Source organism: Haliotis rufescens, unplaced genomic scaffold, assembly GCF_023055435.1.
Source record: "Haliotis rufescens isolate VD_foot unplaced genomic scaffold, xgHalRufe1.0.p SCAF_24, whole genome shotgun sequence".
Lineage (NCBI taxonomy): Eukaryota > Metazoa > Mollusca > Gastropoda > Lepetellida > Haliotidae > Haliotis > Haliotis rufescens.
The window spans coordinates 1,960,577-2,071,195 of NW_025963935.1; the positions used below are offsets into that span (position 1 = coordinate 1,960,577).

General features: G+C 43.1%; 2 protein-coding genes across 6 annotated transcripts; both read right to left on the minus strand.

The window, feature by feature from the left end:
• Positions 1-11,218: 11,218 nt before the first annotated feature.
• On the minus strand, positions 11,219-12,367 carry LOC124119023 (ankyrin repeat domain-containing protein 50-like). Its single transcript, XM_046481401.2, has one exon. It carries the CDS (start codon positions 12,365-12,367, stop codon positions 11,219-11,221), a length of 1,149 nt encoding a protein of 382 aa, XP_046337357.2.
• Positions 12,368-36,868: 24,501 nt separating this feature from the next.
• Positions 36,869-83,206, minus strand: LOC124119029 (bestrophin-4-like). 5 transcript variants are annotated; one of them, XM_048401952.1, is made up of 14 exons: positions 83,135-83,206; positions 66,808-67,058; positions 57,477-57,611; positions 54,193-54,359; positions 51,105-51,259; positions 49,738-49,815; positions 47,871-48,023; positions 45,949-46,029; positions 45,099-45,253; positions 44,533-44,649; positions 40,076-40,420; positions 39,182-39,424; positions 37,481-37,573; positions 36,869-37,372 (listed from the first exon to the last, which is right to left on the minus strand). In XM_048401952.1, the coding sequence occupies exons 2-14, from the start codon at positions 66,984-66,986 to the stop codon at positions 37,285-37,287; spliced, it is 1,989 nt and encodes a 662-aa protein (XP_048257909.1). In that variant the 5' UTR covers positions 66,987-67,058; positions 83,135-83,206; the 3' UTR covers positions 36,869-37,284. The 5 variants fall into 5 exon arrangements, with proteins under 5 accessions (XP_048257909.1, XP_048257908.1, XP_048257910.1 ...); XM_048401951.1 differs by lacking the exon at positions 83,135-83,206 and adding an exon at positions 73,421-73,639; XM_048401953.1 differs by lacking the exons at positions 49,738-49,815; positions 83,135-83,206 and adding an exon at positions 73,421-73,639.
• Positions 83,207-110,619: the final 27,413 nt, after the last annotated feature.

Sequence of the window (110,619 nt, forward strand, 5' to 3'; positions counted from 1 at the left end):
GTCATTGTAATCGGATCCCCAGATGTGCAACAAGTTTCAGTTTAGTTTGGATGCTGGATTTGACGGGTGTGATTTTAATTTTGTGATATATTGAAATGCAAACTTTAAACGACGTTGTTTCAAAGAAGGCTCATCGGCCTCTACACACAGACTATTAACAGGAGAAGTCCTGAAACCTCCAAGAGAGAACATTAAGCCAATGATGAATTGAATCTCGATTATTTAAGTTAGTTTTACAGGCTCTGCCATAAATGCTGAAACCACAGTTCAGTTTTGAGCGGATTAAAAATCTGTACAAAAAATTATAAGGGTTGCCAGATCCCCGCCCACGTTTGATACGACTTTCAGCTTAGAGATTTCTGGCACTTTGCCTTGAGATATTTAATATGTGGCAAGAATGTCAGGTGCCGGACGTAAATTGTCCCCAAGAACTTGGCATCCTCAACTTCTTTCATGGGTGTTAATGTAGGGGTATCACATGTACACTGTGTATAGCGTGTGTTGATGTAGGGGTATCACATGTACATTGTGTGTAGCGTGTGTTGATGTAGGGGTATCACATGTACACTGTGTGTAGCGTGTGTTGATGTAGGAGTATCACATGTACACTGTGTGTAGCGTGTGTTGATGTAGGAGTATCACATGTACACTGTGTGTAGCGTGTGTTGATGTAGGAGTATCACATGTACACTGTGTGTAGCGTGTGTTGATGTAGGGGTATCACATGTACACTGTGTATAGCGTGTGTTGATGTAGTAGTATCACATGTACACTGTGTGTAGCGTGTGTTGATGTAGGAGTATCACATGTACACTGTGTATAGCGTGTGTTGATGTAGGGGTAACACATGTACACTGTGTGTAGCGTGTGTTGATGTAGGGGCATCACATGTACACTGTGTATAGCGTGTGTTGATGTAGGGGTATCACATGTACATTGTGTGTAGCGTGTGTTGATGTAGGAGTATCACATGTACACTGTGTGTAGCGTGTGTTGATGTAGGGGTATCACATGTACATTGTGTGTAGCGTGTGTTGATGTAGGGGTATCACATGTACATTGTGTGTAGCGTGTGTTGATGTAGGGGTATCACATGTACATTGTGTGTAGCGTTTGTTGATGTAGGAGTATCACATGTACATTGTGTGTAGCGTGTGTTGATGTAGGGGTATCACATGTACATTGTGTGTAGCGTGTGTTGATGTAGGGGTATCACATGTACATTGTGTGTAGCGTTTGTTGCTGTAGGGGTATCACATGTACATTGTGTGTAGCGTGTGTTGATGTAGGAGTATCACATGTACATTGTGTGTAGCGTGTGTTGATGTAGGGGTATCACATGTACACTGTGTAGAGCGTGTATTGATGTAGGGGTATCACATGAACACTGTGTATAGCGTGTGTTGATGTAGGAGTATCACATGTACACTGTGTAAAGCGTGTGTTGGTGTAGGCGTATCACATGTACACTGTGTAAAGCGTGTGTTGATGTAGGTGTATCACATGTACACTGTGTATAGCGTGTACTGATGTAGGGGTATCACATGTACACTGTGCATATCGTGTGTTGATGTAGGAGTGTCACATGTACATTGTGTGTAGCGTGTGTTGATGTAGGAGTATCACATGTACACTGTGTATAGCGTGTGTTGATGAAGGAGTATCACATGTACACTGTATATTGCGTGTGTTGATGTAGGAGTATTACATGTACACTATGTACAGCGTGTGTTGATGTAGGGGTATCACATGTTCACTGTGTATAGCGTGTGTTGATGTAGGAGTATCACATGTACACTGTGTGTAGCGTGTGTTGATGTAGGAGTATCACATGTGCACTGTGTGTAGCGTGTGTTGATGTAGGGGTATCACATGTACACTGTGTGTAGCGTTTGTTGATGTAGGGGTATCACATGCACACTGTGTATAGCGTGTGTTGATGTAGGAGTATCACATGTACACTGTGTATAGCGTGTGTTGATGTAGGAGTATCACATGTACACTGTGCATAGGGTGTGTTGATGTAGGAGTATCACATGTACACTGTGTAAAGCGTGTATTGATGTAGGAGTATCACATGAACACTGTGTATAGCGTGTGTTGATGTAGGAGTATCACATGTGCACTGTATGTAGCGTGTGTTGATGTAGGAGTATCACATGAACACTGAGTGTAGCGTGTGTTGATGTAGGGGTATCACATGTACACTGTTTGTAGCGTGTGTTGATGTAGGAGTATCACATATACACTGTGTGTAGCGTGTGTTGATGTAGGAGTATCACATGTACACTGTGTATAGCGTGTGTTGATGTAGGTGTATCACATGTACACTGTGTATAGCGTTTGTTGATGTAGGAGTATCACATGTGCACTATGTATAGCGTGTGTTGATGTAGGGGTATCACATGTACATTGTGTGTAGCGTGTGTTGATGTAGGGGTATCACATGTACATTGTGTGTAGCGTGTGTTGATGTAGGAGTATCACATGTACACTGTGTGTAGCGTGTGTTGATGTAGGAGTATCACATGTACACTGTGTGTAGCGTGTGTTGATGTAGGGGTATCACATGTACACTGTGTATAGCGTGTGTTGATGTAGTAGTATCACATGTACACTGTGTGTAGCGTGTGTTGATGTAGGAGTATCACATGTACACTGTGTATAGCGTGTGTTGATGTAGGGGTAACACATGTACACTGTGTGTAGCGTGTGTTGATGTAGGGGCATCACATGTACACTGTGTATAGCGTGTGTTGATGTAGGGGTATCACATGTACATTGTGTGTAGCGTGTGTTGATGTAGGAGTATCACATGTACACTGTGTGTAGCGTGTGTTGATGTAGGGGTATCACATGTACATTGTGTGTAGCGTGTGTTGATGTAGGGGTATCACATGTACATTGTGTGTAGCGTGTGTTGATGTAGGGGTATCACATGTACATTGTGTGTAGCGTTTGTTGATGTAGGGGTATCACATGTACATTGTGTGTAGCGTGTGTTGATGTAGGGGTATCACATGTACATTGTGTGTAGCGTGTGTTGATGTAGGGGTATCACATGTACATTGTGTGTAGCGTTTGTTGCTGTAGGGGTATCACATGTACATTGTGTGTAGCGTGTGTTGATGTAGGGGTATCACATGTACATTGTGTGTAGCGTGTGTTGATGTAGGGGTATCACATGTACACTGTGTAGAGCGTGTATTGATGTAGGGGTATGGCATGTACACTGTGTGTAGCGTGTGTTGATGTAGGAGTATCACATGTACACTGTGTATAGGGTGTGTTGATGTAGGAGTATGACATGTACACTGTGTGTAGCGTGTGTTGATGTAGGAGTATGACATGTACACTGTGTGTAGCGTGTGTTGATGCAGGGGTATGGCATCTACACTGTGTGTAGCGTGTGTTGATGTAGGAGTATGACATATACACTGTGTGTAGCGTGTGTTGATGTAGGAGTATCACATGTACACTATGTATAGCGTGTTTTGATGTAGGAGTATCAAATGTACACTGTGTGTAGCGTGTGTTGATGTAGGGGTATCACATGTACTCTGTGTGTAGCGTGTGTTGATGTAGGAGTATCACATGTGCACTGTGTATAGCGTGTGTTGATGTAGGGGTATCACATGTACACTGTGTGTAGCGTGTGTTGATGTAGGAGTATCACATGCACACTGTGCGTAGCGTGTGTTGATGTAGGAGTATCACATGTACACTGTGTATAGCGTGTGTTGATGTAGGGGTATCACATGAACACTGTGTATAGCGTGTGTTGATGTAGGAGTATCACATGTACACTGTGTAAAGCGTGTGTTGGTGTAGGCGTATCACATGTACACTGTGTAAAGCGTGTGTTGATGTAGGTGTATCACATGTACACTGTGTATAGCGTGTACTGATGTAGGGGTATCACATGTACACTGTGCATATCGTGTGTTGATGTAGGGGTATCACATGTACATTGTGTGTAGCGTTTGTTGATGTAGGGGTATCACATGTACATTGTGTGTAGCGTGTGTTGATGTAGGGGTATCACATGTACATTGTGTGTAGCGTGTGTTGATGTAGGGGTATCACATGTACATTGTGTGTAGCGTTTGTTGCTGTAGGGGTATCACATGTACATTGTGTGTAGCGTGTGTTGATGTAGGGGTATCACATGTACATTGTGTGTAGCGTGTGTTGATGTAGGGGTATCACATGTACACTGTGTAGAGCGTGTATTGATGTAGGGGTATGGCATGTACACTGTGTGTAGCGTGTGTTGATGTAGGAGTATCACATGTACACTGTGTGTAGCGTGTGTTGATGTAGGAGTATGATATGTACACTGTGTGTAGCGTGTGTTGATGTAGGAGTATGACATGTACACTGTGTGTAGCGTGTGTTGATGCAGGGGTATGGCATCTACACTGTGTGTAGCGTGTGTTGATGTAGGAGTATGACATATACACTGTGTGTAGCGTGTGTTGATGTAGGAGTATCACATGTACACTATGTATAGCGTGTTTTGATGTAGGAGTATCAAATGTACACTGTGTGTAGCGTGTGTTGATGTAGGGGTATCACATGTACACTGTGTGTAGCGTGTGTTGATGTAGGAGTATCACATGTGCACTGTGTATAGCGTGTGTTGATGTAGGGGTATCACATGTACACTGTGTGTAGCGTGTGTTGATGTAGGAGTATCACATGTACACTGTGCGTAGCGTGTGTTGATGTAGGAGTATCACATGTACACTGTGTATAGCGTGTGTTGATGTAGGGGTATCACATGAACACTGTGTATAGCGTGTGTTGATGTAGGAGTATCACATGTACACTGTGTAAAGCGTGTGTTGATGTAGGTGTATCACATGTACACTGTGTATAGCGTGTACTGATGTAGGGGTATCACATGTACACTGTGCATATCGTGTGTTGATGTAGGAGTATCACATGTACATTGTGTGTAGCGTGTGTTGATGTAGGAGTATCACATGTACACTGTGTATAGCGTGTGTTGATGAAGGAGTATCACATGTACACTGTATATTGCGTGTGTTGATGTAGGAGTATTACATGTACACTATGTACAGCGTGTGTTGATGTAGGGGTATCACATGTTCACTGTGTATAGCGTGTGTTGATGTAGGAGTATCACATGTACACTGTGTGTAGCGTGTGTTGATGTAGGAGTATCACATGTGCACTGTGTGTAGCGTGTGTTGATGTAGGGGTATCACATGTACACTGTGTGTAGTGTTTGTTGATGTAGGGGTATCACATGAACACTGTGTATAGCGTGTGTTGATGTAGGAGTATCACATGTACACTGTGTATAGCGTGTGTTGATGTAGGAGTATCACATGTACACTGTGCATAGGGTGTGTTGATGTAGGAGTATCACATGTACACTGTGTAAAGCGTGTATTGATGTAGGAGTATCACATGAACACTGTGTATAGCGTGTGTTGATGTAGGAGTATCACATGTGCACTGTGTGTAGCGTGTGTTGATGTAGGAGTATCACATGTACACTGAGTGTAGCGTGTGTTGATGTAGGGGTATCACATGAACACTGTGTATAGCGTGTGTTGATGTAGGAGTATCACATGTACACTGTGTAAAGCGTGTGTTGGTGTAGGCGTATCACATGTACACTGTGTAAAGCGTGTGTTGATGTAGGTGTATCACATGTACACTGTGTATAGCGTGTACTGATGTAGGGGTATCACATGTACACTGTGCATATCGTGTGTTGATGTAGGAGTATCACATGTACATTGTGTGTAGCGTGTGTTGATGTAGGAGTATCACATGTACACTGTGTATAGCGTGTGTTGATGAAGGAGTATCACATGTACACTGTATATTGCGTGTGTTGATGTAGGAGTATTACATGTACACTATGTACAGCGTGTGTTGATGTAGGGGTATCACATGTTCACTGTGTATAGCGTGTGTTGATGTAGGAGTATCACATGTACACTGTGTGTAGCGTGTGTTGATGTAGGAGTATCACATGTGCACTGTGTGTAGCGTGTGTTGATGTAGGGGTATCACATGTACACTGTGTGTAGCGTTTGTTGATGTAGGGGTATCACATGCACACTGTGTATAGCGTGTGTTGATGTAGGAGTATCACATGTACACTGTGTATAGCGTGTGTTGATGTAGGAGTATCACATGTACACTGTGCATAGGGTGTGTTGATGTAGGAGTATCACATGTACACTGTGTAAAGCGTGTATTGATGTAGGAGTATCACATGAACACTGTGTATAGCGTGTGTTGATGTAGGAGTATCACATGTGCACTGTGTGTAGCGTGTGTTGATGTAGGAGTATCACATGAACACTGAGTGTAGCGTGTGTTGATGTAGGGGTATCACATGTACACTGTTTGTAGCGTGTGTTGATGTAGGAGTATCACATATACACTGTGTGTAGCGTGTGTTGATGTAGGAGTATCACATGTACACTGTGTATAGCGTGTGTTGATGTAGGTGTATCACATGTACACTGTGTATAGCGTTTGTTGATGTAGGAGTATCACATGTGCACTATGTATAGCGTGTGTTGATGTAGGGGCATCACATGTGCACTATGTATAGTGTGTGTTGATGTGTGCGCTCTGGGGGATCCTATTGCGACCCGATCGCGTATTGTTTGGTCCGATCATATAAAAATTCGCTTCTCAGTTCTACGCTTGGTAGCAGAGGGGTAGGTCCTAGTCTTTCGTGGCGATCGGCGAAGCTGTAAGGTGATACGATAGCGCTCTGACTACGACCATGGCGATCAAATAGCGCTCTGACTACGACCATGGCGATCAAGTAGCGCTCTGACTACGACCATGGCGATCAAATAGCGCTCTGACTACGACCATGGCGATCAAATAGCGCTCTGACTACGACCTTGGCGATCAAGTAGCACTCTGACTACGACCTTGGCGATCAAGTAGCGCTCTGATTACGACCTTAGCGATCAAGTAGCGCTCTGACTACGACCTTGGCGATCAACTAGCGCTCTGACTACGACCATGGCGATCAAATAGCGCTCTGACTACGACCTTGGCGATCAAGTAGCGCTCTGACTACGACCTTGGCGATCAAGTAGCGCTCTGATTACGACCTTGGCGATCAAGTAGCACTCTGACTACGACCTTGGCGATCAAGTAGCGCTCTGACTACGACCTTGGCGATCAAGTAGCGCTCTGATTACGACCTTGGCGATCAAGTAGCGCTCTGATTACGACCTTGGCGATCAAGTAGCGCTCTGACTACGACCTTGGCGATCAAATAGCGCTCTGACTACGACCTTGGCGATCAAGTAGCGCTCTGATTACGACCTTGGCGATCAAGTAGCGCTCTGACTACGACCTTGGCGACCAAATAGCGCTCTGACAACGACCTTGGCGATCAAGAAGCGCTCTGACTACGACCATGGCGATCAAATAGCGCTCTGACTACGACCATGGCGATCAAATAGCGTTCTGACTACGACCTTGGCGATCAAGTAGCGCTCTGACTACGACCATGGCGATCAAATAGCGTTCTGATTACGACCTTGGCGATCAAGTAGCGCTCTGACTACGACCTTGGCGATGAAGTAGCGCTCTGACTACGACCTTGGCGATCAAGTAGCGCTCTGACTACGACCTTGGCGATCAAGTAGCGTTCTGACTACGACCTTGGCGATCAAGTAGCGCTCCGGTGGCGATCTCGGCGTTCAAGCAGCGATCTGACGGCATTTTGGGCGGAGCTCCACGGATCTTTGTGCAGGGAAGTCGACAAGCGGCGACCTTGACGATCATAGAGATTAGATAGCGATCCATTAACGCTTTCGGAGATCTTAGCGCTCTATATGGCGATCTATGGCGATATGTAAGAGCACCACAGAGCGCCGCTTAGTGGAATGGGGGTATAACTAATACCCCCATTCCCCTAGGCGGCGATCCACGGTGATCTACGCGATCTGAAGGAGCGCCATAGATCGCCATATAATGAGACGATATAGGGGTACTTGTGATCCGAGTGCGATCAGATAGCGATCCAGTAGCGATCCAATAGCGATCCAATAGCGATCCAATAGCGATCTATGTGATCCGATAGCGACTTGATGGCGCTTTATCGCCACCCAACCACCCCAAAATGTGGCGATTTTGCACGATCAGTGTTCCCGCTCTATTGGCGATCCGATGGCGATCATTATGATCTATGGCGCTCTTCTCTGATCCGATAGCGATCGAGTGCGATCTATGAAGATCCGTTAGAGCTCAAGTAGCGCTCTAGGCGATCCGATTGAGACCTGATCGCCGCAAAGGGGCCCGATCATATAAAAACCTGTGGCGTTCAGTCGCGCTCTCCACTTCTGTGCTTGGCAGCAGACGGGTATCACCATGAACCATAGAGATGCTGCCATAATACAAGTGATTTACAATCTGGTGAACCATGCCATCGGGAACCAGCAGATTGCTATTCTGGCCCAGCAGCCTCGAAGAAGAAGGAGAAGGAAGGCTTTTTGGGTGAGACCCTGGAGCGCCATTGGAGCGGCATTGGAGCGCCACAGAACGCTACAGGGTGGCGCTCCAAATCGTGAACCAAACAGTGAAGCACAATCAGAGCGCCATCGGAGCGCAATCGGGGGCCAGTGCATCTCCGAGGAGCGCCATCAGATCGCCATGGAGCGCCGGAGATCGGTAGGCCAGCTTTTGTGGCGATCGGCGGCGCTCTATGGAGATCCGATAGCGCTCAGATGGCGATCTAGGCGATCAATTAGCGATCTGATGGCGCTCTGGGCGGAGCGGGAGTCAACCGGCGGCGACCTTGGCGATCATGGAGATCTGTTAGCGATCTGTAAGCGCTTTTGGCGATCTTGGCGCTCTATATGGCGCTGTGGGTCGCCACCTAGTGGAATGGGGGTATAATAAACCTCCGAGCTTGCTTACTTTGTAGTTTACTGGTCTCGACGAATAATATCGTGACGATGACTTACTTCGCTGGTTTCACGGAAGAACATTGCAACAATGTGATTTTGTCGGTATTTGTCGGCTCTCACTCACATACGTATTCCCCACTCATACTCACTCGCTTTCATCGGTGTCAGCGGCCAGATCTAAGCAGGGTACAACTACCAGGCTACCCGACCGCCCCTTATATCACCGTAAACACAATTAATCCATTTTAAGTTCATGTAGAGGACGACATGAAACACTGGAACCAAATCATTTATTCACTTTAGAGACAGATTACGTGTTACAAGTCAAGGCAAAATGAATAAATACTGTTGATAAATGCAGGAATATAGAAATAGAAAAAAAAGTTGATTGCAAACACCAATCGAGACTTCAGGGAAACCTCGGAAAGTTGTTCTGGCAAAAGTTCACACGGTCAATTTGACAAAAACATTTTTACATGGTGTTAACTTTTCTGCCAACTCACAGATGTATGAACTCAAAATATCAGATCACGTGACTACCCATTCAGCCAATCTGTATGAAAACATTGTGTAAACTTTAAAGTATTAAATTATTAATATACTGAACCGCAAAAGAAACGTCACCCCAAGTAACATTGCATGAAAAGTTGTCATTTTAATATCGTGGTAATGTTTGTTAAAGTTTCTAAAATTTAACATTACCTGGTCAAGAAAAATTAAATTGGATGATACAAAGACAAAGCAGATGACAATAAAACCGATCGCCCAAACGCATCACGGCAACGGCCATGGTAACCCGATGCACGTGAGTTCCGTGCAAATTGAAATGCACATGCTTTCCCCCATGTCCATCCTTCCAGATCCGATAACATTCATTCGTTATTGAATTGCTACCACATGCCAAGATTGACAAGAAATCAGTGACACCAAGCCCTTGGACGATTGCAAGCTTGACAAAAAAGTAGCCAATGCATTTCAAGTCAACATAAGGACCATATACAGTCTCTAGCAACGGTACAAGACTACCAACACTACAGATTACAGACCACGTAGTGGAAGACCAGGGGTCACCACCCAAAGTCAGGGTCGTCAGATTGTGCGACAGCATCTCCAAAATCGCTTTGTTGTTGCTGCGGAAACTGCTCGACAGACCATGGGGACACACCTGCGACACATTAGTGCGGACACCATGCGTTTTGACGATTGACGAGCAGACACCTCCCCTGTCACAGGCCACACAGAGGACCTTTTCTGACATCACGTCATCGCCGAGACCGTCTTAAGTTGGCAACATAACACCAGCATTGGCACCACCAGCAGTGGAAAAGAGTCATCAACAGCAAATGGCTGATAGAGAATCTGGTGACGCCGTGGGGAACGTTATTCGGATGTTTGTGTTGTGGAGAGAGACTCGTGGGGTGGCCCAAGCATCATGGTGTGGGGTGGAATTGGTCTTGCACAGAGGGTCGGCCCTGTGGTCTTCCAGAACATCGGTCCAGGGCAAAGGTGTCACAGCTGCTCGGTACATTTATCAAGACTTGAGACCACACGCCATACCTCATTTGGCACATCGCCGCAACCACGAGTATCAGCAAGATAACGCCCTTGCCTACACTGCGAGAGCAACAAGAGACTTCCTCCAGCAGAATGGCATCAGAACAATGGAGTGGCCTACCCGCAGTCCCGATTTAAATCCAATTGAGCACCTGTGGGACGAGATTCAAAGACGGCTGAATGACGTCCGACCAAGGCCGACAACTGCAGCTGAACTGCGTAAGGCGCTCCTCGGAATGTGGGCTCAAGTGCCTATGGCTTTCACCAACAGCCTCATCAATTCCATGTATCGACATGGCACGGCAGTCATCAATGCACATGGCAGACACACGAGATACTGACTTGTGATGCCATTTTCTCAGAGACTAGAGTTGCGTTCCACTTTAAAAACATTTGTCACTTTAATTTCAACCCTGATGATCAGTTTTGCCAAGTTTCATTTTTTAAAAATGTCGTGTACTATATTGCTCCTCCTAGATATTTGACTCATTATTTTGCCTTCGGTGATTGTAGACATAATATTGTGTGATTCAAAATGATTTGTTTATTATTATTGATCCTGTTTTCACTGATGTCACAATTTAGTTCTGTATGTAACAATTTCGAGGTTAACATTCGCGTTTCAACTTAAGAATAAACTGGTAACGTTATAAATGTGCGTTTATTAACACAAATACATATTCTCACAGGAACAAATGGCATATCACCCATTGTGACTGCCAGTTTATCTTATAATTTTAAACGTCAGGCTGTTTCCCCATCCTCTTCATGAGGAGGACATATGATTCTGTGTTATAATTGTTTTTTGCTGTCATCGCCGCTGTCATCCCATACTTGTTCCTGGCATTGACATCCACAACAGATTGAGAGAGAATATGCGTCACCATCTCCACATGGTCTCTAAGACAGGCGGTGTGAAGTATAGTGTAATTATTTTCATCAACTACCGACATGTTACCTCCTTTACTGACAAGGAAGTCAAAAAGTTCTATATTTCCTTTAGCTGATGCCATCAGCAATGGTGTTCTTCCGTATACTCCTCGGCTGTTAATCTCCACAATATTGTGTGAAATAATATGCATCACCATCTTCACTTGTCCAAAGAAACAGGCAACATGAAGAATATTAGAACCCCTATCATCAACTGCAGATGCATTACCTCCTCTATCAACAAGCAAGTCAAACACATTTGTATGCCCCGTACCGGCTGCCACCATCAATGGTGTCCTCCCGTACCTCCCTCTACTGTTGACGTCGACAACGTTGTTTGAGAGGACATACTCCACTACCTCCACATGTCCTCTACGGCTGGCGAGATGAAGGACGTTGTCCCCATACATATCCACAAGTGAAGCATCACCTCTTTTTTTCACGAGTAAGTCAAACACATCTCTATGTCCGGCTGCTTTCATCAGAGGCGTTCTCCCGTATATGTCTCTACTGTTGATGTCCGCAATGTTCTGTGATAAGATATACTTCACCATCTCCACATTTCCTCCAAGGCAAGCGAGATGTAGGATGTTTTGATCATCTGTATCCACAAGTAAAGCGTCACCTCCTTTACTCACGAGTAAGTCAAATACGTCTCTGTATCCTTTTAATGCTGCCATCATCAGAGGCGTTCTCCCGTATATTCCTCTACTGTTGATGTCCGTAAGGTTCTGTGATAAGATATACTTCAGCATCTCCACATTTCCTCCAAGGCAAGCGAGATGTAGGATGTTTTGATCATCTGTATCCACAAGTAAAGCGTCACCTCCTTTACTCACGAGTAAGTCAAATACGTCTCTGTATCCTTGTAATGCTGCCATCATCAGAGGCGTTCTCCCGTATATTCCTCTACTTTTGATGTCCGTAAGGTTCTGTGATAAGATATACTTCACCATCGCGACATGTCCTCCAATGAAAGCCAAATGTAAGATGTTGTTACCATTAGGATCAACTACCGACACATTACCTCCTGCACATACGCATAACATAAACACTTCCCTGTATCCCCCGCGTGCTGCCAACAATACTGGTGTCATTCCGTGTTCATCCTCTCTACTGTTGATGTCTTCTTGAGCTTCTGTCAAGGCGTGTCGCACTTGGCCTAGGTCCCCCTCCCTGCAGGCTTCATGAAGTGTGTTTCTTTTCTGATCTCGTTTGTGCTGATGGGATCTCAACTGATACAACTTCTCATCTGAAATGTGTTTATGGAAATGACATAAGGGCTTAGGGATTTTGCTCATCTAACAATCGGTGCATGTGGCTTTATTTCAGTAGAGCTAGTGAATAACTACTCTACAATCTTACATTTTGACGAACATTTATTTGAAGATTCGAACAAATAATAATGTTTGTCTTTTAAAAAAAACTTTAACATACATACAAATGTACATGCATATACATGCATTTTCCTCGTCTTATCCCAAACAATTTCTGAAGGAAATCTTTATTCTAATTCAGGAAAATTGGAAATGAAGGTAAATTCAATAGACTCTTTCTTCATCTTAAAAGGGGGCACAGGTGGCCCAGTTGTCTAGGGCGCCGCGATTCGCTGTGCAGAGTTGTGTCCCTTGGCACGCCAGAAACCTATGATTGTAGGTTCGAATCCCGATTCGCCCCTATTATGTTTCTAGGTTTGTCAGCACCATACTCGTGCTCGTGGGTTTCACCGAAGTGGTAACGTCTGAGACCTGCATCTCTTCAGGCTTTCCTCCCACCTTAAGCTGACCCGCCGCGATATAACTGGAATACTGTTAAAAGCGATGTTAAACCCAACTCACTCACTCAGTCACTCTTCATCTTGTCAACTTGTTTGTGGATTGTGAATGTTTCCTTTTCCACGACGATTAAATATTGGCTCACGGATGTGAAGTTAAATAATTTTTGAGGGAACCGAAACACAACTGTTTTCAAGACATACGATGGACAAGAAATCATTACTGTTGGTAAATGAAAACGATTAAAACATAATCAATTATATCCCAAGTTATTTTTTCTTTGATAATATATTGTATCTATTCTTCTTAGGGAACCTGAACTCCGCATATCTTCTATTTGCATAATCTTATACTATAAATGAATTTTCGTACAAATGAGTGAGTACGATTTTACGTCCTTTGAAGAATGTTCCATCACTATCACGGCAGGAGACGTAAGAAATGGTCCTCACATATTGTGCCTATCCATGTGAGAACGGTTAAACCACAATGATTTTACCAAACCTTAAGTGAATTAGAACATGGAAACCAGACGAAAAGTAACTGGAAGTCAATTACCTTTTAAACAAACAGCTTTTCCAGAACGGCTCTCTAAGCAGCGAGAACCAGGACTGCAAGACGTGGCTGCGCAGGGCCCAGTGGGTACCTTTAGAAAGAAGCAAACTGTACGGCTATGTACGTGTCAGCGGATGTTTCATCCTTAAAAAGCACACTCGATAGGAATATTTATCTGGCAGCTCTTAATTTGCAAATGCATATATTTTCAGTTGACAGTTGTCTCTCCATTGACTTGGCAACCTCGTGGTCAAACCGCTAACCCAGGTTCGCTTCTACATTTAGGTGCAATGACGAAATAAATGAATGCAATCACCTACAATGTTAAATAATACTAATTTACAAACATAATCAACTTACATCTGAATGATTCTTTTGAAGAACAATGAAGCCTTCAGTCGTCTCATTTCGCTTCGATTCACCAAGTCGTAGACAACAAGTTAAAGTTTCATAATTGTATTCGAATCTCAAACAGCCACCAGTTTCAATACATCTAACTTGGCACAGCCTGATGCCTATGTTCCTGATAGTGACAGAGCTCTCCGTCACCTTCTCTGGTATTTGAACCTCACATTGTTTAATGCTGGATGTGGAAAGCCCAAACACGGAGTGAACAACTGCTGATACCAGAAGCAGGTCCTGCAGAACCCCTGAACACAGGGATGGCATCGCCAGGTGTTTACACAGGAGCACTGGATACAACGACCATACTCAGTTGAAGACCATTGCACGACTGCTCATCAACACTACCCAGGCAGACCTCGCCTTGCCTTCTAGCAGTTGTTAGATAGATGTCACGTGACAGAACACGTTAAATGTTACATGCGAGATCAATACAGCAAACTACATTGTGGAACCATGTCATTGGAGGTGTACTGGGAACAAAATGAGTAAATGCTGGACTTACTCTCAGATAACATCGATGTGAAAGAGTTCATGTAGGATTCATGTAGGAACCCCTATGGTGCTCCTGTCATTGCTGGTGTGTTTACTAAATTAAGATTTTGACTAGATATAATAGAAAATGTTCTTGGCACACAAAATGTGTCCTATTTTGATAAGTGATCATTAATTCAAATCTAACTAAATCAATACGTCTACCGATCACTTCACAAACGATTTCGTCAAAATTAATGTCAGCAAAAGTGAATGAAATTTTGAAAACAAATAATGAAATGGCTTAAGTCCAGACATAAGTCCAGAAACAGTGACCAGTTGTAGGACAAGACCGTGTAATTACATGGATGATTTACGTACTTCATTACGGATTTTTCGAACTGGCTGCCATTGTACAAAACACCATAAACCAAAAAAGCAGCTCTCACACTTTGCCGGGGTGGTTGCCGAGCTTAACTCGATTAGGACACAGAAAGAGACTACATATATACGAGTATCATACGAGTACGCTACGAGTGTGTTACGAGCCCGATATGAGTCTATTAAGAGTTGCATACGAGCACAACGATCTCGATACGAGTTTGGTACGACTTTGGTACGAGGTGGCTACGAGCTGCTAAATAATTCGGCGGAATTTGTAACATGAATTAACATAGGGGCTCGTATAGCTCTTATTGGACTCGGTCAACTCAGCAATATATTTTGCAGACGATCTTCATACGAGTTCTGTACGAGCACCACGAGATGCCCACGAGGGTACTACGAGTAGGACGAGTTTGTTACGAGTTTGTCAGGAGTTGGCTGGCGAGCAGTTCCACAACTCTCGTAGATCAGTACGAGGTATCCCGAGTTACCCCGAGTTTAGAACGACCTCGCTACGAGCTCCATACGAGTACCCCGAGTCAGCTCGGGTCCATACTCGGGACTCAACTCGGCAAAGTGTGGGAGCCCCTTAAGACTGTCCATGTTAATGCATGGGAGTTGTGATTACCTCAGCGCTAATATCGCTCTGCACAACGACTCCCTGGTATTTGCGGTGTTATGTGCTAACTGTCATGTCTTGGCGTTGGGGGGAGTGGGCACATAACAAATAATGATATATTTTAAATAGACAGCTATGTATTTTTTTTAAAGGGCGGAGGTTTGAAACAACATACACTTTTATAGTACGCAAGATAATTTCTAACTTAAAATATGTTATATCTCTCACACGATTTAGAAATGATAACGATGTACCCCATAAGTGGGAATATTGCAGGCCGAGTACAAAATAATATCTATTGGCCCTGCAGGACATGTAGTGTTTGAGAAATCCTTCGAGCCCTGGTAGCACCCTTAAAAATTAACACCCTCTCTGGTCTTAACCAAGCACCAATGGGTGATTGTGATCTGCGATCAGTTGTGATCAAGGTGCGTTTGCAACCTGAGGGGAATATAGATTTCAAAAGTGATGTGCTGTGCAATAAATTGAAATTGTTTGCACACTATATAGACATTTCATTACAATATTTGATTTGTTAATGTAACTTTGCACTATGTCGCATCAGCATGATTAAATATTAAAAAATAGGCCGTTGGATCCACAGAACAAGTTGTTAAGAAAATGTCTCTATAAAAAAACAGGGCCTGGCCAGAATTTTCCACATACTTTTCCAGGACTTAGTAGTTTTACTAACATGATAACTGATGAACCTATGTGCTAAAGGTGGGTAAATTCTTACCACAACTTTTCCTTTTCCAGCTTTGATGATCGCAAAGTTCAAAGAGATAAAGACCAGGTGCTTTCCGGGATAATGCTGAACCATTCTGGGAAGCCATGGGTAAACATTCAGACATTGAGTGGTAAGTATGTTTTATCAGTGAAAGTCATTCAGTTAATAGCCCTGCTTAACAAGGGGAACCACTTGGGTTTTTTAAAATGCAGATTTTGCCAAAGGTGTTTGTGTCATAAACGAGAGGAGTGAGTGGTTTTACACCGCTTTTAGCAATATCATAGCAGGGGACACCAGAAATGGACTTCACACATTGTACCTATGTCAGGAATTGAAACCAGGTCTTCGACATGACTAGCGAAAACTTTCACCACAAGGCTACCCGACCGCCCCTAAGTGCTTAACACATAATAAAGTAAAAAGTAGACAATGCTTACTGAGGTTTAACTTTTAAATAATACTTTGATCCCTGTTGTGACGTCATATGATCAGGGTAAGTACTCAGCCACCTAATGATTAGGTGGTTCTTAATTCATAATTATTATACTAAATTAAGTTACATATTTGCATTAATGACATGTGCTATGATGTGATGGACTCAATTTGAAAATATTTCGTCTCAAAAGATGATATAATTGCCAGGTGAGCTACATAGCCCTTGGCTCTATTTTTAATGTTTTACCATGAAATATTTATTATTAAGAGAAACCATTTCATATTGTTGATAACTTATTCATTATTTGAAAGTTTATCATTTACTACATTAAAACAACAAAACTCTTTGGTCACTCATGCTCACTTGTACATGCATATATGTACTACAGGAAACACTCAGAAATAAAAACAAAGAATCTCCTGAAGCGACGTACTGCAAGTAATCGAGCTTACAAGTAAATAATGCTCCTTAAGCGTTCATACTCACTTGTACATGAATACACCTACCACAAGACACACAAAAAAGAATATCTTGAAGCAATAGGACTGTAGGTAGTCAAGCTTACAAGTAAAGAATGCGCATTAAGCGTTCATACTCACTTGTACATGAATACACCTACTACAAGACACACTAAAAAGAATCTCTTGAAGCAATAGGACTGTAGGTTATCGAGGTAATTGGAGCTAACATTACATGATCCTGTGGTAAAATCAACTATTTCCCCCCGCAAGATATAATACAAAGTCATATGCATAGTGTCACTCATATTTATGGTTAGAAGTCAACATGGTTCATGTCAGTATACCACAAGTACATTTAAAAGCGAGAATTAATGATTTCAAAAGGGGGCACGGGTGGCCTAGTCGTCTAAGGCATCTCTTAGGCACGCCAGAAACCTATAATTGTGGGTTCGAATCCCGGTTCGCCCCGAGTATATTTCCTTGTTAGTCAGCAACATATTCTATACTACTGGGTACCCATTCACTACCTGGTGAACAGTCATATTTCGAACAATGTCACTTGCCTAAGTAGACATCACATGTAACGCGTGTTTCAGTGTGGGGAGGAGCTGAAGCCTAAGAGTGAGTGAGTATGGTTTTACACCGCTTTTAGCAATATTCCAGCAATATCACGGCGGGGGACACCAGAAATGGGCTTCACACATTGTACCCATGTCGGAAATCGAACCCTGGTCTTCGTCGTGACGAGCGAACGCTTTAACCACCAGGCTACCCGACTGCCCCGCTGAAGCCTAAGAAACGCCCAGGACTCAAGCTACCGAACACTTCCACTCATCCACGTATTCTCAGCGACCAACGTTGCTTAACTTGCCTGATGTGTTGCATGCGCTCTGAAAACATGGCCACTTGCCACTACATTTAATGTCTGTGCGCACCACCATTGCTTAAAACCTCACTGTCTCAAAGAAAAGTCATTTTTCCCACCGTCTGTAAAATTCTACAAGCCTACGTACAGCCTACTGCTGGGCTTCAGGGGAGACTAAAATGGATCTGGTTGGTCAGTGATTTATTTTATTTCGTGTAATCCTAACTGCATTGGAAGATGTTAATACTGATATGGCCTGAACAGCGTTTCGCCTCACACCAATCAATGAAGCTTTTATAAAATATACCATGTACACCCAAGTTACTATCTTTTGAAACATCCCTGTCTTGACACTCTATCACCCCTAACTCGCCCTGAAACATTCCAAGCTCCGGAAATGAACTCTACTTTCATATGCGGCCGGCATGTTCCGTGGAAACAATTACGGAATTGCAAAGGTTCGGCTCTTGACTGACGATATCAGAACTGAACAGGTCACGAATTACGAGTTACACGAGTCTGACTCACCAACTTGGAAACAACCAAAAATATTAATTAAAAATCCTTAATAACCAAAGCCATTTTGAACACTTAGCTAGTGCGTATTTACAATTTCATCTTATATTCTCCATGAAAAAAACTGCACTTTTTGTTAAAAAACAATATTTGCGTGGATTTATGCTCATGAGGATCACATTATTGTCTGGTCGAGACGTGTTTTTTTAACAGACTGCTGGAATATTCCTAAGTGTGGCGTTAAACAACAAGCAAACAAAACAATTGAAAGAACTCATTATGTCTTCAATAGTCACTGAAGCGTACGTAAACTGTCTTGCATTAACGATAGAGTTGATGCTTATATTTCGTCAGAGGTTTTTATTACGGTGAGGTGACGTGAAATGGGGTTTAACGTCGCGTCCAAGATTATTACACTTATATAGCGACGTGCATGTGTGTACGTGTGTGTGTGTGTGTGTGTGTGGATTACTCGGCCCATAACTTTATTTGCATTCGTCTCGCCGTGACTATCATTCTCAATGCGCAACATTAAATAGGTCCATCGTTTGAGTGTTCGTAAATACGTTATTCGTTTATTTGTCCGATAGAAACTGATGTAATAAACCCAAATGTGAGGAAATTACAGCTGATTACAGCTAGGTAAATCTTCTCCGCTCTATCAATGAATTGTATTATTTCTAAACGAATTTTTCTCTTTAAAACTAATTTTACAGTGAATAATTTAATGTGTAAAATTATGATTACTTCATGCAATCCTTTTTTGTTTTGTTTTTGTTTTGTTCCTGAACATGGTGAGCACATGTGTTTTAATTATAAAAATAAAATTCAGTGGACAATTGTTCTTTTGACCATAATATGTAACACCATAACACCAAAAATGTTACTAAATGAGTTATCTAATTTTCCCACATTTGTGAATGACAAGAAACAATGTGATTTTGACAAGCACTCTACTTTATTGTGTGTGAAACATAAATAGATAGGATATATGTAAACAATAAGTTATCATTTCAATAGTTATACAAATATTTACAATATATTAATACCCTTGTAACTTTACCTTGTTATTTTACTGCCACAGTTACATCCAAACTTTTTTTATTTTACCAGATTAGAAATTAGGAATTACTGATAATAAGTAATTAAAAAATAACATTTTCTTCTTTTTATCATCATGGAAGCAGGACTCATAATAAATATTTACCTTACTGACCTTTTGATATATGAATATTTTGTAAAAAGTATTAAAAATCAAAATTTGAAATTGCTCACGTTAAGAAATGAGGTTAATGGTAAATGTTGTAAGACGACCCCCTTGTTTCTTCATCGCCCATAAATTTGAGTTTTTCTTTACTTACCAAGTTCTGAAAATTCACACATTACTAATTAGAATGACTTAAGGTCTCTGCTTAAAATAGCGACATTACTTTCCACTATCAGAAGCCAATAAGATTGTGTGAAAAAAATAAACAACTGTAAACCTTGTAATGGGAGAATAATAAATAAAAATACATTTCTTATTTTGTCATATGTCCAGTTTATCATCAAAAGAAATGCTGAATAATTATCATAAAAATTAAGCTAGCTATGCATATTTGGATTCTTTATCTGCTATGATAATATAACAGTTACATCATTAAAGAAAAGTTTTTCAGTAAACATGGTAAAGTATTTTTTTTAAATCTTTGGTTTAAAGAATATTCATGGGACAAATATAATTCTACATTTCTTTAATAATCTGTATAGTCTGTTAATTCCGAAAATATTCAACTGTGATATTGAGTTACTACCTAAAAATGATAATATGAAATTAATTTTGAGATAATTTTATCCTATCCAAAATACCAAATATATTTTAAGATGCACAGATGTAAAACATTAAAAAAAATGTTGTTTTTCAAAAATACCTTATAAGGTTGATTGGTGCCCACCATCTTTATCTTCATTCTTTTGTCTGCTCCCTATAAGAAATCAAAAAAGCTAAGAATAAATGTAAAAACAGATATTACTTTCTTGAGTTTACATAGATCTAGGTACTTAACTTAATACATTCAAGTTTAAACGTGGTGATGTTTTTTGGGTTGTTTATGTTTTTATTTTTTTTAAATGAGTTTCTTAATTGTCCTAAAATAGTACATGTATGTTTAGATAATTGAAGACTTAAAGTTAAAAAAAGACAAAATAATTATAAGTCAAAATAAATGAATTATATTGATCTGGGCCCTGTTCCACAAAGCGATCTTAGTGCTAAGTTGGTCGTAACTCCCATACTTTATCATAGGCTTACAAACAACGTAGCACTAAGATCGCTTTGTGAAACAGGACCCTGGATAAACTCCAAATGAAATGGGAAACAACTGCTGTGGTTGCAAAACATCTTGGTCTTGAGCTGTACAGTCCGGCAAACGTTGATCGTTTCCTGCATTAAAATCGAGTATTTATTTTGATACAAATTATTTGAGTGTTTATTTTCTTAAAATATGAAATTTAAGTCTTGATTATTTTAATATAAATATGAAATATGTTTCTGATGCTGGGCTACACAAAATATCATGGTTTGGCAGTATCCACTTCATATCTTGAAAACCAAAACTTTACATTACATTTTTCAGCAAATTCCCATTTTAGGCAAACAGAAGCTACCAGTTACTGTTGTGCTTTTTTTTAGAACCGCACACAGCCAACCCTTCTCATTTTGGCATATATTGGCTGAAAACAGGCCATTTTAGCTACCAAAGGGGTTTGGCACTATCCACATCATATCTTGAAAACTAACATCCTCAATAATATTTTTGAAGCAAAAGCTAAGTTACATTCCAAAATGAAGTTAAAAGTTATTGTTTTGGCTTTTTGGAGAACCGCCCACAGCCCACCCTTCTCATTCGGCACATCTTGACTAAAAACAGCCCATTTTGATTTTGGCACTATCCACTTCACATCTTGAAAATTAAGGTCCTAAATAATATTTTTGAAGCAAAACAATTTCAAACAAAAGCTTAGTTACTTTCACTTTCAGTTAAAAGTTATTGTTGTGCTTTTTTGAGAACCGCACACAGCCCACCCTTCTAATTTTGGCATATCTTGAAAACAGCCCATGTTGGCTTCCAACCGGGTTTGGCACCCAAAAATTAATATCCTAAATAATATCTTGAAGCAAACCCATTTTAAACAAAAGCCAAGGTCCTTTCCCAACAGAAGTTAAAAGGTATTGGTTGCTTTTTGAGAACCGCACACAGCCCACCCTTCTAACTCGGCTCATCTTGACTGAAAACAGCCCATGTTAACTACCAACTGGGTTTGGCACTATCCACTTCATATCTTGAAAACTAATATCCTAAATAATATTTTTGAAGCAAACCCATTTCAATCAAAAGCTAAATTACTTTCCAAAATATAGATAAAAGTTATTGCTGTGCTTTTTGGAAAACCACACACAGCCCACCCTTATAATTTTGGAACATCTTGACTGTAAACACGTCATTTTGGCTTGCAACGGGGTTTGGCACTATCCAGGATATCTTGAGAACCAAAACTATCCGTTATTTTTTTTCAGAAAATTCCCATTTTAAGCAAAATCCATGTTCCTGTCCCAACAGAAGCTACCAGTTATTACTGTGCTTTTTTGAGAACCGCACACAGCCCACCCTTCTAATTCGGCACATCTTGACTGAAAATAGGCCAATTTGGCTTGCAGTGATGTTTGACACCATCTACTTCATATCTTGTAAACTCATATCCTCAATTATATTTTTGGATTAAACCCATTTGAATGAAAGAAGACGTAAGCGTCTATTTAACAACTGCAATGGTTTATGGGAATTTATTTCCGCCAGGTAAGAATTCTTTTATAATCGAGTTGAACATGAGGGTACCAGATGTTTCTGCTATCTACAATGAACTTTCTGGTGAGAATGTGGTTTGTGACGTGAGTTTTCAGGGCTGTTCACGAAGAATCGCTTTTCACAGCCCTGATTTTTAGGAAACGTTGAAAATGGCGATATGGAAAGTGCAGTATCTGTACTTATAAAACAAATGTTTGTAGTCGTATAATGTACAACTCATTCATTTACCAAATCAAGTAATTTATTCTCAAAACGACCCCGGAGAATATTATGCCGAATATTTACACAATGTTCATAATAACACATGATGAAAGGCAGACACATACATGCTGGTATATGGTATACACCGTTGTTTTGTTGACAGAAGTGAGATGACTCGAAATGAATTTAGAAAGTCTTGATATATTTTAGTCCAAATGCATGAGATTAAGGGTTATCGTAAATGCAAAAATTCGGAATGAGTGCCTTTGAAGAGTATGCTTGGGTTGTACCTAACAATTTAGTCCAGAATGCGAGTATGGCATTGTCATGTTAATTGTTTGTTCAGACGATGAGGAAATACGGTTTCGAGCGTGTACATTGCATGTGAATCTAAGCACGTATTATCCAGATGTAGTATATATTCATTCAAAAACCACGACCCCGATGCAAAGTTGACTGTATTTAGGAGATGCCATTACTTAACTATAGACCGGTCAATATCCGGGTTATAATAGGTCTTCAGCAACCCATGCTTGTCTCCCCAGTGAAGATCCGGGTTATAAAGACGACTATGCTTGCCGGAAGAAGCAACTAACGGGATCGGGTGGTCAGGCTCGCTGATTTGGTTGATGCATGTCATCGATCCCAATTGCGTGGATCGATGCTCATGATATTAATCACTATATTGTCTGGTCTAGACACGATTATTTACAGACCGCCATCATATAGCTGGAATATTGCTGAGTGCGGCGTTAAAGTACAAACCGAAGACCTTGGTTTGCTTTGTGGAACGGGGAATAACTCTAAGGGTTTTTATCTGCGTCTAAATGAAGTGGATGTTTGCCTAACTGTCGTATACCGACCGATACGGGCCAAGGCATGCATGCATAAGACGTCCCTGTAATATAAATAGGTGTGCAGTAAATCGTTGTCTATCGGTAACATGCGTTGATGTGGCCTCCGTGGTCTAGTGGTAGAGCGTCCGCCCGGAGAGCGGAAGGTCCGGGGTTCGATCCCCGGCCGCGTCATACCAAAAGACGTTAAAAGATGGTACTTGTTGTTACCCTGTCTGGCGCTCGGCATTAAGGAGCTAACACAAGGACTGGTCGGCTCGGAGTCAGTATACTGTGTCTGAGTGGGGTATTCATGTTAAACTGCAGCATGGTATCTCAGTGTGCTAGCACTATAAAATGGCATCAGTCCGGACTTGTACAAGCAGCCACACACACACACCTACACGTGCATGCACGTCGCTATTTAAGTGCAATAATCTTGGACGCGACGTTAAACTCCATTTCACCTCACCTCACCTCACCTCACCTCACCTCACCTCACCTCAACCCAAATGACCTTCGAGACAGGTCGACAACTGAAATGCTGTTCAAAGCAGCGCTCAACCAAACTTAACACGCTCGCTCTTCATGTGCCAAAGGACGGACTATTTGACTTTTGAAAAATAAAGTAACTGTCTGCCCAAAAAAATATGTTGTTGCTAGGTTTTATACTTACAAAATAATATTCAGGCTCATACTTTTAATGGAAAAAATATCTGGTTTTGCAGTTGTAGCTTAAAACAATATCTTATCTCCAGACAAAGTCCCAGGCCAGCGGGGCAACGCAGATACTCATTGCCCAGATCGGGTTGATTTGAGGGCGTCATCGTGATGTAAATACGGTTCATATTTTTAAAGTTTGTAATTTTTGTATCCTTTATTAAGTTGTAAATAATGTTGATGTCTCATGTAAGAAATAAACGAATCGTAGTCGTTGTTTATCGTTCAATAAAACACTGCAAGGAGAATAAACGAATGATTTATTTTAAAACAAATATGTTCTAATCAACACCGGCATTTCAATAAATAATGCCTGGTGGTGTACACTGGTTTTTCCAAGTATACAAAGCTGGTGAAAAACAAAGTCATGATTAAGATCTAGGTAGATATTTATTTGTAGGACACGAACTTTGGGTCATAAATTAAGTGAAACCTCGTTAATTCGATTTTATTAGCTCTATGATATACTATTTAGACAAAAAAGACGAATTTTACCGAGACATCATTTTTCAGCATGTTCTAAAATCGGCAGAACAATACATATTCGAAGATCACAGTGACTTTGTTTTAATGTAAACAAAAGTCCCATTATACAAGAAAGTAGGACTGGGACGATAAACCATCTGTGCAATCTGATACGTATCACGATACGTGTATGTGCTCTTAACTGTTGTGCGTAAGCCCTCTTTTTCATACACAGGATGGTCAAATACCTGGCACACTGACGATTTACACTTGGTGCAGTGGATGAAAATATTTACTTTTTCACTACTAATTTTCTCTATAAATTAGTTTTTGGTGGAATAGCCATTAAAGTAAACATTAAAGGTATGAATCGATATATTTACTTAGTGTGCGACTGTGATCGATACTTGTATCAGGAGTGTGAGTGAGTGAGTGAGTGAACCGGGATTCGAACCCACAATCATAGGTTTCTGGCGTGCCCAAGGGACGCAACTCTGCACAGCGAATCGCGGCGCCTTAGACGACTGGGCCCCCCGTGCCCCCACTTGTATCACGAAGTAAAATCATCCACCGATGCATGTAAGACGACCAAAGTGTCCTGACATGGGTTACATTCCAAACAACGTTATTATACCGACAGAATCATTTTGTTTTAATATGGTATATACTCCGTTAGTATGATATATACTCCGTTTATACAGCCTTCGGCTGTAGTAGGTAGGAACTGTTGGTTATGCGACGACCAAGTAGCCTCGACATCAGCCAGGTTTCCTGGGTAGCGCCAGCGCAGCATACCCAGGGAACCATGTAGGCTCATTCGTGACCAACTCGTGTTATTCCGGGACAAGCCGAATAGCGACTCGTGCCCCTATCGTGGCCATGTTTGCGACCGTGCTCCGTCTTAGCGCAAACGGGCATACCTAAAACAATTGTCAACTCGTTGCGTAATGTTTCACACACTTTCCCCATATATTATACATATTTCAGATGCAATTTAGAGCACATTGGGACGTGCGGAGTTATGCAGTATGATTACACATTTAACTGTGTCTTTTGTATATTTTTACATGCAAGACATATGTAAAATCAAAAATTATTTCTGGGGGATTCTTTGACGAAGAACTTGAAATCATACGCGCATTCTGATTGGTTTGTCGTATTTTCGCACATAACATTCATTGATAGGGGGACGAGTCTTCTTGAAGGTTACGGAAAGGGGCGAGTGTTGACGAATGGGGGACGAGTCTTCTTGCAGGTTACGGAAAGGCGCGAGTGTTGACGAATGGGGGACGAGTCTTCTTGCAGGTTACGGAAAGGGGCGAGTGTTGACGAATGGGGGACGAGTCTTCTTGCAGGTTACGGAAAGGGGCGAGTGTTGACGAATGGGGGACGAGTCTTCTTGTAGGTTACGGAAAGGGGCGTGTGTTGACGAATGCATGCAGGCTGCCTCAACTCGGCTACACGCTACAACTGTCCGTGGTCACGTGGACTCCATTCTGAGAAAGCCATGCTATGCTGGACTTTCTCTGTGAAGAAGGTGGTCAGTTGATATAGGGGTGTATTTTGCTGGTCCGAATGTTCCGAGTAGTGGGGAAGGTATAACCTTCCGCTTTCATGGTGAAGTGAAAGAATGAGTTGCGGGTGCTGTCCACACCCAATGATACCCCAGTTACCGTAGGAAGGCAGTTGTAGTGGCAGCTGAGGTCTCCCGGAAGCCCAATCTCATGTGTTCGTCTTCAGGTAGATATATTGTGTGTCGTTCCAAACACACTTAGCCACCTTAATTTATAACGAGTGAGTGAGTGAGCTGGGTTTAACGCCGCTTTTAACATTATTCCAGTTATATCACGGCGTGTCAGCTTAATGTGGGAGGAAAGCCCGAAATGACGCAGGTCTAAGACGTTTACCACTTCGGTGAAACCCACGAGCACGGGTATGGTGCTGACAAACCGAGAAACATAATCGGGGCGAAGCGGGATTCGAACCCAAAATCATAGGTTTCTGGCGTGACCAAGGGACGCAACTCTGCACAGCGAATCGCGGCGCCTTAGACGACTGGGCCACCCGAGCCCACCTTCAGGTATATATAGGAATAGTTCCTGGCAGATGTGTAGAACGGTGATACTTATTCATGTCAGTCTTGCACAGTACAAAGACAGCAAACTATAGTTTACTTGTGCTCCATTAACCTCAAATATCGTAGGGGTGGCCCAGTCGTCTCAGGTGCCACAATTCGCTCTGCAGAGTTGCGTCCCTTGGGCACGCCAGAACCCTAGTTATGAATATGTGTTCGAATCCCGGTTCGCCCCGATTATGTTTCTGTGTTTGTCAACACCATACCCGTGCTCGTTGGTTTTTTAACGCAGTGGTAAACGTCTGAGACCTGCATCACATTAAAGTGACACGCCGTGATATAACTGGAATACTGTTCAAAGTGGCGTTAAACCCAACTCACTCACGTAAAGCATGGGGAAAAATAATCGTAATAATTCTTTTGTCTCAATTATTGAATATCAGTAAGAAAGAGCATGGACCCTGCCCGTCACTATTATTCGAGACAGGGTGTTACATAAGATTTTTCGGCAGGGTGTCCAAGTTGCCAAAGGAGCCGAAATTTCGGAGTTGCGTCCCTTGGGCACGCCAGAAACCTATGATCGTGGTTTCGAATCCCGCTTCGCCTCGATAATGTTACCAGGTTTGTCACCATATCCGCAGTCGTTAAACCCAACACACTCACTCACCTATATACGATTGTGGGTTCAAGTAACAGATTAGTACTGATTATGATCAGTGGGTTGTCAGCAGTGTACCTCTACAAGGAGCGGTCGAGTAGCCTAGTGGTTAAAGCGTTCGCTCGTCACGCCGAAGACCCGGGTTTGATTCCCGACATGGGTACAATGTGTGAAGCCCATTTCTGGTTTCCCCCGCCGTGATATTGCTAAAAGCGGCGTAAAACCATACTCTCTCACTCTCACTTCTACAAAGTTGTAGATACTGTTTAAACCGGTCCTCCGGGGGACAGGAATGCAGGTCCGTTTTAGACAGAATTATGCATTTTACAGAAATCCGATTCTGTCAAAGAGATACGCCCCTTGGTATCTCGTGCGAAACTAAATACGGGACAGAACACATGGTCCGGTATTGACAGAGACGTAGATTAATCAGAGTCCGGTTTAGACAGATTCTACTGTTATCACTTCGGTCCCATGTTTTCCCGATTTAATGAAATACTGTTGAACGTTGCGTTACCCCAAATTATCTACTCTCTCGCAAACAGATCATATGAAGAAATAAATACAATACCGAGAGAATAATCTTTCCGTAATGAATATATAACTAGGTGATCTACAGTATGTTTCGAGGCTCTCTTGTATGGTGTAAAAATTATGTAGCTGGATTTCAACGGTCTTTCTTCGGACTGTTTGACAATAAACACATGAATCCAAATAGTTCGCATATATTTAATTCACATTATGTACAGTCTTGATTATACATATAATTTGACAAAAATTAATCGCTTCGAGATTCAGAAGTGGCTACTTGTAATTAAGGCAGTTATTCCTTCCTGATTCAACACTGAGGTTCGTCAGAGACGCAATTCGTTCCGAAGTCATTCTGATTTGATTCGTCCTCATTCGACCCTTTCCGTGACCGTGACGTCACTCCCAAACGGAGCAATGGTTGGTCCCGGGTACATTTCACTATTGTATGCATATAGTGGACACTGGATAATCGAGGGTGTGATACAAGGTTATTATCATTATAGTAAAGAGTAATAATGCACTGGGTTATCGAGGGCACTTTTTCTCACACGGCAATTGTCAAATGATGCCGCAGACAGCAATAGTCAAGATGTATCTCCTTTGCCGTACCGGTAAACTAGTGTAGGAACATTCTCAAATAGGTCACTGAACTTTCTACTTTTGTTCCAAGGTGAAAAAAAGGTAAACAGTACCCGACCACATGTGACGTAAGATTGCGCATGCTCGGAAGCCGTTAGTTATAACACATATGGTGTTCTGAAACGAATCTAAAAGTACTAGCGCTGGGAGATCGTGAAGCGGTCGCCTGTGTAATTTATTTACAAAATGATATATTTTACGTGGTACTAAATTGTGAAATAAGAGCATTCATACCTATTTTATGCGTCCCTTTGGATGTACTCTGTATTGTTTTGCGTCCGTGTTTAATTTGTATGCGTAAAGGATTCAGGATTTCGTGTCCGGTAAATCCTTGCTGGTGTATCATGTTTGTTCTGCAACAGGTTAACGTGCTAAATCAGCTAAATTTGCAAGACACCGGGGGTCGCGTATACATATATTAACTATGTAGCCAATGACTTCACAACCTTAGCACGTTCCTGGAATAATCCCTGAATAAATGGTTTCCCTGATCAATCATAAACACAAAGTTTCTCTAAGATCCCAGAGCATACAATTAATAAAATACTCACTTCTAATTCCACAATTGTCATCCAATTCTCAGCCCTAGCCGCCATTACTCACCCCAGTCTCAGATCTAGCAGCCCTTACTCATCCCAGTCTCAGCCCTAGCAGCCCTTACTCATCCCAGTCTCAGTCCTAGCAGCCCTTACTCATCCCAGTCTCAGTCCTAGCAGCCCTTACTCATCTCAGTCTCGGTCCTAGCAGCCCTTACTCATCCCAGTCTCGGTCCTAGCAGCCCCTACTCCCCCCAGTCTCAGTCCTAGCAGCCCTTACTCCCCCCAGTCTCAGTCCTAGCAGCCCTTACTCATCCCAGTCTCGGTCCTAGCAGCTCTTACTCATCTCAGTCTCAGTCCTAGCAGCCCTTACTCATCTCAGTCTCGGTCCTAGCAGCTCTTACTCATCTCAGTCTCAGTCCTAGCAGCCCTTACTCATCTCAGTCTCGGTCCTAGCAGCCCTTACTCCCCCCAGTCTCAGTCCTAGCAGCCCTTACTCATCTCAGTCTCGGTCCTAGCAGCTCTTACTCATCTCAGTCTCGGTCCTAGCAGCTCTTACTCATCTCAGTCTCAGTCCTAACAGCCCTTACTCATCCCAGTCTCAGTCCTAGCAGCCCTTACTGATCCCAGTCTCAGTCCTAGCAGCCCTTACTCATCCCAGTCTCGGTCCTAGCAGCCCTTACTCATCCCAGTCTCGGTCCTAGCAGCCCTTACTCATCCCAGTCTCGGTCCTAGCAGCCCTTACTGATCCCAGTCTCAGTCCTAGCAGCCCTTACTCATCCCAGTCTCGGTCCTAGCAGCCCTTACTCATCTCAGTCTCGGTCCTAGCAGCCCTTACTCATCCCAGTCTCGGTCCTAGCAGCCCTTACTGATCCCAGTCTCAGTCCTAGCAGCCCTTACTCATCCCAGTCTCGGTCCTAGCAGCCATTACTCATCCCAGTCGAGGTCCTAGCAGCCCTTACTCATCCCAGTCTCAGCCCTAGCAGCACTTACTCATCCCAGTCTCAGTCCTAGCAGCCATTACTCATCCCACTCTCGGTCCTAGCAGCCCTTACTCCCCCAAGTCTCGGTCCTAGCAGCCCTTACTCATCCCAGTCTAGGTACTAGCAGCCCTTACTCATCCCAGTCTCAGACCTAGCAGCCCTTACTCATCCCAGTCTCAGCCCTAGCAGCCCCTACTCATCCCAGTCTCAGCCCTATGAGCCCTTACTCATCCTAGTCTCGGTCCTAGCAGCCAGAACTCATCCCAGTCTCAGCCCTAGCAGCCCTTACTCATCCCAGTCTCGGTCCTAGCAGCCCTTACTCATCCCAGTCTCAGCCCTAGCAGCCCTTACGCATCTCAGTCTCCGTCCTAGCAGCCTTTACTCATCCCAGTCGACGTCCTAGCAGCCCTTACTCATCCCAGTCTCAGTCCTAGCAGCCCTTACTCATCCCAGTATCGGTCCTAGCAGCCCTTACTCATCCCAGTCGAGGTCCTAGCAGCCCTTACTCATCCCGGTCTAGGTCCTAGCCGCCATTACTCATCCCAGTCTCAGACCTAGCAGCCCTTACTCATCCCAGTCTCAGCCCTAGCAGCCCCTACTCATCCTAGTCTCAGCCCTATGAGCCCTTACTCATCCTAGTCTCGGTCCTAGCAGCCAGAACTCATCTCAGTCTCAGCCCTAGCAGCCCTTACTCATCCCAGTCTCGGTCCTAGCAGCTCTTACTCATCTCAGTCTCAGTCCTAGCAGCCCTTACTCATCCCAGTCTCAGACCTAGCAGCCCTTACTCATCCCAGTCTCGGTCCTAGCAGCTCTTACTCATCCCAGTCTCAGTCCTAGCAGCCCTTACTCATACCAGTCTCAGCCCTAGCAGCCCTTACTCATCCCAGTCTCAGTCCTAGCAGCCCTTACTCATCCCAGTCTCAGTCCTAGCAGCCCTTACTCATCCCAGTCTCAGTCCTAGCAGCCCTTACTCATCCCAGTCTCAGCCCTAGCAGCCCTTACTCATCTCAGTCTCAGTCCTAGCAGCCCTTACTCATCCCAGTCTCAGTCCTAGCAGCCCTTACTCATCCCAGTCTCGGTCCTAGCAGCCCTTACTCATCCCAGTCTCAGTCCTAGCAGCCCTTACTCATCTCAGTCTCGGTCCTAGCAACCCTTACTCATCCCAGTCTCAGTCCTAGCAGCCCTTACTCATCCTAGTCTCGGTCCTAGCAGCCCTTACTCATCCCAGTCTCGGTCCTAGCAGCCCTTACTCGTCCCAGTCTCAGTCCTAGCAGCCCTTACTCATCCCAGTCTCAGACCTAGCAGCCCTTACTCATCCCAGTCTCAGCCCTAGCAGCCCCTACTCATCCCAGTCTCAGCCCTATGAGCCCTTACTCATCCTAGTCTCGGTCCTAGCAGCCCTTACTCATCTCAGTCTCCGTCCTAGCAGCCCTTACTCATCCCAGTCTCGGTCCTATCAGCCCTTACTCATCTCAGTCTCAGTCCTAGCAGCCCTTACACATCCCAGTCTCAGTCCTAGCAGCCCTTACTCATCCCAGTCTCAGTCCTAGCAGCCCTTACTCATCCCAGTCTCAGTCCTAGCAGCCCTTACTCATCTCAGTCTCCGTCCTAGCAGCCCTTACTCATCCCAGTCTCGGTCCTATCAGCCCTTACTCATCTCAGTCTCAGTCCTAGCAGCCCTTACACATCCCAGTCTCGGTCCTAGCAGCTCTTACTCATCCCAGTCTCGGTTCTAGCAGCCCTTACTCATCCCAGTCTCAGTCCTAGCAGCCCTTACTCATCCCAGTCGAGGTCCTAGCAGCCCTTACTCATCCCAGTCGAGGTCCTAGCAGCCCTTACTCATCCCAGTCGAGGTCCTAGCAGCCCTTACTCATCCCAGTCTCAGTCCTAGCAGCCCTTACTCATCCCAGTCTCAGACCTAGCAGCCCTTACTCATCCCAGTCTCGGTCCTAGCAGCTCTTACTCATCCCAGTCTCAGTCCTAGCAGCCCTTACTCATCCCAGTCTCAGCCCTAGCAGCCCTTACTCATCCCAGTCTCAGTCCTAGCAGCCCTTACTCATCCCAGTCTCAGTCCTAGCAGCCCTTACTCATCCCAGTCTAGGTACTAGCAGCCCTTACTCATCCCAGTCTCAGACCTAGCAGCCCTTACTCATCCCAGTCTCAGCCCTAGCAGCCCCTACTCATCCTAGTCTCAGCCCTATGAGCCCTTACTCATCCTAGTCTCGGTCCTAGCAGCCAGAACACATCTCAGTCTCAGCCCTAGCAGCCCTTACTCATCCCAGTCTCAGTCCTAGCAGCCCTTACTCATCCCAGTCTCAGACCTAGCAGCCCTTACTCATCCCAGTCTCAGACCTAGCAGCCCTTACTCATCCCAGTCTCAGACCTAGCAGCCATTACTCATCCCAGTCTCAGTCCTAACAGCCCTTACTCATCCCAGTCTCAGTCCTAGCAGCCCTTACTGATCCCAGTCTCAGTCCTAGCAGCCCTTACTCATCCCAGTCTCAGTCCTAGCAGCCCTTACTCATCCCAGTCTCGGTCCTAACAGCCCTTACTCATCCCAGTCGAGGTCCTAACAGCCCTTACTCATCCCAGTCTGGGTCCTAGCAGCCCTCACTCATCCCAGTCTCAGTCCTAACAGCCCTTACTCATCCCAGTCTCAGTCCTAGCATCCTTTACTCATCCCAGTCTCAGTCCTAGCAGCCCTTACTCATCCCAGTCTCAGCCCTAGCAGCTCTTACTCATCCCAGTCTCGGTCCTAGCAGCCATTACTCATCTCAGTCTCAGCCCTAGCAGCCTTTACTCATCCCAGTCTCAGTCCTAGCATCCTTTACTCATCCCAGTCTCAGTCCTAGCAGCCCTTACTCATCTCAGTCTCAGCCCTAGCAGCTCTTACTCATCCCAGTCGAGGTCCTAGCAGCCCTTACTCATCCCAGTCTCAGTCCTAGCAGCCCTTACTCATCTCAGTCTCGGTCCTAGCATCCTTTACTCATCCCAGTCTCAGTCCTAGCAGCCCTTACTCATCCCAGTCGAGGTCCTAGCATCCTTTACTCATCCCAGTCTCAGTCCTAGCAGCCCTTACTCATCCCAGTCGAGGTCCTAGCAGCCCTTACTCATCCCAGTCTCAGTCCTAGCATCCTTTACTCATCCCAGTCTCAGTCCTAGCAGCCCTTACTCATCCCAGTCTCAGTCCTAGCAGCCCTTACTCATCCCAGTCTCAGTCCTAGCAGCCCTTACTCATCCCAGTCGAGGTCCTAGCAGCCCTTACTCATCCCAGTCTCAGTCCTAACAGCCCTTACTCGTCCCAGTCTCAGTCCTAGCATCCTTTACTCATCCCAGTCTCAGTCCTAGCAGCCCTTACTCATCCCAGTCGAGGTCCTAGCAGCCCTTACTCATCTCAGTCTCAGTCCTAGCAGCCCTTACTCATCCCAGTCTCAGTCCTAGCAGCCCTTACTCATCCCAGTCGAGGTCCTAGCAGCCCTTACTCATCTCAGTCTCAGTCCTAGCAGCCCTTACTCATCCCAGTCTCAGTCCTAGCAGCCCTTACTCATCCCAGTCTCAGTCCTAGCATCCTTTACTCATCCCAGTCTCAGTCCTAGCAGCTCTTACTCATCCCAGTCGAGGTCCTAGCAGCTCTTACTCATCCCAGTCGAGGTCCTAGCAGCCCTTACTCATCCCAGTCGAGGTCCTAGCAGCCCTTACTCATCCCAGTCTCAGTCCTAGCAGCCCTTACTCATCCCAGTCTCAGTCCTAGCAGCCCTTACTCATCCCAGTCGAGGTCCTAGCAGCCCTTACTGATCCCAGTCTCAGTCCTAGCAGCCCTTACTCATCCCAGTCTCAGTCCTAGCAGCCCTTACTCATCCCAGTCTCAGACCTAGCAGCCCTTACTCATCCCAGTCTCAGTCCTAGCAGCCCTTACTCATCCCAGTCTCAGTCCTAGCAGCCCTTACTCATCCCAGTCTCAGTCCTAGCATCCTTTACTCATCCCAGTCTCAGTCCTAGCAGCTCTTACTCATCCCAGTCGAGGTCCTAGCAGCTCTTACTCATCCCAGTCGAGGTCCTAGCAGCCCTTACTCATCCCAGTCGAGGTCCTAGCAGCCCTTACTCATCCCAGTCGAGGTCCTAGCAGCCCTTACTCATCCCAGTCGAGGTCCTAGCAGCTCTTACTCATCCCAGTCTCGGTCCTAACAGCCCTTACTCATCCCAGTCGAGGTCCTAGCAGCCCTTACTCATCCCAGTCGAGGTCCTAGCAGCCCTTACTCATCCCAGTCGAGGTCCTAGCAGCCCTTACTCATCCCAGTCTCAGCCCTAGCAGCCCCTACTCATCCCAGTCTCAGTCCTAGCAGCCCTTACTCATCCCAGTCTCAGCCCTAGCAGCCCTTACTCATCTCAGTCTCGGTCCTAGCATCCTTTACTCATCCCAGTCTCCGTCCTAGCAGCTCTTACTCATCTCAGTCTCGGTCCTAGCAGCCCTTACTCATCCCAGTCTCAGCCCTAGCAGCCCCTACTCATCCCAGTCTCAGTCCTAGCAGCCCTTACTCATCCCAGTCTCAGCCCTAGCAGCCCCTACTCATCCCAGTCTCGGTCCTAGCAGCCTTTACTCATCTCAGTCTCCGTCCTAGCAGCCCTTACTCATCCCAGTCTCGGTCCTAGCATCCTTTACTCGTCCCAGTCTCAGTCCTAGCAGCCCTTACTCATCCCAGTCGAGGTCCTAGCAGCCCTCACTCACCCCAGTCTCGGTCCTAGCCGCCATTACTCATCTCAGTCTCGGTCCTAGCATCCTTTACTCATCCCAGTCTCCGTCCTAGCAGCCCTTACTCATCTCAGTCTCGGTCCTAGCATCCTTTACTCATCCCAGTCTCCGTCCTAGCATCCTTTACTCATCTCAGTCTCCGTCCTAGCAGCCCTTACTCATCCCAGTCTCGGTCCTAGCATCCTTTACTCGTCCCAGTCTCAGTCCTAGCAGCCCTTACTCATCCCAGTCGAGGTCCTAGCAGCCCTCACTCACCCCAGTCTCGGTCCTAGCCGCCATTACTCATCCCAGTCGAGGTCCTAGCAGCCTTTACTCATCTCAGTCTCGGTCCTAGCAACCCTTACTCATCCCAGTCTCAGCCCTAGCAGCCTTTACTCATCCTAGTCTCGGTCCTAACAGCCCTTACTCATCCCAGTCTCAGTCCTAGCAGCCCTTACTCATCTCAGTCTCAGTCCTAGCATCCTTTACTCGTCCCAGTCTCAGTCCTAGCAGCCCTTACTCATCCCAGTATCGGTCCTAGCAGCCCTTACTCATCCCAGTCTCGGTCCTAGCAGCCCTCACTCACCCCAGTCTCGGTCCTAGCCACCATTACTCATCCCAGTCGAGGTCCTAGCAGCCTTTACTCATCCCAGTCGAGGTCCTAGCAACCCTTACTCATCCCAGTCGAGGTCCTAGCAACCCTTACTCATCCCAGTCGAGGTCCTAGCAGCCTTTACTCCCCCCATCCTCAGCCCTTGCAGCCTTTACTCATCCCAGTCGAGGTCCTAGCAACCCTTACTAATCCCAGTCGAGGTCCTAGCAACCCTTACTCATCCCAGTCGAGGTCCTAGCAGCCTTTACTCCCCCCATCCTCAGCCCTTGCAGCCTTTACTTAACCTTATGTTACCTTACACGTAACTTTATTTTAGGGAGACCATATTAGTCTAATAAACGCTTTTCCATGTGAAATAGATATATGAAGCACCAATATCTCACACTGGTCGTCATCAGACAGTGGTTGTCAAATGTCCCAGCTATAGAACCGGTGTTCATCGTTTTACTTGATGAGTGTTCGGCTGGGTCTCGTTTGCAATATAAGCAAGACCCAGTCTTGTGTACATACAGACGAATAAAGAACATGATGTCGATGGTTTAGCAATAATGCTACATGGGTTTGACTAGGCTCCTGTCTATCAAATCGACTATAAGGGCGTAGGCTGCGATTGGACGACACCTAAAAGCACTTAACATTGGTCGTCGGTATCACACTGCTTGATGTGAAGTAACATTACAAAGCAGTATTTTATCATTGTTATCGCCAAAGAGATGTAGTCGTGTCTTTATGTTAATTTACATTCGTAATTAAGGACGCTACGCATGCGCACCTGTAACTGGCACTGTACATATTTGTACTTGATATTTGACCGCCGCCTGTTGGCTAAATTCGCTATGCTTGTTGCGCGATCCAACATTGGAACCAGTCTATTATGCGTCTTGCCTATCCTGTTCTTGTTCGCCATTACAAACTACACTTTTAAGCAGTGTCATTTCGAGGAAGGGACGACATAAGGCCATTACAACATATGGACTGTGACAAGATGACAGGGCAGTGGTGATCGAGGCACTTTCCATTAATTATTCCGTCAAGGCACCAGTGATGCAGCATAAACATTGTCCAGGGAATATCACCCTAATGTCATTTGATATCAGATATATCACCAGTCGTCGATAAAAGCTTAACACTCCTCGATACACGTTCATCGACTCGAGTGGTTATATCTGAGGGTCAGATTCTATTAAGCATCCAACCAACTTTAGTGGCAGAGATTAGTGATTACATTTGACAGTAACCCCATGGTTTTGGTTTGGTTTGGTTTGGTGTTTAACGCCGCAATATTCCAGCTATATGACGGCGGTCTGTAAATAATCTGAAGTCTTGACCAGACAATCCAGTGATTGACATCATGAGCATCGATCAATGCAATTGGAATACGATGACATGCATCAACCAAGTCAGCTAGCCTGACCACCCGATCCCGTTAGTTGCCTCTTACGACAAGCATAGTCGTCTTTTACGTCTTTTTTGCTGAAGACCTATTCTACCCCGAATCTTCACGGGTGGTAATCCATGGTAACCGATGACGTCACAATGGCGTGTGATGAAATTTCACTGCGGTATCTCATTTCCAAGCCTGTTTTGGGTGATCTATACAATATTTTCCATTCATGCTTCGAAGGCCTGCTTGGTGATGTACGTCACTGAGGTTGCACTGTCCACGTGATCAGCTCTTGGCAAAAGATGACGGGGAACATCTGGATGGTCAGCTGAATTTCCTATGTTCCTACAAGTATTAACAGCTGAAATAAAGTCACTACTAGAGCTCTACTCCAGTTCCAATTGAAATCTGCCCTCAGTATAAGTATCCCTATTGCGCCTGCGTATTAGAGCTCATCAATGCTGACTGTCGGGATGATGGGTGTCTCGTCGGAGTAAGTTTCCCTTGGGTCAAGGTCACTCAACTCTGTGTCGCTGAAAAGGAAGATATTGGTTAATAATCTTTTACAAACCATTGAAGTTACAACCCCTCACCACACAGATAATGTCAGCAGCACACATTTATAATCGTATCGACCTTACTTTGCTATCATGAGCTTTGTACTGGGTGTATTGTGCACGTCCTCGGGTGACACCGTTGCTACCTTGCGGTCAAGGCCTTTCGGCTCGCTTTCGCTGAAAAATTGAAAATCGGCATGCTCAAATTCGTATTGGTTCTTAATTCATTTCGTTTGATGGTTTATAGAAAAGTACAAGGGAAGTGCCCATATAGCTCTGAAAAGATGGTGTAGCTTATTGTGCAGTCTTATCATTTGATGAAAAAGAGTGAGTGAGTATGGTTTTACGCCGCTTTTAGCAATATTCCAGCAATATCACGGCGGGGGACCCCAGAAATGGGCTTCCAACATTTTACCCATGTCGGGAATCGAACCCGGGTCTTCGGCGTGACGAGCGAACGCTTTAACCACTAGGCTACCCGACCGACCTTGCTGAAAAAGAAATCTGGTTTCGGGAAAACAAAATCTTTTGGCCATCTCGTGAGGCAGTGAGTATTTATTCACACTGGGTATTAGTACGCTTTCTTCGGTATTCAATATGTTTTTGGGTCAAGTCTATTGGGTTCTTTACACCTATATCCCTGTGCTGCCCAATGTACGTGACATATCGCATGAGTGTGAGTGAGTGAGTTTGGTTTAACGCCGCTTTTAACAGTATTCCAGTTACACCATGGCGTGTCAGCTTAATGTGGGAGGAAAGCCCGAAGTGATGCAGGTCTAAGACGTTTACCACTTCGGTGAAACCCACGAGTACGGGTATGATGCTGACAAACCTAGAAACATAATCGGGGCGAACCGGGATTCGAACCCACAATCATAGGTTTCTGGCGTGCGCAACTCTGCACTCTGCGTAACTTAACGCAAATGCGCAGCCAATCTGGAGCCCTGCTATCTGTGCTAAAATAACAATAACAACAAGAAATGTATCGTTTTGTGCTCTCCGCCTCTTGCGTCTTGAAAACGCACGACACTGATGCAGGAGCAGCCATTGAACTTTGAAGGGAGAATAATACAAGAGAAAGTGGAATAATTTTTTGCACCCTTTTTATACAAAATGTACAAAATTATTGCACTCATATACGACGTGCATGCACGTGCATGCGTGTTAGCGGCGTGTGTCCGATTTTATAGTGTTGGGCTGCCATACGCATTTTAACAAGGATCATCACTCCTAGCCGTCAAGTCCTTGTTTTATGCCCTTAATTACGATCGTCAGGCATGGTAACTACAAGTACTTTATTTTAACGTGTTATGTTATGAGTGAGTGCGTTTGGTTTTACGCCGCTTTTAGCAATATTCCAGCAATATCACGGCGGGGGACACCATAATGGGCTTCACACATTGTACCCATGTCGGGAATCGAACCCGGGTCTTCGGCGTGAGGAGCGAACGCTTTAACCACTAGGCTACCCGACCGCCCCTGTGTTATGTTATGACGCGGCAGGGCATCGACCCACAACGTTCCCCACCCCGGGCAGACGCTCTGTCTACCAGACCACGGAGGCGAAGGGTTGGGAGGGTGCATATCATATGAATTCAAATTCGAAATTTGCATACTGTGGCATTTGAAGTGTGCCAGTGACTATGTAATTGGTCAGGCAATACTGTATTTGTTCAGTCTATTAAAAACAACAGATTAATTCAAATTCAATCGACATTAATGTGTAACAAAAACCACTAAGTACAAGTAAACGGGCATAATACCGAACCCTTCTTATAGACTAACCTTTCTGAGCCTCGCTCTGGTCTGTCAGAAAAAGCGTCCTCCTCCTCCTCCTCAAGGTTGGAACCACTGGGGGTCAAGGTCATGAGCTGGCGGATGCTGGTGATCGTGTTGCCCTCTTCGATGGCGGACAACAATGGCGGCCTGGACACATACTGCTTCTCTAGGGTCTGCAGGATCTGTCCGGTCCTCCGTTTCCGGGGCTGGTCTTGGTGTTCCTCCCCCGGGACAAGCTCTACTGTGAACCTGGTGGAGATTACCACACTTTATTCCTGCTGACGGCGCCACACAGCGGGGTTCGACAAAAAACATCAGGACCGCGTTTCACAATCGTACTTAAACATTGACAGGTCACAACTTTAGGCGTGTGTGTGTTGGGTGAGTAGGGTTTAACGCCGGTTCAGGGAATCGAACCAGTGAATTCGGTGCGACGAGACACCGCTTTCACGACTAGGCTAGCTGACTTGGTTGGTGCATGTCATTGATCCCAATTGCGTGTATCGAGGATCATATCAATCACTGAATTGTCTTGTCCAGACGCGATTATTGATAGACCGCCGTCACATAGCTTGAATATTGCTGGGTACGGCGTTAAACAACAAACCAACCAACTAACCACAACTAGGCTATCCCTTCAGCTCTGTGAAATGTCCCCGGGGACCATGATGGATTACTGGTAGCTGAAATTAATTCTCCTGGACTCCGACCTACAAAGTGTTCAACATTGACTTACGACTGTATGTTTTGTGGATCGAGTCCCTAGTCCTCTGATTCTCTCAGAGGATACACTCACTCACTCACTCACTCACTCACTCACTCACTCACTCACTCACTCACTCACTCACTCACTCACTCACTCACTCACTCACTCACTCACTCACTCACTCACTCACTCACCTTGGCTGCTTGGGGGACGAGGGAGGCGGCTCCGGTGGTTTCTTTGTTTCTTTCTTTGAAAAGAAGTTAAAATTAAACGGCGTGCTGAATTTCCGTTTTACTTCAGTCTTCGGGGGGTCTCGCTCTTCAGTGTCCGTATTAGCGCGGCCCCTCCCTTCCATTCGGAGACGCTCGAGGCTATCCGAGATGTCGGCAATGTCAATGGAGGCTCGGCGAGACGGATGCTCTGACGTGACGACGATGGAGGGCACCTGCAGGTAACCCATTCTGCCGTTGGGCACGCTAAAGCCTCGTTCCTGTTGATATGCGGAATGCAGGGTATCCCTGGAATCGTAGTGGGATTTTCTGAAGGAAAATGGTCTCGTTTAATGTTCAACACATGCGAATCAGTCACGTATTTATACGCTTGAGTCGAACTATCTTTGTAATGGTACAAATGATTGGGTGAACTTGGATCTAAACGGTCTATTTGCAAAATTTTATATTCAATCCTTTGTACAAGTGTTCATCATCATTAGAAATGACAAAGGAATTGTACTGTCTTAAGGGGCTGAATGTCGGGGAACACACTGTCTGCAGTGGCTGAGAGTCAGGCTACGTACTGTCGGAAGAGACTGAGTCAGGGTACGTAGTGTCTGAAGAGACTGAGTCAGGCTACGTACTGTCGGAAGAGACTGAGTCAGGGTACGTACTGTCGGAAGAGACTGAGTCAGGGTACGTACTGTCGGAAGAGACTGAGTCAGGGTACGCACTGTCTGAAGAAACTGGGTCAGGGTACGTACTGTCGGAAGAGACTGAGTCAGGGTACGTACTGTCTTAAGAGACTGAAAGTCAGGCTACGTACTGTCGGAAGAGGCTGAGAGTCAGGGTACGTACTGTCTGAAGAGACTGAGTCAGGGTGCGTACTGTCTGAAGAGACTGAGTCAGGGTACGTACTGTCTGAAGAGACTGAGTCAGGGTACGAACTGTCTTAAGAGACTGAAAGTCAGGCTACGTACTGTCTGAAGAGACTGAGTCAGGGTACGTACTGTCTGAAGAGACTGAGTCAGGGTGCGTACTGTCTGAAGAGACTGAGTCAGGGTACGTACTGTCGGAAGAGACTGAGTCAGGGTACATACTGTCTGAAGAGGCTGAGAGTCAGGGTACGTACTGTCGGAAGAGGCTGAGAGTCAGTGTACGTACTGTCTGAAGAAACTGAGACAGGTTACGTGCTGTCGGAAGAGACTGAATCTGGCTATGTACTGTCTTAAGAGACTGAGTCAGGGTACGTAGTGTCGGAAGAGACTGAGTCAGGGTACGTACTGTCTGAAGAAACTGGGTCAGGGTACGCACTGTCGGAAGAGACTGAGTCAGTGTATTCTCTGTCGTAAGAGACTGAGTCAGGGTACGTACTGTCGGAAGAGACTGAGTCAGGATACGTACTGTCTGAAGAAACTGGGTCAGGGTACGCACTGTCGGAAGAGACTGAGTCAGGGTACGTACTGTCTGAAGAGACTGAGTCAGGGTACGTACTGTCGGAAGAGACTGAGTCAGGGTACGTACTGTCTGAAGAGACTGAGTCAGGGTACGTACTGTCTGAAGAGACTGAGTCAGGGTGCGAACTGTCTGAAGAGACTGAGTCAGGGTACATACTGTCTGAAGAGGCTGAGAGTCAGGCTACGTACTGTCGGAAGAGACTGAGTCAGGCTACGTACTTTCTGAAGAGGCTGAGAGTCAGGGTACGTACTGTCGGAAGAGGCTGAGAGTCAGTGTACGTACTGTCTGAAGAAACTGAGTCAGGTTACGTGCTGTCGGAAGAGACTGAGTCAGGCTATGTACTGTCTGAAGAGACTGAGTCAGGCTACGTGCTGTCGGAAGAGACTGAATCTGGCTATGTACTGTCTTAAGAGACTGAGTCAGGGTTCGTAGTGTCGGAAGAGTCCGAGTCAGGCTACGTACTGTAGGAAGAGACTGAGTCAGTGTATTCTCTGTTGTAAGAAACTGAGTCAGGCTATGTACTGTCTGAAGAGGCTGGGTCAGGCTACGTGCTGTTTGAAGAGACTGAGTCAGGCTATGTACTGTCTGAAGTGACTGAGTCAGGCTACGTACTGTCGGAAGAGACTGAATCAGGGTACGTACTGTCTGAAGTGACTGAGTCAGGCTACGTACTGTCGGAAGAGACTGAGTCAGGCTACGTACTGCCCGAAGAGAGTGAGTCAGGCTACGTACTGTCGGAAGAGATTGAGTCAGGCTACGTACTGTCTGAAGGGACTGAGTCAGGCTACGTACTGTCGGAAGACACTGAGTGAGGCTACGTGCTAGCTGAAGAGACTGAGTCAGGCTACGTACTGTCGGAAGAGATTGAGTCAGGCTACGTACTGTCTGAAGGGACTGAGTCAGGTTACGTGCTAGCCTTAAGAGACTGAGTCAGGGTACGTACTGTCTGAAGAGACTGAGTCAGGCTATGTACTGTCTGAAGAGACTGGGTCGGGAAACGTACACCCTGAAGTGACTAAGTCAGGGCACGTAGTGTCGGAAGAGACTGAGAGTCAGGCTACGTAGTGTCTGAAGAGGCTGAGAGTCAGGGTACGTACTGTCTGAAGAGACTGAGTCAGGCTATGTACTGTCTGAAGAGACTGGGTCAGGGTACGTAGTGTCTGAAGAGAATGAGTCAGGCTATGTACTGTCTTAAGAGACTGAGTCAGGGTTCGTAGTGTCGGAAGAGTCCGAGTCAGGCTACGTACTGTAGGAAGAGACTGAGTCAGTGTATTCTCTGTTGTAAGAAACTGAGTCAGGCTATGTACTGTCTGAAGAGGCTGGGTCAGGCTACGTGCTGTTTGAAGAGACTGAGTCAGGCTATGTACTGTCTGAAGTGACTGAGTCAGGCTACGTACTGTCGGAAGAGACTGAATCAGGGTACGTACTGTCTGAAGTGACTGAGTCAGGCTACGTACTGTCGGAAGAGACTGAGTCAGGCTACGTACTGCCCGAAGAGAGTGAGTCAGGCTACGTACTGTCGGAAGAGATTGAGTCAGGCTACGTACTGTCTGAAGGGACTGAGTCAGGCTACGTACTGTCGGAAGACACTGAGTGAGGCTACGTGCTAGCTGAAGAGACTGAGTCAGGCTACGTACTGTCGGAAGAGATTGAGTCAGGCTACGTACTGTCTGAAGGGACTGAGTCAGGTTACGTGCTAGCCTTAAGAGACTGAGTCAGGGTACGTACTGTCTGAAGAGACTGAGTCAGGCTATGTACTGTCTGAAGAGACTGGGTCGGGAAACGTACACCCTGAAGTGACTAAGTCAGGGCACGTAGTGTCGGAAGAGACTGAGAGTCAGGCTACGTAGTGTCTGAAGAGGCTGAGAGTCAGGGTACGTACTGTCTGAAGAGACTGAGTCAGGCTATGTACTGTCTGAAGAGACTGGGTCAGGGTACGTAGTGTCTGAAGAGAATGAGTCAGGCTATGTACTGTCTGAAGTGACTGAGTCAGGGTACGTAGTGTCGGAAGAGACTGAGAGTCAGGCTACGTAGTGTCGGAAGAGACTGAGAGTCAGGCTACGTAGTGTCTGAAGAGGCTGAGAGTCAGGGTACGTAGTGTCTGAAGAGACTGAGTCTGGGTACGTACTGTCTGAAGAGACTGAGTCAGGCTACATGCTTTCTGAAGAGACTAAGTCAGGGTACGTACTGTCGGAAGAGACTGAATCAGGGTACGTACTGTCTGAAGTGACTGAGTCAGGCTACGTACTGTCGGAAGAGACTGAGTCAGGCTACGTACTGTCTGAAGAGAGTGAGTCAGGCTACGTACTGTCGGAAGAGACTGAGTCAGGCTACGTACTGTCTGAAGGGACTGAGTCAGGCTACGTACTGTCGGAAGACACTGAGTTAGGCTACGTGCTAGCTGAAGAGACCGAGTCAGGTTACGTGCTAGCTGAAGAGACTGAGTCAGGTTACGTGCTAGCCTTAAGAGACTGAGTCAGGGTACGTACTGTCTGAAGAGACTGAGTCAGGCTATGTACTGTCGGAAGAGACTGGGTCGGGAAACGTACACCCTGAAGTGACTAAGTCAGGGCACGTAGTGTCGGAAGAGACTGAGAGTCAGGCTACGTAGTGTCTGAAGAGGCTGAGTGTCAGGGTACGTAGTGTCGGAAGAGACTGAGTCAGGCTATGTACTGTCTGAAGAGACTGGGTCGGGATACGTACAGTCTGAAGTGACTGAGTCAGGGTACGTAGTGTCGGAAGAGACTGAGAGTCAGGCTACGTAGTGTCGGAAGAGACTGAGAGTCAGGCTACGTAGTGTCTGAAGAGGCTGAGAGTCAGGGTACGTAGTGTCTGAAGAGACTGAGTCTGGGTACGTACTGTCTGAAGAGACTGAGTCAGGCTACATGCTTTCTGAAGAGACTAAGTCAGGATACGTACTGTCGGAAGAGGCTGAGAGTTAGGGTACGTAGTGTCGGAAGAGACTGAGTCAGTGTACGTACTGTCTGAAGAGACTGAGTAGGGAGCCGGTGAAGGCGCTGCTGAGTGAGCCCTTGCTACGTCGCCTGATGCTGCTGGTCTCGGGGACGAACATCCGCTGCTCCTCCAGACCGATACGGCTGTAGAGGAAGAGTACATGTTGTTTTATGCCGCAGTATAAATTGCAGGTCGTTTAAGTGTAGTTTGGTTTCTTTGCATCCTGTCAGTATCAGCCTGCTTTAAAATAAAGATAATGACTTTTTATCGATAGTGAAGCGCCATACAATTACGGAAGTGGCTTAAAACAGTGACGGTTGTGTGCAACGAGAAAAAAAGATCCAGTGTAGGCCGGGTAGACGGAAACATACATGTTTTCGGTGCAAGTTTATGTTTTACTATAAAATGTCAGACCTAAAACCCCACCCCACCCCACCCAACCCCACCCCACCCCACCACCCACCTATCATCGTGGGTACTGCCACAGCGCTGTCTGATCTCAAACGGAAGACATCATCGGCACTCTGTGAACCTCGCCTAAAGTCGATGATACAGGTGTCGGCTAAATATGCCATCTTTAAGGATAACTTACGCTATGTTGAAAGTTGACCCCATGAAGTTGGGTTTCTTGGAGTGTTTTGACGCCTCGGTATAGGGAAGGTCGGGAACTACCACGTCATTCCAGAAGTGATCTTTCACGAACGGAGGATGTTTTCCACAGCATTGGTCGACAAGCGTAAACGCAACCTATGAACAATGTGATGAAGATGATTGACAGGTATGGTGCTGACAAACAAAGCATCATTTTCAACACGAACTAGTAATTCGAGGGGGCACGGGTGGCCCAGTCGTCTAAGGCGCCGCGATTCGCTGTGCAGAGTTGCGTCCCTTGGGCACGCCGGAAACCTTTGGTTGTGGGTTCGAATCCCGGTTCGCCCCGATTATGTTTCTAGGTTTGTCAGCACCATACCCGTGCTCAAGGGTTTCACCGAAGTGGTAAACGCCAAAGAACTGCATCACTCCGGGCTTTCCTCCCACATTAATCCTACACGCCGTGATATGACTGGAATACTGTCAAAGCGGCGTTAAACACAACTCACTCACTAGTAATTCGAAACCACATTCAGCGGATCCTGGTGTGACCAAGAAACTCAACTCTGCACAGCGTGTTCCGGCTTTCTACATCAGTTGGCCACCAAAGACCAAGATAAGCAAAACAGTTGTGATGAACGTGCATTTTCTTGCAGACAAGAAGCCTTTTATCTTCATGAACTCCAGATTGTACACACCTGCGTGCTTTCCTCCTATACTTTTTAGGGAGTGCAAAATAATCGAAATATAAATGCTGCAACTTCACGTGCAGTCGTAAATAAATTGCTTAATACGTAGCATCGTTAAACACAGGAAACGCTCAAATATAGACCACAAGGATCTCCCCTCACCGCCGTGTGCCGATCAAGTAGCCAATTAATGTCGAAGTCGTCATCATCCTCGCCGAACGGATTGATCAGCTGCTCAGCGACCTGTCAATCAAACGGTTGTAAATAGCAGACATATACACGTGTTTGTCAAACGTGGATCAGCTTTCGACACACTGGGCCATTTAATATTGTTCGTTACAAAATTTTATTTTAGTTAGCGCTTCAATTAATTGATTTATCTCTGAAAGAAGGATGCAAACAGGAGATCTAATGTTTCAGAGCAAGTCGTTCTTTGTCAAATCTGAGAATATATTATTTGTTTCCAGTTTATCCGGGAAAAGATTGTTTTCTTCAACTGAAGCGCCCCCTCAGTCTCTCAGTGGACGCTATGTGGAGAGATAGCGAGATCTATAACTTGCATGCAATACACCTTGAAATACACTCAGGAAAAACATTCACTGATTTCTATTCACTGGTCAGGCTCGCAGTCTTGGTTGATGCAGGTCATCGTATCCCAGTTGCGTTGATCGATGCTCATGATGTCAATCACTGGATTGTCTGGCCCAGGCTCGATTATTTACAGACCGCCGTCATATAGCTGGAATATTTCTGAGTGCGGCGTTAAACAACAACCCAAACCATAAAAACTACCACCACCACAACTACCAACACTATAACAACACTAATATTTTATATTTGTGTACCGCATATATTCAGACATCTCTTGTCAAATGCGGTTGGTTCGTTCCCCAACCAGTGGGTCCGTATGCATTTAAGTTATCATTCTCCGCTCCCTGGGCAGTATACAACCCATGATACCTACAGGCGCTAGCCTGTTTGTACATCATCCATTCCGTGCTGGGTAAACAGAGGCACATTTGAACTAAGTTTCTTGCACAGGGTGAAACCACACGTATTGACACTTGTGGTTCGGGTGTATGTACTTGATATCACCATCATCACCATCTATTGCTGACCCGTGAAGATCCGGGGTAGAATAGGTCTTCAGCAACCCATGCTTGCCGTAAAAGGCGAGTATGCTTGTCGTAAGAGGCGACTAATCGGGTGGTCAGGCTCGCTGACTTGGTTGAAGCATGTCATTGTATCCCAACTGCTTAGATCGATGCTCATGATACACACTGGATTGTCTGGTCCAGACTCTCTTATTTCAGATCGCCGTCATATAGCTTGACTATTGCTGGGTGAGGCGTTAAACAACCAACCAACCAACCATCTATTGCTGTCAACCCATTTAAACGACAAAACAGAGTCCCCTTTGTGTCACGTTGAAAGGAAATCCGTGACGATCCTGGTTACAATAGATCGTCAGTAACCATGCTTGTCTCCCCTCGTGAAGATCCCGGTTACAATAGATCGTCAGTAACCATGCTTGTCTCCCCTCGTGAAGATCCTGGTTACAATAGATCGTCAGTAGCCATGCTTGTCTCCCCTCGTGAAGATCCTGGTTACAATAGATCGTCAGTAACCATGCTTGTCTCCCCTCGTGAAGATCCGGATAAGAATAGGTGAGTGAGTGAGTGAGTGAGTATGGTTTTACGCCGCTTTAAGCAATATTCCAGCAATATCACGGCGGGGGTCACCAGAAATGGGCTTCACACATTGTACCCATGTCGGGAATCGAACCCGGGTCTTCGGCGTGACGAGCGAACGCTTTAACCACTAGGCTACCCGACCGCCCTGTAAGAATAGGTCTTGAGCAAACCCACGCTTGTCATAATAGGCGACAGGTTCGCTGAGTTGGTTGATGCATGTCATCGTATCCCAACTGCGTAGATCGATGCTCTTGATGTCAATAACTGGATTGTCTGGTCCAGACTCGATTATTTACAGACCGCCGTCATTTAGCTGGAATATTTCGAGTGCGTCGTTAAACAACAAACAAACAAACAAACAAACAAACACTCCACTGCAGGACAACTGACCTTCAACCAGCCCATGTAGAAGAAGAACTGCATGAAAGTAAAGACAGGAATGTAGAAGTCGTATTCGTAGCCGTCGTATTGTTGGAGCGGGTCCAGAAACTGCCGTCCCAGAATACACGCCGCAAAAAACATATGCACGGCCAGCGTCACAACCTGCAATTAACCAAGCGTGTGTTTTTTCATCGACATAAGACGTTACCTCACTTAGCATACTCTAAAGTCTTCTCTCAGATGTCGGAAGTAGTTATGACTATTGTCTTCAAGTATTTGTTTGCTTGTTGTTTAACGCTGCACTCAGCAATATTCCAGCTATATGACGGCGATCTGCACTGAGATCTGTGCTGAGAAAAAAATCCAGTGAACTTAATTAATAACAGCGGTCAGAAGGTTTGTAAAAAAACGAAATCACCATCCTGCCTGCCACGGGGCAGTTGTTGCGAGAAGGGTATCACATTTCAGTTTCAGAGCCAAGATTTAAATATTGCTCACTTCCGCCTTGGTCAGTGTCAAGCCCCCCATTTTGAGTAAACAAGATGAGTAGGGAAACAGGATGGTACTGAGTCAGGTGAGGTGAAATGAGGGTTTACTGTCGCGTTAGTGCACATATATAGCGACGTGCATGCACGTGTGTGTGTGTGTGTCTGTCTGTCTGTCTGTATGTGTGTGTCTCTGTCTGTCTGTCTGTGTGTGTGTGTGTCTGTGTGTGTGTGTGTCTGTGTGTGTGTGTCTGTGTGTCTGTGTGTGTCTGTGTGTGGTGTGTGTGTGTGTGTCTGTGTGTGTCATTGTGTGTGTGTGTGTGTGTGTGTCTGTGTGTGTGTCTGTGTGTGGTGTGTGTGTGTGTGTGTCTGTGTGTGTGTCTCTGTGTGTGTCTCTGTGTGTGTGTGTCTGTCTGTGTGTCTGTGTGTGTGTCTGTGTGTCTGAGTGTCTGTGTGTGTGTCTGTCTGTCTGACTAGCTGTGTGTGTGTGTGTGTGTGTGTGTGTGTGTGTGTGTGTGTGTGTGTGTGTGTGTGTGTGTGTGTGTGTGTGTGTGTGTGTGTGTGTGTGTGTGTGTGTGTGTGTGCTTGCACTAGTCCGGACTGATGCCGATTTATAGTGCTAGCCCACTGAGATACCATGCCGCAGTTTAACATGAATACCCCACTCAGACACTGACGCAGTATACTGACTCGGAGCCGACCAGTCCTTATTTAACCCCCCCTTAATGTCGAGCGCCAGGCAGGGTAAAAACAAGTACCATCTTTTAACGTCTTTTGGTATGACGCGGATAGAATAGATAGAAAAGAAATTGCTTTTATCTTGATCAGGGATATATTTGTTGTTTTTTAAACATTTTAGGTGCTAGGGTTCTTTGAATGAATGTTAACAATGGTTTAAATAGGTGAGACCTTTTTCGGCGCTCCGAGCCTAGACTTGGGGTTTAACTGATCATTTAAAAGATTTAACATCGGACCCGGGAGGCCCGAGTCTCACTCATTATATTTATCTTTCATCTGTATTTTGTTGTTTTCTTGTTTTGGTGATCTTAGGCGCCGCGATTCGCTGTGCAGAGTTGCGTCCCTTGGGCACGCCAGAAACCCATGCTTGTGGGTTCGAGTCCCGGTTCGCCCCGATTATGTTTCTAGGTTTGTCAGAACCATACCCGTGCTCCCGGTAAACGTCTGAGACCTGCATTACTTGGGCTTTCCTCCTACATTAAGCTGACACGCCGTGATATAACTGGAATACTGTTAAAAGTGGCGTTAAACCCAACGCACTCACTCACTCAATCTAACTGACTGATACGAGCAAGAATAGTTTTCATGCTTGTATCTTTTTTTGTGTTTACACTAGTTGATATGATGGAGTTCTATAGAGTACGTGAACCCACCTGTGTGTAGACGAGAGGGATTGTTATCCAGTCGTACACAAAACACAGAGAGCATTTATCTCGGAACGTTGCCAGTTGCTGAAAGAGACAAACACGAGGTGATGACCTGCGAGTAGAAACGGTAATTCGTGTAGACAATACATTACTGCACAGCTGACTCAATGCCAACCTTATCAGTCTATGAAGAAAGGAACTTCATGAAATAGTCAAATAGTCTTTACTGTCGGCTACAGCTTATTGTGGGAATAAGCCCAATATCATACAGGTATTGTGGTACTAAAGAACGAGTCTGGTGCAGACAAACCAATTCGGTCGACCAATCCTTGCTTTACGACCTTAATGCCGAGCACCAGCCAGGGTAACAACAAGTACCATATTTTAACGAATTTGGGTGTGACAGGGCCGGGGATCGAAGCACCGAGCTTCCGCTCTCCTGGTAGACGTTTTGTCCACTAGACGAAGGAAGTTGTTCACACGAGCGACGAGAGACACAGTTTACTAAGTCATGTTAGGATACATCTCGTGAAGATGACTCGCCCTGATATTACGGAGATACTGTTCAAAGCGGCGTGACACCCGATTCACTCACTCACGCATAAAACTCCACCCACACACCTCTAGAATTCCGTAATCTCGGTGTTTTGTTGGATTCAACCTAGGTATAGGAGTGGTGAAAGCGTTCACATTTCGCAATTCCCCGCGTGGAACAATGTGTAGAACCGAAATAAGATGTCCTCCGCCGTGATTTTTGTTTGTTTGTTGTTTAAGGCCGCACTTAGCAATATTCCAGCTGTATGACGGCGGTATGTTATTAATCGAATCTGGATCAGATAATCCAGTGACTGACATGATCAGCATCGATCCACGCAATTGGGATACCATGACATGCATCAACCAAATCCACCCAATCCCGTTAGTCGCCTCTTACGACAAGCACAGTCGCCTGCTATGGCAAGCATGGGTTACTGAGGAACTATTCTAACCCGGATCTTTCCTCGGCCGTGATATTGCTGGATCACTGCAAACAGCGGCGGAGAAGACCAACACACCTACGTTTCCATTCTTTCGCTGTTTTTTCATACCTCGATGAGACCCGTGAAGATTCCGGGGTAGAATAGGTCTTCAGCAACCATTGCTTGCCGCAAAAGGCGAGTATGCTTGTCGTAAAAGGCGACTAACGGGATCGGGTGGTCAGGCTCGCTGACTTGGTTGATGCATGTCATCGTTCCCAATTGCGTAGATCGATGCTCATGATGTTAATCACTGTATTGTCTGGTCCAGACTCGTTTATTTACAGACCACCGTCATATAGCTGGAATACTGCTGAGTGCGGCGTTAAACAACAAACAAACAAACAAACATCATACCTCGATGATCATTCGTAGACCGAACTCGTTCTCCAGCTTGCCCTCCCGTCGAGCTTGAACCAGCACGCTGTTGGCCCACATCAAGGGCACCCAGAACTTGTGGAACTGGCACTGCGTGTCCTCAAACGTCATGGCTTCGTCCTTGGTGATGAAACCTACAACAAAAACACAAGGTCATTAATACCACCACGACTGGATCGGGTGTCGCTGACGATTCAGGGTGGAAGTGTTGGTGGTATCTATTGACCCATTTAGACTCTAGAACACAGCCCCCTTTGTTTCACGTTGGAAGGATCACGTGAACAATAATTTAGGAGTAAGTGAATATTGTTCAACGCCGCAGTCAGGAATGTTCAAGCTGTATCAGCTTAATTTGGATCAGACAAACCAAAGGATGCAATCAATCAGTCCAGTGGTCGAGCCTGACCACCCGATCCACGACGACAATGGAACACTGAGAGAATGTTCTTCACGAGAACCCGATATCCGTGATATATGCTTGTCGTAAAAGGTGACTAAGCTTGTCGTAAGAGGCGACTAACGGGATCGAGTAGTCAGGCTCGCTGACGTGGTTAATGCATGTCATCCTATTCCAATTGCGGGGATCGATGCTCATGATGTGAATCACGGGATAGTTTGGTCCAGACTCCATTATTTACAGACCACTGCCATACATCTGTAATACAGCTGGAGTGTGGCGCTAAACAACAAACAAACAAACAAACAAGCATGTGGTCCTCCTCGCCTCTAGTGACCGCCACCGTGGTCTAGTGGTAGAGCGTCCGCCCGGAGAGCGGAAGGTCCGGGATTCGACCCCCGGCCGCGTCATACCTAAAGACCTTAAAAGATTGTACTTGTTGTTACCCTGTCTGGCGCTCGGCATTAAGGGGCTAAAACAAGGACTGGTCGGTTCGGAGTCAGTATACTGTGTCTGAGTGGGGTATTTATGTTAAACTGCGGCATGGTATCTCAGTGAGCTAGCACTATAAATCGGCATCATACCGGACTAGTACAAGCAGCCACACAAACACACACACGTACATGCACGTCGCTATATAAGTGCAATAATCTTGGACGCGACGTTAAACCCCATTTCACCTCACCTCACCTCGCCTCTAGTCCTCGCCCGGCCCGCACAAAACACAGCTGGGTTGACTTGCCTCTACAATGTGGTCCTCCTCGCCTCTAGTCCTCTAGTCCTCGCCCGGCCCGCACAACACACAACCGGGTTTACCTGCCTCTACAATGTGGTCCTCCTCGCCTCTAGTCCTCTAGTCCTCGCCCGCCCCGAAAACACACAACCGGGTTTACCTGCCTCTACAATGTGGTCCTCCTTGCCTCTAGTCCTCTAGTCCTCGCCCGGCCCGCACAACACACAACCGGGTTTACCTGCCTCTACAATGTGGTCCTCCTCGCCTCTAGTCCTCTAGTCCTCGCCCGGCCCGCACAACACACAACCGGGTTTACCTGCCTCTACAATGTGGTCCTCGTCGCCTCTAGTCCTCTAGTCCTCACCCGGCCCGCACAACACACAACCGGGTTTACCTGCCTCTACAATGTGGTCCTCCTCGCCTCTAGTGCTCTAGTCCTCTAGTCCTCGCCCGGCCCGCACAACACACAACCGGGTTTACCTGCCTCTACAATGTGGTCCTCGTCGCCTCTAGTCCTCTAGTCCTCGCCTGCCCCGCACAACACACAACCGGGTTTACCTGCCTCTACAATGTGGTCCTCGTCGCCTCTAGTCCTCGCCGGCCCGCACAACACACAACCGGGTTTACCTGCCTCTACAATGTGGTCCTCGTCGCTTCTAGTCCTCGCCCGGCCCGCACAACACACAACCGGGTTTACCTGCCTCTACAATGTGGTCCTCCTCGCCTCTAGTCCTCTAGTCCTCGCCCGGCCCGCACAACACACAAGCGGGTTTACCTGCCTCTACAATGTGGTCCTCGTCGCCTCTAGTCCTCTAGTCCTCACCCGGCCCGCACAACACACAAGCGGGTCTACCTGCCTCTACAATGTGGTCCTCCTCGCCTCTAGTCCTCTAATCCTCGCCCGGCCCGCACAACACACAACCGGGTTTACCTGCCTCTACAATGTGGTCCTCCTCGCCTCTAGTCCTCTAGTCCTCTAGTTCCCGCACAACACACAACCGGGTTTACCTGCCTCTACAATGTGGTCCTCCTCGCCTCTAGTCCTCTAGTCCTCGCCCGGCCCCGCACAAAACACAACCGGGTTTACCTGCCTCTACAATGTGGTCCTCGTCGCCTCTGGTCCCTTAGTCCTCGCCCGGCCCGCACAACACACAACCGGGTTTACCTGCCTCTACAATGTGGTCCTCGTCGCCTCTAGTCCTTTAGTCCTCTAATCCTCGCCCGCCCCGCACAACACACAACCGGGTTTACCTGCCTCTACAATGTGGTCCTCCTCGCCTCTAGTCCTCTAGTCCGCTAGTCCTCTAGTCCTCGCCCGGCCCGCAAAACACACAACCGTGTTTACCTGCCTCTGCAATGTGGTCCTTGTCGCCTCTAGTCCTCGCTCGGCCCGCACAACACACAACCGGGTTTACCTGCCTCTACAATGTGGTCCTCGACGCCTCTAGTCCTCGCCCGGCCCGCACAACACACAACCGGGTTTACCTGCCTCTACAATGTGGTCCTCGTCGCCGCTAGTCCTCTAGTCCTCGCCCGGCCCGCACAACACACAACCAGGTTTACCTGCCTCTACAATGTGGTCCTCCTCGCCTCTAGTCCTCTAGTCCTGGCCCGGCCCGCACAACACACAGACGGGTTTACCTGCCTCTACAATGTGGTCCTCGTCGCCGCTAGTCCTCTAGTCCTCGCCCGGCCCGCACAACACACAACCGTGTTTACCTGCCTCTACAATGTGATCCTCGTCGCCGCTAGTCCTCTAATACTCGCCCGGCCCGCACAACACACAACTGGGTTTACCTGCCTCTACAATGTGGTCCTCGTCGCCTCTAGTCCTCGCCCGGCCCGCACAACACACAACCGGGTTTACCTGCCTCTACAATGTGGTCCTCGTCGCCTCTAGTCCTCGCCCGGCCCGCACAACACACAACCGGGTTTACCTGCCTCTACAATGTGGTCCAGAGTCGGGAACCGCTTCATGACGGCCACGCTGACGGAGCGGGAGATGAGGATGAGGCCGAACAGCATGTAGCGAGCCACACTCCGTCTCATGATCCGGGACCTCTCGTCCAGGCCGGTCAGGTACGTCGTCATAATGAATAGTGTCCTGCAGCAATCAGTGAGTGCTGTTAACGCCGCGGACAGCAATTGTCAAAACAAATATCTCATGTTTAAGCTATATATACTTGGGAGTATATTTTTCTATTGAATTATCTTGGAATCTTCATTCAATACAGGCTGCAACACCAGCAAAGCGAATTCTCTATGGCAGACTAAAGTGTCTCAGATATATAAAAAGTGTAAATTTTAATCTATTTCAACAATGCTATTATATGGGGTTGAGGTTTGGGGTGTACACTCCCACAACATTTGTACAAGGTGTGAATGTGGTAATAAATTAAAATAATAAAGTGTTGGTTAAAGTTATTAAGGATGCCATATGATAGATACCCAAGTAAGTGGTATGAAATGATGGTATTGTATGACAAATATGGAAAGCAAACCTGGGATTCATCAGTTAAAAAACTAATTAATGACTTACGCTTAGATTATGCTTGGCAAAGTCAAAATGTAGATAGCCCTGAACATTTGATGAATTGTGTGCACAAAGGCTCCAAGATACGTACATACATAAGTGGTATTGTTTCTTAGCTTTATCATCAAAACGTCAGTACTTTATTGGAAAACACATTGTATAACTGTAGAATATCTTTTGAAACCACGCTTGTACAAATATAGAATTGCATTTTCTTGATTCCGATGCTCATCACATGAACTATATATTGAAAGGGGAAGACATTCCAAAATCCCAAAGGAAATTAGATTATGTAGAATGTGTCATTTACAGCTTATAGAGGATGAGAACCATTTTGTTCTTATTTGTCAATTTTATTAGAATTTACGAAATGAATAGCTACATCCATCAATGTATCAATTCTACAAATATATTTTTAGGTTTAATGAATTAATATCTTCTATAAATATTAATGTACTGAAGCCTTTGACTGCGTATATATTCCATGCAATGAATTTTGGAAATGATAAGATGAGTGACTTAAACAGGTAGAAATCAATACGTCCATCCACTACCCACGAATATTACCGGCCTATGGCCTTTCAATACTTCTGTAATAAAGATTGATAGAATGAACACGGCACAAACAGCATTGTCCGGCAAGCCAACTTTAGAAACTCTGACGTGACTTCACCGTTCGGTAAACAGACCTACCTTACTTCAACTTTAATACACACTAATATAACCTGCCATTCTTTACCATTGCAGCGGACCGCCTCCGTGGTCTAGTGGTAGAGCGTCCGCCCGGAGAGCGGAAGGTCCGAGGTTCGGTCCCTGGCCGCGTCATACCCAAAACGTTTAAATATGGTACTTGTTGTTACCCTGTCGGCGTTAGTCCGGACAAGTACAAGCAGCCACACACACGTGAATGCAGACCGCTACATAAGTGCAATCATCTTGGACGCGACTGTAAACCCCATTTCACCTAACCACACCTCATCATTGAAGACGGTACGTTTATGTCAATTCAGATTCAGCTCTCGCGAGGGAATTACTTTTATTCTGACACTCGTTTCGTAAAATCAGTAACACGAATGCGATTATAATAAGCTCTATATATTACCCATAAAGGATAGAATGGTTGTGCGAAATAACTGTCGGATATTTGCATATGTGTATTTTAGCGATTCTCAATGATGATTGGTCAATTGACGCCATATGACGTCACAGTGTTTCATAATAGAGACAATACGATATGTCTATTTTTCATTACGTCACATCGCGTCATCTGTGGTCCCTTCCACAAAGCTATCGCAGCGCTAAGTCGATCGTAACTCCCATACTTTAGGCTTACGACTGTCGTTGCGCTACGATCGTTTTGTGGACGGGGGTCCTGAACAAAACGGGGCTTCAAGGAAGTTACTCTCTTGTCGTGACATTACATCCGGGTTTTTTTCATTTTCTCACTTAAAATGTAAATGAGCAATATACATGTCGAGAATAATCAACTCGAAACTATGAGTTACGAATCATCTGTGCCCCGTGATTGGATACTGTAAATCCCTCGTGGCATATTTTAAGGTTTGTTAAATTAGTTGTTTGTTACTCATGACGCGCTCGTCCCTTGAACTTTCCCCGTACTTAAATTTACGTGACGCTTGGGTAATCCATTTCTTCTTTCAACCTGCTGTAGATAAGCGCTGCGCAATAATTGCCCGTGGAACCGGCCAAGCATTATTCTCATGTTCATAAAAGTGAAATATTTTGAAAATATTCCTTCCATTGCCATTGAATTATCTCTTACAATCTTAAATATCCTTCCAGACACTTCTAATCACGTGAAACTGTTCTGTTATTGCTTGTCCAAATAACGTTTCTCCAGTTCGACATTAACGTTGGTAAGATGCCAACGTTGATGTGTTCCAACCTGTGAGTCGACACAAAAGCCTCAGGAAACAAGGAACAGGTGGAGCCGAAACTGAACCTACTAATCCGGAAATTCTACATGACCGACTCCTGTCATCAAAAGCCAAAGGGCGAATAACTGGTGAGTGGATGAATATTGCTTAACGCCGCACGAGTGAGTGAGTGAGTGTGTGTGGTTTTACGACGCTTTTAGCAATATTCCAGCAATATCACGGCGGGGGACGCTAGAAATGGGCTTCACACATTGTACACGTCGGGAATCGAACCCGGGCCTTCGGCGTGAAGAGCCAATGCTTTAACCACTAGGCTACCCGACCGCCCCTAACGAGAAATTATTGTGTCCCTTGCTCATATCAGTCACTTCGAAGGTTTGTTTGTTTGTTGTTTAACACCGCACTCATTCCAATATATCAGCCCAGTATTCCAGCTATATGACGTCGGTCTGTAAATAATCGAGTCTGGATCAGACAATTCAGTATCCGAGCTTGAAGTTATCGGTTGTTCTGCATCCTAGATCTTTCGGCTTAGAATAGGTCTTCAGTAACCCATGCTTGCCGTAAGAGGCGACTGCACTTGAAGGGGCTACTAACAGGATCGGGTGGTCATGCTTGCTGAATGTTGATGCGTGTCATTGTATTCCAATGGTGTAGATGGATGCTAATGATCTCAATCACTGGATTGTCTGGTGCAGACTCGAGTATAGCTGGAATATTCCTGAGTGTGGCGTTAAACAACAAACAAACAAACAAACTTCCTACAACTAGTCTTCCTCTGTTCACTGACCTGTCTGGCCAGGGGATGTTCATGAACTGCTGCCACCACCTCCTCACGACAAGGGACACGTAGAAGCCGAGCACGAAGGAGACGGGGATGAGGCTGGTGAAGCTGTTACAGTGGATGACGATCTTCTCGAACACTCTGAAGCAGAACTGACATCAGTCAAACACCTGTGACAAACAGTACATGTACATCCGTCAAACATACAGTGACAAATTCTTCATCTGTCAAACACGCTGTCAAACGCCCTATGATAAGCTTTACATCGGTCAAACAACCTGTGACAAACTATGATCTGTCAAACACACCTGTTACAAACTGTAGTCTGTCAATTATCTCTGACAAACTGTAATCTATCAAACATCCTGTCACAAACTCTTCATTTGTCAAACATCCAGAGATAAACTGTAATCTGTCAAACATCCTGTCACAAACTCTTCATCTGTCAAATATCCTGTGATAAACTGTAATCTGTCAAACATCTGTGACGAACTCTATATCTGTCAAACATCTGCGACAAAATTTACATGTGCCAAACGCGCTGTCAAACGCGCTATGATAAGCTTTACATCTGTCAAACAACCCTGTGAAAAACTTTGCATGTGTCAAACGCCCTATGATAAGCTTTACATCACCCTGTAACAAACCGTACATCTGTCAAACGTCTGTGACAAACTGTACATCTGTCAAACATCCTGTCAAGAACTGTAATCTGTCAAACATCCTGTAACAAACTGTACATCTGTCAAACATCCTGTCAAGAACTGTAATCTGTCAAACATCCTGTCACAAACTGTACTTTTGTCAAACATCCTGTCAAAAATTGTACATCTGTCAAACATCCTGTCACAAACTGTAATCTGTGAAACATCCTGTCAAGAACTGTAATCTGTCAAACATCCTGTGACAAACTGTAGTCTGTCAAACATCATGTCACAAACTGTACATCTGTCAAACATCCTGTCAAAAAATGTACATCTGTCAAACATCCTGTCAAGAACTGTAATCTGTCAAACACACTGTCACAAACTGTAATCTGTCAAACATCCTGTCAAAAACTGTACATCTGTCAAACATCCTGTCACAAACTGTAATCTGTCAAACATCCTGTCAAGAACTGTAATCTGTGAAACATCCTGTCACAAACTGTAATCTGTCAATCATCCTGTCACAAACTGTACATCTGTCAAACACCCTGTCACAAACTGTAATCTGTCAAACATCCTGTCACAAACTGTACTTCTGTCAAACACCCTGTCACAAACTGTAATCTGTCACTGCCTTCATTAATTATATATTGTACGGGTCATGCAATTCTATGTGCTATATATTCTGTAAATATTTGTACTCCAAGGCAAAACTGGTCAACTTCCTATTACTAAAACCACAAAACCAACTCTAATTAAAAGTTAACTGGCGTTGAACAGGAACGAAGGGGAACACCAGCATGTGTTCATTTTGTAATTCCTTAAAATAATAATAAGACACATTTTAAAATTCTATCTAGCAATTTTATGTTCTTTTCGCAGGTCATCAGGGGTAGTTTAGGCCCTTTAGAGCGGTGGGGTAGCCAAACCGTTCACTCGTCACGATGAAGGCTTGATTTCGGTGTCTCTTTTGGATTCAGTTTTTGGTGTCACCCGCCGTCATATCACTGGAATATTAGTAAAAGCGGCGTACAATAATATTCACTCACTCACTAAGTTGTCTTAAGAGGCGACTAACGGGATCCGGTGGTCAGGTTTGCTGATTTGGTTGATGCATGTCATCGTATCTCAATTGCGTAGATGAATGTTCAAGGTGTCAATCATTGGATTACTAGAGTATATGGTTCAGTCTCAATTATTTAGGAGATGGAAGATACCTTATACAGGCTCTACACATTGTCCCCAAAGGGGGTTTTGCGACATGTGAAGGCTTTCAGCACTTCTTTTCCTTGGTTGAATACACTAGAACACCGAGATCACGAAATTCGAGCTGTGTGTGGGTAGAGTTTTATGCGTGAGTGAAGGAGTCGGGTGTCACGCCGCTTTGAAAAGATGCTAGAGTTTGTGGTTTGACTTTCATATGTTCAACAATACGCATCCAATCCTCCCCAAACTAGGCTGGCTTGTTTTGACATGGTGTTTGACCCCTAGGAGTGCGGTCAGTCTGTAAAGCCATTTCGTCGTTCAAAATTATTAATAATTTTCAGTTAAAAAATATCAAAATATCTGAGCACAGTTACTTTCGCTTATGAGTATATATGCATGGTACGTGTGAGTACTTGTGATTATACTTAATTTGCAATTACCACTAAATTTCAAATGAAGGATTAGATCGACGGCCAAAAGGAAGTAAGTATGGATAACCTCGTTCACACTGAAAGGGGTCGTGAGCTCCAGGCTGCGCCCGGTGCTTGTACAGTGTAGGGAGTTAGACATCTCATGTCTTATGGGTGTACGGTGAACGGTCGCTGCGACCTATATAGCGAGGTCACCTTGGATATACACACTGTTGTCAAGAATTTAAAAAATACATTGGACATGTTTTCATTCAATGCAATCCGATTATGTGAATATTCAAAGTATTATCTGGTTCACAGTTTATCATTATTATTTAAAGTTAAGGGACATTTTTTATCAGTTTATAACTGTTTATAATGATTGATTAATTGCAATGTCATTGGTTATTTCAAGGGCAAAACCTATCACACTTTTTTTGGCAAATTTACAGTCTCAGCTTGAGAAGACATTGACTGCTGATGAAATCGTTCGGATTGAGGGTCAAGACATTTAAAACACTTCTCAGATTGAAAAAGTGGTTGAAAATATATAGTGGTCAAATCCCTAAAAAAATAACAGATAGGGAAATATATTAAAGTTTATAACTAACGTTTGAGTGTTTTTAATAAAAGCTTTTAACTCCTAATGGCCGATCACAACACCTTAAAATAAAAAGTATCGCCTTGCATTCATAAACGTGGTGTGTAAAGTTGGGAAACACAATTATCATGCATGAAATAAAACATTCCTTGAGAAATTCCCATCACATAAATGACCGAAAAACTAGGTCAGCGTGAAGACGGGCCCCCTTTCTCTGACAACACGGCCATAACTGTCAGTGTGTTGTAGTACAAGGCTCCATAGCGTTGCGCACAACTTCACTCGCGACAGCGCGACACACACTGTGTCATATTTTACAGCCTGCTCGTTCTGATATGGTCACAGACGAATTGGGGTCAGTGGGATGACGAACGCCAAGATGATGGAAGAAGATGGAGAGACAGGTACAACCCCAGACAGGAACAGTGTGTTTTATGTTCATCATCAACCCCTCATCATTATCATTCAGCATGATGTCGGTCATCGGCAATGCAGCCAGCTAGCAATCTTTGTTTGTTGTTTAACGCCGCACTCAGCAATATTCCAGCTGTATGACGGCGGTCTGTAAATAACCCAGTCTGGACCAGGCAATCCATGGCCAGTGATTGACATCATGAGCATCGATCTACGCAATTGGGATACGATGGCATGCATCAACCAAGTCATTCAGCGTGACCACCCGATCCGTTAGTCGCCTCTTAAGACAAGCATAGTCACCTTTTACGGCAAGCATGGGTTGCTGAAGATCTATTCTACCCCGGATCTTCACGGGTCAGCAATCTTTGAATTACACATTGACACTATTGCTTCTTACTTGCATTGCAAGAATACAAACAAGGCCAAATCTCCAACAATTTGAACTTTATCGACATACATTAGTATATCATATTTCCGCTTTCTTAACAGTATTCCAGTCATATCGCGGCGTGTCAGCTTAATGTGGGAGGAAAGCCCGGAGTGATGCAGGTCTTAGACGTTTACCACTTCGGTGAAACCCACGAGCACGGGTATGGTGCTGACAAACCTAGAAACTTAATCGGGGTTAACCGGGATTCGAACCCACAATCATAGGTTTCTGGCGTGCCCAAGGGACGCAACTCTGCACTCTCCCCCCCCCCCCCCCCCTTGCGAAGATAGATTTGACACTGATCTGCATTAGTCTAACTAACAAGCAAAACTGATACCCATCTTCTCCATACTCATACTTACTTTACACATTCTTTTTTCTCCGTGGTCTAGTGGTAGGGCGCCCGCCCGGGGAGGGGAAGGTTTTGGGTTCGACCACCGGCCGCGTCATTTTAAAAGACGTTAAAAGATGGTACTTGTTGTTACCCTGCCTGTTGCTCGGCATTAAGGGCCTAAAACAAGGACTGGTCGGCTCGGAGTCAGTATACTGTGTCTGAGTGGGGTACTCATGTTAAACTGCGGCATGGTGTCTCAGTGAGCTAGCACTGTAAATCGGCATCAGTCCGGACTTGTACAAGCAGACACACACACACACACACACACACACACACATGCACACATGCACACACACATACACACGTGCATGCACGTTGCTATAGAAGAGCAATAATCTTGGACGCTACGTCAAACCCAATTTTACCTCACCTCACCTTTTTATTTTATTGGTACTACATCGAAAATTATTAACTGTAATATAATTTATGTAAGGCTTCACGTTGAAATGTTGATCAGTGAACAGGACAATGTTTTAGAACCACACGTTAGTCGTATCATAAGCTCTGTTATAAAGCTATCAATATGCTGTATCTGCTGGTTTCTCCAAATCCATCGAAACCTACTTTTTACAAGTAAGGATAAGAATTTATGGATGAACAACTTCTTTATTACAATTTAAGAGCGACGTTTCGGTGTAGGTTCTAACACCGTTATCAAGCTAGTGTTTGCATGTGTTTGTGATGGATGGCACGGTCGGGCAGGATACGCTCACCTTTTCGCGAACACCTGGTATCACTATTTGATTGTGACTCATAAACACATGCTCATGATATAGTCGGAATCATACAATGAGCTTATGATTTCTTATGATTATGAAAAGATTGTTGTCGCCAATATTAGGCGCTGTGTGCATCATAGACACAAATGTTGTTTTACCAATACTAAACGCTCTTCTGACTTAAATGTGTGAAATATTTCGTGACATCAAGGTCGTATTCATATTTCTGAAAATATATTCTTTTTGCACTATTATTTATTAAAGGAATTGGTACTTCCTTGTGTGTCTGACCTGTCGCTACCAGGATGTGTACATGTACGTTGTGACCCGTGAAGATCCGGGTAGAATAGGTCTTCAGCAACCCATGCTTGCCGTAAAAGGCGACTATGCTTGTCGTAAGAGGCGACTAAAGGGATCTGGTGGTCAGGCTCGCTGACTTGGTTGATGCATGTCATCGTGTCCTATCGATGCTCATGATGTCAATCACTGGATTGCCTGGTCCAGACTCGATTATTTACAGACCGCAGACACTCAGCAATAGTTCAGCTATATGACGACTGCCTGTAAATATTCGAGCCTCGACCAGACAGTCCAGTGATTGACATCAAGTTGATTTGTTTGTTCATTATTTAACGCGGCACTCAACAATATTCAATCACCAACCAAGTCAGTGAGTCTAACCGCCTGATCCCGTTCGTCTCCTTTTATGAAAAGCATGCGTTCCCGAAGACCTGGGTCAAAACAGGATTTTGTTGTTAGACATACACAGTGCATTAGTGAAACTTGGGTAATGAACCTTCGGATAGTTCAAACTTGATATATCTGAAAATCTGCATTTTATGCATTTTAGCCTAAACTCTTAATCTTACATTGACGTACGTGGAACATTTAAAATTCCACTTAGTCCAAGTGTCGAACACGCGAGATGCTCCTGATTGTAAATGCTAAATTAGAAACTGATTCGGAAATTATTGCCATAGTTACTGCTTGCTCGTGTACATTATTCATCCTCTTGAGAAGGTAACTAACGGCTTTATACTCAACATCTTGGCGAAATATGCTGAAATAATTTCAAGTTATAATTTTCACATATCCAACCACCTTTATTACTCGTTGAAGGAGCGACATTTTCCCACTTGACTTTAACATCGTTCACTTGGACGGAATGGGCCTATGTAACCAGTGCCATCCTCAACAGTCCTGCTTATAAAGACTGTAGGGCGTCTGAAATGTCGGCTATAACATCATAATGTCGGTGGTAGAAAACACATAACTAATTTATTCTAAACTGTCTTGCGGAAATGTATTAATGCTATTCACGACCATTAATAAACCGGGCAGATTCCAGATTTTATCTTAGCTGACCTTGTTTCCGTTTAAAAATTATTAAGTCGCATAGCAACGTTTCTTTCCACTGGGGGGGGGGGGGGGGGGGGTCGAGTAGCCTAGTGGTTAAAGCGTTCGCTCGTCAGGCCGAAGACCCGGGTTCGATTCCCGAATGGGGACATTGTGTGAAGCCCATTTCTGGTGTCCCCCGCCGTGATATTGCTGGAATATTGCTAAAAGCAGCGTAAAACCTCACTCACTCACTCACTCACTATCCGTCCCTTGGACCCCTGGGCCGGCAATGCGGCTTGGTATCTCAGTCGGCTAGCACTTCAAAACTTAAGTCCATAGTAAATATTATACACAGAAAATTTGACAGCAGCATTTCGTTGTCATTTGTCAAAGATATCTTTACCGTCGGCGGTATTAAACAACGCCTTGTCATTTTGAGTTTTTGCCTTTGGATTTTCGATTTTTAAGATCGGCGGACGCGTAAACCTTGCTAAAAATAACCTGAGGCCTAAGAAAACACGGACTTTGGGTATGCATACCAGACACGGGAAATGTCTGTTAACAGAATTAATGTCAGAAATATATCTCTTTTTGACGCTTACGTTTTTCATTATCAAAGCAGTCACTGCATATTTTAATACAAAGCGCGGTTTAATGCAGTGGAGCAATGTCCGTGTCCCGCACCTGACAAGCTTATGTCAAGTTGGATGTGTGTTCACAGGATGGCGTTATACTGTAGTGCACCTGACAAGCTTATGTCAAGTTGGATGTGTGTTCACAGGATGGCGTTATACTGTAGTGCACCTGACAAGCTTCTGTCAAGTTGGATGTGTGTTCACAGGATGGCGTTATACTGTAGTGCACCTGACAAGCTTATGTCAAGGTGGATGTATGTTCACAGGATGGCGTTATACTGTAGTGCACCTGACAAGCTTCTGTCAAGTTGGATGTGTGTTCACAGGATGGCGTTATACTGTAGTGCACCTGACAAGCTTATGTCAAGGTGGATGTGTGTTCACAGGATGGCGTTATACTGTAGTGCACCTGACAAGCTTCGGTCAAGTTGGATGTGTGTTCACAGGATGGCGTTATACTGTAGTGCACCTGACAAGCTTCGGTCAAGTTGGATGTGTGTTCACAGGATGGCGTTATACTGTAGTGCACCTGACAAGCTTCTGTCAAGGTGGATGTGTGTTCACAGGATGGCGTTATACTGTAGTGCACCTGACAAGCTTATGTCAAGGTGGATGTGTGTTCACAGGATGGCGTTATACTGTAGTGCACCTGACAAGCTTATGTCAAGTTGGATGTGTGTTCGCAGGATGGCGTTATACTGCAGTGCACCTGACAAGCTTATGTCAAGTTGGATGTGTGTTCGCAGGATGGCGTTATACTGCAGTGCACCTGACAAGCTTCTGTCAAGTTGGATGTGTGTTCACAGGATGGCGTTATACTGTAGTGCACCTGACAAGCTTATGTCAAGTTGGATGTGTGTTCGCAGGATGGCGTTATACTGTAGTGCACCTGACAAGCTTATTTCAAGTTGGATGTGTGTTCACAGGATGGCGTTATACTGCAGTTGTCGCTGACTGTACTCGCAACACTTGTTCACACTCGCAAATCATTAAAATCAGATCTAGTTCTCGCTACCGCTAAACAAAGATCTGAGGACATCACATTACGGGTCACGTCAGACCGACCTTTCATCCAACCAATCAGAGCGTCGCTTACCAGATCCTGAAAGTGACAGTCGGAATGTGTTTTCTAATCATGCAACCTCGAAATATTTAACACGGGGTATTCCGAACGACAGTTACGAACCAACTCACACAACGCGTTTGAGACAAGTAGGCGGTGCACTGAATTTGGGCATACAGATTTGGCTTGTTACAGGTAGGAGTGAGTGAGTAGGAGTGCACGTGCACGTGCATGTCATGACGATGAATTTGACTGCGCTCCTGTGGATACACGTGTTACTTACAAGACCATAAGATTATAAGTCGATACCATAATTCTCTAAAAGTGGTTTGGTGGAAGTAAATTACAAACAAATAAATTCGTTGTTACCGTTTTGACTGACATCGGGTACCTCAAATCAGAACGTACTATTATGTGCTATTGAACTCGCCACTAGACTCGTTGTTAACCGAGACAGGACACGCACATATCCACCGTACTACTTGTCGCGGACCACCCGCTACCCCTTTCTTCACGCGCCAGGGGGCGGACCTCATGCATAGTCATACGGGGTTAACTGTTAGGTCACAGCTCAACCTATCCTGGCAATATCTCTCCCTTCCTATCACAGACTGTTGATTTTTTTTTAAAATAAATAAATAAACATTTTCGAAAAATAATTAGATAATAATAAACTGTCAGACTCCCAATCAGAGGGACAGACAGAACAACACGAGGAGGAAATACACGAGGAAGGACGGATGAAGTAGGAAAGGCCACGGGAAGGATTTTTGTGCTTTGTTTTTTGTTTAACGCTACTCACAGCAATATTCCAACTTGATGACAGCGGTCTGTAAATAACGGGGTCTGGACCAGACAATCCAGTGATTGACATCATGAGCATCGATCTAAGCAAATGGGATACGATGACATTCATCAACCAAGTCTGCAAACCTAACCACCCGATGGGTACAATGTGTGAAGCCCATTTCTGGCGTCCCCCGCCGTGATATTGCTAGAATAATGCTAAAAACGGAATAAAACCATACTCACTCACTCATTTTCAACAATCTTGCTTGAGGTATTGTAGACCTTGTCTTACCCCCCGTCACACAACTAGGTGAGGTGAAATGGGGTTTAACGTCAGGTCTAAGATTATTGCACTTTTATAGCGACGTGCATGCACGTGTGTGTGTGGCTGCTTGTAGTCGTCCGGAGTGGTGCCGATTTATAGTGCTAGCTCACTGAGATACCATGCCGCAGTTTGACATGAATACCCCACTCAGACACAGTATACTGACTCCGAGCCGACCAATCCTTGTTTTAGCCCCTTAATGCCGAGCGTCAGGCAGGGTAACAACAAGTTCAATCTTTTAACGTCTTTTGGTATGACGCGATCGGGGATCGAACCCCGGACGTTCCGCTCTCCGGGCGGACGCTCTACCACTAGACCACGGAGGCGGTCCGTCAGATAACTAAGGTATGAATAACCCTTTACCTTTTTTGAGGTTCCGTCAGCAGCAGGCGATACAGAAGACTGATTGATGTGTACAGAACTCCGAATATCAACATCTCTTTGAACATCAGCTTGTAGACGCTGCCCTTCCACGCTGCAAGGAGCTTGACAAAACCCCCCAGCGACGTTGTCGCCACCCGGTATTGGTAGATGATCGTCATGGTATCCACTCAAGCAGATCATCACTGACAAGATGGCGGCATTCTAACTGGTAGCTTCAGTTCGTCAGAACTCTATTTCAAGGAAACAAAACAGGATTAGCTTAAAGGGTAATGTTAGAAAAACAGAGCAAAGTTATATTTGTAAATAATGACTGTCACTCCAAGCGGGGACGACGTGGAGTGTCTATAACACGTCTGTTTCCCAGTTACCAAAGCCGCACTTACAAATAATCCATTAGCATATCTGGATGGGTGAGTGAGTGAGTTTGGTTTTACCCCGCTTTATTCGAGAAATATCCCACCAGAAATTGACATCACACATTGTACCCATGTAGGGAATCAAACCGGAGCCTTCAGCGAGACGAGCGAACGCTTTAACCTCTAGACTACAGCACCGGCGGGTGGTGACGGCGGTGACGGCGTCCTGTAAATAATCAAGTCTGTTTCAGATAATCCAGTGATTGACATGATGAACAACGATGCACAAGGTATGGGTACGATGACACGTACGATCAAACCAAGTCACCGAGCACAACCGGAACGAGTCTGAGATGGGGATCAGTAGATTCTGGCGCGACTAAGGGGCGCAACTCTGCACAGTGCACAGCGCTCCAGTCTTCTCGCGTTGCTCACGGCCTTGAGATTGGTTTCGTCAAATTAATTATCCTGATGCAGGTGCAACTGTTGCCACGGAGGCAGGATACAAGATCCACTAATACTTCAATTAAAATTATTTGAAATATATGACTGCTTGTGCATCGAACTGAGCCTATGATTACACTTATTCTGAAATTCAAACTAAACTTCTTTTACTAACGCACAGTCTTAAAAAAGCGTCATTCTAAAATGTAATCAAAAAGCATTGTGACCGTTTGGAAATTTAAATACCACATCATGGTCTCAGCAACACCCATTCACTAAAGCTGCATAAAATTGAAAAGTTAAGTACAAAAAGCCATTATGTTTATTTTTAACAAACAAACACGTGGAACGACCTCAGAACAATATGGCATCGAAAGGTGAAGGTCGTTGCTATGGTAATCACGCATGTCAAGAAGGCCATGTGGGGACAATGAACACTAATTCTTTAAACGTCGGCGGAGCAAACAATTGCCACCTGTACGAGAATGGATGTGTATATATATCTACATGCTGGCCGGGAGAGGTTTTGTATTCACTTTCCGTTAACCCTGAACAAGAGTTCTACAGCCCTGCGTGGCATACAATGACCCGACACGTACATCGCATAGGTTCAAGGTCGATATATGGGGGGCACGGGTGGCCCAGTCGTCTAAGTCGCCGTGAGTCGCTGAGCAGAGTTGCGTCCCTTGGGCACGCCAGAAACCTATGATTGTGGGTTCGAATCCCGGTTCGCCCCGATTATGTTTCTAGGTTTGTCAGCACCATACCCGTGCTCGTGGGTTTCACCGGAGTGGTAAACGTCTGAGACCTGCATCACTTCGGGCTTTCCCCCCATATCAAGCTGACACGCCGTGATATAACTGGAATACTGTTAAAAGCAGCGTTAAACCCAACTCACTCACTCGATATATGACTTAGGAATATGATCAGATCTTTATTTTTTTAAGTATTCAAACATAACACAGTCACAAACATATGTCTTTTTTCACCGTATTGTGTCGTTTCAGAAACAATTAATAGGAACCCCTCATATGTTTTTAAAAGATTTATTCCGAAGTTGCATCAGTACCCGTGAACATCCGGGTTAGAATAGATCTTCAGTAACCCGTGCTTGTCGCTCGAAGCGACTAACGGGATCAGGTGTCAAGCTCGCTGACTTGGTTGGACCATGTGATCGTAAACTGATTGCTTGGATCGGTGCTCATGATATTAATCACTGGGTTGTCTTGTCCAGATTCGATTATTTACAGATTGATATCGCTAGCATCGTTCCACGCATTTGGGATACGATGACATGCATCAATCAAGTCAGCGAGCCTGACCACCCGACTACGACAAGCATGGGTTGATGAAGACCTAGTCTACCTCGGGTCTTCACGGGTGAACAAACAAACAAAGATGTGTTATGTGTTTTTTTGAGTGAGTGAGTGAGTGAGTGAGTGATCGAGTGATCGAGTGATCGAGTGAGTGAGTGAGTGAGTGAGTATGGTTTTACCAATATTCCAGCAATATCACGGCGGGGGGACACCAGAAATGGGCTTCACACATTGTACCCATGTCGGGAATCGAACCCGGGTCTTCAGCGTGACGAGCGAATGCTTTAACCACTTGGCTACCCGACCGCCCCAAGAGTGAGTGAGTGAGTGAGTGATGAGTACGGTTTTACGCCACTTTTAGAAAACTTCCAGCAACCCCACGGCGGGGGACAGTAGGAGTGGGCTGCACACATTGTACCATGTGGGGAATCGAACCCGGGCCTTCACCATATTAAACGAAGGCTTAAACCACTAGTCTGCCTCACTGCCCCCATGGTGTTGGAAGTAGTTTGTTGCAGGAAGGTTTCAAACAGTGGTGTAGGAATGCGTGGTTCCATGTGATACAAGAGAAGGGAAGGCATGTGAGGAAACAAATCATGTGTCTGGCGCATATCAAGCCTTAGTGCGTGCACGTGAAAATCATGCGTTTCATGTCTGGCACGACCCCAACGGGTTCTTCCGCGCAGGTGGTCCGCTCACACATATCAAAATAGTTATTTTGAAAGGTTAGAAATGTGCATATATGTCTATATACATGTGGTTTCTTATGACTCGTTGACCGGCCGGATGAAATATATAATATAATATAATATAATATAATATAATATAATATAATATAATATAATATAATATAATATAATATAATATAATATAATATAATATAATATAATATAATATAATATAATATAATATAATATAATAAATATGATATAATATTTCGACCTGGAATATTTAGAGGGCGTCATGGAAAATGATAATTACAAAATTCTTTGGAATAGGCCCATTTACAGCCTTAGACATATCCAGGCCAACAAACCTGATCTTGTCTTTTTTGATAAATCCAATGAAATCATTTATATTATTGAATTTTCTGTCCCTTTTGACACTAATGTGATTGACAAGATTCAGGAATAACATGGCAAATATGCGGACCTCGCTTTCGAAATGTCACGCATGCATCCCAAGTACCAAGTTGTCCGATTCCCCATTGTTCTCGGTGCCTTAGGTTTGGTACCTCCCAATCTGTTGACTGACAATGGGAGAGTACCCGGGTTTGCTACCAGGAATACAGCCCTTCTGACAGTGTGGGTAATGCAGAAGGCTGCAGTGTTGGGGAGTCTTCACATTCTCCGAAAAGTTCTGGGTGGGTTTGACTAGGCTGCGCTTAATGGGAGAAGTCCCATTCGCTGTCTGGGCTGCGTGTAGAGGGGGCAAGGGCCCTGAGCTGATGATGAGCCTAACCAGCCTGACTGTGCCAGGATCACCCATACCCTCTTTGCTACATTTAAAAAAGATTTAATCTGTACATGATAAAAATAATGACACTAATGAAACCCACCGCCGGACGTTGTTTTTGAATCACACTCGTGGGGTAGTTTTACCCAATTCTCCTCCAGTGAGAACATATCGGGTCCAGGGTAAGGTTGTTGTATCTACAATAGCCGCCAGCTGTCTTCACTGCGAGGGCATTAAACAACTGCACAGATATAGATCCTACTTGAGCATGTTCCTCGGCCCGCGCTTTGCTGGGGAGTGCTCTATTGTAAACAAACGCTGATATTTCCCAACAAATGGCTGCCGAATGTATTTTGGATACACCTTGGTGATAATACAGACAATAAAGCGTTGATCATCTTTTGATGGTGGGAGAGAGTTTACAATTCACGATTTCAGTAAATGAGGGTTAATCTTTAGTCGGGAACCCGTTAATCTAGAATCCGTTAATACCGAACCCGTTAATCTAGAACCCGTTAATCAAGAACTCCGCTTATTTCAAACCTTTTAATCCTGAACTTGTTAATCAAGAGCTCCGCTTATTTCAAACCTTTTAATCCTGAACCTGTTAATCAAGAACTCCGCTGATCCCGAACCCTTTAATCCTGAATCAGTCAATTGGTTGATGTGTGAACCTTTTAATCCTGAACCCATTTATCTAGAATCCGTTAATTGGTTGATGTGTGAAAAATGGGTTTGACTAGTTGACTGTTTGAATGTGTCATGGTTGATTGGTTGATGTGTGAACAATGGTTTTGAATGGTTGACTGTTTGAATGTCATGGTTGATTGGTTGATGTGTGAACCTTTTAATCCTGAACCCATTTATCTAGAATCCGTTAATTGGTTGATGTGTGAAAATGGGTTTGACTGGTTGACAGTTTGAATGTGTCATGGTTGATTGGTTGATGTGTGAACAATGGTTTTGAACGGTTGATTGTTTGAATGTCATGGTTGATTGGTTGATGTGTGAACCTTTTAATCCTGAACCCATTTATCTAGAATCCGTTAATTGGTTGATGTGTGAAAATGGGTTTGACTGGTTGACTGTTTGAATATGTCATGGTTGATTGGCTGATCTGTGAACAATGGTTTTGACTGGTTGACTCTTTGAATATGTCATGGTTGAATGGTTGATATGTGAACAATGGTTTGACTGGTTGACTGTTTGGCTATGTCATGGTTGGTTGATATGTGAACAACGGTTTTGACTGGTTGACTGTTTGGATATGTCATGGTTGATTTGTTGATGTGTGAACAATGATTTTGACTGGTTGACTGTTTGGATATGTCATGGTTGATAGGTTGATGTGTGAACAATGGTTTTAACTGGTTGACTGTTTCGATATGTCATGGTTGATTGGCTGATGTGTGAACAATGGTTTTGACTGGTTGACTGTTTGGATATGTCCTGGTTGATTGGCTGATGTGTGAACAATGGGCTTTCTCTTGGTAGATTGTCATGAGTTTTCAATAAGCTTCAACATTATAGTTTAATGACGATTTATAAACCAGCAATCCGGCAAATTAATCGGCCGTCAAATCTCATGAGCTGGATTAAATTTATAAATAGAAGATTTTCAACACCTGCCTCCACGGAGCGAATGCATGTCACGTGATTTCCGATAATAATTATCAGGCTCGACTTAAATAACGTTCCCCACCCCCTCCCCCCAAAAGCTGATGGACGTTATCAGATGTTCCTGCTTTAAGATGTCGAATCAGGTCTGCACCTGACCGGATCATGATTAAAACGAAATCTGCATTCACCGATGTATAAATAAAAGTGTTCCGTTCGAGTGAGTGTGGGGTTTGAAGTTGAACGGTCAGATTTGCATTTTCGTTGCGACCCGCGACCTCGACCGTTTTTGTTTCTTTATCTGTGTCTCAGCACAGCGTGTACAATACATCAGTACAATACATCAGTACAATACATCAGTGCAATACATCAGTACAATACATCAGTGCAATACATCAGTACAATACATCAGTACAATACATCAGTACAATACCTCCTTCTGTACCAACAGAACTAAAGACTGGTTCCTGAATGAATCCTATAAATTCTAATAGGTATATGCAACCATATTAGGGACTATCTTTTCTTTCGCCACATTTTCACACAGAAACATTTTGGTTTCCACGTGTTCACATTTATTCAAAACGCTTATTGACATTTATTCAAGGTGTATATTTATATTTATTCATGACATATGTTTATATTTATTCCTGACGTATGTTCATATTCATTACGTATGTTCATATTTAATCAAGGCATGACGTATGTTAATATTCATTCATGACGTATATTCATATTCATAACGTGTGTTCATATTTATTCAAGGTATGACTATGTTCACATTTATACATTTATTCACGAGAAACCAAAGATCACAAACGAAAAGATCACAATCTGAGAATCGAACCCACAATGAGCGAATTATGATACGCAAAGGGACGCAACTCTGCACAAAGCATTATACCACTGGCACCTGGTGTCTCTTGGCTTTTTTCAAATATCTCGTTTGAGAATATACAACGAACGTCCACAGCATGGTTAGGTGAGGTGAAATGGGGTTTAACGTCGCGTCCAAGATTATTGCACTTATATAGCGACGTGCATGTACGTGTGTGTGTTTGTGTGGCTGCTTGTACCCGTCCGGACTGATGCCGATTTATAGTGCTAGCTCACTGAGATACCATGCCGCAGTTTAACATAAATACCCCACTCAGACACAGTATACTGACTCCGAGCCGACCAGTCCTTGTTTTAGCCCCTTAATGCCGAGCGCCAGACAGGGTAACAACAAGTACCATCTTTTTACGTCTTTTGGTATGACGCGGTCGGGGATCGAACCCCGGACTTTCCGCTCTCCGGGCGGACGCTCTACCACTAGACCACGGAGGCGGTCCTCCACAGCATGGACGTAGACTAGAAATACAGGGTGATAGCATGCAACCCAAATATTAGAGACATACTTACAAACGTGGACTATCCTCAGACAATGTTAAGAATATTCCGAGCGGCAAAAACACACTCATAGTCCACCATCATAGACACATTTCTGAACATCCAAAATAGCCTAACTACAACACAGAACACAACGCACAAGCCTGCAACACTCCTGTAAGATTCCAATATGCAATCGCCCTGGGCAATGTAAGAGCCAATAGAACGGCACCCATCTACTAAACTCTTATGGCCCAGGTGTACGGAGCGTCTAGTAGGCATCGCTTGCTTTGGCTGCGTATGGAGTACGTAAAGGGCCATATGTTAAGTATACTATTGTTTTCCTCGCAAAACAACTAATTCCGGTTTGTGATTTCAATGTGCGAACCGGTTACGTTTTAAGTAACAGGTTTAAAGCAGGTGGCAGTTAAAGAATTTAGTACCTTGAAAATATTATGTGTGGCGTCAGAAATGACGTGACAACTGCCAGATGAAGCACATCGCCTAACAAACAGGTTATTTGGCTTGCTAAGGTGCGGTCTTTGCTTGCACTCCTGCCTACGCTAGTATAATGTAAAGATAACTCCATTTTAGAACTGTGACAGCCCCTTCTTAAATAAATAACTCGTTGTGTATACAAGTTTCCCTGTGAAATTCACAACTATTGTCGTGAGGCACCACACCTCCGCTGTATTGGTTTCAGACAGTTTTTTAAGTGCAAGTACATTCTATACTGTGGCCGCTTTGCTGTAACTGGAACGATAGGTAATACTTGGTTTGCTGGACCTTTCACAACACCCTTACATACATGAGACACTGAACATGCATTTGCCAACTCCCTTAGGTACCTTAATACTGAGCTTTCTATTTACAACACCCTTACATACATGAGACACTGAACATGCATTTGCCAACTCCCTTAGGTACCTTAATACTGAGATTTCTATTTACAACACCCTTACATACATGAGACACTGAACATGCATTTGCCAACTCCCTTAGGTACCTTAATACTGAGCTTTCTATTTGCAACACCCTTACATACATGAGACACTGAACATGCATTTGCCAACTCCCTTAGGTACCTTAATACTGAGATTTCTATTTACAACACCCTTACATACATGAGACACTGAACATTCATTTGCCAACCCCCTTAGGAACCTTAATACGGAGCTTTCTTTTGACAACAGCCCAAGATTATTTGAATACTGAACTTTCATTTGATAACGCCCATAGATACACGTAATACTGAACTTTCATTTGACAACCCCCATATATACACGTAATGCTGAAGTTTCATTTGATAATGCCCACAGATACATGAAATAATAACCTTTCATTGACAACGCCCATAGAAACATGTAATACTGAACTTTCATTTGATAATGCCCATAGATACATGTAATACTGAACTTTCATTTGATAACGCCCATAGATACATGTAATACTGAACTTTCATTTGATAACGCCCATAGATACATGTAATACTGAACTTTCATTTGATAACGCCCATAGATACATAAAATAATAAACCTTCATTTGATAACGCCCCTAGATACTTGTAATAATAACCTTTCATTGACAACGCCCATAGGTACATGTAAAACTGAACTTTCATTTGACAGCGTCCATATATACACGCAATACTGAACTTTCATTTGATAACCCCCATACATACATGCAATACTGAACTTTCATCTGACAACGCCCATAGATACATGTAATACTGAACTTTCTTCTGACAACGCCCATAGATACATGTAATACTGAACTTTCATTTGACAGCGTCCATATATACACGCAATACTGAACTTTCATTAGATAACCCCCATACATACATGTAATACTGAACTTTCATCTGACAACGCCCATAGATACATGTAATACTGAACTTTCTTCTGACAACGCCCATAGATACATGTAATACTGAAGTTTCATTTGAAAACGCCCATATATACACGTTATACTGAAGTTTCATTTGATAACGCCCCTAGATACATGCAATACCGAACTTTCATTTCACAACGCCCCTTGATACATGAAATACTGAACTTTTATTTGATAACGCCCCTAGATACATGTAATACTGAACTTTCATTTGCCAACGCCCCTAGATACATGAAATACTGAACTTTCATTTGATAACTCCCATAGATACATGAAATACTGAACTTTCATTTGACAACGCCCATAGATACATGAAATACCGAACTTCATTTCACAACGCCCCTAGATACATGAAAAGCTGAACTTTCATTTGAGAAGGCCCATAGATACATGTAATACTGAACTTTCATTTGATAACGCCCATAGATACATGTAATACTGAACTTTCATTTGATAACGCCCATAGATACATGAAATAATAATCTTTCATTTGATAACGCCCCTAGATACATGTAATACTGAACATTCATTTGACAAGGCCCATAGATACATGAAATACTGAACTTTCATCTGACAACGCCCCTAGATACAAGAAATACTGAACTTTCATTTGGCAACGCCCTTAGTTACATGTAATACTGAACTTGCATTTGACAACGCCCCTAGATACATGGAATACTGAACTTTCATTTGACAACGCCCCTAGATATATGAAATACTGAACTTTCATTTGACAACGCCCACAGATACATGAAAAACTGAATTTTCATTTGACAACGCCCCTAGAAACATGAAATAATAAACCTTCATTTGATAACGCCAATAGATACATGTAATAATAACCTTTCATTGACAACGCCAATAGATACATGTAATACTGAACTTTCATTTGATAACCCCCATATATACATGTAATACTGAACTTTCATCTGACAACGCCCCTAGATACATGTAATACTGAACTTTGATCTGACAACGCCCATATATACACGCAATACTGAACTTTCATCTGACAACGCCCATAGATACATGTAATACTGAACTTTCATTTGACAGCGCCGATATATACACGCAATACTGAACTTTCATTTGATAACCCCCATAGATACATGTAATACTGAACTTTCATCTGACAACGCCCATAGATATATAGAATACTGAACTTTCATTTGAAGACGCCCATATATACACGTAATACTGAAGTTTCATTTGATAACGCCCATAGATACATGAAATAATAACCTTTCATAGACAACGCCCCTAGATACATGTAATACTGAACTTTCTTCTGACAACGCCCATAGATACATGTAATACTGAAGTTTCATCTGACAACGCCCATATATACACGTAATACTGAAGTTTCATTTGACAGCGTCCATATATACACGCAATACTGAACTTTCATTAGATAACCCCCATACATACATGTAATACTGAACTTTCATCTGACAACGCCCATAGATACATGTTATACTGAACTTTCTTCTGACAACGCCCCTAGATACATGTAATACTGAAGTTTCATTTGAAAACGCCCATATATACACGTTATACTGAAGTTTCATTTGATAACGCCCCTAGATACATGCAATACCGAACTTTCATTTCACAACGCCCCTTGATACATGAAATACTGAACTTTTATTTGATAACGCCCATAGATACATTTAATACTGAACTTTCATTTGCCAACGCCCCTAGATACATGAAATACTGAACTTTCATTTGATAACTCCCATAGATACATGAAATAATGAACTTTCATTTGACAACGCCCATAGATACATGAAATACCGAACTTCATTTCACAACGCCCCTAGATACATGAAAAGCTGAACTTTCATTTGACAAGGCCCATAGATACATGTAATACTGAACTTTCATTTGATAACGCCCATAGATACATGTAATACTGAACTTTCATTTGATAACGCCCATAGATACATGAAATAATAATCTTTCATTTGACAACGTTCCTAGATACATGTAATACTGAACATTCATTTGACAAGGCCCATAGATACATGAAATACTGAACTTTCATCTGACAACGCCCCTAGATACAAGAAATACTGAACTTTCATTTGGCAACGCCCTTAGTTACATGTAATACTGAACTTTCATTTGACAACGCCCCTAGATATATGAAATACTGAACTTTCATTTGACAACGCCCATAGATACATGAAATACTGAATTTTCATTTGACAACGCCCCTAGAAACATGAAATAATAAACCTTCATTTGATAACGCCAATAGATACATGTAATAATAACCTTTCATTGACAACGCCAATAGATACATGTAATACTGAACTTTCATTTGATAACCCCCATTTATACATGTAATACTGAACTTTCATCTGACAACGCCCCTAGATACATGTAATACTGAACTTTGATCTGACAACGCCCATATATACACGCAATACTGAACTTTCATCTGACAACGCCCATAGATACATGTAATACTGAACTTTCATTTGCCAACGCCCCTAGATACATGAAATACTGAACTTTCATTTGATAACTCCCATAGATACATGTAATACTGAACTTTCATTTGACAACGCCCATAGATACATGAAATACCGAACTTCATTTCACAACGCCCCTAGATACATGAAAAGCTGAACTTTCATTTGACAAGGCCCATAGATACATGTAATACTGAACTTTCATTTGATAACGCCCATAGATACATGTAATACTGAACTTTCATTTGATAACGCCCATAGATACATGAAATAATAATCTTTCATTTGACAACGTTCCTAGATACATGTAATACTGAACATTCATTTGACAAGGCCCATAGATACATGAAATACTGAACTTTCATCTGACAACGCCCCTAGATACAAGAAATACTGAACTTTCATTTGGCAACGCCCTTAGTTACATGTAATACTGAACTTTCATTTGACAACGCCCCTAGATATATGAAATACTGAACTTTCATTTGACAACGCCCATAGATACATGAAATACTGAATTTTCATTTGACAACGCCCCTAGAAACATGAAATAATAAACCTTCATTTGATAACGCCAATAGATACATGTAATAATAACCTTTCATTGACAACGCCAATAGATACATGTAATACTGAACTTTCATTTGATAACCCCCATTTATACATGTAATACTGAACTTTCATCTGACAACGCCCCTAGATACATGTAATACTGAACTTTGATCTGACAACGCCCATATATACACGCAATACTGAACTTTCATCTGACAACGCCCATAGATACATGTAATACTGAACTTTCATTTGACAGCGCCGATATATACACGCAATACTGAACTTTCATTTGATAACCCCCATAGATACATGAAATACTGAATTTTCATTTGACAACGCCCCTAGAAACATGAAATAATAAACCTTCATTTGATAACGCCAATAGATACATGTAATAATAACCTTTCATTGACAACGCCAATAGATACATGTAATACTGAACTTTCATTTGATAACGCCCATTTATACATGTAATACTGAACTTTCATCTGACAACGCCCCTAGATACATGTAATACTGAACTTTGATCTGACAACGCCCATATATACACGCAATACTGAACTTTCATCTGACAACGCCCATAGATACATGTAATACTGAACTTTCATTTGACAGCGCCGATATATACACGCAATACTGAACTTTCATTTGATAACCCCCATAGATACATGTAATACTGAACTTTCATCTGACAACGCCCATAGATATATAGAATACTGAACTTTCATTTGAAGACGCCCATATATACACGTAATACTGAAGTTTCATTTGATAACCCCCATAGATACATGAAATACTGAATTTTCATTTGACAACGCCCCTAGAAACATGAAATAATAAACCTTCATTTGATAACGCCAATAGATACATGTAATAATAACCTTTCATTGACAACGCCAATAGATACATGTAATACTGAACTTTCATTTGATAACGCCCATTTATACATGTAATACTGAACTTTCATCTGACAACGCCCCTAGATACATGTAATACTGAACTTTGATCTGACAACGCCCATATATACACGCAATACTGAACTTTCATCTGACAACGCCCATAGATACATGTAATACTGAACTTTCATTTGACAGCGCCGATATATACACGCAATACTGAACTTTCATTTGATAACCCCCATAGATACATGTAATACTGAACTTTCATCTGACAACGCCCATAGATATATAGAATACTGAACTTTCATTTGAAGACGCCCATATATACACGTAATACTGAAGTTTCATTTGATAACGCCCATAGATACATGAAATAATAACCTTTCATAGACAACGCCCCTAGATACATGTAATACTAAAACTTTTATCTGACAACTCCCATAGATATATGAAATACTGAACTTTCATTTGACAAGGCCCCTAGATATATGAAATACTGAACTTTCATTTGACAACGCCCCTAGATACATGAAATACGGAAATCCATTTTCACAACGGCATCCGCCATTGCACTTAATCCGGCACAGCATGAACCAGAAAGCCACCAGTCTGCACCAGATGTCAGACCTGACTGACAAGACCTTAGTCATCAAACATTTCATCATCCTCATTTTTTCTCCTCTTTTGGACAACAGCATCAGAACATTTGTCCACGACACTGACGACAGGTTTATGACTGTACCGACATACCATAGAAACTCAAGGAAACTCAGCATCATATATTAATGTTTTCAAACTCGATTCTGTCAAGCGTATATTGGTCGCTAACAAACAATCACATACTGTCTGGCTATCCCATGATTGTTACGTACGTGTTTTGAACCGTGTTAGAATTGGTCTTCAGCTACCCATGCTTAGAGGCGACAAACGAAATCAGTTGGTCAGGCTCGATGACTTGGTGGAAAAATATTCCAAAGGAAAATAGAACTTGTAAATTATGTAATTCCCCATCTATTGCTGATGAAATTTCACTACTTTTTCACATGTAAATATTTTAAAAGAGAGAGGCGAACATTTCTCTCACCATATTATACTGACTGGCCAAATATTATAAAATTTGTAAACCTCTTATCAACAACAAACACACAGGATCTAAAAAAATTATCGAGATTTATTGTAAAAATGTCCATTAGTATTAACAATGCTAGGTAATCACATGTTGTTATTAATTGCCATCTTGCCTGCTTTTTGTACATATGCATAATTATTTATTGTAATATGCTCTTGTACCACCTTTTGTGGTTTCTGAGAATAAACTGATTCTGATTCTGATTCTGGTTGATACATGTCATCGTATCCCAATTGCATGGATCGATGCTCATGATGTCAATGACTGGACTGTCTGGTCCAGACTCGATTATTTACAGACCGCCGTCATGTGGTTGGAATATTGCTGAGTGTGGCGTTAAACGACAAACAAGCAAACAAACAGACCAGACACGGCTTGTATTTCTACAAACCAGGTGCAAACTCGCGTCTGGAAGGTGTTAGCCGCCCATATTGTCTCGGTACACCACCAACTATTCAAGGAAAATGTAACAATTTCCAGTTACATAGGTGATCGATATCACGATATGTAACCAACATGTTACTGAGGTATGAGTTCAATCAGCTTCTTTCATCCATGTGTTCAAACGTCAATGATTATGTTAATCTCTAAGACTACTACTACTAGTACTACTACTGCAGATGCTACTACTACTACTACTACCACCATCACTACTACTGCAGATGCAACTACTACTACTACTACCACCATCACTACTACTGCAGACGCTACTACTGCTACTACTACCACCATCACTACTACTGCAGATGCAACTACTACTACTACTACCACCATCACTACTACTGCAGATGCTACTACTACTACTACTACCTCCATCACTACTACTGTAGATGCTACTACTACTTCTACTACCACCATCACTACTACTGCAGATGCTCCTACTACTTCTACTACTACCATCACTGCTACTGCAGATGCAACTACTACTTCTACTACTACCACCATCACTACTACTGCAGATGCAACTACTACTTCTACTACCACCATCACTACTACTGCAGATGCAACTACTACTTCTACTACCACCATCACTACTACTGCAGATGCAACTACTACTTCTACTACCACCATCACTACTACTGCAGTTGCTACTACCACTTCTACTACCACCATCACTACTACTGCAGATGCAACTACTACTTCTACTACCACCATCACTACTACTGCAGATGCAACTACTACTTCTACTACCACCATCACTACTACTGCAGATGCAACTACTTCTTCTACTACCACCATCACTACTACTGCAGATGCAACTACTACTTCTACTACCACCATCACTGCTACTGCAGATGCAACTACTTCTTCTACTACCACCATCACTACTACTGCAGATGCAACTACTACTTCTACTACCATCACTACTACTGCAGATGCAACTACTACTTCTACTACCACCATCACTACTACTGCAGATGCAACTACTACTTCTACTACCACCATCACTACTGCTGCAGATGCAACTACTACTTCTACTACCACCATCACTACTACTGCAGATGCAACTACTACTTCTATTACCACCATCACTACTACTGCAGATGCAACTAATACTTCTACTACCACCATCACTACTACTGCAGATGCTACTACTACTTCTACTACCACCATCACTACTACTGCAGATGCAACTACTACTTCTACTACCATCACTACTACTGCAGATGCAACTACTACTACTACTACCACCATCACTACTACTGCAGATGCAACTACTACTTCTACTACCACCATCACTACTACTGCAGATGCAACTATTACTCCTACTACCACCATCACTACTACTGCAGATGCAACTACTACAACTACTACTAGTCTTACTACTGCAGATGCAACTTCTACTATTACTATCGCCATTACTAGTACTACTACTAGTGTTACTCTTACTACCACTGCCACTATCAATACTACTACAGCTCCTGCTACTACTGCTACTACTACTACTAGTGTTGCTTCTTCTACTACCACCATCACTACTACTACTTACTACTACTACTAAAGCTACTACTACTAGTACTACTACTACTACTGGTACTACTGCTACTACTACTACTACTACTACTGCTACTACTACTACTAGTGTTGCTACTTCTACTACCACCATCACTACTACTACTTACTACTACTACTAAAGCTGCTACTACTAGTACTACTACTACTACTGCTACTACTACTACTACTACTGCTACTTCTACTACCACCATCACTACTACTACTTACTACTACTACTAAATCTGCTACTACTAGTACTACTACTACTACTACTGCAGCTCCTGCTACTTCTGCTACTACTACTACCACTAGTGTTGCTACTTCTACTACCACCATCACTACTACTACTTACTGCTACTACTAACGCTGCTACTACTAATACTACTACTACTACTGCTACTACTGCAGCTCCTACTACTACTGCTACTACTGCAGCTCCTACTACTACTGCTACTACTACTTCTACTAGTGCTGCTACTTCTACTACCACCATCACTACTACTTCTTACTACTACTAAAGCTGCTACTAATGCTACTACAACTGCAGGTGCTACTAATACTGTTACTTCATCGAGTACAACTAACGTTATCCAACGCATCAGATTTTCTAACTAATACAATTGCAAACTAAGACAATTATCCAATTCATTCCTGACTGTTTTAACACAGTGTCCTTCCCGTATTGTTTCAACTGTTTGGAGAATTGTGCAATACATCAACTTCAAAGTGGCCTGAGATTCACGCCATCCACACATGAAATACATTAGAAGCTTCAACATGTTTTAAAAAGACAACCAACCTGACCGCCATGGACGCAGGACGCTCGACGCGGTCTCCTGGCTACATTGGGACGACCATGCTCGACATATGACGTCACATAGATGACTAGCTAAGACATATTGTCTGTCAGTCTCCTTGACGGACGCAATGAATACTTAATATTACATGGTGAGTGGGGAGAAAGTGTCACCGCTCCCACAAAGAACTGACTTTCGTTTGTTTTGCTGGATTCATTACCACTGTATTTATGTATGCATGATGTATCCTGAACAAAAAATGTTAGGGATCATCACTATTTAGGGGGATGTTTTTTGATGAAATTGTGAGCTTGGTCTTCACTGCAAAAATGTCCTTAACGTTTTTGTTCAGTGTAATATGATGTTTTTGGTTTTGGTTTGGTTTGTTGTTTAACGCCGCACTCAGCAGTATTCCAGTTATATGACGGCGGTCTGTAAATAATCGAGTCTGGACCAGACAATCCAGTGATTGACAACATGAGCATCGATCCACGCAATTGGGACCGATGACATGCATCAACCAAGTCAGCGAGCCTGACCACCCGATCCCGTTAGTCGCCTTTTATGACAAGCATAGTCGCCTTTTACGGCAAGTATGGGTTGCTGAAGACCCTATTCTACCCCGGATCTTCACGGGCCCAGTGTCATATCAGATGCAAGCAAACTCACATCACATGCACGGTACATGTCAAATTCTGAAGTCAGTCAACAAATCTTCCCCAGAGAAGAGCGTCCACTGGCCTTTTTATCAAAGTCTTGTTTCCACCCATGCTCACTTTTCTGCGCTGAATGTGGGGAGAAAGTGTCACCGCTCCAAAAAAGAACTGACTTTCGTTTGTTTTGCTGGATTTATTACCACTGTATTTATGTATGTGACAGGATCAGATAGTTCTATATATTTTGAGAGTTTTATTAGTTTAGATTTTTACTGAATTAAATATTCAGTCAAGTATGTTTTAAACATATACTTCACACTTCAGCTCTCCTAATTCTCTGTTTCAACTTACTGCATGAGTACTTTGCTACAGCCTCCATCACCTAGTGCACTATCACACAATAGCCTCCCGAAGCGCGCCCCTCAAAGCACCTTCGTGTTTAACTTTCTAGCTTACTGTCTCCAGTTTAAAGGGTTTAGTTTTTACTACAGTTAATATCACATTTGATGTTACTGTCGAACACACGTATAGCACTGGACGTTGTAGAATTCACAATTTGGACTAATTGTGGTGTTTGATTTATAGACTTTGGAATTCACTTCTAAAGATGTAGCTGTATTACTCGTGCAGAGGTCTGTGTCTGGACTGATGAACCCAGGTCCACACACTTGGGTTTAAGAAATTTATCAGTAATAAACTTGGGTGTAACTGCGAACAACACCTGCGTCTGTCCTTCATATCATGACGCAGTTCCGGTTTTATGTATGCATGATGTATACTGAAAAAAAAATGTTAGGGATCATGGCTATTTGGGGGGATGTTTTTTTTATGAAATTGTGAGCTTGGTCTGCAAAAATGTCCTTGACGATTTTGTTCAGTGTAATATGAAATGCAAAAAAACTCACATCACATGCACGGTACATGTCAAATTTTGAAGTCAGTCAACGAATCATCTTCCCGAGGCATGAGAGTCCACTAGCCTTTTTATCAAAGTCTTGTTTCCACCCTTGCCACACCAAGCTCACTTTTCTGCGGACCGCCTCCGTGGTCTAGTGGTAGAGCGTCCCCTCGGAGAGCGGAAGGTCAGGGGTTCGATCCCCGGCCGCGTCATACCAAAATACGTTAAAAGATGGTACTTGTTGTTACCCTGTCTGCCGCTCGGCATTGAAGGGCTAAACAAGGACTGGTCGGCTCGGAGTCAGTATACTGTGTCTGAGTGGGGTATTCATGTTAAACTGCGGCATTGTATCTCAGTGAGCTAGCACTATAAATCGGCATCAGTCCGAAATAGTACAAGCGGCCACACAAACACACGTCGCTATATAAGTGCAATAATCTTGGACGCGACCTTAAACCCAACTTCACCTCACCTCACTTTTCTGCGCTGAATGTTATAGGACTATCGCACATATCGATCGTCCAACCAGAGAATGTTTCACAAAATCACAATCCACGCCTGCTGTGCCTTCGTATGAAAGAGATTTATCACTGCCTGTCTTGGTTGATACAATCTTTTCATGGATGAAATCGCGAATGATTTCGTTATCTGATCGACTAGGTCGTCGCCTGAGGTAGTCACCATCTTTGTGAAGCTGTACGAGCTTTGATTGGATATCGCGTTTTCGTTACAAGGGGCACAACTCGTGATCTACGCGTGGTGGCGCCAGGGTCGAGCCGAGCAAAGTGGCCTTGATGTGGCAAGGGTAGAAACTAGGCTTTGATATGAGCTAATGGACACGCCTTGATGTGGCAAGGGTAGAAACTCGGCTTTGATATAGGCTAGTGGACACGCCTTGATGTGGCAAGGGTGGAAACTCGGCTTTGATATAGGCTAGTGGACACGCCTTGATGTGGCAAGGGTGGAAACTCGGCTTTGATATAGGCTAGTGGACACGCCTTGAAGTGGCAAGGGTAGAAACTCGGCTTTGATATAGGCTAGTGGACACGCCTAGATGTGGCAATGGTGGAAACTCGGCTTTGATATAGGCTAATGGACACGCCTTGATGTGGCAAGGGTGGAAACTCGGCTTTGATATAGGCTAATGGACACGCCTTGATGTGGCAAGGGTAGAAACACGGCTTTGATATAGGCTAGTGGACACGCCTTGATGTGGCAAGGGTGGAAACTCGGCTTTGATATAGGCTAATGGACACGCCTTGATGTGGCAAGGGTGGAAACTCGGCTTTGATATAGGCTAGTGGACACGCCTTGATGTGGCAAGGGTGGAAACTCAGCTTTGATATAGGCTAATGGACACGCCTTGATGTGGCAATGGTAGAAACTAGGCTTTGATATAGGCTAATGGACACGCCTTGATGTGGCAATGGTAGAAACTAGGCTTTGATATAGGCTAATGGACACGCCTTGATGTGGCAATGGTAGAAACTCGGCTTTGATATAGGCTAATGGACACGCCTTGATGTGGCAATGGTAGAAACTCGGCTTTGATATAGGCTAATGGACACGCCTTGATGTGGCAATGGTAGAAACTCGGCTTTGATATAGGCTAGTGGACACGCTTGCCTCGGGAAGATGTCAACGAATATACTTCCTCCATTATCCTGTACATTAATATATCCAGGCTTTTGTGATGAATGACCAGTATCCATTCACCAACATTTTGTTGCATCTTGGAAGTGGCCACCTCAATATCAATTTGGAGCCTAATTAGAAATGTTCAATGCTGAAAATACCTGTCCAGTTAACTTAAGCTCTTTGGCGCGGCCAAGTTTGTGATAAGTTAGAGGCGGAGACAAACGAAGTTGTGGGAGCGAATTTGTGCGGGGTACAAAGCAGATATCATACACTGAATTATCAAACATGATGCAAGCAAAGATGTGTCATTTCTTACCACTGAAGATCCCGTTAAGTCCCGATAATTAGTCTTCAGCAACCAGTGCTTGTCGGACGAGGCGACCAACGGCATTGGGTGGTCAGACTCGCTGACTTGGTTGTTTTTTGTTTGTAGTATATGGAGTAACGACTACATACATGTATGGTTGTTGTTTAACGCCCCCTCAGCAATATGCCATCTGTATGACGGTCATATGTAAATAATGAGTCATGAACATCAATCCACGCAATTGGGATAACATGACAGGCATCGTTAAACAACAGACAAACGAAACCAAAGATTACATTTTACGTCCGCTACCTCCACTTACCAAGATTCTGTTGAGGACAGTTGATCAGTAACATTTCACCATAGGTGAGCGAGTGATTGAGTTGGGTTTAACGCCGCTTTTAACAGTATGCTCGTTTTGTCACGGCTTAATGTGAAAGGAAAGCCCTAAGTGAGACAGGTCTCAGATGTTTACCACATTGATGAAACCCACGAGCAAGGATTTGGTGCTGACACTCCTAGAAACGTAAATTGGGCCAAGCGAAACCACAATCCAAGGTTTCTGGTGTACCCAAGGGTCGCAACTATGCACGGCGAGTTGCGGCGCCTAAGAACACTGGGCCATCTCTGCAACTGTAAATTAGGAGACCATAATATTGTCACGGCCCCAAGTCAAACTGTTTTTTCAACAAATAGATAGCTTTGTATTCATGTGGGTATAATAATACTTTCATATATATTAGTTTATTTGTTGTTAAGGCCGAACTCAGCAATATTCCAGCTATATGACGGCGGTTGGTAAATAATCGAATCTGGACCAGACAATCCAGTGATTGATATCATGAGCATCGATCCACGCAATTGGGATACGATAACATAGATCAACCAAGTCAGCGAGCCTGACCACCCGATCCCTTTAGTCGCTTCTTACGACAAGCATAGTCGCCTTTTACGGCAGGTATGGGTTGCTGAAGACATATTCTTCTCCGGATCTTAACGGGTCTCATATACACTCAAATATACACTTTTAGGAAATTTATTGTGCCAAATAAAGTCGATATATTTAATTTAATATCATCGATACAAATGTGAAATTTTGGAGCTTGATAGTCACATGTTGTCGTTGTACAAAGGCATTGAAAACTGGCCATTGTCATGTCACATACGGCCACAAGGTTGCCCTGAACTCAGTATCTCGTGTGACCGCTGTGCATCTCCTCGGCACTGACTGGATACGTGTACGAACTCTGTCCTGCGTAACTCTGCGCCATTCTGCTTGTAACGCGTTGGTCAGTTGTGGGAGTGTTTGTGGCGTGTTCTGACGTTGACGTACACGTCGATCGAGTTCATCAGAGGTGTTCGAATGGGTTGAGATCTGGAGATGTCGACGGCCAGTGCAAGGCGTTGATGTTGGTATTATGAAGGTAGTCTACCGTGACACGAGCTGTGTGAGGTAGAGCGTTGTCCTCTTGAAACAGCTCGCTCTGGCGGTCAATAATTAGAAAAAGGTGAGGTTGAAGAATTTGATTCATGTAGCAATTTGCTGTCAAATTTACCTGAACCACAACCAAGCCAGATCTCGTGGTGTAAGATATGGCCGCCTACACCATGACACTACCGCCACCGAATTTGTCGAATTCACGTACACAATGTGGGGAAAAACGACGACAATACACACGTTGTCTTCCACCTCGCTGGTGAAGAAGAAATCGTGATTCATCGCTAAACCACACTCGTCTCCAGTTCCTCGAATTCAAAGGCTGTAAGGTATGGCACCAACGCAAGCGTCGCTGTCGATGGGTCTTTTGCAAAACAGGGACGATAACTGGTCTTCTGGGTCGGATTCCAGCCTCGCGAAGATGGTTCCTGACAGTCTGGTCCAATATCCTCCTCAAAACAGGGATGCGTCCTGCAGTCTCTGTAGCTGTGAGATTGCGATGACGTAGGTGGAAAAGTCGAATGTTGTGATCCTGTGCAGGGGTGGTAACTCTTGGTCGGCCGGTTCTCGGGTGATCTGCAGTGGAATTGAACTGTGTGTATCGGTCCCAAAGGCAACAAATGGTCTCTGCTGTACGTTGAAGTGGCGTGCGATTCCCCTCTTTGGATACGTCCTATGACAGCGCCGAATCTCGGCATTTTCGAACTTGAAAAATGTTGACGAATTGAATGACAAATTATTGGCTTATGCTTACCTTTTTATAGCCACTACCACAAGATACGAAGCCATAGCGTGCACGTGTAATATGCTTTAAAATAATGCCGTTTAAGACATTGCAAATCGACAATGGCTACGTTTTGACACACCGTTTGTTGAATATCAGGCGACCAACATTTTCCAATAACATACATCCAATTTAAATACCAGACTTTTTGTGTAGTCAGGTTTAATGAACTACATACTACCTGTGCGTTTCCTTTTTTGAAGAGTGTATATATTCTGTTCCAAAAAAGATACGTAAAGCCAGATTTGTGTGAGGTAGGAAAATACATTTATACGAGGAACTATATATGGTATTGAGCCAAAATGTTGTGGAGACAACACTTGGTGATTGTAGTCTTCTCAGTTGTCGGTACAAGGTTGGTGACGTCACCTACCATCAATAACGCGTATGTCCCCCTTGGAATCGATACCGGACTGACATCTCCTGCCCATGGAAGAGACGAATATGCGAATCACATCCTGGAGAATGGTAGCCCACTCTGCTTGCAACGCCTGGGGTTGTGGTTGACGTCGGCGTAGCCGTCTATCCATATCATCCCACAGGGGCTCTATCGGGTTCAAATCAGGGATTCTGGAGGGAGGGGAGAACATCAACGATGTTGTTGTGTGCACAGGCTCTTGTGATCCGTGCTGTATGCAGTCGAGCGTTGTCCTGCTGGTGTACACCGTTGCCGTTGGCAGTAATTGAGAGGACGTGTGGTAGGAGAATTTCGTTGATGTATCGTTGAGCCGTAAGCTTGCCCTTGATATGGACCAAACCTGTCCTGCCATGATGAGAGATAGCCACCCACATCATAACGCTACCCACACCAAACCTGCCCACTTCCTGTTCACTTATTCCGGCGTAACGTTTTCCCCGACGTCTGTAGACCCGTGATCTTCCATCCCCTCGACAAGGAGGAGAAATCTTGATTCGTCGCTGAACCAGACATCTCTCCATCGCAGTTGAGGCTATACGCTGTGTTGACGACATCTATGCAGTCGTTGTTGACTATGTTGTTGCTGTCGACTCAACCTTGGACGATCACGTGTTGATCCGATCCCATAGCCTTGTGATGGTGCTGGGCACTACATTATATTAGAAAACCTTGGCTACAGCTGATCGGGAATCCCCTGCCTGCAAGCGGCCTTTGACGTTGTTTCTTTGCACTTCTGTTAATCTTGGCATGTTGTTGAACTGTTGAACTGACGCAGAAAACCCTGCACTTTAATACCGTTCATAGTGCTGCTGCACGTGCAGTACGTGCAGCCTTATGGCCCTTTTGTTAATGCACTGGAAGCGTTTGTCCGAATCGTACGTGTTTCCAGACTTGTGCTTTGCATGTCCTTGTTGTGATCATTTTGATCCGGGAATATTGTCACTGACATTATAACACATTAAGCCCTTCATGGTCCGCCAATTCTGCTTTTAAGGCCAAAAATATCCGTATTGTGTTTCTTTTTCTGATGAGTATATATATCACAATGTTTTCTCATAAGTAGATGCCTCTGAGGTTTAAGGTTTATTATGCACATACACACATATATATATGCATATATATAAAGAGTTCATTGTATACGCCAGTTGGTTATAAGCGTGTTCGTTATTAAGAGGAAGGTGAACCATCTCAGGAGGTAATCTGCTATAAAAATGAATATTTATACCAACCAATTATTTCGTCTAATTGTTTCACTAATTGCCATCCAAATCCCAGCGATGTCCTTAAAGACTAAGTCACACTTGCGTTAAATAACGTACTTAAGCGTAAAAAAGTCTTACGTAGTGTAACGTATCCATACGTGGTTCATCGTAGCTGTCCGTGGCTATCTGTGTTCATAACGTAGCCATTAACGTGAAAAAGACGTACTTAGGGATTTATCTGTTGTGCATGCAATAACAAATAGTAGTAGTAATAAATTTGACAGAAAATAGAAAGAATAAATAGCCTACTTATGATAATCTATCAGTCAATCCAATATATGTATTGTACCCATATCTTGACAATGTTTTAAGATCCTATGAAGTGCTACATTTGTAAACCTCATGTATCTATTTTACAGATATATGTCTACTGAATTGAAATAAAAATAATGAAAAACCCCAAACAAACAAACATTAAATAAATGTTGGCCTAATTTCTGAACAGCATAATGATATAGCAAATGGACGCATGTTTAACAAAACACGTATTTTTATACGTAAAATACCTGAAGTACTGAAAATATATTTACCTTTCAAATAAGACAGGGAGACATGCAAATGCACAAAGAAAAAAGAGACATAACTCCACATTGTCGAGTACGAGGCCACTTATAACACTATTGAGAATTTGCAATGAATCAATTCAATATATTTTCAAATTGTGTTGTTTACTACCATAACTGTTCCATCCTTATTATCAATATTAAAATCATGTGCATTGAGTTACTATCACAAATAATATAAAAAGTACATGTACGAGAAATGAATTATAGAAACATTTTGTTAGAGGTAATGACTTGTTTGTTTTGTGTCTTTGACGATATATCACATGTCATGTCCGTTGATAGTAAAACAAAACTCGACTTGCAAAAAGGAAACTCCATGCAGCCATGTACACACACGCATGCACACATGAATTGCACGCACATACGCACGCACGCACGCACACATGCACATGTACACACACACACACACACACACACACACACACACACACACACACACACACACACACACACACACACACACACACACACACACACACACACCTCTAACACTATCCAGAATATGATAAGTATTAATCCCAACGTTTGCTTGAAATAACTGCCAAGATCGTAAATTAACCTGCATCCGGTATCTACACAATCTGTAGGCTCTTCGCATACACGAAGGGCGGTCGATACATAAATCGCTAAATGAATTTTAGATAGGATGTTGGAGCGAGACTATAAAACACCGGCTTATATCTCAAGCCATCAATCGTATACTTCCTGAATCGGGTACCTTAGTGGTTACAGTGCTTGTGGAGGCCCAGAATACGTAGAGGGCGTCATGGAAAATGATAAATACAAAATACTTTGGAATAAGTTCGTATAGAGCCCCAGACCTATCCAGCCCAACAAACCTGATCATGTTCTTTTTGATAAATCCAATAAAATCATTAATATCATTGCATTCTCTGTCCTTTTTTACACTATTGTGATTAACAAGTACACAGCCTCAGGCCTATCCAGACCAACAAACCTGATCATGTTCGTTTTGATAAATACATTGAAATCATAAACATCACGGAATTATCTGTCTTTAATTCTTACACAAAGTTATATGTGAGTTTAGATATGAACTTGGTTCAAAACAACGTGTTCATTATGCAGACATTGACAACATTGCTCACGCATATTAGAATGTACACACGTCAATAGAGTCTGGGATGAATGCAAGGCTTTTATCTTGGTTATTTTTGGACGTAATAATATTTCAAAACAATAAAACATTGTATTGAGCCACATTTTAATAATGGTCACAAATATCAAAGTGATAAAATCATCTGCTAATTTATAGAACTATACTAAAGCATATCAATAATGCTGAGTTGTTTCTTGACAGAAGGACCCCTTTCGTTGTCTAGTGGTAGAGCGTCCGCCCGGAGAGCGGAAGGTTCAGGGTTCTATCCCCGTCATACCAAAAGACGTTAAAATATGGTACTTGTTGTTACACACACAAACACAGGCACGCACGCACGCACGCACGCACGCACGCACGCACACACACACACACACACACACACACACACACACACACACACACACACACCACTATTTAAGTGCAATAATCTGGGACGCGACGTTAAACCCCATTTCACTTCACCTCAAGTTTATTACACAACCAAGAAGCTGAGAATGAGATGCCCAAGGGTAAAGATATATTTCAGATTTAGTGTTTCATAATGTGAATTCCTTGCAATTGCAAATACAGCGACAAAACCCTTTCCATATACAATAGAAATATCTCGATTGTACAATTCCGGCTACATCAACAACATGTGTATATGATTCACTTTCAAATAGTGATGATGCCAGGTGTTCGCAAAAAGGTGACCGTACCCTGCCTCAAAGGTGGCAACCGTCACAAACACATGCAAAGGCAAGTCAATTGCTCACCTGAAAATTCAAGGGAACATGTGGTACAAGCCACAACAGTCACGTCACTTCAACTCATCAGGGTCACGCCAAAAGCAAAAGGTCCAAAGTGGGCTGTGGTCCACATCCCCAAGAGGAGCATCCTGGAACCAGTGGAAAGTTAGTGGCCGCCATCGTGAAGTTTTTGAATGTCATTTAGCTGATTGTCATTGAATTCGGTTGAACATGAATATGAAACGTCAAAACCGAATATGACAGCAGGTGTTCGCGCAGTGGGTTTAGCGAGGTATTTTATTTCATAAAATAATCATACGCTACTATGTCGAGTCCCAACAAGATAATCCAGTGACAGGATTATGCATTTACTGATTTTGTTAAAACTAAAAACGATATGTTAGTTAAAACGCATCAAAGGATCTCAATCTCAATTTCATATATCCACAACAAGGAATAATGGTAAACGCAAAGGCGTATGTCTGCTGTTCACTGTCACATTAGGTTGAAACAAAATGTATTAACACTATGCATCCCAAAATACCCTACATATAACGTCAAGGACAATACATGATGCAGTCTGAGATCTGCTGCAATGCCAGCACACAAAGTCAGCGATCTCAGCCACTAAGCCACCGAGCCTTCCAAAATGAAAGTCCGACTACTGGTAGTCTAGATCACATACTTTGTGTACCCTCTGACAAATGTAAATTGGCACGGCTCCCATGGCCGAAAGCTAAGAACAAACAATACCATTTAGAAAACGGTCAAATGTTACAACAGTTGATATAGTTCTAACTGAAACCTGTTTCTTTTGCCGTGGCTTAACTACATATAGGAAAAACAACAATTGCCTAGACAATTTTTTTCTACTGACCTTCGCTTGGCTATCCGCTGGAGGGAAAGGGAAGCTACTCTAACCGTAGTCTATGATACGTCACGTTTGTTGTCTGCCAACAAATGGTATACAATCAACAATTGTACTACAAAATTAACTAGGTGTACAATTCAATACAAATTACTGCACAGCAGTTACAATGGCAGTACACAATAAAGTTGCAGTATAAGATTCAAGAATAATAATCATGAGATGAGATGTGAGATAAAGTGTGAGATGATACAGGGGCGTGCCCACTCCACTTACATATCCTTACCAGCTTCCAGTGCTTTCTACACAGTGCCAGACCAGTCAAGTGTCACTAGAACATCAAAGAATATTCCTAATGTATCTATAACGCTTGATATCCATCAATGTTATTCCGGAAGTTTACAGATAATTCGATTATCTACAATAGCAACCTCACCGCGGCTTACATTAAATAGTACACCATTCCTGACAACTAATTATTGTCCCAATACAAGGAAATGAACTTCTACTGAATCTCAACAGAAACAATATAAAACAGTTTATAATCATAGTTTAACAATAAATTACACTTGCATATTACACTTTCTAGATACCAGACATGATGATACTTGTTTTGTTGTGTAATCTTGCACTTTCCTCTCTGTGTGCCAAGAATCATAATCATGAGATGAAATGTGAGATGAGACAGGGGCGTGCCAACTCCCCTCATATAGCCTAACCAGTTCCCAGCGCTTTCTACTTCCTATTGTAACTGCAACTCGCTCAAAGCAGCTTAAAACTCAACTCACTGCTAACGTTTCTCTCAACCAATGACTTGTGCAAACCGATCATTATTACAAAAATACATCAACCGGAAATCTTACACTGGCAGGCAGTATGGGACACATAAGGTGACGCTTATTACAGAGGGCCCCGAAAGGAGACGTGGCTGACCTAACGGGTCGGGGTAGGCAACCACATATTTAGTCAATAAAAGACAGACACAATATGTTAGTGTTTTCTCCAATGATATACATACACTTTGAAAGATGTGGTCTTACATGTCTGAAATCGAGATATCTTGTTAATTAAACCATTAGATAAATATATTTGAAAAACCATAAACTTCCTGCTACAATGTGTTTAGTTTGGGCTGAAAATGTCTTTTTTAACAGTTTAAAACATAATTATTCTCCACAAGCATTTTCTAGGAAAAAGCATATTTTCGGAACTTAAATCAGCATGAGTGTTAAATTCATTAGTTCACACACATATCATTTTTTATTTTGACGTTTACACGATATACATCTTTTCCACTGGTCACATGACCACGAAACATTGTAACATCGACAGCTCCAACGTTCATACAATTTAGCCCTCACTCTATAAAGGTTCATACTCAAATAAACTCACACAAAGTGTAGGTCAATTCTTAACACATTGCCAATCATTTATTTAAAGAGAAAATATATTCCTTTGTATCATCCGGTTTAGTCCAAGACAACCTAATTATATTTTATGCCAATACATATAGTTTTGTTTTACTCGATTGATAATATAATATTAATAGTAAAATGCGTTGAGACGTTTAAAAGTCATTTCTCATGCGATCATGTTTTTAACTCAGTGAAACTACATTTAGCTACATTCCAGTAATTTGATAAAATTAATCTGTTTCTACTTATGGTCTAATCACTTGCAAAACATTACCAGCCTTGGTCTTTTTTATATCATCATCTCCTATAGACATGCATATTTAACTATCAATAGAATTATACACATTCATATTGCTTTCTGAATCCTCCGTATTAAGTACCATCAACACGTTTGAGTGTTCCGGATGCAGGATTAAATCTACTTCATAGAACTTCATAGAACTCACCTACGTCATATCATTAACATATATAGAAACAATACACATTGCTTTGTGGGTGATTGATCATCTCTACCAGATACACGATTGAATCAGTTCACAAGAAGACACTATTAGTCTCCTGAATGAAGGATATGCATGCTCTCAAAGTATTGCAAATCGGAATTCTTCTCCAAGTTGTAGAGTTAAAATTTGATGATCAGATAAAACATTCAAGGAGTCCATTGGGCCCAAAGATGTGCGAGGACTTGTGTCGCCATATTGGGGGATGCATGTTTTACACGTTCTCTTCTTCTGATCTGACCTGCGAACCTGGCACAAACAACAGTGTGAAGACTGAGAGGAAACAGATGTTTCTACACAAGGACAAATCTGTGAGTAACGTTAACATTTTTGGTTTTAAATACGCGATTAACATGCGCTGGACATTGTTTATGTTTGTAAATGTTTGGATTCACAATTGCATATCTGTACATAAATCAATAAATAGCAACAAAATTATTTCCGTAATCGTAATAAATCCCCACTTTACGCTTCCGTCTAGCTCATAAGCATGTGTTTATAATACCACCTGTTAGTGAAAAGGTGAACGCATCCTTCCCCACCGGTGACACCCGTCACAAACACATGTCAAGCCAAGGTAAGTGTTCACCTGAACAAAGTCGAGACAGGTGCAAGTCCAAATTAGGTTTGCATCATTTTTGCCACTGATGTGTCATATTTGGAAATGTCCATAAAACGACTTTATGAAAGATTGACTGAGCTCAACCGGTGGCATCGCCATAAACACCCGCAAAGGCAAGTCAATTACTCACCTAAAAAATGACGGGAACATATGATCAAGATAGGGAATTACATTGGTCATAATCTTGGAAATGTCCTAAACATGGCTACCATATAATAATTTGAAAGCTGGAAGGGGTCGTCAAGCCACTTTTGAGCAAGAGTCACATGGCGAACCGTGTAATCTTCTCAGAAAGAACATATACCACAATAATTGTGAACAAGTGGAAAGGAAAGGCTTGAACTGCTGGTTGTTTGGGTGGGAAAATTAGGAATTGGCCATTTGGCCATCGCTGAGTGAGTGAGTAAGTGAGAGAGTGAGTATGGTTTTACGCCGCGTTTTGCAATATTCCAGCAATATCAGAGCGGGGGACACCAGAAATGGGCTTTACACATTGTACCCATGTCGGGAATCGAACCCGGGTCTTCGGCGTGACGAGCGAACGCTTTAACCACTAGGCTACCCGACCGCGCCGGCCATCACTGAAGGATGCAGATCATCCATATACCTGAATAAGTGATGAAGGGTGGTTCTTGTCAAAAGGAGAGAAGCCGCCGACGTGCTGTAACATTTTCCAAAACTTACTTGATCAACTTGGAGAAATGGTGTTCTTGTGGGAACATGACACAGTTGATGCTTCCTGAAATTTGACATATACTGAACCGCAAAAGAAACGTCACCATGGATAGATATATGAGGAACCTTATTTGTCCAAACACTGAAAACATACTTTGAGGCATATTAAGAAGATGAAACTAGGTTGAAATTAAAGTGTCAAATGTTCTTAAAGTGAAACACAACACTAGTTTCTGAGAAAATGGCATCACAAATCAGTATCTCGTGTGTCCGCCATGTGCATTGATGACTGCCGCGCAACGTCAATACATGGGCGGAGCGCACACTCTGAGGAACGCCTGAGTAGTTCAGCTGCAGTTGTCGGCCTTGGTCGGACGTCATTCAGCCGTCTTTCAATCTCGTCCAAAAGGTGCTCAATGGGATTTAAATCGGGACTGAGGGCAGGCCACTGCATGGTTCTGAGGCCATTCTGCTGGAGGAAGTTTTGTTGTTCTCGCAGTGTTGCCACGGGCGTTATCATTCTGAAACTCATGGTTGCGGCGACGTACCAAATGATGTATGTCGTATGGTCTCAAGACTTGATCAATGTATCGAGCTGCTGTGACACCTTTGCCTCTCCCTCGACCGATGTTCTGGAAGACCACAGGGCCGACCCTCTGTGCAAGCCCAATTCCACCCCACACCATGATGCTCGGACCACCCAACGAGTCTCTATCAACAACACAAGCATCCGAATAACGTTCCAAAACTCTCTCTCTCTCTTTCTGTCATCTGATGTTGAGCAACGGCTCTCGACTCAGAAGAGGACTCTTCTCCACTGCTGGTGGCGCCAATGCTAGTGCTGTGTTGCCCACTGAAGACGGTCCCGGCGATGACGTGATGTCAGAATGGGTCCTCGGTGTGGCCTGTGACAGTGGAGGTGTCTTCTCGTCAATCGTCGAAGCACGGTGTCCGCACTAATGTGTCGTTGGTGTGTCCCCGTCGTCTGTCCAGCAGTTTCCGCAGCAGTAGCAAAGCGATCTTGAAGATGCTGTCGCACAATCTGACGATCCTGATGTCGGGTGGTGACCCTTGGTCTTCCACTACGTGGTCGGTCATCTGTAGTGTTGGTGGTCTGATACCGTTGCTGGAGCCTGCCTGTATATGGTCCTTACGTGGACTTGAAATGCACTGGCTACTTGCCGGGCGGTTTGTCCAGCTTGCAATCGTCCAAGGGCTTGGTGTCGCTCATTTCTTGTCAATCTTGGCATGTGGTAGCAATTCAATAACGAATGAATGTTATCCAATCTGGGTGGAATTTTATAGGGCAAGAAATTGGGGAACGCATGTGCATTTCAATTTGCACGGAACTTACCTCCATCAGGTTACCATGGCCGTTGCCGTGATGCGTTTGGGCGATCAGTTTTATTGTCACCTGGTTTGTTTATTTATCATCAAATTTCATTGTTAAAGTTTAGAAACTTTGACAAAACTTACCCAGATATTTAAATGATAACTTTTCATGTGATGTCACCTGGGGTGGCGTTTCTTTTGAGGTTCAGTATATTTAGGGACATTTAGGGAAACCGATTTTTGTTTGAGAATGTTATTAAAGTTAAAATTGGAAACATCCAAGTTGGAGTCAGTTTTAATCTGTTTCGGTGGATATTCTAGTGTTTTTATCTTGAACTGACAATTAATATTTGGTTTAGCTGTTTTGGAATAACTATCTTGTTTCAAATATTCCCGTTGATACTACCACTTTTTTATATTGTTTATCATTGAAGGTAGGACACCGTTTGATGGAATGTGCAGAAAACTCTAAACTGATTCTCTCCAGAACGAAGAAACTGAAATGCGTGAAATGTAAGTTTGGTTTAACTATGACTACTGCTATCAATGATACACTAGACGCTGATGTAGGAGTATATGCTTGTAGTTCTACCCCAGTTGCCGCTGCTGCTATCCATGTTACGAAGGATGCATCGTCTTATATGCGCATTTGCTACTAGTCCTGGCTCTGCATCTTCTCCTGCTGCTCCCATTCCTTCTCTCCCTGTTGCTATGAATCCAGATATCAGTGCTAAAGTTTGTATCTTCTACTAGTGCCATACTTTCTGTTAATCAGGCCACTTTAAATACAGAAATAAGTGTAAATGCACCTAATTCCTACTACTGCCAACACTGCTCCTATGGCTGTTTCTGTTAGTGCTGTCACTGCTGCTCTTCTAATTCTGTAGAAAGAAAAGTAGTCAGTGGTTGAGTGAGTGAATGACACCAGTGTGCAAGCACCCATTACAAGGGTTTTGAAAAATCCCCCAACCCCAAGTGCAGTGACATGTCAGTTTTAGTATATATTTACAGTGAATTACGTAGATAATTGAGACGAGGCACACAACTGTCCCATAACATTCTCACTATGGCAAGTAAAAACATCAAATTAACAAATCAAACAATGGGTTAAATGTGTAAAATGATTGTAGTTCTGATGCTCAAGCGGCTGGAGTTGAACTCCATGTGTGGCTGTAGGTCGCCTGTCACAAGTAGGCGAAAAGACTGGTGGCAGCGAGAGTCATCAATGATTGTAATTATGATGCTCAAGCGGCTGGAGTTGAACTCCATGTGTGGCTGTAGGTCGCCTGTCACAAGTAGGAGAAAAGACTGGTGGCAGCGAGAGTATACATGTGGCTATTTTTTCTGTGCAGTAATATGTCCCTCAGCCGTGCGAGGTTCCACGTGTCTGGGTTCGATTCCCATAATGGCACTTTACAGATGTTCATCTGTTCTTGAACATGCGCATGTCCTTCACTACTTTCTCCTACAGTACACATGCATGATGTAACTGGATTTATTATTTAAGTCATAGAACCATAAATATGATATATTAAACTTGTTTCATGTTTAACGCAGCAATAACCGCCATGTATGGAGAGCCTGAATTAAGGACACAGGATCCTACCGACCAGCCAAACCTACACAATAAACCCCTTCAGAATGGTGAGAACCTTTCTCAAGATAGAATGCGTTGTCAAGAAATTGTATTTGTTTTATACTTCCATTAATCGAATGACAAAATAAAACCAGAATATGATCATAATCCATGTGTATGTATATTATCATACCACTTCAAATTTTGTGTTCAATCCATCGCTATGACTTATGTAACTTTTTTGCATAATGTACGATTCAGGAAAAAAGTTGAAAAAATCAAGAGCACGGCAGATGCGAACACGTAAAGTGACAACTTCTCTCAGCTGAACATCTACAACAACTCGATACAAACATACCCTAACATGAGTCAAGAGGGAATCACTGCTCTTTGTTTCATCCAGTCTTTATGGCAAATACTGTTCGTGGCAAGACAAGGTTTATTTTCTGCACCCTTGGACGGACAAGGATCTTTTGAGATCATAACACGTGTCCTGGTAGACTTTATTGTGGTGGATGATGGGGAAGGGGTATTGTTCATTAGCAGTAAAAGTAACGTCTGCAGAAGCTTCATAAAGCACGTCAAGCTAGAAACGATTCATACGATTACAGGGACATTTCAACTTCAACTTGCTGTTGACACAAATAGGAACATCCTTTATGTCATGACCAGTTCTAAGCTCATGTCACTTACTTACAACAGTACGCTTCTGGGCATATTGCATGAAGAAGATAGGTTAAATGCCTTAGCACTGGACCCAATCAGCAATGTACTTTACTTTAACATAGAGACTGACATCATGATTAGGTCATTGTCAAAGACCAGTACCAACATCAGCAAGCAGTTGAAACGTGTTGGTTATTTCTCAACAAGGATGATTGCTTATGACAACAGACTCTATGCAATAACGTATGATGGACTGGCGCTTATTAGCAATATCAGTTCCAAAACTTTGATAAGCGCTCGTCGGAATATTAATTGTATGGGTCTTTTACTTAAGATTGTGAAGAAGACTTGATCATGAAGGCCACTTTACATCCCAGTGTTGTAAATAGCAGTGTATAATGTGTTCAACGATGCAATCCTAAAGTGAGGAAGCTGCAAACCCCAGAAACAGTGTCATGTAGAGTTTGATGAAAACATCATTGTATTAAAGAACGAGGTATTTCTGATGTCCTGATCCATATTCTGACTGATCAACGGCAGATAAAAACATATATCATTACATTAAAGAAAGAGGTATTTCTGATGTCCTGACCTATATTCTGACTGATCAACGGCAGATAAAAACATATATCATTATATTAAAGAACGAGGTATTTCTGATGTCCTGATCCATATTCTGACAGATCAACGGCAGATAAAAACATATATCATTACGTTAAAGAAAGATGTATTTCTGATGTCCTGTCCCATATTCTGACTGATCAACGGCAGATAAAAACATATATCATTACATCAAAGAAAGAGGTATTTCTGATGTCCTGTCCCATATTCTGACTGATCAACGGCAGATAAAAACATATATCATTACATCAAAGAAAGAGGTATTTCTGATGTCCTGACCCATATTCTGACTGATCAACGGCAGACAAAAACATATATCATTACATTAAAGATAGAGGTATTTCTGATGTCCTGACCCATATTCTTACAGATCAATGGCAGATTAAAACATATATCATTACATCAAAGAAAGAGGTATTTCTGATGTCCTGTCCCATATTCTGACAGATCAACGGCAGATAAAAACATATATCATTACATCAAAGAAAGAGGTATGTCTGATGTCCTGTCCCATATTCTGACAGATCAACGGCAGATAAAAACATATATCATTACATTAAAGATAGAGGTATTTCTGATGTCCTGACCCATATTCTGACAGATCAACGGCAGATTAAAACATATATCATTACGTTAAAGAAAAAGGTATTTCTGATGTCCTGTCCCATATTCTGACAGATCAACGGCAGATAAAAACATATATCATTACATCAAAGAAAGATGTATTTCTGATGTCCTGTCCCATATTCTGACTGATCAACGGCAGATAAAAACATATATCATTACATCAAAGAAAGAGGTATTTCTGATGTCCTGTCCCATATTCTGACTGATCAACGGCAGATAAAAACATATATCATTACATCAAAGAAAGATGTATTTCTGATGTCCTGACCCATATTCTGACTGATGAACGACAGATAAAAAACATATATCATTACATCAAAGAAAGAGGTATTTCTGATGTCCTGTCCCATATTCTGACTGATCAACGGCAGATGATGATTTATAAAATGTTTTGATTTTGTGTGCATCTCTTGATATGACTTGTGACAATCTGGAGCAAAGAAACCATTCAATAGTCCAGATAAATCATGGGGGCACCTCTTGTCCAGACAAAGCTGTGGCTGATACCATTAACATCGTCCCAAAATCTAGATGATCTAATCCTTTTAGTTTCCCGTATCGGAAGCATAGACTTATTGGTAAAATGACACTACCTTTTAATAAGCTGACTCACTCACAGTTAGAGTTAACACTTGATGCCTCAACAAGAGTGTTAAAAAGGTTTCAATCAAGACACAACTCTCGCAATATTAATGTAAAACCATGCAAATGAAATGATATAGTATCATCTTCATTACTTCATAACCAATAGATCAATCATGTTCTCTTTCTGCGAAGGTTTTAAGAAGGTTCGTCAGATGAAAGTGGAGACCCTAGAACATTTTTTGAATGTTTATATATTCATCCCATCTAGATATATGTGTGACATCCACTTCATGTAACCCCAGTGTAACCCTTCAGTTTTATTTGCTGTTGACACCACATTTGCAGTTTTATCATTGCTGAGTTTACATCATCGAGCCTGGTCCAGACACACCAAAGATTAATGCCACGAATAACCTCTCACGATCCATATAAAATGACAGACATCCAAGTCACCGACCTTTACCACCAGATCCATCATTTATTTGCTTCATTCTAGACTAATAATAATAATAACGATGATGATGATGATGTTGATGATGATGATGATGATGATGAAGATGATGTTTTCATGGCTATATTTAAAATGACATAAAGAATAAAATCAATCCTTTATATGCATGTTATTGTGTTCTGATTTTATTTACAGTTTGTCTTTAGTCTTCAACAGATCTCAACACCCTAGCATCTACTTGAAAAACCCAACTCTGCACAACTAACATACTCGAAAAGCCGACCAATCTCTTAAATGCTGACTAACAACAGAAACGTTCCAAACTTTGTCATCATGGCAACTTTTAAGCTTTAATACAGATGGCTCCAGTATATGCAACATGTCCTCACTAACTTAAACAAACTCGCCTTAGATTATATATTTCAGAAAATACCAGACATTGCGCCAAATGATATTGGAAGCTCCAACGGGCAATTGTCATGAACGATCCGTGCGCAGAAGCCATTTATATGTTTAAGTCAAGAAGATGTAGATGTTTTCAAAGAAAGAAATGCCTCTCATAATTGTAAATGTAAGGTCATACAAAACAAATATAATAGTTAATAGACTCATCAATTTTCTCGTTGAAATGACAAAGTTTATGAAATCATTTATTTTGAAAGCACGGCTGCACTCATGTTTAGAAATAAGTTTATGTGGGATAAAATCTACTTTTGTTCTGAAACTTAATAATTCAGATAATATGATACTGCTACCACTCTCATGATTGTTTAAGAATGATACTCATGAGCCCAGGAAACAAGAATAAAACAGGGACGTATCTGGTGACAACTTAGCTGCACACAGAGACAGAGAGAGAGAGAGAGAGAGAGAGAGAGAAAAAGAGAGAGAGAGAGAGAGAGGGAGAGAGAGAAAACGAGAGAGAGAGAGAGAGAAAGAGAGAGAAAGAGAAAGAGAGGGAGAGAGAGAAAGAGAGTTACGCCATACAAATGTAACATTGTTGATATTTTGTTACTAATATGGAAAAGGGTCGCTTTTACTTACATTTGATATATCATATTTTTAATCAACGACAGCCTTCAGGCCAGTATACCCACACTACAGTTTGACTTAAACAGTGCTACGTATTTATCTATTGTTGTTATGACACGTCCCCTCGGTTATGTTAGGGATTGTAGGACCTGAGGAAAAAAGGTGAGGGAAAGTATGATTGAGTTCTACCCTTTCCTCTGGTCTTACAGTCCCAAGCATCCCCGAGTAGGAGCGTTTTATCTGACTTAGATATCGACAAATGAGGATAACAAATGTCATAACAAGTCAGGAAAATATCTCAAATGTCGGAAACAAGCAAATGTTGGCTCTATTGTTCCCATTCGTCAACACTCAATCCCCCAGAAATATGTTTTGATTTTACATATGTCTTGTTTGTAAAAATATACAAAAGACACAGTTAAATGTGTTCAATCATACTGTATAATTCTATATGTCCCGATGTGCTTTAAATTGCATCTGAAATATATATAATATATGGGGAAAATGTGTGAACCATTACGCAACGAGTTGACAATTGTTTTAGGTATGCCCGTTTACGCTAAGACGGAACCCGGTCGTAAACATGGCCACGAGAGGGCCACGAGTCGCTACTCGGCTTGTCCCGAAATAACACGAGTTGATCACGAATGAATTGTTCCCTTATCAAGCAGTGGACACAACAACAGTATTACATACTCTAAGGAATGATGTGTTATATTTCCAAAGGAGGACATCAAAAAGTTTTTCTTCTATGTATGTTGTAAATATGATAATTTAAGGAAAAAATATATTGAACAGAAATACTATGTATATCCAAATAAATACAAGTTTATCTCTTTAATTTCACATGTGAGCAAAACGGCTATACAAAATCTCTCTCTCTTTATATATCATGCCATGTTATTAAGAAATGAATCCTTGTAACATTCCTAACCGCTTCTACATTGTCATCTATTCTGTACTATGGGGCTGTGGCCTTACAGTTATATATGAATCAACTGATTGATTGATTGACACAACAACAGCATTACTTATTCTAAGGAATGATGTCTAATATTTCCAAAGGAGGATACAAAATGTGTTCCTTCCGTGCTTGAGGCAGGATTGGTGTCCGAGTTCGGAATCACTCACGAAATGTTTGAGTGGCATTCAAGACTTTGGAGAGTAAATCAGTAACACAACAAATGTAAAGATAAGAACTACTTTTAATTTGTACCGAATCAGGCTTACAACAACATATTAACCCTTAATTCTTAATGTACATCTGGCTTCATTAAAATACCTCTGTGTTATTTGTGATAAATTACCTGTTGTTGTTATAATACAGCTACTGCTTATCACATCATTCCATGAATGTCTTCCTTTTATCACTTGGTTGTACTGAAGATTGAGAAGAAAACTTCAAGGCCTTAGGCGTATTCTTAATCAAATCGGAACTAATAAAACGCATCTCAAAACATAATAACCTACCAAATCAAAATCACATAAACAAACAAACATCCACCATACACAGGTCCCTTAGTTCTCCTCCCCAACCCCATCGGCATCTATTCCAAATTTCAAAATTCCCAAATTATATATAAGCAACCCCTAAAGCCCCCTCTTGGGTTGCACAGACCACCTTCGCCCCTTTCGGAAACACATTAAATGGCCTGGCCGGGCCCGTGTGCGAAATACGCATCAGTCGGAAAGCGCACGTTAAATCTCCAAAGTAAGTAAGTAACTTGAGAAGGGTGTATGAATATACATCAAAACGTCGCTAATGCAATGCAACACTAGTTGTTTTCCAAAACCTTGTACAATTTCCTACACACTAACGGAATGACACGTGGTATGTAGGTTCGAAGCCGACGATTTTGAAATAGGTTTATTCAAGTATGACATGCTATGACGTGGTGGTACAATGCAGATGCTTCTAAAAGCTAATCAGAGAACGAATAGCTCACAAGTTACGATTATTACAATGTTTGTAAAGAAATACTACATCGGAGGAACATGTTACTTCAGGGCCTGTGTGTCTATTTGGGCACATGTTGTTATGAAGTATATAATACCTGTGTCTGTAGTGGTACAGGTTGTTATGAAGTATATAATACCTGTGTCTGTAATGGTACAGGTTGTTGTGAAGTATATAATACCTGTGTCTGTAGGGGCACATGTTGTTATGAAGTATATAATACTTGTGTCTGTAGGGGCACATGCTGTTATGAAGTATATAATACCTGTGTCTGTAGGGGCACATGTTGTTATGAAGTATATAAACTGACGGGCAAAAGAAACTATACCAAAGTATTTTTTATTTTAAAAATATCACATCAGCACTAAACTGGAGTTTTCATTGTCAAACAAAATCGCATGAACGTAGCTTCATCATTACTGAGTTTAAAAAATCCTGCTTCTTCACAAATATGGACTTTATCGAACTTTTTTCATTCAAAATGGGATGCACGTGCATCATGACAAAATGGCTCGGAACGGTATAAAATCCGCCAATCTGTATATTTTACACCACAATCGTACCGACCACAACATCTGACATGCCGAGACTGACCGCACAAGACCGAGAAAGAGCATCTCAAAACATAATAACCTACCAAATCAAAATCACATAAACAAACAAACATCCACCATACACAGGTCCCTTAGTTCTCCTCCCCAACCCCATCGGCATCTATTCCAAATTTCAAAATTCCCAAATTATATATAAGCAACCCCTAAAGCCCCCTCTTGGGTTGCACAGACCACCTTCGCCCCTTTCGGAAACACATTAAATGGCCTGGCCGGGCCCGTGTGCGAAATACGCATCAGTCGGAAAGCGCACGTTAAATCTCCAAAGTAAGTAAGTAACTTGAGAAGGGTGTATGAATATACATCAAAACGTCGCTAATGCAATGCAACACTAGTTGTTTTCCAAAACCTTGTACAATTTCCTACACACTAACGGAATGACACGTGGTATGTAGGTTCGAAGCCGACGATTTTGAAATAGGTTTATTCAAGTATGACATGCTATGACGTGGTGGTACAATGCAGATGCTTCTAAAAGCTAATCAGAGAACGAATAGCTCACAAGTTACGATTATTACAATGTTTGTAAAGAAATACTACATCGGAGGAACATGTTACTTCAGGGCCTGTGTGTCTATTTGGGCACATGTTGTTATGAAGTATATAATACCTGTGTCTGTAGTGGTACAGGTTGTTATGAAGTATATAATACCTGTGTCTGTAATGGTACAGGTTGTTGTGAAGTATATAATACCTGTGTCTGTAGGGGCACATGTTGTTATGAAGTATATAATACTTGTGTCTGTAGGGGCACATGCTGTTATGAAGTATATAATACCTGTGTCTGTAGGGGCACATGTTGTTATGAAGTATATAAACTGACGGGCAAAAGAAACTATACCAAAGTATTTTTTATTTTAAAAATATCACATCAGCACTAAACTGGAGTTTTCATTGTCAAACAAAATCGCATGAACGTAGCTTCATCATTACTGAGTTTAAAAAATCCTGCTTCTTCACAAATATGGACTTTATCGAACTTTTTTCATTCAAAATGGGATGCACGTGCATCATGACAAAATGGCTCGGAACGGTATAAAATCCGCCAATCTGTATATTTTACACCACAATCGTACCGACCACAACATCTGACATGCCGAGACTGACCGCACAAGACCGAGAAAGAGCAATGGATGACCTTGAGCCGTTGTGACCGACGTAACCGCCTCCATTGGGCAAGAATGGAACAGCGGTGGCAAAACAGGAACTGGCAACGAATTCTATTCTCTGATGAGAGCAGGTTCCAGTTGTATCGAGCTGATGGCCGTGTGCGTGTGTATCGTCGGAGAGGAGAGAGGACAGCCCAATGTTGTGTTCAGGAGACCGTGCCATTCGGCGGTGGAAGCGTCATGGTCTGGGGTGGGATTTGCAGGGACCGTACAACAGACCTGGTTGTCTTTGACCGTAATTTAAATGCTCAAGTCTACATCGACTATGTATTGCGTCCTGTGGTGCTTCCCTTCCTCTAGAGGAATCCCAGAGTAATCTTCCATCAGGACAACGCTCGGCCCCACACCGCTAGGATCACCAGAGACTTCCTAACTGCAAATGATGTAAACCTTTTGCAATGGCTAGTAAGATCGCCTGACGTAACACCCATTGAGCACTTGTGGGACTATCTGGACAGACAAATAGGGGAAAGAAATCCCCCTCCATCAAGTCGTCACACGTTCATTCATGCACTGTTGGAAGAATGGCGAGCCATCCTCAATGACGTCATCATTGATCTTGTAAACTCCGCCCGGCGACGTGTGCAAGCTTGTATTCAGAGAAATGGAAGCCATACAAGATACTGACAGTAATGCATTTGTAAAAAAAATGCGTTTTCTGTTTTCGTTCAGATGATTTGTTTATTTTTCAAATTGACATTTACCCCCTCTGTCATTCCTTACCTGTTAGTTCCTGTAAATGCCACCTTTGTGGATTTGAATCAGAACGTTGTCAGATAAATTATCTTTCAAACTCGCCACATAATTTTGTGTGGTATGTTTGATTAATCAATGTTGGTATAGTTTCTTTTGCCCGTCAGTTTATTACCTGTGTCTGTAGTGGTACAGGTTATTATGAAGTATATAATACCTGTGTCTGTAGTGGTACAGGTTATTATGAAGTATATGATACCTGTGTCTGTAGGGGCACATATTGTTATGATGTATATAATACCTGTGTCTGTAGGGGCACATATTGTTATATAGTATATAATACCTGTGTCTGTAGGGGTACATGTTGTTATGAAGTATATAATACCTGTGTCTGTTGGAGCACATGTTGTTATGAAGTATATAATACCTGTGTCTGTAGGGGTAGATGTTGTTATGAAGTATATAATACCTGTGTCTGTAAGGGTACATGTTGTTATGATGTATATAATACCTGTGTCTGTAGGGGCACATGTTCTTATGAAGTATATAATACCTGTGTCTGTAGGGGCACATGTTGTTATGAAGTATATAATACTTGTGTCTGTAGGGGCACATGTTGTTATAAAATATATAATACCTGTGTCTTTAGTGGTGCAGATTGTTATGAAGTATATATTATCTTTGTCTGTAGGGGTACAGGTTGTTATGAATTATATAATACCTGAGTCTGTTTGGGCACATGTTGTTATGAAGTATATGATACCTGTGTCTGTAGGGGTACAGGTTGTTCTGAAGTATATTATACCTGTGTCTGTATTGGCACTTGTTGTTATGAAGTATATTATACATGTGTCTGTAGTGGTACAGGTTGTTATGAAGTATATGATACCTGTGTCTGTAGGGGTAGATGTTGTTATGAAGTATATAATACCTGTGTCTGTAGAGGTGCAGGTTGTTATGAAGTATATAATACATGATGTCATAAAGATTGAAAAAGAAACATAAATGGTGACTTGGACTTTTACTGTCATTGAGCATTGAGTTCATTTCAGGTCAATACCAATAACCTCAAAACAACAAAAGATGACGTAATCTAATCGGAGCATACAAATCTGTACTTTAAAATTCAGATCTAAATCCTTCTTGCTCCTCTTTATTCAAGTGTTTTCTATGAGCACACATATTAATCATTGTTAATTACTTTGTAAACAATGCGTCAAAGCCTTTTCTATATCCAATATAAATATCTGCATAAAGCCTAGTCGATTGTACGATTCTGACCATATCATGAGCATGTCTTTATGATTCCCCATCAAATAGTAACCTTTCCAGACACTTCTTCTAGGTGAGGTGAGGTGAAATAGGGTTTAACGTCGCGTCCAAGATAATTGTACTTATATAGCGACGTGCACGTACGTGTTTGTGTGGCTGCTTGTACTAGTCCGGACTGATGCCGATTTATAGTGCTAGCACACTGAGATACCATGCCGCAGTTTAACATGAATATCCCACTCACTGACTCCCAGTATACTGACTCCGAGCCGACCAGTCCTTGTTTTAGCCCCTTAATGCCGAGCGCTAGACAGGGTAACAACAAGTACCATCTTTTAACGTCTTTTAGTCTGACGCGGCCGGGGATCGAACCCCGGACCTTCCGCTCTCCGGGCGGACGCTCTACCACTAGACCACGGAGGCGGTCCACTTCTTCTAATCATGCCAGGCACTTCTAATAATGTAACTGGCCTGTAATGTGAAGGTTTGTTGATCACCGACGATAATAGTCCATTACAAAAGGATTTGACATAGCAATGCAAGTAAAAGCGACCGTGGTCTTGCGGTAGAGGTTCTGCTCGCCCGGGAGGTCCGGGTTTCGATTCCCGCGTCATACCAAAAGACCTTAAAAGATGGTACTTGTTGTTACCTTGTCTGGCACTCGGCATAAAAGGGGCTTAAACAAGGACTGGACGGCTCGGAATCAGTATAATGTGTCTGAGTGGGGTATTCATGTTAAACTGCAGCATGATATCTCAGTGTGCTAGCAGTGTAAATCAGTATCAGTCCAGATTAGTACAAGCACACACACACACACACACACAGTCACACAGACACACACAGACACACACACAGAGACACTAACACACACAGACACACACAGACACACACTCACACACACATGTACGTCGCAATATAAGTGTAATAATCTTCGACGCGACGTTAAACCCCATTTCACCTCATCTCACGGTAATAAAAACCTCTGACGAAATAAAGCATC

Coding starts and splice junctions, on each gene's coding strand:
- LOC124119023 (XM_046481401.2), bottom strand. CDS start 12,367: ATGGTGAAGTATATCTTATCACAGAACCTTACGGACATCAAAAGTAGA.
- LOC124119029 (XM_048401952.1), bottom strand. CDS start 66,986: ATGACGATCATCTACCAATACCGGGTGGCGACAACGTCGCTGGGGGGT. Junction 49,816..51,104: donor GTCTACGAATGATCATCGAG/GTATGATGTTTG, acceptor TGTCTCTTTCAG/CAACTGGCAACGTTCCGAGA. Junction 44,650..45,098: donor GGGTCAACTTTCAACATAGC/GTAAGTTATCCT, acceptor CTTCCTCTACAG/CCGTATCGGTCTGGAGGAGC.